Here is a 140,323-nt window from a genome sequence, read left to right on the forward strand (position 1 = left end):
CAGTAAGGTCACTTTGGAGCCACCTTCTTTCCAGACTGAACAGCCCCAACTCCCTCAGTCTCTCCCCACAGCAGAGCAGCTCCAGCCCTCTGCTCATCCTCGTGGCCCTGCTCTGGACACCTTCCAGCACATCCATAGCCCTCTTGTAACAGTGGCTCCAGAACTGGATGCAGTACTCACCAGTGCAGAGCACAGGGGGAGAATCACCTCCCTTGTGGTGCTGCCCACTTCTCTTGTGCAGCCCAGGATCTGGTTGTGTCTCTGAGCAGCAAGAGCACACTGACAGCTCATACTGAGCTTCTCGTCCATGAGCACCCCAAAGTCCTTTCCGGAGGGCTGCTCTGCAGCCAGTCTTTGCCCAGATGATGTAGGTGCTTGGGATTGCCTTGACCCAGATGCAGGGTCTTGTTGAACTTCATGAGGTTGGCTTGGGCCCAGTGTGAACAAGCCTCTTCCCCTTCTTAGGCTAACTAGAAAACACCTTTCTTCTGTCACTCCTGAAACCTTGAAGGCATCTCACAAAGAACACCAATACTACCACAGCGTTTGCTCTTCAGCTACTTCTGATGCTGCTCGTGAAAACGAAGGGGAAATACCGGCAATACCCAGAAAGCAGCATTTGTGCACCTGGCCGCCGAGAGGGAGGGACACGGGGGGTGTCTGAGGGTATCTTGTGGGGGAGACGCTGAGGAAGACAAAGGTTTCTTTCTGCTCCAGCGAAGGGACAAGGTTAGATGGGTGTGGGCGGGAGAAGGTATGATTGTTTTCTCTGCATGACAGGAGGGCTTAGGGAAATTGTTTATGTCTTTGTACCGGTACAGGAAATGTCTTTGTTTATGCATCTATCTGTGGGCACTGGAAGAGGCAAAGCCTTTCTCTCTGGCAGCAGGGATGGGGTTTTTTGGGGGGTTAGGCATGGGAAACAGGGAGATTTGGGTTTGTTTTTGCGTGGAAGGGGAGGAAGGGAGGCCTGTCTACACCTCTGGCAGCTGGTGCAGAAAACAAGGGAGGGATGCACCGTCTGAACAGACTTCAGACCCGGCTGAGCGTTAGGCAGGAGCGTTCATTTCAGCGCTGTCCCAAGCTGAGCAAATGTTCGGATTATCTATTTTTGGCTCTCATGACGTCCAAAAGGACAAATCAGGAATTCAAAGCATTGGAGTCCACGCCGTAGTTTGGAACAGACGGCAAATAACGCCGCCTCCCCCGCCGCGGCCTCCTCGGTTTAACTGAGGCACTCGCAACTCCGAGGCAAGCCCCCAAGCTCCCGTCCCTCGCTGCCATTTTGGAAGTTTTCACCCCGCGACACCTTCCAAGGCATTTCTCTTTCCTCCCACCGCACCGCCTTTGCCCTTCAAGGCTGAATGAAGTGACGCTCCCTGCCCGAGCACTTGGGGATCCTCTGACTTTTCTCCCTCTCTGCTCCACTACGCTCCCCGCCCCGACCACCCATTTCCCTGACGGGATCGCCCACTGCCCACTACCCACAGCGGCGCCGCGGGGTCGCCCAGCCCCTGCCCTGCACCGGCGGAGGGTGACAGGGCAAAGCGCAGGGCGCCTGCCGGGGGCGGTGTGTGGCGGGGGGAGGCGCAGGCTGCCCGCGGGCCGCCAAGATGGCTGTGACCCCGGGGGGTGACCAACTGCCGAGGGTCACGGGCGCCCCCTCCCAGGGCCCAGGGCCCGACGTGCGGCGGAGGACGCTGAGCAGGGCGCTGGGGCGCGCCGAGTGAACGTGTGAGTGCCCAGGCAAGCGGAGGGCCACGCCGCCGCCACCGCGGAGCGCAGCGGCAGGGGAGGGGGGCAGCAGGGAGGGACGGAGGGAGGGAGGCGGCCGACGGGGCGGGGACTGCCAGTCCTGTGCGCTGTGTGTCCCCGTTCCGTCGCGCGAGTAGGAGGAGGGCCCTGTCCGGCAGCCTGCTGCTGCCCCCCTCCTCCGTGTGAAGGGACCGGGGCGACCGAAGCGGGGGCGGGGGAGGTGATGAGCTTGGGCCGGGGGCTGCGGCGGCGGCGCAGCTGCTGCTGCTGCGGCGGCGGGAGGCGACGGCGGGCCGTTGGAGGGTCTGTCCGGCCGGCCCGGGGCCAGGGGGATGCAGCGGAAGACGTGTCTGGGTCTGGGTGTAGCTGATCGGAGAAGAGAGGCAACCGCCGACCAGAGAGGCCGACGAGCAGCGGAGGAGAGCCATCCTGACATGCCTTTTCCTCTCCCTCCTCTCCAGCGGCCATGTTAACCAGAAAACCCTCAGCTAGCGCCGCCGCTGGTGCTGCCTACCCAGCCGGTAAGGGAGGGCCGCCGCGATCGCCGCCGTGCCGGGCTGCGGGGTCCCTGCGCCTCTCCTGCCGCGCTGGGATGGGTCGGGCCGTACGGCTTGGGGAGGGGGGGACGGGACTTGGACGCCCCGCGGCTGTCCCCAGCAGCTGCCGCCGCAGCGGAGTCGTGCGTGACGGAACAATGATCCACCCTCCCCCTTTGGCAACCGAGTCCGGGGGGACGGCGGGGGCTGCGTGTTCAGCTGCGGCGTGCTGGATGGCGAGTTAACCTCGGGGAAGGGGGAAAAGACCGCAGGGAAATTACTGAGAGAAACGACCTAGGGAAAATTTAGAGTCGCTGCCTTCGCCGGAGCGGCCGCGTTTGACAGGGGGCAGCGGTGCTCGTCTCTTCTACCCGCTGCAGACTTGTGAACTCGTGGCGGGTCCCCGGCGCCGCCAGGATTTGGCCGGGCCAGACGGCTCGGAGAGGCGGTAGTTCGGGCGGCCATCCAGCCCCGAGGCGTGTGCGGGGCAGAGCCGGCTCGTTCTCCCGGTTAAGCGCCTGCTGGTGGCGGGTTAATCTCGGCTGAAGGGTTTAGCCGGGCGAGCATGGCCCACCCGCGCTATTAGCCGGATCGGTGCGTGTGTGTGCCGCGACGGTGATTAGCTTTTAATGGCTTCTGCCTGAAGCGAGACGGGCGGCCGAGCCGGCGAAGCGCCGGGGCCGCCGGCCTCCGCCTCCCCGACGGCCGCCGCTGCCGCCACCGTCGCCGCCTTCCGCGCTCATCCCTCTGCTCTCCACAGGCAGGGCAGGGGATAGCGGCCGCCCGCTGCAGTCTTCCCCGGGCGCCGGAGCCGGAGTCTCCCGGGCAGGAGCTGGGACCGGCCCACCATCGCCCCTCGCATTGCCTCCGCTCAGGGCCAGCAACGCTTCCCACACGGTGAGCCCGGGCACGGGAGTGGGATCGGGGACGGGGGGGCGGGTGGGGGAAGGAGCGTCCGGCCCCGGGGGCTTGCCACACCGTCGCCGCTGTCCTTTCGCCGAGTGGCCCCGGGGCGGGAGCTGGGGCCCCGTCTCGCCTAACGAGGCGCTCGGTGCTTCTGCGAAGTGCATTTCATTTCTGCAAACTGAGCCCCGATGTACGTGTTTGTTGTGAGGCTGCGACTCCGCGCTGAAAAGCAGCTTTCTCCCTACCGAGCCCTCCTTCAGTCTGGTTTTGTGTCTCGTTTTCAGTGACAGATTCGATCCTCCACACTGACACAGAGGATCTGTTCTGGTAAACGCATGGGTTTTTTAGGTGACATTATTTTGGCAATGAGGTTAGTCACTGCGATTAAAGGATCCTGTGAACTGTGGTGAAAAATAAAGGTTGCTTTCCCTTTATAGGTCTGATCAGCTCAGGCCGATAGCTGTCTTCCCTAGAAATAGCTATCACTCTAGTCGGGAACAATGATTGGATGAATCCGACTTTATTGCTGCAGTAGTTTACCTACAGAAATAAGCACCGCTGGTATGAAAAGGATGCTATTTTCCGGTTCTGTGCTATCTCACATTATCTCCTACTCGAAGTAAATCTATTAGGAATGAAACTTCCCAAGTATGCCACTATATATGGATGAGAGAGGGTATCTCTGCCCTGAAGGCATGACAGAGTAGAGAGAGGGGTCTGTATGCTGCCATTTTAACGCTGAATATCTGGAATTTTTATTGCATACATTTCCTTTTAAATGCTGAAGGGTTTCATGCTGACCCTGAAAGGCACGAATGGCATACTTTTCTTAGAATTATTGAGCTCTTCATGGATGCTTACATGCTGTCTCTGTAAACATATGGCAGAGCTTTAAGTGATAATGTGATTATGGGCTAGTAGAAGGCAAAACTGTGCATTTAGATACTGGTGTTTCAGTGACTTTCTGTGTAGTTTCAAAGGTAAAAGCATCCTATTCAAATCCATTTATGGAAAGAATTGGCTTAAATAAAAAAAAGAAAGTGAATTTATGTAGGGTTTGCTGAGTGTTCTGCAAATCCAAGGTTGAACTGCATGTTTGAGATCAACATCATTGTATATTTGCATAGCTAGGGTATATATCTGAATTGCTCAACAGTATCAAAGGCCGTTGTTCTTTTCACTTTCATGTATCAGTTAAGTGCAGGTTGTTTTTTGAGTTGAGGCAGCAGCTTAACTTTCTTTGATAAAACTAGAAAAGAAGGAATATAATAACAAACACTGATCATGAAAGTGCGCATACAGGTAGACAGGGGAGGTTCAGGTTAGATATTAGGAGAAAGTTGTTTTCTGAAAGAGTGGTGCCCAGGGTTTCTGAAACAAGCTGCCCAGGGAGGTGTTTGGATCCCCATCCCTGGATATGTTCAGGTGATGCGTGGCTTTGGTGCTGAGGGCCATGGTTTAGTGGCAGTGGTTCAGCAGTAGGAGTGGGATTGCAAGCTGAAGGCAAGCAGTTGGACTTGATGATCTCAAAAGTCTCTTCCAACCTCAACAGTTCTATGATTCTATGACATACAAGTAACAGGAGCCCACGTGTAACAGAGCTCAGATGTAATTTGAGATTTGTGAAAGTGTGGTGGTCCAGCTATACATCTGTGACTACTTAGTAATTTTGGAAGTGCAGGAATTTGATATGTTTATACATAGGTTTATATGTGTGTGTACTATATATAGTGTCTGTGTCTATGGACATATATATTTAAATGTGAAGTCTTTATGAAAGCATGCAAGGGATGTTCAAGTGTTACTTTTCTGTGCTTCAAGTATTTTTATACATCTATTGTGTGTTATGATTATATATATATATATGCATATATATATACACACACACATGTAGAGATGAAGTACTTAGGAAAGCATACAAGGATGATCAAGCATTATATGGCTCTGTTTCATGTCTCTCTGGGTTGTGTTTCAAACTCTGCCTTTCCTTTGTGATACAGAGCCTACTCCACGGTATTTAGCCTTGGATACTATTATAAAGTAGCTCAGACTGTCTTTCAGAATGCTGTAGGTGGTTGTTTTGTGGTTGCCTAATGTAACTTTTTGTGGTCAGGATCAGATGTGGCATCAGAATGCTGGATTTTAACCTAAAAAAACCCAAACCAGGCTGTGTCTTTTTATAAACTTCAGGTCTGCTGACCTCAGCTGACACTGTCTGATTAAAACCATTCAGTTTGCATCCCACTACTTTCTCCAGTCTATTTAAAATGAAACATTCAAGCTTTCTTAAACCATTTTTTCTTGCATTCATTTGTTTTCATCTCTGTTGTACCTATGACACTTGTGTAATAACCAGAGGCTGAGAGTCTTTTCTTTTGGCGTTTCAGGCTTTCAGAAGGTGACGGTTTGATAACGTGGTTGAACTTGCCCATGGTTGGATGTAGTGAGCATGTTCATTGTGCACACACTAGTTGTGAAGAGAGATTGAAATGGAAAAGATCTCAAATAGAGCAGGAGCCCACTACCTGTCACATTTCTTGCAGCAGTGAGTTGTTGTGATCTAGACTGTAGCGAAAGTGTTGACTCCTACTCTGAAGTGAAGAAGTTTCATTCTTTGGTAGAGTACATTGGCATGGGTAGAAGGAGGTAAGATGCAGTTTTACACAGGTGTCATATAACAGAGCCAAGGTTTTGGCTGCAGTCTCTGCAAACCCAGCAACCTTAGTTGCTAAGCAGGCCGTTGTGTGTTTGTACCAAGGAAAGATCCTGGTTTGGGTTTTCGGTTTAAATCGTGGTTTCATCCTAGGCTTATTTGTGTCTGTGTTCAGCCCTGACTGCTTTTCTTTTTTGGTTCATGGTAGAAAAAATGAAACTCATTTCCAGGCTCTTCTCTTTGTTTTTGCTTTCTCTTTTGAAGCCTTGAGTTCTGTGATGAGCAGAACCTTTTTCTATTCACTCTTTCTTGTTCCATTATGATGTTCTTACATCCACTTGACATGCTGCAGTAGAGATTATCTTGCTTGCGGGTGCTGCTCTGCTTGTCTGAGTCCCCACCCATCTGTGAGTCGTTCTTCCAGACTCTTGCCTCTGTCTTCTGCCTACCTCCAGCGGTGTTCTCCCTTACTTGGCATCTATCCCTGCATCCTGCACTCTTGCTGTTTCTCTTGCAGTAAAGCAGTCTTGATCTTTTTCTCCTCTTGTCTAGTGCTGTAACAAGTCATTGACAGTGCATGTTTCAGTGCCCTCCCTCTCCCAGCCCTTTCTAAGATTCTCCTACAGCAAGTTGGGTTTATTTCACCATGGGAGGATGAATATCTATGCATATGCTCTCATATCAGTAATTTATAACTTTACAGAAATTAATTTACCTTCTATTGGAGCAGAGATTCCTGCTTTAAAGCAGGTAAAACCAAAGAAAATACCTCCCTACTGAGGCATTTTAATCTACTAAATAACCATAGAAATACTGTCACATTTAAGTGGCAGTAACTCTATAGGCATGATCTGGACTTTGCTGGATTTACATTTCTTTGGATACTTCTACATAAAACTTGTGTCTAGTGGGAATATGAAAGTATCTTAACTTTGAAAGGGGAGGATTTGAAATTTGGGTTCCAACAGTTGGTGACTGCGCTGTGCTCTGCAGTACATCAGAGCACAGCTCTTGTATGTGTATGCTTAGGCTCAGTTTAGTGTGCACTGGCTGCCCTTTTTGCTTTCAGCTTGTGTAATGTAATCAGGGTGTCCCAGAAGTATTCAGCTTTGCTGCACCTGCATAGACCTGACAGGAGGAAAAGAGTTATGAATGAGTATTGCTCTTGGGACATAGTTCTGTCTGTGAAAATGTTTGCTGTATAGAGTTAAAAGTTAACTTTCCATAAGCTTATGTGGACCATATATGACAGCAGCAAAATATCTAAATGCTGTGGTTTTTTTTCTGCAGCTCTTGTTGAGCCACAAGCTCTTCAGGACAAGGGCTTAGTTTTTTTTGGTGTGTAAAACACATGCTCCTAATAAAACCATTATGGTAATCCCACATTACTGTTATTGTGCTAATTAGCAGCTATTTTTAGTTCTGAACAGAGAAATGGTGTTGAATTCATTTATCAAGATAAAAAAGGTCTTTTGTACATTTGCTCAGGCTGCTGTCAAGAAGGTAGGCACTGGAGCATGCTATACCTGATAGCACAGCCCTCTAGCATGTTAGACACAGTAGGGCTGAAACTGTCGTGACCAGAAATGCTGTAAAGAAAGGGGTATATAGTGCAGTGTTTTAATTAAGTTATGACTTTGGAACAGTTTCTCCCTTGTCCTTATCTATGCAGAGAAACAGCAGATAAAGACATCTTATTCCTCTGAAGTGTACCAGCAGGCTCTCACAATTGCTCTGTTATTAAGATTCATTTTATAAACCTTTTTAGATTCTGATTGATATAAAAAGGTCTGTCTGAGGTTTTACTTAAAACAAAATGATAATGCATAGCCAAAGTGTGCATCTATTTTGGCCAGTTTTAGAGAAGGTTAATATCACACCAGGTGACTTCTGTGAAGATGGAACTACATAATGTCTCAATGCTTTTGGAGAACACAGTTGAGAAGAGATGTGTGTTTCTGTGGTGTTCGGTGCTATAGTTGTAGTCTCATAGGAGGTTTTCAAACAGATCATGCCATTGGCAGCATGTTGCCTCAAAGGAATTGCCAGTTTGCCTTACTGCTAGCAAGGGGGAATCAGTTTTGTGCTACTTCTGTGTGGTTCACAATATGTTAGGGGTTGGAAGGGACCTCTGGAATATTCAAGTTCAACCTCCCTGCCACAGCATGACCAGAGAATCTAGCACAGGTAGCACAGGAACACATCCAGACAGGGCTGGAAAGGCTCCAGAGAAAGAGACTCCACAACCTCTCTGGGCAGCCTGTGCCAGGGCTCTGTCACCCTTACACTCAAGTTCTTCCTCATGTTGAGGTGCAACTTCCTGTGCTGCAGTTTCCATCCCTTGCCCCTTGTCGTGTCCCAAGGCACAGGTGAGCAGAGGCTGTGTCCCTTCCTTCCTGACCCCCAGTACTCATCTATTTGTAGACATTGCTCAGATCCCTTCTCAGCCTTCTCCTCTGCAGACTAACCAGCCCCAGGTCTCTCAGCCTTTCCTCATCAGGCAGTACTTCAGTCCCTTCAGCATCCTTGTAGCCCTCCCTCGGACTCTCTACGGTAGATCCCTGTCCCTTTTGAACTGGGAAGCCCAGAACTGGTTGTAGTATTCCAGGTGTAGCCTCACTAAGGCAAAGTAGAGGTGGAGGAGAACCTCCCTTCATCTGATCTGGCCACTCTCTTCTTAATGTTCCCCAGGATCCCATTGGCCTTCTTGGCCAGAAAGGCACATTGCTGTCCCATGCAGAACTTGTTGTCCACCAAGACTTCAGATCCTTCTGCTCTATAGCAGATAACCTCCTAACCCCTACTGTTACTAGTTCATAGTCTTTATTAAGTTACTGTTCTACTTCTGTCCCTGAACCCTTTTGTGAAAACAAAACAAGTAAACCCCCAGACACTCCCACTGCCCCCCAAAAACTTGTGGCTTTTTGTCTTCACTTTGTTTTGTGTGGTGTCTCTGCTTCAAGGGTTAGGCTTTCAGTAGAGCCATTAACTTCCATAAACTTGGCAAACCAAAGTTAAAGCAAAATTGTAGCAGTGATTTTTGGAGTTGTGAAAACCTCCTGACAAAGAAAGCAGCCTCACATTTGCTGGTTTATATCTAGTGTTGCCAGAGAGTTGTGAACATGAGTTCTTGGAGTTCAAGCTTACTTGTTACTTCAATATGTTCTATGGAGAAATGTGTGCATCAGTAAGGCTTTGAAGATGTACTCTGTAAGAACATGGAAGTCTTGAAGGTGTAAGTAGGTCTGAGCACAGGCAGTAAAATGTGTAAGAAGATGCATAATTGTGTGCAGGTTGTCGGCTGTGTAGCTTGTTGGTTCTGGAATTTACAGCAAAAGGGAGATGCAATATAAATCTCTTGGGCTTGTAATTTCAGATGAAAGACAGAAGCTCCATCAGTGTTCTGTGAACAGTTTGTTATTGGACTAAGAAGGTTGTAGTCTTTTATAGCTTTCCAAGCCCATTAGCTGTGGTTCAGAGAACTTAAAGTGTCACCGGTGAAGCCTGTGGAGCTTCTAAGCAGTGCGAGTCTGAACTTGACAGCAAGCTCAGACACCCAGTAGCCAGAAGTAGATAGGCAGAGCAAATGGCTGGTGAGAGTCCAACCCTCATCCAGGTTGGAAATAGAAGAAAAGGTGGTGATTCTTGTGTTGGCAATTCCTGAAATCATAGAATCAGAGAATCTGTGATTCTTTGATTCTAAATGAAGAAAGTCCTTTTTTTTTCTGTATTGACTTTATGGTTGTGATATGGCTGATAGCTCTGAAACTCCTGTGGGTTTTTATTTCTTTGAGAAGAAGCAAGCTCTCTTCACCCCCTCAGCTTTTGGAACAGAGCCTGTGCTACTTTCGTGTCTTTTCTTCCACAAAGCAAACCAGTGCCTACTGTCTGCATCTGCATTTGCATTCTCAAGCAGCAGCTGACTGAAACTGGCAAAACCGGTCCCTTTGGATTTGGGGTGAAGCAGGGATAACTGCTGGTGATTTCATTCTGCTGCTTGGTAAGGGAAAAATGCCAACCTGTGAGCAGCAGGAGAAGCCACGGGCCTGCCCAGGGGTGCGGGAAGCAGAGTGCAGTGTTTACACTTCAGAATGTTTGCAAACATGCTTTTGGGGAAAAGTCCCGTCTGGCAGTGGATACATCCTTAGGTTTTTCTCCAGCCAGGATATGAAGAAAGGGGCCTGGGGGTTGTAACGGGCAAGCAGCTGAATATGAGCCAGCAGTGTGCCCAGGGGACCAAGAAAGCCAGTGGCATCCTGGCTGGGATTAGAAATCCTGTGGCCAGCAGGAGTGGGGAACTGATTATCCCCTGGTACTCTGCTCTGGTGTGACCACAACTCGAGTATTGTGTTCAGTTTTGGGCACCTCAGTACAGGATTGATGTGGAGGTGCTGGAGCCAGTGCAGAGGAGGGCAAGGAAACTGGGAAAGGGCCTGGAGAATAAATCTGATGAGGAGAGACTGAGGGAGCTGGAGATGGTTAGTGTGAAACAGAGGAGGCTGAGGGCAGAGCTCATGGCTGTCTGCAGCTGCCTGAAAGGAGGTTGTGGAGAGGTTGGTGCTGGCCTCTTCTCACAGGTCATTAGTTATAGAACAAGTGTTTGTACTTGGAATTTCCTAGCCTGAGTACTTGTAATCTGTAGTTACTCTTCTGCTTCGTTGTGCTTGTCTTACGCAGTTCTGCAGCACTGCATGTGCCAAACCCCAGACACATCTTACTGACTAGATCCAGTTCTTCTGAAATGTGTCATGTAGCAGCTCTTGGGGCCACATTTGCTTTTATTTTTAGTAGCCGCTATTTATGTAGAGGATCAGGGCAACCTTCAGGAAACTCTTACTTCAGTGCACTTCAAACCTGACCTGAAGAGATTCCTTGTAGGCATGATAGGCTCGTTAAATCCCCTTGATGACTTAATTCCTGATGCTTTTGAGACATCAGACTAGGAATGCAATTAGTGTTGATATCCTGTATATCTTCACCGTGTTACAGTTACAGATGTCTTTGAGTTGGCAGTTGTGATTGATCAAATTGGATAGTGTGAGCCCGGATTGCCCTGTAAGTAAACGTACACAGTCAAACTGCAGTGGTTACAGAATTACAAAACCTTAGAAGTTGGAAGAGACTTCTGACATCACTGAGTCCAAACCCCTGCCAAAGGAGGATCCCTAAGGTAGTCCACACAGGAATGCATCCAGCTGGGTTTGGAAAGTTTCCAGAGAAGGAGACTCCACAACCGCTCTGGGCAGCCTGCTCCAGGGCTCTGGCACCCTCACTGCAAAGAAGTTTCTCCTCATGTTGAACTGAAACCTTCTCTGCTCCAGTTTGTATCCATTGCTCCATGTGTTATTGCTGCTGACCAGTGAAAAGAGCTTGGCCCCCTCCATTTGACAACCAGATATTTATACACATTGCTCAGGTCCCCTCTTAGCCTTCTCCAGACTAAACAGCCCCAGGGCTCTCAGTCTCTCTCCATAGGGGAGATGCTCAAGTCCCCCACTCATCCTTATGGCTCTCCACTGGACTCTCTCCAGCAGGTCTCTGTCTCTCCTGAACTGAGGAGCCCCAAACTGGACACAGTATTGCAGGTGTGGTCTCCTGCAGGGCAGAGTAGAGGAAAAGAACCTCCCTCACCCTGCTGGCCACACTTTCCGTGATGCACCCCAGGCTGCCACTGGCCCTCTTGGGCCCCTGCAAGGGCACATTGCTGGCCCATGCAGAACTTGCTGCCCACCAGGCACATGAAATAAAATGGATCAGATACTCAATGGGAGTCAAAACAGGATCAGCAGAGCAGTGAACTCCGAAGAAGCAACCCTTGAAAGCTATTGTTTCAGAGCTGCAAATTGCAGAATATCCACAGATGAAGCTGGTGTGCAACTTGTAAATCAGTAGCATGTTCCCAAGGAGTAACAAACCCATGCTTCTGCCACATACTTGATATCTTAACTGAAGCACAGAGTATGCTAGAGTCTGGGTTGCATATCCTGGTTTTCTCCTTGGAAGCACTTGTTTGATTGCAGCACAGATTTTAGTGCTTCATATCACAGCACACAACTGTTCTTTTCTGATTTCATGGCAGCAACCTTAAATGACCAGGGAATGTGGTAATATCCTTAGCTGTCTAGAAAAAAGTAAGTTTCAGATTAAAAGTGCTCTCAACCCTGACTTGATCATCTGCCTGAGAGTATTGTGGAGTTTTGGTTAGAAATTTGGCACAAATCCTAAGGCTGGTGAATCAGCTGGAGAGACAGCAGGGGAGTTCTTCCCACGTTTGTCTAAAGCCAGGCAGAAGACAAACTAATTATCATCTGCTTTAGAGTAAATGAGGAATTCTAAGGACAGCTATTTTAGTGGCAAGGATATGCTTGTAAATTACTTGTTTCTCCTTAAAAATGACAGGTTTTGAGCCATAATTGTTTTGCCACCCTGATATGACTGGCTTGAAAATGCTGAATGCTGCTGTTTATTCCCTCCTGAAAACTGTCAAGACCAAATGGAATTTCTGAAATCAGCTGTTCCTTTTTTTCCCTGTACCTTTAAAATAAAGTTCCTTGAATGTTCTTCAAGGCAAAGATTTGTTTCCCACTCTGGTCTGCACAAGGTCCCAGATTTCACCATGGTTTATTAACATACAATCACAAAATTGTCAGGGCTGGAAGGGACTTCAAGGATCATCCTGTTCCAACCCCCCTGCCATGGGCAGGGGCACCTCACACTACATCAGGTTGCTCAGAGCCACATCCAGCCTGGCCTTAAAGACCTCCAGGGATGAGGCTTCCACCACCTCCCTGGGTAACCTGTTCCAGTGTCTCACCACCCTCATGCTTAAGAATTTCTTCCTATCATCCATTCTGAATCTACCTACTTACAGTTTTGCTCCATTCCCCCGAGTCCTATCACTACCTGATACCTTAAAAAGTCTCTCCCTAGCTTTCTTGTAGCCCCCTTAAGATACTGGAAGGCTACTACAAGGTCTTCTCAAAGCCTTCTCTTCAAGCTGCAGAGCCCCAAATCTCATAGCCTGTCCTCATTGGAGAGGTACTCCAGCCCTCTGAGCATCTTCATGGCCATCTCTGGACTGGCTCCAGCAGTTCCATGTCCTTCTTGTGTTTGGAGAGTCGTGAAAGTGGCCTTTGAGAAACAAAAGATCTGGCAAATCCGTTATCATGTAGCAGTATCACAGTGTAAATGCTGTATTTTTTGGATCCTCTGCAGACAACTGACTTCAAAGAAAAGACTTGTGAGGCGATTTAGGCAGGGCGGTGAGTTGCAGAATGAATGGTGAAGCATAGAGTTCCTGCCCTTCTTGTTAACCGGGTGTATATTTTCAATTGTAGGTTGGAGACGGTAAGCACGCAATGAATGAGCTCCTGCATGTTGGCAGCCATGGACAAATCCAGGTCCAGCAGCTGTTTGAAGATAACAGCAACAAGAGGATGGTTCTGACGACGCAGCCGAACGGACTTACAACGCTGGGCAAATCTGGATTGCCGGCGGTGCAAGACAGACAGACAGAGAGCGCTCACAGGCGGCAAGGCAGCTCCAGCTCTTTGAAATCTACTGATGGAACAGGGAAGGCGAAAGCCTCCGTTATGACACCAGAGCAGGCAATGAAGCAATACATGCAAAAATTAACAGCTTTTGAGCACCATGAGATTTTTAGCTACCCTGAAATATACTTTTTGGGTCCAAACGCAAAGAAACGGCAAGGCGTGATAGGTGGTTCAAACAACTGCGGGTATGATGATGACCAAGGGTCTTATATACAAGTACCCCATGATCATATTGCATACAGGTATGAAGTCCTGAAAGTCATAGGGAAGGGAAGCTTTGGGCAGGTGGTGAAGGCCTATGATCATAAGATGCATCAGCACGTGGCGCTAAAAATGGTGAGAAACGAGAAACGTTTCCACCGCCAGGCTGCAGAAGAAATAAAGATCCTGGAGCATCTCCGGAAACAGGATAAGGATAACAACATGAATGTTATTCACATGTTGGAAAACTTCACCTTCCGCAGCCACATCTGCATGACATTTGAATTGCTGAGCATGAACTTGTACGAATTGATCAAGAAAAACAAGTTTCAGGGCTTCAGCCTGCCTTTGGTCCGCAAGTTTGCCCACTCCATTTTACAGTGCTTGGATGCTTTGCACAAAAACAGAATCATCCACTGTGACCTTAAACCCGAGAACATTTTGTTGAAGCAGCAGGGCAGAAGTGGTATAAAAGTGATCGATTTTGGCTCTAGTTGTTACGAGCATCAGCGTGTCTACACTTACATCCAGTCGCGTTTTTACCGTGCGCCCGAAGTCATCCTTGGCGCGCGGTATGGGATGCCCATAGATATGTGGAGCTTGGGCTGTATTCTGGCAGAGCTCCTCACCGGTTATCCTCTTTTACCCGGCGAAGATGAAGGAGACCAGCTGGCTTGTATGATCGAGCTATTGGGCATGCCTTCTCCAAAACTCTTAGATTCATCCAAGCGAGCTAAAAACTTTGTGAGCTCTAAGGGTTATCCCCGCTACTGTAGCATCACCACCTTGTCCGATGGCTCTGTGATACTGAACGGTGGGCGTTCTCGGAGGGGAAAACTACGTGGCCCGCCAGAGAGCAGAGAGTGGGGTAACGCGTTGAAGGGGTGTGACGATCCACTCTTCCTTGACTTCTTAAAACAGTGTTTGGAATGGGATCCTGCCATCCGCATGACGCCCAGCCAGGCTTTGCGGCACCCCTGGCTAAGGAGGCGGTTGCCAAAGCCTCCGACGGGGGAGAAGGCCTCAGCAAAGAGAATGACAGAGAGCACTGGTGCTATAACGTCCATTTCCAAGTTACCTCCCGCTTCCAGCTCAGCTTCCAAACTGAGGACTAATTTGGCACAGATGACGGATGCCAATGGGAATATCCAGCAAAGAACAGTGTTGCCAAAACTGGTTAGCTGAGTTTGAAAACAAACAAACCAACAAACCCTAATGCTGTTAATTGGAGAGATACAATATGGCTGAGCCTTATTTGTACGGAAAAGTAGCTCAGATAATACATTTTGGGTTGGTTTTTTTTGTTTATTTGCTCAATAACTCTCTTCATTTGTATCTTTCAGCACTCATTTTAAATGTAAATGTTGGGCTTTGTTTTGGTTTTATACAAACCAGGGGGACAATGCTTTAAGTTTTTTATACTTACTTTTTAAGATATTTGTCTTCTACAGTACGATTTAGCCTTACTGTAACTAGTGTGACGCAGTAATAAACATCAGTGGCAGGCCACTGGGTACAACGTGACTTGTCATGCATTGCAGTGTGGTGTCAAAGGTATCAGTACCTTTCTCTTCCATGGTTCGTGCTGGGTTTCACCTGGGGAAATTCCTAAATACTGCCTTTTGAATTTCGTGGCTGTGGGTCTTGATTCTGTGAGCACTCAAACCTCTACCTGACCAGACTGCAGGGAGGGTACTCAAAAGGAAATACAGTTAGGTGTGGACACTCAAACCTCTACCTGACCAGACTGCAGGGAGGGTACTCAAAAGGAAATACAGTTAGGTGTGGACACTCAAACCTCTACCTGACCAGACTGCAGGGAGGATACTCAAAAGGAAATACAGTTAGGTATGGACACTCAAACCTCTACCTGACCAGACTGCAGGGAGGATACTCAAAAGGAAATACAGTTAGGTGTGGACACTCAAACCTCTACCTGACCAGACTGCAGGGAGGATACTCAAAAGGAAATACAGTTAGGTATGGACACTCAAACCTCTACCTGACCAGACTGCAGGGAGGATACTCAAAAGGAAATACAGTTAGGCAACTGTAAAGTTGGGATTTAAAGTGGAGCCGTAGCTTGCAGCTTTGTCATTTTCAGTGTGGTAGCCCAGGGAAAGTAGCGGTATTAGAATATTGCTGATGAGACAGTCACCTTCTGTGGAGTGCTGTAGCTATTTAGAAGCAATGGTTTTTATTAAAATGAGCTTTTAAATGTCATGCCAAAAAAAATAAGAACTTCCAGGGCTACAATGACTCTCTTGCCTTGGGTGCTGTGTGGTGGAGTGAGAGGAACGGGCAGTCTCGGAAAGAATGAAGCTGGGAGTGTGTCTGTTCCTCTCAGTCTGAAAGTGACTGGTAAAGCTAAATGTTCTGGGCTTCGTTTCAGGTACATAGTGTTGAGCATTCACATTGAGCTTCTCTTCCTTTTTTTTCCCCTTTCCTTTTTTTCCCATCTGTTTTCTCTCCTAACGTGCAGCTTGGTCTCCCTAAATCACATAGGCAGAAGTGCTCGTTCTGTCAGCTATATTGTAACTTTCAGACTGTTATGCTACCTGAATGTCACAGATTGCTTTAATTTCTTCAGGCAATGTTTGTCTCAGCGACTGTGACCTCTCTGGTACATTTTACACTTCAGATCAAATCTGCACTTGGGAGCAAACACTATGTTACTACATTGCTTCTTGTAGAAAAGTACTTCACCTTTGACAGCATCACTGCAGATGAAAAGATCCTCAGTGGAAGCCTTTTCAGTTGGCAGGCATCATCCTAGGTACTTTCTAATATGGCAGAGTTATCAAAGGAAAGTTTAAGTGGTTGGAATTTGATTTAGCCTGTGGCATTTGGAGATGAAAATTAACTTTGAAGGAGCAGCTAGAGAAATGTGTAGATTTGTTCACATTGTGTGTGTGTGTGTTTTAATGGTTGGGTTTTCTTTTGTGCTTTTTTAAACTGCATTTGTGGGAGGAAAAAGAAATGATCTTTCCTGAGGAATGACATCTAGTCCTATGTGACAAATATCCACATGTTGTAGCGTGGCTTCAACAAAGAACTGTTAAGATGGGAGTTTACAGTGGCTGTGGTCTGCATTGGGTGTGGAAAAACCACAGGGAAAGGGAATTTTTAAAGAGCAGTACATAACTGGGAAGGGTTTGCAGCTGTAAGAACGAGACCTGCTAGAATGGATTGCATCAAACCTCACTAATGTTACTATGAGCAACATTTATAGGCACAGGTTTTGGATTGTTTTTGTTTTCTGAGTTACTTGTATTAAATGATGAAAAATACTTAAAGCATGGTCCCCTGAGAGGCCAAGAAAGTTTCCGGTTAAGTTCTCCTTCATTACTTCATTGCTTACAGTGTAATTTCTGCTTGTTGCTGTTGTTGTTTGTTGGTTTCTTTTTCGTTCAGTGTAAGCCTGGGGGAGGGCTACAAATGCAAAACAAACAGAATTCTCAGGAAACACAGCACTTAACTTCTTGCCAAAATGTTGACACCTAAAGAAACTCCCCCCCCCCCCCCCCAAAAAAAAAAGTCATTTTTGAGTGGAGAATTGTATGTGCTGATTGAGAACTGTAGAAAATTAGAACATCAACTGTTTTACTTACTTAAAAAGATATCAAAGTATCGTTTCCTGCCTCTAGTCAGATTATCTGGTGTTAAATGTTCCTGGCTTTATGTAAGTGCAATATGCAAACATGGATGAAATCGTGTTAAAAAGGACATAAATACAGCTAAGAGAAGTGGCTTCTGGAATATGAGCATCCAGGAAGTAAATGGGCAGTAAATCCTAAGGCCTGAAAAGAGATCTATTAATTATCACATACAATTAAGTGACTCTCCTGACCGTGGGAATACAATACCCTGTGTCTTTCTGCAGTAACTGGGAATCTTGACTTCCTCCACCACGTGCTTGGCTTCACCACTCCTTTTAACCTTAACTCTTCCTGCAGAAGTGGAGAAGAAATAGGAATGCTTATGTTAGGGGCAGAAGAATCGTAGAATCAAGCAGGTTGGAAGAGACCTCCAAGCTCATCCAGTCCAACCTAGCACCCAGCCCTGTCCAGTCAACCAGACCGTGGCACTAAGTGCCTCATCCTCTTTTAATATCCTTTAAAGGGAACACGGATTCAGATTCCTGCCTTCCGTGGGGATTTAAGGTGGATATGGTCGTTAACGTTCATGGCTCGTTACAGGGCTAAAACCACTAAGTTTTCTTCTCAATGGAACCAGTTCTTCATGCCAATAAATACCGCATTTATGATCCATCTTGTTTCATAAATGCTACCGGAAACTTTGGAGGCCAAAATAGTAGTATGCAGAACTATTTTTTTAACCCAGATACAGTGGAACTTCCTCTATGCTAAAGGAGCAGCTACATCAAAATTTTTAGGTGATGTTGCTGCCTTTTATTGTAGCTTATTTATACCTGTAAAGACAAAAAAAGGAGTGGGAGGGAGGGGGAGGAAAGGATGTTGCCTCTTGCTTTTGATGTGATTTTATTCTAAGGGCTCTGATAATTAGGCTGATAGAAGTTGGCTTGGAAACAGTGCTTATGCTCACATGTTACCATTGTCCGGGGCTGTCTGAGCTATTTTGGGATCTAGTAATAGCACAGTGTTGTCTTGTCTTTGGTTGCAGTCTCACTTGGCTCAATTTCTTGCACCGCTGGTGTGTGTTCATTACTACTTAAGTGTATTGGAACAACAGAGTGATGCAAGATGTGTAGATTAACAATAGAGGATGGATTGTGCCCTTGGTGTTAACAATGTGCCTTTTGTTACAAATGCCGTGGTGTAGGGCATGCATCTCGGCCTCTTTAACCCTTTGAACGCTGGGGAGTAGGGATGAAATGATTCTGAAGTGCTATACCTGTCTTAAAACATCCTGGAGATGGACGAAGCCTTAACAGAAACAATAAGGCAATGCCACTGCTAAGAGGTGAGGACTTTAAAGGCTTCCACGAAAGGGTTAAAGGTGGCCTTTCTTCATTGGTTGGACTTTTCACATCAAATTGATTTCTGCTTTCAGTTTGAAATGACTTCTGTTGTTACTGTTCGGGTGACACCAGACAGAAATCAGCTGTGTTTGTAAGAATTTACCTCAGACTCTTTAGTTTTCTAGCACGATTTCAATCCCAGGGCATTTGGTATGAACCAAAGTGCATTCCTTTTATATGTGCCTGGCTCTTAGAAAGGCAGCCAGGGGTTTTTACAATTTGAGTGCAAGGCACTTAAGCCACTTTTAACTTGCTGGGTGGTTTGGAGCTCTAAAATGGCTTTGGGGGAATGTCAAAGAACACTTGACACAAGTAGCATGTGGGCAATATTAGAATCTCCTGGGAAGGATGTGCATTATTGAATGCTCTCCACTTTTTTACTCTATTCTTTTCTATCAGTATTTGCCATAAATACCAAAAAAAGAACCTTCCCCCCCCCCAGTTATCAAAGATTAGAATATTGCCAAGCTGAATGCTGTGGTAGCATTGAAATCAAACAAGATTTGGTGAATTGTTGTTTTTTGGGGGCCAGTACATCTCTACTGCAAGTTGTAAAGCACTTAAACCACTTCTAACTTGCTGAGTGGTTTGGAGTTCTAAACGACTTCGTAGAACCATAGATTCAGCCAGGTTGGAAGAGACCTCTAAGGTCATCCAGTCCAATCTATCCAATCACCTAGACCGTGGCACTAAGTGCCTCATCCATGGGAATGTCAAAAACCACTTTAGACACAAGTAGCATCAGGCAACATTAGACTCTTTTGGGAAGGATGTGCATTATTTAATGCTCTCCATTTTTTCTTTTCCATTAATATTTGTGATTAAAAAAAAAAACAGTCAAACTCTTTTTTTCTTCCAGTCATCAAAGATTAGAATATTGCCCAGCTTAATGCTATGGTAGCACTGAAATCAAACAGGATTTGGTTGTATTGTTGTTTCTAGGGGCTTGTGCATCTCTGCTACAAGTTTAAGGCACTTAAGCCACTTTTAACTTGCTGAGTGGTTTGGAGTTCTAAACGACTTCATAGAACCATAAAATCAACCAGGTTGGAAGAGACCTCTAAGGTTATCCAGTCCAACCTATCCCCCAGTCCTATTCAATCAACTACACCACAGCACTAAGTGCCTCATCCTTGGGTACATCAGAAAACACTTTATGCACAAGTAGCATGTGGGCAATGTTAGACTCTTTTGGGAAGGATGTGTGTTCTTTACAGAGAGTGATTGGCATTGGAATGGGCTGCCCAGGGAGGTGGTGGAGTCACCATCCCTGGAGGTGTTCAAGCAAAGCCTGGCTGGGGCACTTAGTGCCATGGTCTGGTTGACTGGACAGGGCTGGGTGCTAGGTTGGACTGGCTGAGCTTGGAGGTCTTTTCCAAACCTGGTTGATTCTATGATTATTTAAAGTTCTCCATTTTTTAAGTCTATTCTTATCCATCAATATTTGTGATAACTAAAAAAAACAAACCTCTTTTCTTTTTCCAGTTATCAAAGATTAGAATATTGCCCAACTTAATGCTGTGGTAGCACTGAAATCTGACAAGATTTGGTGAATTGTTGTTTCTAGGGGCTTGTGCATCTCTGCTACAAGTTGTAAGGCACTTAAACCACTTTTAACTTGCTGGGTGGTTTGGAGTTCTAAATGGCATCATAGAACTATAGAATCAACCAGGTTGGAAGAGACCTCTAAGGTCATCCACTCCAACCTAGCACCCAGCCCTATCCAATCATCTAGACTGTGGCACTAAGTGGGAATGTCAAAAACCACTTTAGACACAGGTAGCATCAGGCAACATTAGACTCTTTTGGGAAGGATGTGCATTATTTAATGCTCTCCATTTTTGAAATCTATTCTTTTCCATCAATATTTGTGATAAGTACAAAAACCCCAAACCTCTTTTTTTTTTTTCTTCCAGTCATCAAAGATTAGAATATTGCCCAGCTTAATGCTATGGTAGCACTGAAATCAAACAGGATTTGGTTGTATTGTTGTTTCTAGGGGCTTGTGCATCTCTGCTACAACTTGCAAGTGACTGAGCTGGGTGGCTGCTGCTGACCTCTTAAGCAGCAGCTTGGGTTTTTACGTTGGGCAACGACTTAGCCACGGGACTGTAATATGCTGCAACTGTGTGTACTGAAAGAAAACAAAGGGGGGGAAAAGCAAACAAAAAAAGATTGAATGTGGACTGTGTATATAGGTATGTATAATGATTTTTTTTTCTGTGAGATGCTGCTGTTGCCACTTTAACATGAAGAGATGTTGTAGTGGGTTTTAATTAATCCTAGTGGCCAGTTTGATGATCCTGTATGTATTGTACAGCTGCTGACAGGAGTTCAGAATGTTCTAGTGAAATATTTGTTACATTTTATTGTTGTGGCCCAGAGATCATTTCAGAATAAAAATTTTATGTCCTACTTTACTTCTCTCCTCTGTAGTTTGGGTGGTTTGTTGTTTGCTTTTTATTCTTTTCCCTGCTGCAGAAAGGGCCTTTTGGAGTGTTGGCAGTTGTTAAACAGAAAGCCTTCTGTTTAAAGCCTTCTTGCAGACCTTCTCCTAGCTTGCTGAGGTCAATGCCAGCAGTGCCTTTGTCCCCCAGCTGCTTTATGTGTCTTGACAGCTTTGAATGTTGCCCAGAAGCTGGGTTTTGCACTGAGATTTCTCAAGTTCTCAGGACTTCCAAAGTCCTCAGAATATTCTGTGTTTGCCTCGTGCTTGAGAGCAAACATCTTGGGCAGGAATTTTGCTTACATGGGCATTTAAATTGCAGCCAAGCTGCATTTTGAGGACTTGCTTCAGCTGCGTTTGAAGCATTTAGTTGCATTTTGAGGGTTTTTCAGCTGCACTTTGAGAGTTTTTTAGTTGCAGTTTGAGGATTTAGCTGCAATTTGAAGATTTTTGGTTGCATTTTGAGCATTTAGCTGCATTTTGAGGGTTTTTTTAGTTGCATTTTGAGGATGTAGCTGCATTTTGAGGATTTATTAGCTGCATTTTAAGGATTTTTTAGTTGCAGTGTAAGGATTTAGCTGCGTTTTGAGGATTTTTAGCTGCCTTTTAAGGATTTAGCTGCATTTAAAGGATTTTTTAGTTGTATTTTTAGGATTTAGCTGCATTTTGATGAGTTTTTAGTTGCATTTTAGAATTTAGATACATTTTGATGATTTTTAGTTGAATTTTAAGCATTTAGCTGTATTTTGATGACTTTTTTAGTTGCATTTTAAGGATTTGGCTGCATTTTAAGGTTTTTTTTTGTTGCATTTTAAGCATTTAGCTACATTTTAAGTTGGTTTTTTTTTTTCCTTTTAAGGATTTAGCTGCATTTAAAGGATTTTTTAGTTGCCTTTTAAAGATTTATCTACACTTTGAGGATATTTTAGTTGCATTTTAAGTATTTAGCTGCATCTTGAAGATTTTTAGTTGCATTTTAACAATTTATCTGCATTTTGAGGATATTTTAGTTGCCTTTTAAGGATTTAGCTGCATTTTAATTTTTTTTTTTTATCATTTTAAGGATTTTTTTTAGTTGCCTTTTAAGGATTTAGCTGCATTTTAAGGACTTTTTTCCTAAGTGATAAACTGCTTTTGTTACTTGCTTAAGAGGGGTGCAATGTGCAATACTTAAAACTGCTTTAAAAGTATTTTTCTTCATCCTTCTTTTAAAAAATTCAAGTTTCTGCCCTCCTTATTTTAAGTCACACTTCTTAAAGGCCCAGGATGATCAGAGCATGCTACACAAAACTGTTAGGCTGCAGTGAGCTGAATTCTCTTCATGTATTAAGTCCAGAGTAATGTCACTGTTTAGCTCAGAACTACCTTGTGAGGAACTCACTGGCAACCAGATTCTCTTCTTGGCAGTGCCAATGTACACCCAGAGCAGCCCTTTCTGAATCAGGGGAGCCCAGGCTTGAAATCAAGGCATTTTAGTTAACACTTCAGTGTCTCCTATCAGCACAGTTGGGAGATAGCAGAGCACAGAACCCATCAAGATGAAATACAGATAGAGACAGTTCACAGCCCTGGAGAGCAGCAAGCCAAAAATCACATCCTAGTGGATTAAAACTGATCTGTTCAGGGCTCTGAGGACAAAGGAACTTAAAAAAAATAAGTTTAGCTTTTTAAAAGGGATTTCTTTTTCTTACAGCCCATCTTTTGCCTCTCCTGCAGCCATCTATCTCTCTTGTCAACTCTTGTATGCTTCTGTCACAGAGTCACAGAACTATCCAGGTTGGAAAAGACCTTTGAGATCATGGAGTCCAAGCTGTCACATCTGACTTTTTTTTCATTTGAGGACTGGTAGAGGCCATCTGGCCTGATTTCAGTTGCCTTTGCCATTTGCTGAGACTCGTGGGAGCTGGTAGGGAACTGCATCGTCCTCTGCCACATGTTGCCTGCAGGGCTGGAGAATGAAGCTGTAGCTGAATGGATGTAACACTGCAGTGTGACTGAGAGGCAGGAGCATGAGCTTGGGTGTCGAAGACACAGAACAGTACCACAGGACTCTCTAGGCCCTCCTTTGTTTCTTGGTTGCAAAAACATAAACATCAACCCCTTCATGAATCACTGAATCACAGAATTAACCAGGTTGGAAAAGACCTTTGAGATCATCGAGTCCAACCTAACACCTTCTAATCAAATAAACTATGGCACCAAGTGCCTCATCCAGCCTCCTTTTAAACACCTCCAGGAATGGGGACTCCACCACCTCAGGTATCACAGAATCTCAGAATGTCAGGGGAGCACCTAGAGCAGATTGCAGGTGGCTCTTGAGTATCTCCAGAGAGGGAGACTCCACAACCCCCCTGGGCAGCCTGTGCCAGGCTTCTGTCACCCTCACAGGGAAAACATTTTCCTCCTGTTTCCATGGCACTTCCTATGCCTCAACTCCCACCCACTGCCCCTTGGCCTGGCACTGGGCATCACCCAGCAGAGCCTGGCTCCAGCCTCCTGGCACTTGCCCCTTGCATCTTTCTAACCATTCCTGAGGTCCCCCCTGAGGCTCCTCCCCTCCCAGCAGCACAGCCCCAGCTCCTTCAGGCTCTCCTCATAAGGAAGATCTTCCACTCCCTTCAGCATCTTTGTGGCTCTGTGCTGGACTCTTTCAAGCAGTTCCCTGGGGTCCTTTTTGAAGTGAGGGGCTCAGAACTGAACACAACTATACCTCAACTTCCACCCATTGCCCCTTCCCCTGTCGTTGGGCATCGCTGAGATATGCTGCAGCAGAGTGCAAGTGGCACTGATAGAAATGGTTTCTGGTGCTTCACTTGAGTCCTCTGCAACTCTTCCAACTCAGCTTTCTTTGTGTCATTTTCCCTGTTTAGGTTTGTCTGTTGTCATTTTCCCAGGCTGGGTTTGTCTGTTGTTTGTTCATTTGTTTGTTGGGGTTTTATTTGGGGGGGGAAGTATTGGTTTTGTGGTTTGTTTTTAAATGCTTTCCAGCCTCTGGCTGTGCTGAGTCTTGGATCTCTGCCAACTGCTGAGCACTTGAGGCCAGGGACTACTGCAAAAATAATGTTTGTTTAGCTTTTTCCCAACAATAAACAGAAAGCCAGGCCCAGTACCCAGCTCCAAAGACAGGGAATGCACATTCAGCTCAGCTGCTGGGTTCCAGCCTCCGCATCAACCATTCACTCTGTTCTTTATCTTCTGCACCGAGTTCAGCATAGAATCATAGAGTCAATCAGGTTGGAAGAGACCTCCAAGCTCATCCAGTCCAACCTAGCACCCAGCCCTAGACAATTGACCATGGCACTAAGTGCCTCATTCAGTCTTTGCTTGAACACCTCCAGGGACAGTGACTCCACCACCTCCCTGGGCAGCCCATTCCAATGCAAATCACTCTCTCTGCCAACAACTTTCTCCTCACATCCAGCCTAGACCTCCTCTGGCACAGCTTGAGACTGTGTCCCCTTGTTCTGTTGCTGGTTTCCTGGCAGTAGAGCCCAACCCCACCTGGCTACAGCCTCACTTCAGGCAGCTGCAGACAGCAATGAGCTCTGCCCTGAGCCTCCTCTGCTGCAGGCTGCACACCCCCAGCTCCCTCAGCCTCTCCTCACAGGGCTGTGCTCCAGGCCCCTCCCCAGCCTTGCTGCCCTTCTCCAAACACCTTCCAGCACCTCAACATCTCTCTTGAATTGAGGAGCCCAGAACTGGACACAGCACTCAAGGCATGGCCTGAGCAGTGCTGGCTGAGGTGCCATGGTTCAGTTAATGAGAAGGGTTAGGTGGTAGGTTGGACTTGATGATCTTAGAGGTCTGTTCCAACCTGCTTAATCCTGCAGTTCTGTGTTTCTTTCTTTCCCTCTTTTTTGTAGGCTGTTTTCATTGCTTTGCTTTGGTTTCATTATCTACAAGCTGGGCATGACTGTGCATACCTTAGCTACCTAAAGATAACTGTCTGGAGCAGCTGCAAACAGTGAAGTATTACTGTGTGACTAGCATGGGCACTGGGAAAAACAAAGGCTCTGGTTTGGAGACTGTCTGACCCTGTGGCTAGCACCAAGAGAGTCTAAATGAAAAGCATCACAGTGAAGCATTAAACCTTTGATTAAATATCATGTGTGAGAGAAGTGGCCAGCCAGCAGAAGAGTAACTGACAGTTGTGTTGTAATTCTTCTGGGCAAATTCAGTTTTCAGGTTTAAGAAGACCTTTTTTTACTTAATTAAAACTGGAGGTGTTCAAGGCCAGGTTGAATGAGGCCTTGAGCAACCTGTTCTAGTGGGAGGTGTCCCTGCCTGTGTTGGGGGGTTGGAACTGGCTGAGCTTTGAGGTCCCTTCCAACTTCAACCATTCTATCATTCTATGACACCCACCCCTCAGATATTTGTCTATGCTGATCAGGTCTCCCCTCAGCCTTCTCTTCTCCTGCTTCACACCACTGAAGAGTGTGAAGCAGAAACCTTTCCCCACCTGGTCCTTCTCCTTCTCTGGTTCTGTGAAGTGTCTGGCACTGAGTGCTGGGTTACACTTTGGTTACTGTCTTAAAAAGGCACAGAGGAGGAAGATGATGATAATAGCAAAGTGGCTGTGGAAAAAGGAGAATGCTTAGAGTTGCTGGGGTGAATTCAGTCTCTGTGAAGAGCTAATGATGACTCTGAGCTTCAAGGGACACACTTTCATCACGGGTCATGAGAAAGCAAGGCAGGGGCTGGCTCCTACCTCTGCCAATTCCCACTTCTATGCCACTCACCAAGGTTGAAGCTGTGCAGAGGGGGGTTGGAGCTGCCAGCTTGCACGGTTCAGTAAGGCTCAGTGAGGAGTTGAAGTCCAGGTCTGAAGGCATGTCTTGAAAAGGGAGATGTTTAGCCTGTGTCAAGCTCAGTGCTAACCCTTCTGTGTGATGTGCAGGGATTTCCCTGAAATGGAACTCTGAGCTGATGTCAATGACTGTGTCAGAAAGCAGGAACAGGTTGTGGATGATGAACAGAATCATAGAATCTTAGAATCAAAGAGACCTCCAAGATCATCCAGTCCAACCTATCCCCCAGCCCTATCCAGTCAACCAGACCATGGCACCAAGTGCCTCATCCAGGCTTTTCCTGAACATCTCCAGGGATATTAATCTTTAATATGCAAAAATGTGGGGAGATTCCCTGAGATTCTTTGGGTTTTCAGTTGCCAGGAAGTAGTTGCACAGAGGGTATTGATAAGCACAGAGTGAAACAGTTCAAACAAGCAGAACTTGGGAAACAGGGATATGAAAGCAGGAAAATAACTGTGCTTATGGAGCCTTAGCATTAACCCCACCAGATGTACTCATGATGCTTTGGTCCCTAGGTCTCCAGTACAAAGGTGCTTCCAAAACTCATGATGATGATCCTGAGGTAGAATGCAAAAGGAGGAGAACCGAGGAGAGAAGGAAGGAGAGCTGAGCTGCTGCTGCTGAGCTCTGAGTGCTAGCCATGGGTCCCAGTTAATGAGCTGCAAGTGAGGAAAGGCAGAAAGGCTCAGTGCAGGAAGGCAGAAAAGCAGGACTGAGTTTCTAAATCACCATCCCCCATTAAATACTTCATTTTGAAAATCAAACTGGCCAATAGGCACTAGCACCATTGCTCTGGCCAATGAATTCAAACTTTGGTCCTATGATGGCTCCTTCCAGTCCCAGGTAATAGGCTCCAGCAGCTACTGCAAGACCTGTCAGGTAAGGATGGCCTCTGCCTGAGCAGAATAAAATTGAACTAAGAACAGTCAACAGTTTTACCAGTTGTAAGATGTACTTAATCATAAAGTTTTGTTAAGCTTAGGAAATGACATTGCTAGCTATAGAAATCCATTGTAGCAGTCCCCTTCTCTGGAGACTGTCACAGCCTGTCTGCATGTGTTCCTCTCTGATCTGTGTTAGATAGCATTGTCCTGCTCTGGCAGTGGGGGTTGGACTCAGTGATCTCCTTGGGTCCCTTCCAACCCCTGACATCCTGTGAGCCTCTGATATATGTACACCATAAACTGCTGGCTGAATGGCTGCACAAAGGTTTGAGGCTGTACTCTGCTCCACATTTGTGCAACAGATCAAACAATGTCCTGTAGCACCTAGCACTAGTAACATCCCAGGCAACCAACAATGCAACAAGGGGACACAGGCTCAGTTGTGCCAAGGGAGGTCTAGGCTGGGTGTTAGGAGGAAGTTGTTGACAGAGAGAGTGATTGGCATTGGAATGGGCTGCCCAGGGAGGTGGTGGAGTTGCCGTTCCTGGAAGTGTTGAAGCCAAGCCTGGCTGGGGCACCTAGTGCCATGGTCTGGTTGGTTGGCCAGGGCTGGGTGCTAGGTTGGCCTGGATGTGCTGGGAGGTCTCTTCCAACCTGGTTGATTCTATGGTTCTATGATTCCTTTGACCACACAGGCACGCTGAGGGGCAACACAAGACACCTGACGCGTGATGCTAAGCCCCCAGCCCTCAAGGCTTTGCAAGGGCCAAACCCTTACTGTTTGCTCATCTGACTCAACTTCTCAGACCCACAACAGGAGGAGGAGAGCAAGAGTTAAATCAGCCTGGCAGCATTTATGCCCTACCAGAACAATGACCAGGAAGGGAGCCTCAGTGTTAAGTCTTCACTTTCAATTCTCTTTAAGCTGAACTCTCTACCTAAGAATGGAGTTTATTCTGCTTGCAGGGAACTCCCTTCTGTACCAAAGAATGGAGTTCATTCTGTTTAACAGTGAACTCCCCTCCTTTCCTTAGAATAGAGTTTTCTTGCAAAGAAAGACTTCTCTTTGAAATTGTTTCTGGGCTTTCCCTCAAAACAAGGTCTTCTGGACAAGCTAAGAGAATACAGGGAGTGCAGGGTCAAGGAACTGTTGTGGATGGCTGCTTTACAGCTGGAAAGAAAGCCATTTTCCAGCACGTTTTGAAGGTTTCTTTTGCACCACTGTCAAAAGCATGGATTTTAAAAACACTTAAAGGGTTAGGGTTTACTTTTGTTTTCCTTCCCACAGCTCACAGTTTTGGTTTTTTTCCCCTTTCCTTCTTTTCCCTCCCTTGCTCATTTTGCCACGGGAACCTGGGCAGAGAGAGAGAACAGATTTAAAAGGAAAGAGGCCAGAGGAAGTCAGTTTTGATGCAAAGTGAAACACTGCAAAAGCTTTTCATAGAACTTTCCTTTTCAGCCACGCTGTAAAATCACTGAAGAATCATAGAATGATAGAATGGTTTAGGTTGGGAGGGACCTCAAAGCTCAGCCAGTTCCAACTTTGACCACAGGCAGGGACACCTCCCACTAGAACAGGTCGCTCAAGGCTTCACCTGACCTGGGCTTGAACACCTCCAGGGAGGGAGCAGCCACAACCTCCCTGGGCAACCTGTGCCAGTGTCTCACCACCCTCACTGCAAACAACTTCTTCCTAACATCCACTTTCAATCTCACCTCTGCCAGTTCAAACCCATTCCTCCTTATCCTGTCATTAGAAGACCTTGTCAATAGTCCCTCCCCTGCCCTCAGGGAGCCCCCTTCAGATCCTGCAAGGCCACTCCAAGGTCTCCTCCAAGCCTTCTCTTCTTCAGGCTGCACAGCCCCAACTCTCTCAGCCTGTCCTCAGAGCAGAGCTGCTGCAGCCCTCTCAGCATCTTGGTGGCCTCCTCTGGGCTGGCTCCAACACTTCCATGTCCTGCTTGTGTTGGGGGCTCCAGAACTGCCCCCAGGACTGCAGGTGGGATCTGAGGAGAGCAGAGCTAAGGGGCATAATCCCCTCCCTTGCCCTGCTGCCCACACTGCTCTTGCTGCAGCCCAGCACAGGGTTGCTGTCTGGGCTGCACTCACACTGCAGGCTCCTGTTGAGCTTTTCATCACCCCAGACCCCCAGGTCTTTTTCCTCAGGGCTGCTCTCAGCCATCCCCCACCCAGCCTGGAGTTGTGTTTGGGATTGCACCAACCCAAGTGCAGGACCTGACACTTGGCCTTGCTGAATTTCATGAAGTTGGCCTGGGCACAGCTCTGCAGCCTGTCCAGGTCCCTCTGGATGGATCCCTGCCCTCTAGCAGGGATCATTCAGATCTCTTCTCCAGGCTGCACACCCCCAGGTCTCTCAGCCTGACATTGTAGCAGAGCTGCTCCAACCCTCTGATCATTTTTGTGTCCCTCCTCTGGACCTGCTCCATCAACTCCATGTCCTTCCTGTATTCAGGTCTCCAGAGCTGGATGCAGTCCTGCAAGTGAAGTCTCAGCAGAGCAGAGCAAAGTGGCAGAATTCCCTCACTGGATCTGCTGCCAATGCTGCTTTGGGTGCAGCCCAGGATGTGAGATAAACCTCAAGCCCAAAGAAACCCACTTCTTGTGGTTGCTGGAGAACACATCAGTATTACAGCCTGGCTTTGACTGAATGACTGAGAAGACAACAAGCAAGGGCCACTGCTGGGTAAGTAAATACTCACACCAAGGGTTTGCTTCATTTTTCAGAGAGAGCTTAAGGAGCTTACAGCAATATTTGCTTCCTGAAGCTGATGTTTGAGCTCAATTAGTTTAGGAGAGCAGAGTTGTTTCTGTTTGACAACAAGCATAGCCAGATACAGCTACACTCTGACCTGAGACAGGGATAGATACTTGCCCACAGAAATGAACAGAGAAGTGCCACAGGGATGATCAGAGGGCTGGAGCTGCTCTGCTATGAGGAGAGATTGAGGGAGTTGAGGCTGTTCAGTCTGGAGAGGAGAAGGCTCCCAGGTGACCTTATTGTGGTCTTTCAGTGTCTTAAGGGGGCCTACAAGAAAGCTGGGGAGGAACCTTTTAGGCTCCCAGGTAATGATAGGACTGTGGGGAATGGGACAAAGCTAGAAATGGGTAGGTTCAGAGTGGATGTTAGGAAGAAGTTCTTCACCATGAGAGTGGTGAGACCCTGGGACAGGTTGCCCAGGGAGGTGGTGGAAGCCTCATCCCTGGAGGTGTTTAAGGCCAGGCTGGCTGAGGCTCTGAACAGCCTGCTCTAGTGTGAGTTGTCCCTGCCTGTGGCAGGGGGGTTGGAACTGGCTGATCCTTGTGGTTCCTTCCCACTCTGCCTGATTCCATGATTCCATGATACTATGATTCTATGATTAAGTAGCAGCATCTATCTATTTATTTATTTATTTTCTTTATTGCTGCTTTTCCTAGCAAGGTTATTAGGAAATAAAATCAACCTAACTTTCACCTCCAAAATGGGCAAGGAATAGGCTTTTAAAATGAAATTCTGCAGGAGCTGGTTGGGTTGTGTGTTGGGTGATGCAGAAAGCCAAGGTGGAGGAGGGACCTGGTTGGACTAGTGGCAGCTGCTGTGCGTCTCATGTAATTCAGTAATGGCTGGTGACAGGCAGAAACTATAGGAGATACAAATGATAATTCCTTGGGGAGCTCCAGACATAAATAATTCATCAAAGTGAATGTTAATAGTAGGGGTCAAAAGAAACTGAAGAAAACCTGAGTGTTAACTCTCTGTGGGAGGAACTGACAGACTGATTTTGGACAGGCTGCGCGGGAGGGAAGCAGAGGCAAATGAAGTGTAACTGAAGAACATGACTTTGTTCTGACTACCTGGAGCCAAAAGAAAAGACATCTGGAAATAAAACAGGAAGGATGGTTGAGGAAATATCAGAAACTGAAATTGATGCTGGGTACCAGTGCCAGAGAGATGCTGGGTAATGGTGACAGTGGAGTGCGGCCAGTTCTGGAGTCCCTGTTACAGGAAAGATCTGGAGGTGCTGGAGTGTGTCCAGAGAAGGGCCATGAGGATGATCAGAGGGCTGGAGCTGCTCTGCTATGGAGACAGGCTGAGAGAGTTGGGGCTGTTCAGCCTGGAGAAGAGAAGGCTACAGGGAGACCTTATTGTGGCCTTCCAGTATCTGAAAGGGGCTACAAGAAAGCTGGGGAGGGACTTTTTAAGGTGTCTGGTAATGATAGGACTGGGGGGAATGGATCCAAGCTAGAGGAGGGGAGATTTAAATTAGTAGAGGAGGGAAGATTTAAATTAGATGTTAGGAAGAAGTTCTTCAGCATGAGTGTGGTGAGAGGCTGGCACAGGTTGCCCAAGGAGGTGGTGGAAGCCTCATCCCTGGATGTTTTTAAGGCCAGGCTGGATGTGGCTCTGGGTAACCTAATCTAGTGTGAGGTGTCCCTGCCCACTTGAGGGGTGTTGGAACTGGCTGATGCTTGAGGTCCATTGCAGCCCTGACAATTCTGTGATTCTATGAGTGTGTTGTCACAGGTCCATACTGTTGCACACTGTATACATCATTTGGTCACCCAAAAGAATGTGCTCTTAGTAATCAGCTCAGGAACTCACCTATAGCTAGGAGATGATTTATCTCTCTCAAGCATTTAATGTATCTGAGTCAGGAGATGCTTTTTGGCTGATTGGGAAGGACAGAAGTCTTCATGTGCAGCATCATTGTGGCTCTCACAGGTGACTTCTGCAAGGGACTAACCTACAGGGTGGCTGAAGCTATTCCCCACTGACTGTCCTCTGGACCCAGTGCCTGTCTGGTGTTGTATTCTGATGTGAGGGGTAAGGATTTCCCACTGTGCAGCTTCTACCTGCAAAGGTGCCCTCAGAGGCTGGTTTGCAGGGGGAGGGAAGATGCCATAGGCTCACAGAACACAGAGTCATAGAAGCATAGAATCACAGAAACATAGAATCACAGAATCATAGAGGCACAGAATCACAGAAGCATAGAATCACAGAAACATAGAATCACAGAACCATAGAAGCACAGAATCTTAGAATCACAGAATTATTGAGTCATAGAAGCATAGAATCATAGAAACATAGACTCAGAATCATAGAATCACAGAATTATAGAATCATAGAATCAGAATCACAGAAACATAGAATCACAGAAACATAGAATCACAGAATCATAGAAGCACAGAATCACAGAAGCATAGAATCACAGAAACATAGAAGCATAGAAACATAGAATCATAGAAGCATAGAATCACAGAACCATAGAAGCACAGAATCTTAGAATCACAGAATTATTGAGTCATAGAAGCATAGAATCATAGAAACATAGAATCAGAATCATAGAATCACAGAATTATAGAATCATAGAATCAGAAACACAGAAACATAGAATCACAGAATCATTGAACTATAGAATCATAGAAACAGAATCATGGAATCATAGGATCACAGAATCATAGAATCACAGAATGGGCTGGGCTGGAAGTGACCTCCAAATCTCATCAGTCCAACACCTCTGCACTCAGCAGGGACATTCTCAACTAGGTCAGGTTGCCCAGAACCCTGTCAAGCCTCACCTTGAATATCTCCAGGGATGGGCCCCATCCATCTCCCTGGGCAACCTGTTGCAGTGTTCCACCACTCTCTTGATGCAGAAGCTGGTCATGCCCCGTGCAGCTGAGTTAACTCCCTGATGAAACACAGCAGTACTCCAACTAAGCAAGTTTAATGCCTGTTTCTCTGGAGCTGCTTGTGTATATTTGGGGAAGCTGCTCTTGAGCTCTGTAGCAGAGGGTGACTATTTGTCCCCATACCAGCCTCTAGTTCTGCAACACTTTGGGTCTGGGTTTGATGCTGGCCTTAGTCTGTGACCCAAGTAGTTGTGGCACATTGCTTATGTGCAGGGCAAAATTTTCCACCCAGACACCTCTTTTTTTTTTGAAAATGGCCTCTAATTTTGGGTATCCAGATTTAGTCTGCCAGAGAGTGGCTTTCAGAGATAGATATTGCCTGCCCCCAAGTCTGGGCATGTATACGTTACAGCCCCCAGAATAGCTCCTCCAGGCCAGTCTGCTTCCTTGCAGAGAGCAGCTCTTGTTTTGTGCTATTCTGGACTCAGATACTGTCACTGTCTGTGAACTGCTGGCTCTCAAATGCAGAATATTTTCAGCAATCTAAGTTTTGTTCTCTCTGAATCTGAGAAACTTCCTTTTTCCAGGGACTTTGATAGGACACTGATATAGGCTGGGCAGTGACTGGCTGAGAGCAGCCCTGAAGGAAAGGACTTGGGGGTGGTGGTGGGTGAGAAGCTCAACATGAGCCAGCAGTGTGCACTTGCAGCCCAGAGACACAACCAGAGCCTGGGCTGCAGCAAGTGTGGCCAGCAGGGCAAGGGAGGTGATTTTCCCCTCTACTCCACCTTGGTGAGACCTCACCTGGAGTACTGCATCCATTTCTGGAGCCACTTCTATGGGGAAGATCTGGAGGTGCTGAAAGGTGTCCAGAGAAAGGCTGCAAAGATGATCAGAGGACTGGAGCTGCTCTGCTGTGAGGACAGGCTGAGAGAGTTGGGGCTGTTCAATTTGGAGAACATAAGGCTCCCAGGAGACCTTGTTGTGGCCTTTCTGTATCTGAAAGGGGCTACAAGAAAGCTGGGAAGAGACTTTTTTGGGTGTCAGGGAGTGATAGGACTGGGGGGAAATGGAGCAAAACTAGAAATGGGTAGATTCAGATTGGAAGTTAGGAGGAGGTTTTTCAGCATGAGGGTGGTGAGAGACCAGCACAGGTTGCCCAGGGAGGTGGTAGAAGCCTTATGGCAGGAGGTGTTTAAGGCCAGGCTGGATGTGGTTCTGAGCAACCTGCTCTAGTGTGAGGTGTCCCTGCCCGTGGCAGGGGGGCTGAACTGGATGATCCTTGCAGTCCCTTCCAAGCCTGACAGGTCTGTGAGGAATTTCTTCCCTGTGAGTGTGACAGAAGCCTGACACAGGCTGCCCAGGGGGGTTGTGCAGTCTCCCTCTCTGGAGATATCCAAGAGCTGCCTGGATGTGTTCCTGTGTGATCTGCTCTGGGTGCTCCTGCTCTGGCAGGGGGCTTGGACTGGAAGATCTCCAGAGGTCACTTCCAACCCCCTAACATCCTGTGATCATAAACAAAAGCCCTGTGACCCAGAGCAGGACCAGTGTCTGGCTGCTGGCATCTGTACAGCCTGTTTCTACAGTGGGAGCATCCAAGCAACCTCTTTTACACTGGATGCTTCAAAATCCCTCCTTCTAATCGAGTTATAATTCAGTTACAGAGAGGCTTATGAATATTCACTCACAAAGTATTACATCAAAGCTTTGCTGGTCTGAAGCACAAAGCAGAGCAGAGCATACTGAGGCAAATCAGAGTACACTGAGGCAGAGCAGAGCCCCCTGCTTGCAACTGGATGACCTTTGAGATGCCTTCCAACCTAAACCATTCTATGATTCTCTAATCCAGCAGGTAAAGCACATGCTTTGTAATGGTGGACACCACTTGCATGGCTGCATAGCCTAGAAAATCAGGAAGGACAAAAGGCTGCTGCACTGCTTTTCAGAAAGCAAAAGCTGAGCCCTCTGCAAAGGCCTTTGGCTCTTGCCAGCGAGGATTGTGTTTTCCTGACTTAGCAAGCAGCAGTGGGAGAGGCAGGCCTCTTGCTGGGAATGTGCCAGCAAGCTCTTCCAACATTTTCTTGTACAACAAACCCAGCATTGATTGACAACTTTGCAGATGTACATGAGGATCAGGAGTGGAAACTGAGCTCTTGTACCACGAGGCAGCACAGTGCCAGCTTTCGCCCATCTCCTGCAGAGCTCAGCAGTGTCTGCAGCTGTCTGCCCCCATTAGGTTGCTCTTCCTTTGAAGTACAAGGAATGAGATTAGAAATTACAGTGCAGACCTGATGGATCACAGGATGTTAGAGGTTGGAAGGAACCTCCAGAGATCTTCCAGTCCAATCCTCCTGCCAGAGCAGGACCAGAGAATCCAGTGCAGGTCACACAGGAACACATCCAGACAGGGCTGGAAAGGCTGCAGAGAAGGAGACTCCACAACCTCTCTGGGCAGCCTGTGCCAGGGCTCTGTCACCCTTACACTCAAGAAGTTCTTCCTCATGTTGAGCTGGAACTTCCTGTGCTGCAGTTTCCATCCCTTGCCCTTGCCCTATGGCAGGGCACAAGTGAGCAGAGGCTGTCCCTGGCCCTTCCTTCCTGACCCCCAGCCCTCAGCTATTAGATCCATTGCTCAGATCTCCTCTCAGCCTTCTCCTTTGCAGACTGAGCAGCCCCAGGGCTCTCAGCCTCTCCTCCTCAGGCAGTGCTGCAGTCCCTTCAGCATCTTTGTAGCCCTCCCTCGGACTCTTTCCAGTAGATCCGTGTCTGTCTTGGGACGTGAGGTGGTGGCAAGAGCCCACAATGGATGAGGTAGGCCAGGAGGACCAAGAACCCCTCTCCTGCTCCCATTGCTGTAAGACTGAGCACATCCTGTACTGTTCTCCTCAGCTTGGCCATTAAGCTCTTGGGCTTGTGGACACTGCACCATGCTTGTAACACACCACACCAATAGAAGCAGCAAAAGGAGCAATCCAGGAGTGTGTAATGCAGATGTAGAATTCCCTTCTGGACTACAGCTCTTGCTAGTGTGGGCAGTGTAACCCTAAAAGCTAGAGAAAAGGAAGTGTGGGTGTGACTCACTTTATCTCTCCATCACTAGACACTCTTTCCTTTCCTGCCAGTGGAGCAGGACAATGCAGTGCTGCTCTTCCTTTGAGGGGCCAGACAGAAGAATATGTGCTGGCACTCCCCAGCTGCAGCATGTGATTCATCTGATGCTTTTATACAGGCCTTGCTCACTGTCAGCTGTCTGACTTCTGATGTCTGCAGCAGGTCCCACCGCCTCCACCCCAGCTTCTTCCCCACTTGCAATGCCTTTGAACTGAGGCCCTTTGGTCTGGGTCTGACACGGGTTGGGAACTTTCCTTCCCACTATTTGACTAACTCGAAGGGTTTGGCAGTAAGATGAAGCTCTGTTTAGGGCAAAGCTGAATTTACACACTGTATTTTCAATCTATACACAAGGTATTTACAGCTAGTTCCAATTACATGCAAATTAGAAATCCAAACTCCCTTCCAGACAAAGAAAATGTCCAGAAGGGCATTTTGGTTTGGATGAGGGTAGAGAGGCTCTGCAGAGGGACTTGGACAGGCTTAGATCAATGGGCCAGCATTGATGGGATGAGTTTGAACACGGCTAAGTGCCAGGTCCTGTGCTTGGGTCACAACAAACCCAAGCAATGCTACAGGCTTGGGGCAGTGTGGCTGGAGAGCTGCTGGCAGAAAGGGACCTGGGGGTTATAACTGACAAGCAGCTGAAAATGTGCCAGCAGTGTGCCCAGGCAGCTGAATGTGAGCCAGCAGTGTGCCCAGGTGGCCAAGAAATCCAATGGAATCCTGGCTGGGATCAGAAATGCTGTGGCCAGCAGGAGCAGGGAGGGGATTGTCCCTTGGACTCTGCTCTGGTGAGGCCACACCTTGAGTGCTGTGTTCAGTTTTGGGCACCTCAGTGCAAGAGAGCTGTGGAGGTGCTGGAGGCAGTGCAGAGGAGGGCAAGGAAGCTGGGGAAGGGCCTGGGGAGTAAATCTGATGAGAAGCAACTGAGGAACTTGGGGGTGGGTAGTGTGAAACAGAGGAGGCTGAGGGCAGAGCTCATGGCTGTCTGCAGCTACCTGAAGGGAGGTTGTGGTGAGGCTGCTGCTGGGCTCTGCTCACAGGTAAGTGGAGACAGAACAAAGGGGAATGGCCTCAAGCTGAGGCTGGGGAGATTTAGGTTAGATACTAGGAAAACATTTTCAGGGAGAGAGTGGTGAGGGAGTGGAATGAGCTGCCCAGGGAGGTGCTGGAGTCGCCAGGCACGGATGTGTTTCAGGGTGGTTTGGATGTGGTGCTTGTGGCTATGGTTTAAAGTGAATCTTGTAGAGTAGGGTTCTAGATTGGACTTGGTGCTTCAGAGGGGCTTTGCCAACCTGCATGGTGCTGTGACTCTGTGAGCTTTGGAGATCCCTTGCAGCCCCTGATCGTCTGTGATTTGTCACATTTGGTTAACATAAACTTCCATTATTTCCTCAGAAGCAGAGGATTTAGCTGCAATAAAGGTTTTATTTCTAGACTTCACTCCAACAATCATAGAACCACAGACTGTCAGGGGCTGGAAGGGACCTCCAAAGCTCAGCCAGTCCAACCCCCCTGCCAGAGCAGGAGCACCTAGAGCAGAGCACACAGCAACACATCCAGGCAGCTCTTGGATATCTTTAGAGAGGGAGACTCCACAACCCCCCTGGGCAGCCTGTGCCAGGCTTCTGTGACACACTGAAAAAATTCTCCACATGTTTCCATGGCACTTCCTATGCCTCAGCTCCCACCCACTGCCCCTTGTGCTGGCACTGGGCATCACCCAGCAGAGCCTGGCTCCAGCCTCCTGACACTCACCTTTAGTCTTTATAAATATTAACATGGTCACCTCTCAGGCTCCTCATCTTCAGGCTAAGGAGCCCCAGCTCCCTCAGCCCTTCCTTGTAAGGGAGTACAGGCTGTGTCTGCTCCTTCAGATACTAATGTTGGGTTGGTCTCTTCTCCCATGATACCAATGACAGATCAAGAGGACACAGCCTCAAGCTGGGGTAGGGCAGGTTTAGGCTGGATGTTAGGGAGAAGTTTTTCATAGTATAGTATCATCAGGGTTGGAAGAGACCTCACAGATCATCAAGTCCAACCTTTTACCACAGAGCTCAAGGCCAGACCATGGCACCAAGTGCCACGTCCAACCTTGCCTTGAACAGCTCTAGGGACGGCGACTCCACCACCTCCCCGGGCAGCCCATTCCAGTGTCCAATGACTCTCTCAGGGAAGAATTTTCTCCTCACCTCCAGCCTAAATCTCCCCTGGCACAGCCTGAGGCTGTGTCCTCTTGTTCTGGTGCTGGCCACCTGAGAGAAGAGAGCAACCTCCTCCTGGCCACAACCACCCCTCAGGTAGTTGTAGACAGCAATGAGGTCTCCCCTGAGCCTCCTCTTCTCCAGGCTAACCAATCCCAGCTCCCTCAGCCTCTCCTCATAGGGCTGTGCTCAAGGCCTCTCCCCAGCCTTGTCGCCCTTCTCTGGACACGCTCAAGCATCTCAACCAATGCTACCAATGACAGATCAAGAGGACACAGCCTCAAGCTGGGGTAGGGCAGGTTTAGGCTGGATGTTAGGGAGAAGTTTTTCACAGCAAGAGTGATTGGCACTGGAATGGGCTGCCTGGGGAGGTGGTGGAGTCAGTGTCCCTGGAGGTGTTTAAGAGGAGACTGGATGTGGCACTTGGTGCCATGGTTTGGTTGATTAGCTGGTGTTGGGTGGTAGGTTGGACTCAATGGTCTTGAAGGTCTTCTCCAAGCTGGTTAGCTGGGTGTGATTCTGGACTGTCACTGTGACAGGCTGACGCTCAGTGCAGGCATGCAGTGCCACGAAGGGCTCTCTGCACAGCTCCTCTAACCCTCTCCTCCCCGTATCGACCCTGGCAGTGACAAATCCCATTTGAGGAAGGCAGCACTTGGAGATATTAAAGTGTAATTTATGGATTCATTTGCTGGGGCTCCAGAATTGATTTCCTTCAATGTTGTGGAGCATACCTGATGTAAACCCCCCCCTGGGATTTGAAACACTGTGGTAAAACACCCTCAATTCCTCGCTCCCTTTGGAACCCTTTAATGAAGGCAGAATAGCCTGTGCTAAATGGGCCTTTCCCCACCCTCTGAGTGAATTGGGTGCAGTTATAATTAAACTTCCCTTTTTGAATGGGAACTCAATTAAAACCATATAAATAACTGTGTCTTCAGGATTGCTATTCCTAATTAATAAGCTAACTGCTCTTGCTGGCATAGGCTTGTTTTAATGGTGCATTAATAACTCCCAATCCCTGTTACCTATTTATCTGCAGCAACACGTTACATATTTCACATGTTTAAGAGAAGACTTTCAGAAGGAAGGGTCTAATAAAGCACTCTATTAGGTATTGAGCAGTTTTAACTGCTGCTTCTGGAAGATGAGACAATAAAATCCACATTTGCCGTGGTGCAACATTTGATCTGAAGCTGGGTGAGGTTCTTGGAGCGCGGTGCAGAATGCTAGCACACTGCCCGGGGTGACCTGAATACACAAACACCCTCCCTCCCCATCAGACAGCATAGTGTCATTACTTTTTATGTCTCCCAGGGCTGGTCTGATATCTGCTTCAGAGGCTTTGCAGCTCATTCTGCAAAGCTCTCAGTGCCTAGGGTTTAGGGTTCAGGCTGCATGGGATAGCAATGTGCCCTTGATGGCCAAGAGAGCCTGAGGTGCATCAAGAAAAGTGTGGCCAGCACATCTAGGGAGGTTCTTCTGCCCCTCTGCTCTGCTCTGCTGAGACCACACTTGCAATACTGTGTCCAGTTTTGGGCTCCCCAGCTCAAGAGAGACAGACAGGGACCTGCTGGAGAGAGTCCAGCAGAGAGCCAGGATGAGTGAGGGACTTGAGCATTTCTCCTATGGAGAGGGACTGAGAGACCTGGGGCTGTGTGGTCTGGAGAAGATAATGCTGAGAGGGGATCTGATCAGTGTGTCCAAATATCTTAGTGGTGGGTGTCAAGTGGAGGGGACCAAGCTCCCTCAATTGCTCCTCATCTGTGCTGTGCTCCACAACCTTCCTGGGCAACCTGTGCCAGTGTCTCACCATCCTCACTGCAAATAACTTCCTAACATCCACTTTCAATCTCACCTCTGCCAATTCCAGCCCATTCCTCCTCATCCTGTCATTACAAGACCTTGTCAGTAGTCCATCCTCAGCCCTCCTGGAGCCCCCTTCTGATACTGGAAGGCCACTCCAAGGTCTCCTCCAAACCTTCTCTTCTCCAGGCTGCACAGCCCCAACTCTCTCAGCCTGTCCTCATAGCAGAGCTGCTGCAGCCCTCTCAGCATCTTGGTGGCCTCCTCTGGATTGGCTCCAACACTTCCATGTCCTTCTTGTGTTGGGGACTCCAGAACTGCCCCCAGGACTGCAGGTGGGGTCTGAGGAGAGCAGAGCCAAGGGGCAGAATCCCCTCCCTTGCCCTGCTGCCCACACTGCTCTTGCTGTAGCCCAGCACAGGGTTGTGTCTGGGCTGCACTCACACTGCAGGCTCCTGTTGAGCCTTTCATCAACCAAAATTCTAAGCCTCCTTTCAGTCTCACTATCTGTACAGTGTGGGCTATGTGCTGAAAGGTACTGATGTCTCTCTCTGCTGCTTGCCCTTTGCCAACAGCAAGAGAAATTGTGTCACACTCACTCTTTGTGATATTAGGCTTTATTTTCTGTGTCCATATCAGTGAAACTGGAAGTTCTTTAGCTGCATAGCCCTGTCTCTGCTGTTTGAAATGAGTGGCTGGTCTCAGTCCAGTAATGGCACCTGTGTCTCACAACTGCCAAGGTCATTTGAGCAGCTTGTCAGCCTTCCTAGTGAATTGAATGAAGCAGACAAGAGTTAAAAGGACAGACAAACCCATCCTCTTCATGCCCAGTGGAGCTCTTTCCAGCCAGGCTTAAATGATTCTTGCCAGCAGCCAGCAGTGCTTTGCTGATGTCTGTGCTGGGTTTCATTTCTGGCTAAGGAGAGGCGTGGGGGCCTTTTGCCAGCACAGGCATTGCAGCCCCTTCTGTGAACAGAATCACAGAATCACAGCACCATGCAGGCTGGCAAAGCCCCTCTGAAGCACCAAGTCCGACCTAGAACCCTACTCTACAAGACTCACCTTAAACCATATCCTCAAACACCACATCCAAACCACCCTTAAACAGATCCAGGCTGGGTGAATCCAGCACCTCCCTGGGCAGCTCAGTCCAGTCCCTGACCACTCTCTCTGTGAAAAATCTTTTCCTTATGTACAGTCTAAACCTCCCCAGCATCAGCTTGAGGCCATTCCCCTTTGTTCTGTTTCCAGTTACCTGTGAGCAGAGCCCAGCAGCAGCCTCTCCACAATGACCCTTTCAGGCAGCTGCAGCCAGCCATGAGCTCTGCTCTCAGCCTCCTCTGTTTCACACTGCCCATCCCCAGCTCCCTCAGTCTCTCCTCATCAGATTTATTCTCCAGGCCCTTCCCCAGCTTCATTGCCCTCCTCTGGACCCACTCCAGTGCCTGAGCTGGCTCTGTGCTCTCACTGAGCTTCAGTGGCTGCTGCCAAAGTGGTGCACTACGGCAGGGGCTGTGCTCCCAGCCCATCTGTCTCCTCCGTCAGGCCCACCACTAGCCCTGAGCTGGGATGCTGTTGGCAGTGCCCTGCCTGTCCCAGCACACACACCTCTGCGTGGGGAATGCAACACAACAGTTGCAGTCCCAATGTGAAACCCACTTACCCACCAGCTCACCTTCTGCAGAGCACAGCTACACCTGGCTTGGGTTAGAAATGCTGTGTCCAGCAGCAGCAGGGGGGTGATGGTCCCCTTGTGCTCGGTGCTGGTGAGGCCACAGCTTGATTAATTGAAGGGTGGTAGAGACATGAACATAAGAATTCCATCTAAACATGAGGAGCAGCTTCTGTAATTTAAAGAGCATGGAAACCTGGAGCAGGCTGCTCAGAGAAGTAGTGGAGTCTCCATCTCTGGAGATACTCCAGACCTGCCTATGTGACCTTCTCTAGTTGGACCTGCTGTGGCAGGAGGGTTGAACTTGATGGTCTCCAGAGGTCTCTTCCAAGCCCTACCATTCTGTGAGTCTGTGCAACTCAGTGTTGCTGCTTCAGTGTTTGGAAATAGACTGAACTACTTTTTGTGTTTGGGTTGACCTTATCTAAAGAAGATAAACATTCAAAACCAAAGGCAATATTTCCTCTGATATGAAATCATGTTTCTATATACCTTCTGGTGAGTAACTGTGTTCAGTTTTGGGCACCTCAATACAGGAGAGATGTGGAGGTGCTGGAGCCAGTGCAGAGGAGGGCAAGGAAGCTGGGGAAGGGCTTGGAGAATAAATCTGATGAGGAGAGACTGAGGGAGCTAGGGATGGGTAGTGTGAAACAGAGGAGGCTGAGGGCAGAGCTCATGGCTGTCTGCAGCTACCTGAAGGGACATTGTGGAGAGGCAGACTAACCAGCCCCAGGGCTTTCAGCTTTGCCTCATCAGGCAGTGCTCCAGTTCCTTAATCATCTTCTTAGCCCTCCATTGGATGCTATCCAGTAGATCCCTGTCCCTGTTGAACTGGGGAGCCTAGAACTGGATGCAGTATTCCAGGTGAGGTCTCACCAGGGCAGAGGGGAGGAGAACCTCCCTCAGTCTGCTGGTCACATTCCTCTTAATGCAGCCCAGGATTCCACTGGTCCTCTTGCCCACAAGGACACATTGCTCCTCCCTGCAGAACTTGCTGTCCCCCAGGGCCACAATCTTCAGCAGCAATGGACAGCCCTTAGGGCACCAAGGGCAGGAGAAAGTCAGAGCACTGTTTTCACTGAAACTCTTCTTGTGTGAAGGAGGGGAAGGAAAACATCACTGCCTGTGCCTTGGCTGGGGTTTTTTAGCTAAGGCCTCCAGCACACCTCTGAAACACTGAAGAGCTTTCTGCACACCCTGGCTGCTCTGACAGACCTTGGCTCCTACAGAACTGACTTCCAGCATACTTGGAACATAGGCTGACTACAAAGGTGTTGGGAGGTTGAAAATTTAAGCTGCACTTTTGAAGCTTAAACATAGTCTCAGGAATCCAAATTAAGCTTTGAATTTCTTTTCTTTTTTTAAAGCATGTCTTCAGAATCACAGAATGCCAGGGGCTGGGAGGGACCTCCAAAGCTCAGCCAGTCCAAGCCCCTGCCAGAGCAGCATCTCCTATACCAGATCACACAGGAATGCATCCAGGCAGGTTTTGAACATCTCCAGAGAGGGAGACTCCACAACCCACCCTGGGCAGCCTGTTCTTGGATACTGTCACACTGTCAGGGAAAAAAATTCCTCCTTATGTTTAAATGAAACTTCCTATGCCTCAGCTGCCACCCATTGCCCCTTGGCCTGGCACTGGGCATCACCCAGCAGAGCCTGGCTCCAGCCTCTTGCCACTCACCTGCACATCTTTATAAACATTGATGAGGTCACCTCTCAGTCTCCTCTTTTCTAAGCAGCACAGTCCCAGTTCCCTCAGGCTCTCCTCATAACATAAGAGCTGTTCCATTCCCTTCATCATCTTTATGACTCTGTGCTGGACTCTCTCCAGCAGTTCTATGTCCCTCTTGAACTGAGGGGCCCAGAACTGGACACAGTACTCCAGATGTGGCCTCAGCAGGGCAGAGTACAGAGGCAGGAGAACCTCTCTTGACCACAGCCACAGCCCTTCTAATGCACCCCAGAGTGACATTGTCTCTCCTGGCCACCAGAGCACATTGCTGGCTCATGGTCAACCTTCCACCCACTAACACCCCCAAATCCTTTTCCCTTTGCTGCCTTCCAACAGGTCAGTCCCCAAAGTGATACAGGACTTGGCCTGGCTTCCCTTTCAAGGCCAGGAGAGCACTGCAGCACTGAGTTTCTGCTCTGCTGAGAGCCCACATTCAGAAGTCTATGGCTTTCTCAGATAACTGGAGCCTTATCTAATTAGTTACTTGTGTATCAGCAGTCCCCATGGACTGCTGAGCACTGCAGAATTGCATTGTAGGTGTAAGGAGGAAATTGATCCTCACGCCCTGAAATGGAAGAAGGCATTTGCAATTCTGGCAAGAACTTCTTTCTTGCTGTGTCCCTTCACACAGGCTCTCTTTGTGATCTTGCTTAACCCCTAGGCTGAGCTCTGGAAGTCAAGTGCAAAAGCACTGACTGCAGTTTTCCTCAGGCTGATGTCTTCCAGGTACTCCCTGGCCCCTCTCAGCTCTCACATGGCAGAAGTGCAGCCCAGCTAAGACAAGCAGCCTCAGCTCATCTTGGAGCAGGCTCTCCCCTGAAGGAGCCAGAGATGAGAGATGAGTTACAGCTCCTTTGCAGCTACTGCCAGCCACCTGATGCAGTCCAGGCAGCTGCCTGCTGCACATTTGATTGAGTTCACCAAAGACCTCTGCAAGCTACTCATTTTAGATGCAGTCCAAAGGGCAAAGGCTCTTTGTCCTGTTTGCAATCCAGTCTGCCACTTAAGCATTTCCCCCCATTCTTTAAAGGTCAGAATTAAATGGATATCTCTTTACCACTCCAGACAAATGCTCTGGTAAGTGAGTCCTCAGCAGCCATCGGGATGAATACAGACTGCAGTAAGCATCCTGATGGATGAGATTTTGAACAGTGTGGGCTTGTGCTTGGAATATAGAAGAGGAGGTGAGTTTCTGATGGTTAGATTGGGTGGGGGTGGCTCTCTTCTGGTTATTGTCTTCTGAACTGAATGAGCACTGACATTGGATAGCCAAGCTGTACAGCACATGGAAATTGGGTGTTCAAAGGGTGTGCTAGAAGGGATGCAGTCCAGAGAGGTTCTCCTGCCCCTCTACTCTGCCCTAGAGAGGCTGCATCTGGACTACTGTGTCCAGATCTGGGCCCCTCAGTTCAAGAAGGACCTCAGGGAACTACCTGAAAGAGTCCACCACAGAGCCATAATGAAGGGAATGGAACATCTTTCTTAGGAGGAGAGTCTGAGGGAGCTGAGGCTGTGCTGCTGGGAGAGGAGGAGCCTGAGGGGGGACCTCGTGAATGGTGAGTGCCAGGAGGCTGGAGCCAGGCTCTGCTGGGTGATGCCCAGTGCAGGGACAAGGGGCAATGGGTGGAAGTTGAAGCATAGAAACACGAGAAGGAATGTTTTCCCTGTGAGGGTGACAGAAACCTGGACCAGGCTGACCAAGGACCTTGTGAAGTCTCCCTCTCTGGGCACACTGCTGGCTCATGTTCAGCTACTCTCTACCAGCACCCCCAGGTCTCTTTCTTCCTGGCTGCTCTTCCAGGGATGTGACTTCCACCATGTCTCTGGGCAGCCTGTTCCAGTCTCTCACTACCCTCATGCTGAAGAACTTCTTCCTAATGTCTAATCTGAATCTCCTCTAGCTTGGATCCATTCCCCCCAATCCTATCACTACCTGACACCCTAGTAAGTCCCTCCCCAGCTTTCTCATAGCCTCCTTCAGATACTGGAAGGCCACAATGAGGTCTCCTGGGAACCTTCTCTTCTCCAGACCAAACAGCCCCAGCTAACTTGTATATAATGGTAAATACATCTAAATATGCTGTGTAGATGTGCTTGTAAATGCAGCTTTATCTGACTTCCAAGCCATCTCAGCTGCTCTGGTAAGTTTTACTTGTTAGGGTTTGTTTTTCATTTCATTATAAAACAAGTGCAAAGGATAATTGGCTGATGCCAACACAAACACACCTGGGCTGTGCTGATAACTTGGGGGGGGGGGGCATAAAGCTTGCTCAAACTGCTGGCTGTATGCTACCACAGCAGCCCCTGAGATGAAAACCTTTGCCCTTCCTCTCCTTCTTAGCTTGCTCAAGGGCAATAAAGAGGAAAGATCAACACACCTTGGCTGGAAAACTTCTGCTAGTTGTTATTCTTTCTGTTTGAAAACACTTACTTAGTGCTGGATATTGGTGGGTGCCTTCTGTCAGCCTCTGTACTGAACTCTATTGCATTCTCTACTGCTCTATATGCTCTATTACAATTGATTGTACTCTGCCATTCCTCAACTTGAGAACAGCAACAAAGCCTTAACATTAAAGCAATTTTATTTGGGATAGGGAAAAAAAGTAATAAATGCTTGAATGAGCCCCTAAAAGGTCACAGTTGTTTTAAAGTAAGTATTAAAATCAATGCATGAGCTTGATGAATCATGGAATCATAACCTAGGCTGCAAGGGACCTCCAAAGGTCACAGGGTCATGGGATGTTAGGGGTGGGAAAGGACCTCTGGAGAGAGATCTTCCAGTCCAATCCCTCTGCCAGAGCAGGACCAGAGAATCCAGTGCAGGTTGCACAGGAACACATTCAGATAGGGCTGGAAAGGCTCCAGATAAGGAGACTCCACAACCTCTCTGGGCAGCCTGTGCCAGGGCTCTGGCACTCTTACAGTCAAGAAGTTCTTCCTCATGTTGAGGTGGAACTTCCTGTGCTGCAGTTTTCATCCCTTGCCCCTTGTCCTATGGCAGGGCATAAGTGAGCAGAGGCTGTCCCTGTCAGTCTCTTCTCCCAGGCAACCAGCAGCAGAACAAGGGGACACAGTCTCAAGTTGTGCCAGGGGAGGTTCAGGCTGGATGTTAGAAGGAAGTTGTTGTCAGAGAGAGTGATTGGCATTGGAATGGGCTGCCCAGGGAGGTGGTGGATTTGCCATCCCTGGAGATGCTGAGGCAAAGCCTGGCTGGGGCACTTAGTGCCATGGTCTGGTTGGTTGGGCAGGGCTGGGTGCTAGGTTGGGCTGGGGGAGCTTGGAGGTCTCTTCCAACCTGCTTGATTCTATGATTCTATGACTATGATTCTATGGTTTGGTTGGTTAGATGGTGCTGGGTGATAGGTTGGACTCAGTGACATCAGAGGTCTTTTCCAAGCTGGTGGATTCTGTGTCCTAGGCTTTGAAAATGTTGCGCCTCCTTCTCCTGCTTGATTTATAGTGCCAGAGCTGTGCTGTGCTCAGGTTATATTTTATCTATTTCCCTATCCATTTCTCTTCAGCAACCTCAAGTAACTCCCATGGGAATGGCTCTTTGTCTTTTGCATCTCTCTGTTCTCAGCAGTGTTTTAAGTACTGCTTTGGTTCTCTTCCTTTTCCGCTGCCCTTTCTGCTCTTGCCATCGTGTCACTGGTGGCGCAGTTTACACAGGATGATGAGGGTTATCAGTTGGGTGATTAGATTGCTGTGTTTAAACACCCTATTTGAGCTCATTACCACTGGAACACACTGGGTGCTTGCTGACATTTTCACGATTGATCCTGCAAAATTGCCTAAGCTCTCCTGGGTTTCTCATCTCCCCAGTCTGTGGAGAAGGAATTACATGCCCAGAACACACATTTTATTGCAAGGGGAGGAAGGACTTGATTCCATCTCTCACAGGCTTTAAAAAACTTGCCACGAGATGAGAAAGGCTGTGGAAAAAGCCTCCCTTTGCCTTGCCAGGGCTGAGGTTGTGGTGTGGAATGATCAGCATCAAGCTGTGGCACATTGTGTGTGCAGCACACACCACAACTTGCTCCACATCCTCACTTACAGAGCGGAAACCTGTCTGGTAATCAGCCCTTGATTATGCCTTTTGCTGTTGTCTGCTGAAGGGGGAGAGCTTCTTCTCCTTAAGCACTTATTACTGCAGATGACACCAAGCTAGGAGCAGGTGTTGATCTGCTGGAGGGTAGGAGAGCCCTGCAGAGGGACCTTGCCAGACTGGATGGGTGAGCAGAGGCCAATGGGATGAGACTGAACAAGGCCAAGTGCAGGGTTCTGCACTTTGGTCACAACAACCCCAAGCAGCACTAGAGGCTGGGGACAGAGTGGCTGAGTGCAGCCAGGCAGAGAGGGACCTGGGGGTGCTGGGAGAGAGGAGCTGAACACTGAGCCAGCAGAGTGCCCAGGTGGGCAGCAGAGCCAATGGCATCCCGGGCTGGCTCAGGAGCAGTGTGGGCAGTAGGACAAGGGAGGTTCTTGTGCCCCTGTGCTCAGCACTGCTCAGGCCACACCTTGAGTGCTGTGTCCAGTTCTGGGCTCCTCAGTTCCAGAGAGATGTTGAGGTGCTGGAAGGTGTTTGGAGAAGGGCAGCAAGGCTGGGGAGGGGCCTGGAGCACAGCCCTGTGAGGAGAGGCTGAGGGACCTGGGGGTGTGCAGCCTGCAGCAGAGGAGGCTCAGGGCAGAGCTCATTGCTGTCTACAACGACCTGAAGGGAGGCTGTAGCCAGGTGGGGTTGGGCTCTGCTGCCAGGCAAGCAGCAACAGAAGAAGGGGACACAGCCTCAAGTTGTGCCAGGGCAGGTCTAGGTTGGATGTTAGGAGAAAGTTCTTCATGGCAAGAGTGATTGGCATTGGAATGGGCTGCCCAGGGAGGTGGTGGAGTCCCTGTCCCTGGAGGTGTTTAAAAGGAGCCTGGCTGAGGCACTTGGTGCCATGATTTGGTTGATTAGAAGGTGTTGGGTGATAAGTTGTACTCAATGATCTCAAAGGTATTTTCCAACCTGGTTAATTTTGTGATTCTGTGATCTCCAGGGGTCCCTTCCAACCTCTGAAGTTCAGTGTGTCTGGACTGCCTGTACCCTGGCTGCAGGAGAAAAGTGGCCTGGGAGATGTATCTGAGCTCATGCTAGGTGTGGGAGCCTTCCAGAGATACAGTGGGGGAGCATGGCTCCATTGCCATCCCCATGGGGAAGGACTTCACCCACCTCCCCCCCAATCATTTCAGAGAATCTGCTTAGCAGCTCTTCCTCTGCAGGGGCTCTCTGTTGCAGACACTGAATGCTGGCTCCCTCAGCACTACATCTCTGCAGCTTTTGGCTACCTTGCTGTTTGTCCTTACCGGGGAAGCTTTTCATTGTGGTTTTCCTGCTCTGCCTCTAACCCTGAGGCAGCTGTTTGGCTTGTAGTAGTAATTTGCTGAGTCTCCAGGGTCTTTGAGCTAAAATAGCAGAGCTGATGTTTCCTAATTTTATTTTTTCTCTATTTTTCACATGCCTGCTCCCAGCAGTAGCAGAGAGCCCAGGAACCTGGCAAGAAGGAATGCAACATCCACTTCAGCAGCCTCAGCCTGCATTTTCTACCTGGGAAAATAAGCCTGAACAAGGGCTTTGGGAGCTCTTCCCTTAGCAGTGCAACACTCTCACTGGTTTTGGGTTAGGCACTTGGTGCCATGGTCTAGCCTTGAACTCTGTGGTAAAGGGTTGGACTTGATGATCTGTGAGGTCTCTTCCAATCTTGGTGATACTGTGATACTGTGATACTGTGATTTTTAAAGCAACTGAGCCTCTCCTTGGAGCATTGATAATAGTTTGGGTTTCACCTAAAAAAAACTGTGTGCTGGGCTGCAGCAAGAGCAGTGTGGGCATCAGGGCAAGGGAGGGGATTCTGCCCCTTGACTCTGCTCTCCTCAGACCCCACCTGCAGTCCTGGGGGCAGTTCTGGAGCCCCCAACACAAGAAGGACATGGAAGTGTTGGAGCCAATCCAGAGGAGGCCACCAAGATGCTGAGAGGGCTGCAGCAGCTCTGCTCTGAGGACAGGCTGAGAGAGTTGGGGCTGTGCAGCCTGGAGAAGAGAAGGTTTGGAGGAGACCTTGGAGTGGCCTTCCAGTATCAGAAGGGGGATCTAGGAGGGCTGGGGAGGGACTACTGACAAGGTCTTGTAATGACAGGAGGAGGGGGAATGGGTTTAAAGTGGCAGAGGGGAGATTGAAAGTGGATGTTAGGAAGAAGTTGTTTGCAGTGAGGGTGGTGAGACACTGGCACAGGCTGCCCAGGAAGGTTGTGAGCACAGAAGCACAGAATGTGATCTTTGATCCCATGCTGTGCTTCTATGCTTGCAACCTCCCTGGAGGTGTTCAAGGCCAGGTTGGATGAGGCATTGAGGGCCCTGTTCTAGTGGGAGGTGCTCCTGCCTACGTTGGGGGGTTGGAACTGGCTGAGCTTTGAGGTCCCTTCCAACCCAAACCATTCTATGATTCTGTGAATAATGACAAGCCAGAACATCCAAACAACTTCTAAATTAGCATGCCTGGTGCCAAGCACATCAGCACTCAGCCAAAGATCCAGAGCCTTGGAGAAGAGATCATTCAGCTAATTGATGTACATTCATTAATTGGTATGGGAGTAGGGAGGGAACAATGCACGACTCCAAGTGGATTCTTGCTTTCAGTTGATGTGTACAAATACTCAAACAGGGCTGGTTTTCTTCCATTGTTAAATGCTAGAGTTGTTTCTTTTCCAAACCACAAAGAATAGCTAATTTAATTTGTCATCTTTTTGCATGCACAGCTGTGGATGGGAAGGAGAGCTCCAGTTTGGCATCAAAGAGCTCGGCGACTGAGCTTTGCTAGCTTTAAGCCATCTTCAGGGGAATGCTTGATTCCAAATCCATGTGTGAGGAAATTCAGTGCTCCTCAAAAGCTGGGAAGGTCGAGTGCACAGCTCAAAGGGCTGTTCCAGGCTGGGGGCTGGCTCCCTGTGTGTTGTCCTCTGCGTTGCTTAGCGCTGGCCTCTCTTTCACAGCATTTAATCGCAGGCTGGCGAGACCATGGGGAGGGAGCTGCAAACAGCAGCTTGCAGGGGAAGGCAGCCTCAGGAGGGGTTCCTCTGCTTTCTGAAAGCTATCACTGAATAGCCACACACTTCTTACTTAGAGGTTGTCCACCTTCTGTGATCTTTAAGGTAAAGCCACCCAATTAAAAGCCTTTCTGGGTGTCATTTTGCTATGCACCATCACAGAATGTTAGGGGCTGGAAGGGACCTCCAAAGCTCAGCCAGTCCAAGCCCCTTGCCAGAGCAGGAGCACCTAGAGCAGAGCACACAGGAACACATCCAGGCAGCTCAGGAATATCTTCAGAGAAAGAGACTCCACAGTCCCCCTGGGCAGCCTGTGCCAGGCTTCTGTCACCCTCACAGGGAAAAAAAATCCTCATCATCTTTACAGGAAGCTTCCTATGCCTCAGCTTCCACCCATTGCCCCTTGGCCTGGCACTGGGCACCACCCAGCAGAGCCTGGCTCCAGCCTCTTGGCACTCATCTTTTATCTTTATAGTCATTCCTGAGGTCCCCCCTCAGGCTTCTGTGCAGCAGGAGCAGGGAGGTGGTTCTAGTTTGAAGCCATTGCCCTCGTTCTGCCCTTGCAGCCCTTTGCAGTCTCTCTGCAGCCTTCTTGTAGCCCCCTTCAGGTACTGGCAGGCTGCTGTGAGGTCTCCCCAGAGCCTCCTCTTCTCCAGACTGAACACCTCCAGCTCCCTCAGCCTGACTTTGTAGCAGAGCTGCCCCAACCCCCCTCATCATTTTCATGGCCTCCTCTGGACCCCCTCCATCAGCTCCATGTCCTTCCTGTACTGAGGTCTCCGTATGAGTCTCTGTTATCCTTGCACAGTGACCTGTGTGATTCAGTGTCTTGAAGAGCCTCAGCTCTGCATGAGGTCTACGACAGTGTGGTTGATGGGGACCTGTTAGGGGTCCTGGCCTAAAGGCTGACATGTGGGTTGCAGCTGGGCTGTGTGACACTCTTTAAAGGATAAAAGAATATTTGAATACCATTATCCTTCATTATTTATAGCTGAATTTGCACTGATCTCATATTCACAGTTATCTGCCTCCTCAATCAAGCATTGCATTGTCACCCTCAGAGCATCTTGGCTTGACTGAAATAGAATATGAACCTGCTAGACCAAACTCTGCTTTTTTTCTGCTCCCTGGACTCTGGCTGATGCTTAGCCAGTTTTTAATTGAAGTTCTATCCTGTTGCCATCTAGAAAATGCCTGCAACACAGGTGAGGTTTTTTTCCCTTACTCTGCCTGTCGTTTCCTGAGCCAATCTCCAACAAATGACACTCTTTGCTTCGTTCCTGTAGCTAGTGGATGTAGTGCCAATTTAAGCTGCCTTTGCCCATTTTCTTTTTGGTGTGAAAGGGACAGCTTGCACAGGCTGTGGAAAACAAGCTTCACAGATTCATGCCACACTGGGGAAAAAAATACATGGGAGTGTGCTTTGAAAACTGAGCCAACTAAAGCTAAGGCTTCTGGTTAGAGCAGTACTTTACTCTTGCTGCTGTGCTGCTATGCTGATCCATCTCCTGGAGTGGATTAAAAAGCATTCTGGCCCTTAGAGCCTCAGCTGTGGTGGGGTTTTTGCATGTGATAAGAGGAGACAGTCACAGAATCATAGAATCAAGCAGGTTGGAAGAGACCTCCAAGCTCAGCCAGTGCAAACTATCACCCAGCGCTGGCCAGTCAACCAGACCATGGCACTAAGTGCCTCATCCAGTCCTTTTTTGAACACCTCCAGGTCCTTTTCCTCAGGGCTGCTCTCAGCCATTTGCCAACCAGCCTGGAGTTGGGCTTGGGATTGCACCAACCCAGGTGCAGGACCTTACACTTGGCCTTGCTGAACTTCATGAGGTTGACCTGAGCCCCAGGGCTCACATTCCCAGGTTTCTCCAGCTTTGCTTGCTTTTCCAGCAGCCCCAGCAGAAGCAGTGTGCTGGCTTCTGCAGGGTGTTCACCTGTGCCTAAAGAGGACCAGGACCAGCCTGGTTTGCAGCTCCCAGGCCAGCCTGTCCTCATACTCTTGGAGCCCCTTGGTTGTGTAACTACCTTTGAGTGCTGTTTGCATAAGGTTCTGCATGTGTTTGATATTGCCTTTGAGGAGCAGCTCTCAGCTTTCCACGTGAAATTGGAGAGGCATTTGCACAGCTCCCACTGGTGGGCAGCTGAGGGCTGAAGCTCTGCCCTGCTGGCCAGATCTCACCTGGGAAGATCAAGGCCTGAACATGTTCCTGTGGGATCTGCTCTAGGTGATGCTGCTCTGGCAGGGGGATTGGATTGGCTAAGCTTTGGAGGTCCCCTCCAGCCCCTGACATTCTGTGATTCTTTAAGGCCAGGCTGGATGGGGCTCTGAGCAACCTCATCTAGTGTGAGGTGTCCCTGGCCCATGGCAGGGGCGTTGGAACTAAATGTTCCTTGAGCCCTGACAGTTCTGTGATTCTGTGATTCTATGATCCCTGCCCCTCCATCCCATGTAGGCTCACCAGACAGCCTGGAGCTCTGCTGGAGGACTGTCCTTTGATATCTTGGTTCTAAAGAACATATTAAGGCTGCTGAGTGAGAGGTGTTGTTTGCCTGTGGGGCTGAGGCAAGCTTGTTAATGCTGCAAGTTAAGAGGTAAGGCACTCATTAAATGATAGCTTTTCAGTGGCATTAGGTTTAGGGCATGGATGTATGCAAACCCAGACCTTTGCAGCAAGCTCCTGTTAGTGTTCCTAATGTTGGAGGTGATTGGCTTGCTTACAACAGGGGAGCAATTAAAAGTAATCTTTCCTATCTGCAAACAAGCAGTAAGTACAATTCCCTGAGCTCCAGCTCCTTGTACAAACAACACTGCACGGTATCATCCGCACCCACAGCTGCTCCTTGTGTTCTCTCTCCACACAAGCGTGCAAAATAGGTCCTTCTAGCCAAATGCAGGTGGCCCTGCACTCCTCTGAATGAAAAGCAGAGTGCTCCTGGAAATGATTTACTTCAAAGTGCAAGAGAGAGACAAGCCTGATCTGCTGTGCTTGGCCCCATCGTAGCATTTGAGAGTCGCTGCAGCAGAGAAGTTGCCTTGTCCAGCCAGATGCTCTGATGGACTTCATTGCTGGGCAGGATTGGATCTGATGGTGCTATCATAGACTCACAGAAACTTAGAGGTTGGAAGGGACCCAAATAGAGCATCATGTCCAACCCCACTGCCAAAGCAGGATCCCCTAGGGGAGTCCACACAGGAATGCATCCAGGTGGGGTTTGGAAAGGCTCCAGAGAAGGAGACTCCACAGCCTCTCTGGGCAGCCTGCTCCAGGGCTCTGGCACCCTCCCTGGAAAGAAGTTTCTCCTCCTGTGGAGGTGAAACCTTCTCTGTTCCAGTTTGCATCCATTGCTGCTTGGCTTATTGCTGTGCACCACCCAAAAGAGCTTGGCCCCCTCCACTGGACCCCCACCCCTCAGCTATTGATAGACATTGCTCAGATCCCCTTTCAGCCTTCTCTTCTCTTGACTAAACAGCCCCAGGGCTCTCAGTCTCTCTCCAGAGGGGAGATGCTCAAGTGCCCCACTTATCCTGGTGCCTCTCCCTTGGACTCTCTCCAGCAGGTCCCTGTCTCTCTTGAGCTGAGGAGCCAAAAACTAGACACAATATTGCAGATGTGGTCTCGGCAGGACAGAGTAGAGAGAAGAATCTCCCCAGCCCTGCTGGACACGCTATGAGTGTGGGGGAAGGAGACCTGCCACAGCTGAGCAATTAATCTTACAGTGTGGGCTGGAGCCCAGAGGGTGAAAGTCCAAGCAAGTCAAGTCGTTGCTTCCCAGCCTCCACAGCTGTTTTTTCCGTGACGAAAATGAAGCCTGTTGGCAGGCACGGGGAGGAAAATATGCACTGCCTGGTGCCATGCTTTCCTTGCCCTGTATCCAAGTGCAGGTGTCCCCAAGGCCTCTCCCACAAGCATGATGCAGCTGTAAAATGAGCATGAGCATAACACCCCCCCCAGCCTGGGCATGGTCGAGTTTTACTAGGGGTGGGATGCAAAAGGGAGAATGGCTTCATTTTATTGCCAATCTTGAGATGAGGAAGGAGTAAAGACAGGCCAGAATAGAACTGCTTAGGCTGCCACTTCTGTTGAGTTCAGTGCAAATTGGCAGCCTTCAAGCTCTGAAAGAGGCTTAAGTGGTTGCAAGAGCAGAGCGATGCAGCACTGAACACGCACACGCACTCTCATGGCTCACTTGCCCATGCCCTGTGCTTTAAGTGCAGCTCTCCAAGCTACTTCCTTCATGGCACTGAAGCCTGAAATTGGAGTGACAGTGTATGAGGTTATGTGCCTGTCAGCCTGGCCTCCCCTGGCTGAGTTCTGTCAGTAAGCACCTGGGATTACTCCAGATTTGTCAATTCCAGAGCCAAGGCTGCTGCTTGCTGGATCAGAGTGTAGTAAACCACTTATCCCTAAGATGGTAACAAGGCAAAGCAGCACCTTTGTATATACATATGTCTGTATCAGGATCATCTACCCTCATCAATCACATCTAATTCCTGCCAACTAACCTACCAGTTTTCCATGCCAACTGAATTTTGTTGCCCAAACTCAGCTGTGAGCTGCAAGAAGTAATGGAGCTGTTTGCACATGTAAACACTGGGCACCTAGGCAACAGAACAGAGGAACATGACCTGCTTGTCCAGAGTGTGAAAACAGCTACTACAAAGAGGGAAAAAGCACCTGTGGTGGGGCTGCTAAAGTCACTAGAACCCATGTATTTGAGGGCAGGCATTGGTTAGAAGGGGAGATGTAAAATGGTTGTCAATGACAGTCAGGGATAGGAGAAGGGAAGGAGCAAGGCACGATGCAGCTAACAGAAAGCTGAGTTTTGGTTCAGATTGTTTTGGGGGAAGAAAGCAAAACCTCTGCTGAGATAGTGCTGAAAGCTTGTTCCAAGGATTACAGAACTTCAGAGGTTGGAAGGGACCTCCAGAGACCACCGAGTCCAACTCCCCTGCCAAAGCAGCATCCAGGTGCGTTTGGAAAGGCTCCAGAGAAGGAGACTCCACAGCCTCTCTGGGCAGCCTGCTCCAGGGCTCTGGCACCCTCACTCTAAGGCAGTTTTTCTCCTCATGTGGAGCTGAAACCTTCTCTGTTCCAGTTTGCATCCATTGCTCCTTGGCTTATTGCTGTGCACCACCCAAAAGAGCTTGGCCCCCTCCACTGGACCCCCACCCCTCAGCTATTGACAGACATTGCTCAGATCCCCTCTCAGCCTTCTCCTCTGCAGACTGAACAGCCCCAGGGCTCTCATTCTCTCTCCACAGGGGACATGCTCAAGTCCCCCAATCATTCTTTCCTCTCAGTCATCACAAATCCAAAATCTGCAGCCCCAAAGCTTCCTTAGCCACCATTCCTTCTCCTTTGCCCTCTCCTGGTGTGTCGCAGATCGCTACCTGAACTCACCTGGCCTGGTCTCTTACTGGGTTAATTCATGTCTTTCAGTTCCCAGGCTGAGGAGGCTCTCATTTCAGCCTGCAGGTTATAAATAATGCATCGAGAAGCTTCAGTCTTTGTTTGAGAAGTGTTTGAGCTGACTGGCAGCAGCTTCATTCCCTGTACTTGGTGTAGTTGCCCACTTTGTCAAGAAATGTGCTCAACCTTCATATTTCAGGAAGGCAGATCTTGGGAGGCAGCTCCAGAGAGAAGGGGACATCATCCCTGCTGCAGTGAAATGATGTTTGCTTTATGAGAGCAATGAAGCCTGTTTCTTACTGGAGAGGCTCTGCTGCCAGCTTTCCTGCCATCCTCTGTGCATCCATCCTCTGGAAGCTGGAACAGAGAAGTTTCACCTCACCATGAGGAGAAGCTTCTTTAGAATGAGTGTGACAGAGCCCTGGAGCAGGCTGCCCAGAGAGGTTGTGGAGACTCCTCTGGAGACTTTCCAAAGCCACCTGGATGCATTCCTGTGTGGACTACCCTTAGGTGATCCTGCTTTGGCTGAGGGGATTGGACTCAATGATCTCTGGAGTTGCCTTCCAGCCTCTGCAATTCTGTGATTCTCCATGGCACTGCCAGATGTACCTCATGCCCTGAGAGACAGTGTCCTTCAAGGGCTGCCACAGGGTAGCCATCACCCTGGGCAAGGTCCATGGCTGTCCCTGTGCTCCATGGTCCTCCACACAGGACAGAAATGAGCTGATGTGGATTGCATTATCCAATCTCAAACATGGGCAGAGACCTTCTTGCTGTCTGCAGCTACCTGAAGGGACATTGTGGAGAGGCTGCTGCTGGGCTCTTCTCACAGGCAATTGGAGACAGAACAAGGGGGAATGGCCTCAAGCTGAGGCTGGGGAGGTTTAGATTGGACGTTGGGAAAAAGTTTTCCCTGGAGAGAGTGGTCAGGGAGTGGAATGAGCTGCCCAGGGAGGTGGTGGAGTCCCCCACCCTGGCTGTGTTTCAGGGTGGTTTGGATGTGGTGCTTGGGGTTTAAGGTGAATGTTGTAGAGTAGGGTTCTAGGTTGGACTTGGTGCTTCAGAGGGGCTTTGCCAACCTGCATGGTGCTGTGATTCTGTGATTGTTGTCTCATTATTTACATGTCTGTCTGTAAGCTTTTCCATGTCTGTAAGGGGTCCTGGCTCATGTGAAGAGGTAAAAAAGAGCATTTGATGAGAGGGACTGAGATGCCTTAAACCCATATCCCTGATAGATCATACAGATTGATGATGGTTCAATCCTTCCTGTCTGGAACCAGCTAGATGGAATTATGTCTAACACAGCTCATTTGCCCTAATGGCCACTGGAAGTCCCTAGTGCATGAAAGTTACCTGTCAGGCTCCACATCTGCCTGACAGGATCACTTCTTACATCCAGGGCTGCCCAAAGAGTGCTTTCTGTGTCCATACAAATCCCTTTCTTGATTTAGGTTCAGAGTTTCAAAGGAAAAATTGCCCAAAGATGCTATTCATCTAATATTAGAGCCTATAAAACTTCCAGGAGTGAAGGCAGGAGGCCAGGGAGAAGCACTGCATGCTATGAAGTGTAATAATATGCCTGTGTTAAGTGTCTGTGTGGTGCAGGGTACATGAGGGCTTTCAAAACGTCTCAGGATAGATTGAATCGAGATGAAGCACCTTAATTTTCAAGGGCAGAGGATCTCTGGCATGGAAAAAACCCAGCCAGGACATCCAAATACACACAAATGTAGGAGCCTGTGTGTTCAGGTCTTCACTCCACCAGGGACTCCTCCACAGAGGATACCTTTTGTGCCTCAGCTGTAGAGCTGAAAGGGAATTAAAGGGACCAAATATTCAGCAGTTTCACAAAGAGGGGCCCAGTGCTTGTCTTTCCTGCTTGTCTTTCTGCCCAGCTCAGCCTCCAGCCAACACGCTTGGGAAGGTGGCTGAAACATCAAATATTTAGTGTGTGCCAAGCTGTGTTTGCTTGGCCACACTGGTAGCAGGATCTGGTTTGTGTTGGTTATGGAGGTGTAAGGGGAGGGGAACTGGGGGCTGCAAGGTGAGTGCAGTGAAGGGGAACTGGGGGCTGCAAGGTGAGTGCATTAAGGGGAGGGGAACTGGGGGCTGTGAGGTGAGTGCATTAAGGGGAGGGGAACTGGGGGCTGTGAGGTGAGTGCAGTGAAGGGGAACTGGGGGCTGCAAGGTGAGTGCATTAAGGGGAGGGGAACTGGGGGCTGCAAGGTGAGTGCAGTGAAGGGGAACTGGGGGCTGCAAGGTGAGTGCATTAAGGGGAGGGGAACTGGGGGCTGCAAGGTGAGTGCAGTGAAGGGGAACTGGGGGCTGTGAGGTGAGTGCATTAAGGGGAGGGGAACTGGGGGCTGCAAGGTGAGTGCAGTGAAGGGGAACTGGGGGCTGTGAGGTGAGTGCATTAAGGGGAGGGGAGCTGGGGGCTGCAAGGTGAGTGCATTAAGGGGAGGGGAACTGGGGGCTGCAAGGTGAGTGCATTAAGGGGAGGGGAACTGGGGGCTGTGAGGTGAGTGCATTAAGGGGAGGGGAACTGGGGGCTGTGAGGTGAGTGCATTAAGGGGAGGGGAGCTGGGGGCTGCAAGGTGAGTGTATTGAAGGGGAGCTGAGGGCTGCAAGGTGAGTGCATTGAAGGGGAAAGAGGTTATGGAGAGGCTGCTGATGGTCTCTTCACACAGGTCATTAGTGATAGAACAAGAGGGAACAGCCTCAAGCTGCCACTGGGTAGGTTTAGACTGGACATTGGGAAACATTTTTTCCTGGCAAGAGTGATCAGGGACTGGAATGAGCTGCCCAGGGAGGTGGTGGAGTCCCCAAGCCTGGCTGTGTTTCAGGGTGTTTTGGCTGTGATGCTTGGGGCTATGACTTAGGGTGCAGCTTGTAGAGCAGGGATATGGGTTGGACTTGGTGCTCCTGAGGGGCTTTGCCAGCCTGTTTCTGTGATTCTGTGATTTCAGAGCAATACTCCAATCCCTACCTCTCCCCCTGCCCTTTTCTCGTGGCCTACTTCTCTTTACCTTCCAAAGCCATGTGTTTTAGATGACACTTTTAATTCATGCCTGACAATCACCATAGCAAGTAGGTTGGATTAATGCACAGAGGAGCTTGCTGCAGTGGGGCTCAGCAAGGTGGTGTAGGGCAATCACTGCAGTTTGTATTGGTGGAAACACAGAGCAGCTACTGGCTTATTCTTGCTATAAATAATGTGTATTTATAATGCTAGTTTCAGTACTGAGGGAACCTAAGCAACAGGAACCTCTATTTAACTGCAGTTTTAGCTTCCTTCATGCATCACTGATAGTGCAAATAAAACACAGAGAGAAAAAAACCAAAGGTAAAAAATCTGCCATAAGCTTCAGTGGAGCTTTAACATACTGTGAGATGCTCCTTAAGGGATTTCCCATCTGCCTTTACCCAGCCAGAGTTACAGGAGCTTAGCCACCCACGACAACCACCAAGCTAGAAACGCTTTTCAGGATGCAAATGCTTCCCTGAGGGTTAGACCCCACTAAAGATGTCTTTTGTCCAAAGACTGTAGAATTTGGGATCCTTGGCATCCGACCTTGCAGGCTGAATGGATTGTTTTCATTCCATGTGCATGGTTTCCTCTCCCACCATCCATAAAAAAACAATGAGTGGCATTTCATGACCATTTAAGAGTAAATCCAATGTGCTGTAAGGGATACATTCCTAAACAGCACATTTTCTGCCAAAGAAGTTCTTCCTTCTCCTCCCCACTTGTGTATTGGCCACTGGTAGCACTTTGCTGCTGCTTTAAAGTTTCCTTCTCCCTTTCCTTTTCCATCATGTCAACAACCTAAGCCAGAGTTGTGCTGGAAACAAATGTAGCAGGCTGATATTTAAAGCAGGTTTTCTGTTCATCATTTTTGCATGTTTGAGTCTAAGAGTTTTATTTTCCTGCCTCTCCTCTCCTCTCCTCTCCTCTCCTCTCCTCTCCTCTCCTCTCCTCTCCTCTCCTCTCCTCTCCTCTCCTCTCCTCTCCTCTCCTCTCCTCTCCTCTCCTCTCCTCTCCTCTCCTCTCCTCTCCTCTCCTCTCCTCTCCTCTCCTCTCCTCTCCTCTCCTCTCCTCTCCTCTCCTCTCCTCTCCTCTCCTCTCCTCTCCTCTCCTCTCCTCTCCTCTCCTCTCCTCTCCTCTCCTCTCCTCTCCTCTCCTCTCCTCTCCTCTCCTCTCCTCTCCTCTCCTCTCCTCTCCTCTCCTCTCCTCTCCTCTCCTCTCCTCTCCTCTCCTCTCCTCTCCTCTCCTCTCCTCTCCTCTCCTCTCCTCTCCTCTCCTCTCCTCTCCTCTCCTCTCCTCTCCTCTCCTCTCCTCTCCTCTCCTCTCCTCTCCTCTCCTCTCCTCTCCTCTCCTCTCCTCTCCTCTCCTCTCCTCTCCTCTCCTCTCCTCTCCTCTCCTCTCCTCTCCTCTCTTCCCTTTTCTTCTTCTTTTCTTCTTCTTTTCTTTTCTTTTCTTTTCTTTTCTTTTCTTTTCTTTTCTTTTCTTTTCTTTTCTTTTCTTTTCTTTTCTTTTCTTTTCTTTTCTTTTCTTTTCTTTTCTTTTCTTTTCTTTTCTTTTCTTTTCTTTTCTTTTCTTTTCTTTTCTTCCCTTCCCTTCCCTTCCCTTCCCTTCCCTTCCCTTCCCTTCCCTTCCCTTCCCCTCCCTTCCCTTCCCTTCCCTTCCCTTCCCTTCCCTTCCCTTCCCTTCCCTTCCCTTCCCTTCCCTTCCCTTCCCTTCCCTTCCCTTCCCTTCCCTTCCCTTCCCTTCCCTTCCCTTCCCTTCCCTTCCCTTCCCTTCCCTTCCCTTCCCTTCCCTTCCCTTCCCTTCCCTTCCCTTCCCTTCCCTTCCCTTCCCTTCCCTTCCCTTCCCTTCCCTTCCCTTCCCTTCCCTTCCCTTCCCTTCCCTTCCCTTCCCTTCCCTTCCCTTCCCTTCCCTTCCCTTCCCTTCCCTTCCCTTCCCTTCCCTTCCCTTCCCTTCCCTTCCCTTCCCTTCCCTTCCCTTCCCTTCCCTTCCCTTCCCTTCCCTTCCCTTCCCTTCCCTTCCCTTCCCTTCCCTTCCCTTCCCTTCCCTTCCCTTCCCTTCCCTTCCCTTCCCTTCCCTTCCCTTCCCTTCCCTTCCCTTCCCTTCCCTTCCCTTCCCTTCCCTTCCCTTCCCTTCCCTTCCCTTCCCTTCCCTTCCCTTCCCTTCCCTTCCCTTCCCTCCCCTTTTCCCTCCCCTCCCCTTTTCCCTCCCCTCCCCTTCCCTTTCCCCTCTCCTTTTATCTCCTCTCCTCTCTGCTGGACTTTGTCAGTGCAGACTCTTTCTGCAAAGAGGCAATTTTCTTCCTTGAAGCTCTGTTGACTCAGCTCCAGGATCTGTGACACCAGGGATTCCTTGCTAAACTCATACAGTCATGCAGGAAAGAGTTTAAAATTAGCACTAAAACCATTGGCAAACATTTGTAAGTGCAATCAGCTCTTGCTCTCTGAAATGATCTCTGGGGCTCTGTGTCCGTGGCCTCTGCAGCTCAATGCCCTGCAGAGCTGTGCGAGCCAGCACCGCATGCAAGCTTTGCCTTGCTCATAAAACCAGGGTGGGGAGGGTGACTGAAACCACCCTCAGGTTGCTTTCCCTGTCCGTTGATGAGCCTAAAACACATTCACAACAAACGCTGCCAGTGTTTTGTCCCTTCTTGCCCCAGCCAAATGTTTCAGCTTCCTGGCTTGCTGCTGGGAGGGATAGGGAATAAGTGGGAGCACTCAGCGCTGGTGTTGATGGGGGGGAGGTGGGGTTTGGTGTCATCACAGGCTCACAGGATGTCCGGGGTTGGAAGGGACCCAAAGAGATCATCGAGTCCAACCCCCCTGCCAGAGCAGGACAATACAATCTATCTGAGATCACAGAGGAACACATCCAGACAGGCCTTGAAAGGCTCCAGAGAAGGAGACTCCACAACCTCTCTGGGCAGCCTGTGCCAGGGCTCTGAGACCCTTACAGTCAAGAAGTTCCCCCTTGTGTTGAGCTGGAACCTCCTGTGCTGCAGCTTCCATCCATTGCTCCTTGTTCTTTCCCAGGGAGCAGTGAGCAGAGCCTGTCCCCTCACTCCTGACCCACAGCCCTCACAGAGTTATAGACATTAATTAGATCCCCTCTCAGCCCTCTCTTCTCCAGACTAAACAGCCCCAGGTCCCTCAGCCTCTCCTCATCAGGCACTGCTCCAGTCCCCTCATCATCCTCCTAGCCCTCTGTTGGACCCTCTCCAGCAGATCCCTGTCCCTCTTCAACTGGGGAGCCCAAAACTGCAGGCAGTACTCAAGCTGAGGTCTCACCAGGGCAGAGTAGAGGTGGAGGAGAACCTCCCTTGATCTGCTGGGCACACTCTCCTTAATGCACTCCAGGATCCCCTTGGCTGAGGTCTCACCAGGGCAGAGGGGGAGGAGAACCTCATTCCTTGTTGCGCAGTTGTGCACTCTTGTGAGAAGCCACTCAGCTTCCCTGACAGCTGGTCTGGAGCCAAGGCACCAAAAGGTCAAGACACAGCTTCCCTGTGGCTGCTGCTGCTGCTCAGTTTCCCATGGTGTGGGCAGGGACCGATCCTGCAGCCTCTCCAGTCCTCCCCAAGCGCTCGCTTGGCTCTGGTGCTCTACCATATTAGGAGCGTACGGAGCACAGCCCAGGAGCCAGGAGCAGCAACTCTCCTGTCACTCTGAAGAGCTGCTGCTATATTTAGCAACAGGCACATGGGAAAAGCAGCTTAAACGTGGGAGGGGGGCTGCTGGAATGCCAAAATGTGCTTAAATCCACTTGACTCTGGAGGGAATCTCATAGAATCATGGAATGTCAGGGGCTGGAAGGGACCTCCAAAGATCATCTGCTCCAGCTCCCTTGTTTGTGCTACATTTCCCATCCCCCCCCCAGCTGATGTGTACCTTCACCACAATCATTGTGATGAACAGCAATTACTGCTTGGCAAAATAAAGCCCTTGTTAAGTGTTTATTTACCCTCTTGTTTCAGCCTCATGCAAACTAAGCAGCACAAGTGTATTTAAATGCATTTAAGTGCAGCCATTATCATCTGAACAATGCAGATGTGTTCTGGTGGTTTGTGAGGGGCTCCCCCCCCCCCCCTTTTTTTTTTCCCCCCTTTACTTTCATGGAGTATTATTTGATGATGACAGAAAGATGCATCTTGTGTTTCATAGGATCAACAGCACTGTTTTATGGTTTCCTCTCCCCATTTTACAGTGAGGCTGAATGCTCTCCATGGAGGTCAAGTGACTCCTCCAAGTCTGATACTGAGTCAAGAGCTAAACATGGAAGCAGGATTCCCCCAGCTCCCACTCATCTGTGAGTCACTCAGCTGCATAACCTCTAGGAAAATCATGTGGGGACAAATCAGAATCAGTCAGGGTTGAAAAGGACCACAAATATCAGCCAGTTCCACCCCCATGCCATGAGCAGGGACATCTCACACTAGAGCAGGCTGTCTAGAGCCTCATCCAGCCTGGCCTTAAACACCTCCAGGGATGGTGACTCCACCACCTCTCTGGGCAACCCATTCTAGGATCTAATTCCCCTTTCCATAAGGAAGTGCTTCCTAACATCCAACCTAACCCTGCCCTGGTGCAGCCTACCGTGAAGAGAAGCCTGCAGATGAGGTGAGGTAGTGCATGCAAACCTGTCTTATCCTCTGGCATGCAGAGTTACAGCCCTTTGGCTACAACTAAAAATGATGGAAATTCCCATCCATGCTTGGGGCATCAGGCCAAGGGGCAAGGGATGTAAACTACAGCACAGGAAGTTCCACCTAAGCATGAGGAAGAGCTCTCTGGGCAGCCTGTGCCAGGGCTCTGTCACTCTTACACTCAAGAAGTTCTTCCTCATGTTGAGGTGGAACTTCCTGGGCTGCAGTTTCCATCCCTTGCCCCTTGTCCTATGGCAGGGCACAAGTGAGCAGAGGCTGCCCCTGTGCCTTCCTTGCTCACCCCCAGCCCTCGCTGATTTAGATCCATTGCTCAGTACACATTGCTCAGATCCCCTCTCAGCCTTCTCTTCTGCAGACTAAACAGCCCCAGGGCTCTCAGTCTCTCTCCAGAGGGGAGATGCTCAAGTCCTCTACTCATCCTTGTGGCTCTCTGCTGGACTCTCTCCAGCAGGTCCCTGTCTCTCCTGAGCTGGGGAGCCCCAAACTGGACACAGTACTGCAGCTGTGCTCTCACCAGACCAGAGTAGAGGGGGAGAAGAACCTCCCTCATCCTGCTGGCCACACTTTTCTTGATGCACCCCAGGCTGCCATTGGCTCTCTTGCCCACAAGGGCACATTGCTGGCCCATGCAGCACTTGCTGCCCACCAGCACTCCAAGGGTTTTCTCCGTGGAGCTGCTCTCCAGCAGGGCAGCCCCAGCCTGTACTGCTGCCTGCTGTTATTCCTCCCCAGATGGAGGACCCTGCACTTCTCCTTACTGAACTTCATGTGTTTTGGCCAGCTCTCATCCTGCCCAGATCTCGCTGGATGGCTGCACAGACTGCCAGCCACCACATCCCTCCCCATCTCAGGTTTGTATCATCAGCAGTGCTGAGCACTCTAACTCTCTACAAACTCCATTTGGACTGGTTGCCTGCACTCCATAGGATCATAGAATCAGTCAAGGTTGGAAGAGACCACAAGGATCATCTAGTTCCAGCCCCCCTGCCATGAGCAGGGACACCTCACACTAGATCTGTCTAGAATCTCATCCAGCTTTGCTTTAGGCACCTCCAAGGATGGAACTTTGACTGCCTCCCTGTGCAACCCGTTCCAGGGTCTCACCATCCTCATGATGAAGAGCTTCTTCTTAACATGAATACACGATGGGCTGTAACATGGAGGTGGGAGTAAAATTTCACCTTCAGCCTGGTTTGCCATTTGAAGAGGTTTCCTCCCTAAGAAAGCCGTGGCTGAAAGAGGATTCCCTCTGCAAAGCCTGCAGTCAGGGTAGGTTCCTTTCCTCGGTGTGCAAGCTACCCACCAATAATGCCATGCTCCCTGAGTCCTTCCTCTCTTCTCCCCATTTTTCTTGCACGTTCTGCTCCTGTGTGCTTCCCTTTGGGATGTGGCAATGACTGGGGTAGATTTTACAGTTTGCTACTTTTTCTCATCCCATTGCCTTTCTGGAAGGCGTTGATGGTTCTGCACACAAAGCTCCGCTTAACGCTTCAGTCGTCTGCTGAGGCGTGAAATGCTTTGGAGCCTTCTGCTGGTGCTTTGCAAAGCAATCAATGAAATAAAAACAAAGAAGAAACCATCACGGATGCCCATTTCACATTTCCATCTCTCTGGCTGTCTCGCACACTTTATTAGTATAATTATAGCTCATCTCTCCGTGTTCCCTTAGCAACAGATGAGGTGGTGACTGGCTGCCTGGCTGCGCTGCTGCCTTGCTCGGAGGACCTGGCCAGTGGGGATGCTCTGCCTCCTGCCCCGTGGTGGGACGCTGCTGAGAAGGGACCTCCTGGAGGAAGACCCACAGCTGTAAGTACTGAGAGATGATTTGCTCTGAGGAAAAGGACTTGGGGGTCTGGGGTGATGAAAAGCTGAACATGAGCCTGCAGTGTGAGTGCAGCCCAGACAGCAACCCTGTGCTGGGCTGCAGCAAGAGCAGTGTGGGCAGCAGGGCAAGGGAGGGGATTCTGCCCCTTGGCTCTGCTCTCCTCAGACCCCACCTGCAGTCCTGGGGGCAGTTCTGGAGCCCCCAACACAAGCAGGACATGGAAGTGTTGGAGTGCGTCCAGAAGAGGCCACCAAGATGCTGAGAGGGCTGCAGCAGCTATGCTCTGAGGACAGGCTGAGAGGAGTTGGGGCTGTGCAGCGTGGAGAAGAGAAGGCTTGGAGGAGACCTTGGAGTGGCCTTGCAGTGTCAGAAGGGGGCCTACAAGAAGGCTGGGGAGGGACTATTGACAAGGTCTTGTAATGACAGGAGGAGGAGGAATGGGTTTGAAGTGGCAGAGGGGAGATAGAAAGTGGGTGTTAGGAAGAAGTTGTTTGCAGTGAGGGTGGTGAGACACTGGCACAGGTTGCCCAGGAAGGTTGTGGAGCACAGAAGCACAGAATGCTGGAGGTGTTCAAGGCCAGGTTGAATGAGGCCTTGAGCAACCTGTTCTAGTGGGAGGTGTCCCTGCCTATGTTGGGGGGTTGGAACTGGCTGAGCTTTGATGTCCCTTCCAGCCTAAGGCATTCAATGATTCTCTGATGTTTGGAAGTTGTGACTGTGTAATTATGCTCCTGAGCAGAACATTTCTTTTCAAAATCTGCCATGGCTAGCACAAAGTCCTGGGTTTGGTCACCTGGAGAGAGGCCAGCAGCTTCCTGCATCCCAAGGATGAGCAGAGGGCTGGAGCTGCTCTGCTGTGAGGAGAGACTGAGGGAGCTGGGGCTGTGCAGTCTGGAGAGGAGAAGGCTCTCAGGTGACCTTACTGTGGCCTTTCTGTATCTTAAGTGGGCTGCAGAAAAGCTGGGGAGGGACTTTTTAGGCTGCCAGGTCATCTTGGGTGCCATCACAAAGCACCTACAGGATAGCCAAGGGATCAGGCCCAGCCAGCATGGGTTTAGGAAGGGCAGGTCCTGCCTCACCAACCTGATCTCCTTTTATGATCAGGTTACCCGCCTGGTGAATGTGGGGAAGGCTGTGGATGTAGTCTACTTGGACTTCAGCAAAGCCTTTGACACTGTCTGCCACAAGAAGCTCCTAGCCAAGCTGGCAGCTCATGGTTTGGACAGATTCACTCTGTGCTGGATCAAGAACTGGCTGGATGGCAGAGCTCAGAGAGTGGTGGTGAATGGTGCCACGTCCAGTTGGCAGCCAGTCACAAGTGGTGTTCCCCAAGGATCAGTGCTGGGCCCAGTCCTGTTCAATATCTTTATTGATGATCTGGACGAGGGCATTGAGTCCAGCATCAGTAAGTTTGCAGATGACACCAAGCTAGGAGCAGGTGTTGATCTGTTGGAAGGTAGGAGAGCCCTGCAGAGGGACCTGGACAGGCTGGATGGGTGGGCAGAGGCCAATGAGATGAGATTTAACAAGGCCAAGTGCAGGGTTCTGCACTTTGGCCACAATAACCCCAAGCAGCGCTATAGGCTGGGGACTGAGTGGCTGGAGAGCAGCCAGGAGGAAAGGGACCTGGGGGTACTGATAGATAGTAAGCTGAAGATGAGCCAGCAGTGTGCCCAGGTGGCCAAGAGAGCCAATGGCATCCTGGCCTGCATCAGGAACAGTGTGGCCAGCAGGACAAGGGAGGTTATTCTTCCCCTGTACTCAGCACTGGTCAGGCCACACCTTGAGTACTGTGTCCAGTTCTGGGCCCCTCAATTCAAGAAAGATGTTGAGGTACTGGAACATGTCCAGAGAAGGGCAACAAAGCTGGTGAGGGGCCTGGAACACAAATCCTATGAGGAGAGGTTGAGAGAACTGGGCCTGTTTAGCCTGGAGAAGAGGAGGCTCAGGGGTGATCTTATTACTGTCTACAACTACCTGAAGGGGCATTGTAGCCAGGTGGGGGTTGGCCTCTTCTCCCAGTTAACCAGCAATAGAACAAGGGGACACAGTCTCAAGTTGTGCCAGGGTAGGTATAGGCTGGACGTTAGGAAGAAGTTTTTCACAGAGAGAGTGATTTCCCATTGGAATGGGCTGCCCAGGGAGGTGGTGGAGGCACCGTCCCTGGGGGTCTTCAAGAAAAGACTGGATGAGGCACTCAGTGCCATGGTCTAGTTGACTGGCTAGGGCTGGGTGATAGGTTGGACTGGATGATCTTTGAGGTCTCTTCCAACCTGGTTGATTCTATGATTCTATGATTCTATGATTCTATGATAGGACTGGGGGGAATGGAACAAAGCTGGAAATGGGTAGATTCAGACTGGATGTTAGGAAGAAGCTCTTCACCATGACAGTGGTGAGAGACTGGAAGGGGTTGCCCAGGGAGGTGGTGGAAGCCTCATCCCTGGAGGTGTTTAAGGCCAGGCTGGATGAGGCTCTGGACAGCCTGCTCTAGTGTCACCCATGGCAGGGTGGGTTGGGACTGGCTGATCCTTGTGGTCCTTTCCAATGCTGACTGATTCTATGATTCCATGATCTCCTCCCAACAGAAGGCAGCAGCTAACCTCACATGCTGGGCCTCCAAGTCAGCCACCAAAATAAGGCTAGCCTCATTTCCAGCTCCTTAGATATCTCCTCCTTGGCAGGTGCTGGGCTGGGGTTGGAGCTGCTTTCTTCAGCAGCATCCCTGCCTAGAGAGGTTGTGGAAGTCTCCTTCTCTGGAGACTTTCCAAACCTGCCTGGATGCATTCCTGTGAGGACTGCCCTAGGGGATGCTGCTTTGGCAGGGGGGTTGGACTGGATGATCTCTGGAGGTCCCTTCCAACCTCTGATGTTGTGTGATCCTGTGAGGCACCTGGCAGAAAGCTGCCTGGAGCCAACAGCAAGTCTAGCCCCGAGGGATCACAAATGTAGAGTGGTCTTTGTAATGTAAGCAAGCGTTGCTCTCTACACTTTGTCATGTTGGAGTGCAGTAGAAAACTCAATGGCAGAGCCCACCTGCCTTTCTAAAAGTCCCATCTGCTGTGTGCTTCCCCACAAGTCCTCCCACAACATGATCTGAACCTGTGTTTTATACTCTCTGCTACTGTCAGACAAGAAAATGGTGAAGACACAAATGAACTGATTCAGTGCCACCTAAGCTGCTCAGGTTAAAAGGAGACAGGAAGAGGATAACAAAGCAGACAGACACCAAACATTTTTTCATCTTCCTATGCCTCTTGCCTGAAAGTTCCTCTCTGCCTGTTCCTGTTGTCATCTCCGGGGGTAGGGGTTTGATCACTGCACCTGCACTCTCATAGCTGCATCCACTCTGCCATGCAGGTGTCAGAGAGAAAGCTGTTGGGTGCAGGAACAGAAAGCAGATGTGAAACACAGAATCACAGAAACAATCAGGCTGGAAAGGCCTTTGAGATCATTGAGTACAACCAATCACCTAACACCTTCTAATCAACTACATCATGGCACTAAGTGCCTCATCCAGGCTCCTTTTAAACACCTCCACCACCTCCCTGGGCAGCCCATTCCAATGCCAATCACTCTCTCTGCCAACAACTTCCTCCTAACATCCAGCCTAGACTTGAGACTGTGTCCCCTTGTTCTGTTGCTGGAGTCCCCATCCCTGAATGTGTTTCAGGGTGGTTTGGCTGTGGTGCTTAGGACTATGGTTTAAGGTGGATCTTGTAGAGTAGGGTTCTAGGTTGGCCTTGGTGATGCTGAGGGGCTTTGCCAGCCTGCATGGTGCTGTGATTCTGAGTTCACACAGGCAACACTTGACTCATCCTTCAGAGCACTTGGCTCTCTCATTTTGGCTGTTTCTCTCTCTGCCCAAGTCATGAGCTAGCAGAAAATGGTCAAGCAACACAAACTATGTCTCTGTGGTGAGTTCTGCTCCTGGGCCAGGAGTTAGATGATAGGAATGAGCATTCTGTATCCTAGAATGGTTTAGTTGGAAGGGACCTCCAAGCTCATCCAGTTCCAAGGGCTCGTCCTTCAGAGCCCTTCTAGTTAAGGCTACAGTAGCAATGACATCCAGGAAGGAGGTGAATCAATATTTCTGAGCTTTCTTCCCCTTCCCACCCTCAAACTCCTGTAGTCCTTTCTCAAATGCCCATAGCCTGTGTCTGCCTCACCCAGGTTGTTCTGTGGGATTTCTCATGGCTACCAGTGTATAAGCTGCTCTTTGTGCTGGTCCATGTGAGCAGCTTAAGGAATCCCCACGTAGCCAGCAAGAGCTGATGCACTGTGGCTAATGGGTTTCTCCTTGTCAAATTGGTAGCTTTTAAATGCAGGCTGCCTGTGATAAAAGTCATGCTGCGTCCTGCCTTTGAGCTCAATTCCCTCCTCAGCCTCCTTTCCCACTCTGTACTTAGGAGAGATCAATTTCCCTGCTGTCTTCTGGCAGATTAGAACTCTGTGATTAATATGCAAATTATTTTGGTTCCTTTTTTTCTCAGCTTTATGTGAGTTATGTTTAACCTATTGGCATCCTCCATATTTCCAAGTGTCACATATTCATCCATTTCAAGGATGTAGGAAATTGGCTGGCAGAACAATCAAATCCATAGACCATGTAAGAAGAGTAAGGGCAGGGAGGGATGTGTTTATGCAGCTGGGGTGAACTCTCATGGCTTCAGTCCTGCTAAAATGTTCTCCTAGATCAACCTTGTGCTGGGCTGCAGCAAGAGCAATGTGGGCAGCAGGGCAAGGGAGGGGATTCTGCTCCTTTGCCCTGCTCTCCTCAGACCACACCTGGAGTCCTGGGGGCAGTTCTGGAGCCCCCAGCACAAGCAGGACATGGAAGTGTTGGAGTGAGTCCAGAGGAGGCCACCAAGATGCTGAGAGGGCTGCAGCAGCTCTGCTCTGAGGACAGGCTGAGAGAGTTGGGTCTGTGCAGCCTGGAGAAGAGAAGGCTTGGAGGAGAACCTCCCTTGATCTGCTGGACACACTCTTCTTCATGCACCCCAGGATCCCTTTGGCCTTCTTGCCCACCAGGACACATTGCTGTCCCATGGATGTTATCTACCAGCACTCCCAGGTCCCTCTCCACAGGGCTTCTCTCCAGCAGATCACCTCCCAGCCTGTACTGCTGCAGTTTGTTTTTCCTTCCCAGGTGCAGGACTCTGGACTTATCCTTGTTGAACTCCCTTTATGTTCCTCTGTGCCCAGCTCTCCAGTCTGCCCCAGTCTCTCCAAATGGCTGCACAGCCTTCAGCTCTCTCAGCCAAGCCTCCCAGTTTCGTATCGTCAGCAAACCTGCTGAGCAGAAACTCTGTCCCCTCATCAGTCTCCCTGATAAAGATGTTGAGCAGCTCCACCTGTCCCCTAGGAATGATGTATGTTGGTTGCCTTGGTAGCTTCCTAAACAAATCCAATGCATTCAGAAGAAATTTCCTTCGTGAAGCAGCTGAGACTCAGAGGCTCAGGGCAAAGATTACAGCCCTGCCCTCCCTGAGCAGCCAGGAGTGGCAGCCAGGGAAGGCTCAGGCAAGGGCAGATAAAACACAGAGAGAAGTCCAAGGAAAGGAAACACATCACAGACAAGTAATAAACTGCTAAGTTTGTCACCATAATCAAGCCCCCTTGAATTACAGAGAGCACTTTTCCAGGGCTCTGGTTGCCAGGGTGACCAGAAACTGGAGACACTGAAAGTAAAAGAAAACTCTAAATGGGAATATATACGTAACAAAGAAGTGATGTTGCTATGAGTGCATTTGGTAATATTTATTACAAGTGAGTAAGCAAAGTGTGTCCAACCCTTTCTGCAAATAGCCAACCTGTTCCCCACTGCATGTAAGATTTCACTCCACTGGAATGGGCTGCCCAGGGAGGTGGTGAAGTCACCATCCCTGGAGGTGCTCAAGAACAGCCTGGATGAGGCACTTAGTGCCATGGTCTGGTTGATTGGACAGGGCTGGGTGCTAGGTTGGACTGGCTGAGCTTGGAGCTCTCTTCCAACCTGCTTGATTCTATGATTCTATGAAAGGGACTGGAAAAATCATACTGCTTCTTGTCTTTGTTTGCTACAGTTGAGTTCCCCTTTGCTTCCCTTCCTTCAGCTGTAGGCAGAGTCTCCTTCCCCAGAGGATGGAAAAGCAAAGATGCCTCCAGGAATGTGTTATAAATTCCACCTCAGAACACATTCCACTCTTGGAAAAGGAGTTAAGAGTAGGAAGTGCTTCTCCCAGTGTGCTCCAGCCCCCTCACCAGCCTTGGTACCTTTCTCTGGACACCTTCCACCACCTCAACATCTTTCTTAAATTGAGTGGCCCAGAACTGGACAGAGCACTCAAGGTGTGGCCTAACACCTCCAGGGATGGTGACTCCATCACCTCCCTGGGCAGCCCATTCCAATGGGAAATGTGATCATGTGATTTGAAGGACAGGCTACTTTACACTTACTTGGAACAGAAGTCATTTCCCCCCCCACCTTGGTGTTTCTAACAAGGTAGAATGTAGCTGCACCTGGTCTTGTCTAGCTCCTGCTTCCACGTGGGCTTGTGTTACACTAAAACCCACCCAGACATGATTTCTGAGTGTCAGCCTGTTTGTCTGAGGAGTTTTAATTTCCCAACCAAGAGCAAGAAACTCGATATCCTGGAGGGAAATTGGCTGAGATGCTGTAAGCTCACTAACAGGCTGCGCTGAAAGGAAGCCACCTACGGAGGAGCATATCAGCACCGAGCATATGCTTACAACACTGACTTTAAAAACAGATGTAATTGGGCATTAGCCACTAGCACTGTGCTGGCAACTCAGCACTAGAGGGTGAGGGTTTCAATCAACTCATTCATTCATGGCAAACCTTTGTAGCTGATGTTAAAACCCCCCAAATTAATTAATGACTGAAGCAAACTCTTCCATGTGTCCCTAAATGCTCCTGACAGCTGAGTAGGATTTGATCAAAACACCTCTGTCTCTTTTTTTGTCTGCCTCTCCTCCTAAAAATTAGCAGTTTTAAAGCCTCAGACCTCCTAACTTATTTCCATTGCCTTTGTTTAAAAGAAAAGCTTTACTGCACTCATTAGCTAAATGAGCCTCTGATTTTGTTCCTGCGTGCTGTGGGAGTCAGTGGATGCAATGGAATTGAGGTGACAGCATTAGACATTGTTGCTCTGAAATATTGATGCTTTGGCTGAAGAGGAGTTACATTCTGTGCTTTATTACTTCTTTATTACTTCACCCTACTGGTAAGCAAAGCATTTATTACAAACTGAACCCACTCAGTCAGCTGCTGGGTCTTAGAATTGTAGAATCATAGAATCAAGTAGGTTGGAAGAGACCTCCAAGCTCATCCAGTCCAACCTAGCACCCAGCCCTGTCCAATCAACCAGACCATGGCACTAAGTGCCTCATCCAGGCTTTGCTTCAACACCTCCAGGCACAGCAACTGCACCACCTCCCTGGGCAGCCCATTCCAATGCCAATCACTCTCTCTGTGAAGAACTTCCAGCTCAGGATGAGCTAGCAACAAGGATAAGTGCAGGGTCCTGAACCTGGGAAGGCACAATAAACTGCAGCAGTGCAGGTTGGAAAGCAGCCCTGTGGAGAAGGACCCAGCAGTGCTGGGGGATAGCAGGTTCTGCATGGGGCAGCAATGTGCCCTGGTGGGCAAGAAGGCCAAGGGGTTTCTGGGGAGCACTAGGAGAGTGTGTTCAGCAGATGCTTCTGCTTCCCCTCTACTCTGCCCTAGTGAGGCCCCACCTGGAATATTGCATCCAGTTCTGGGCTCCCCAGCTCAAGAGGGACAGGGATCTACTGGAGAGAGTCCAAGGGAGGGCTACAAGGATGCTGAAGGGACTCTGCAGCATTGCCTGATGAGGAAAGGCTGAGAGCCCTGGGGCTGCTTAGGCTGCAGAGGAGAAGGCTGAGAGGGGATCTGAGCAATGTCTGTCAAGAGCTGAGGGCTGGGGGTCAGGAAGGAAGGGACAGGGACAGCCTCTGCTCACCTGTGCCCTGCCACAGGACAAGGGGCAAGGGATGGAAACTGCAGCACAGGAAGTTCCAGCTCAACATGAGGAAGAAGTTCTTGAGTGTAAGGGTGAGAGAGCCCTGGCACAGGCTGCCCAGAGAGGCTGTGGAGTCTCCTTCTCTGGAGCCTTTCCAGCCCTGTCTGGATGTGTTCCTGTGCAACCTGCGCTGGATTCTCTGGTTCTACTCTGGCAGGTGAGTTGGCCTGGAAGACCTCCAGAGGTCCCTTCCAACCTCAAACACCCTGTGAGCCTGTGATACATACCCAGCAGTGTGGGTATTTGCCCAGGCAGTTTAGTATTTGGTTTTTCTGGAAATGTTAGCCCAGATCAGAACATTCAGCTGACTGAAATCACCTTTCTGCAGGGCCACCAAGAGTTATCTCCACACAATAATTCCACTGTGCTCTGTAAACTGACTTTGCTTGCAGTGAACTCAGGTCTGAGAGGATTTATTCATCATCACTTGGCCTTGGCTCGGTGTGCTCCAAGCTAGTGACTGCTTTCTCTCGTGAATCAGTGTCAGGGAGGCTTCTCCACCCCACTATAGTGCAGTGCAGGGGGAGTATCAAATGTGGTTTTACACCTAAATAAACAATCCAGCCCACAGCTCGTTCTGCCAGGGCTGCAATAGAGAGATGCTCCAGCACTGGTGCCAGAAACAGGCTGTATCTGCTAGGGCTGCTGGCTCCCTGCCTCCTGTGCTGGACCAGTGTTCCCATGTGGGCTGTATCCTCATCCAGGCTGCCCAGCCAGCACTCTCCATCACCAGACACTGCCTAGTGGAGACCTGACACCTGTGGCCTAAATTGCAGAGTATCAGATTCTCAGCTGGTGTATGCTGAGGCAATTCCTCTGACAACAGTGCAGGCTCCAACAGCTTGCACCACAGAAGCACAAAAAGTCAGGAGCTAGAAGGGAACTGGAAGTGCAACCTCTCTGCCAGAGCAGGAGCACCTAGAGCAGATCACACAGCAACACATCCAGGCAGCTCTGGAATATCTCCAGGCTCCTGTCATCCTCACAGGGAAAAAAATCCTCCTCATAGAATGATAGAATGGTTTACGTTGGGAGGGACCTCAAAGCTCAGCCAGTTCCAAGCCACTAGACAGGGACACCTTCCACTAGAACAGGTTGCTCAAGGCCTCCTTCAACCTGGCCTTGAACACCTCCAGGGAGGTTGTGGAGCACAGAAGCACCGAATGTGCAATCAAAGATCCCATTCTGTGCTTCTGTGCTCCACAACCTCCCTGGGCAACCTGTGCCAGTGTCTCACCACCCTCACTGCAAACAACTTCTTCCTGACATCTAGTCTAAATCTCTCCTCTGCCAGTTCAAACCCATTCCTCCTCATCCTGTCATTACCAGACCTTGTCTATATTCTCTCCCCAGTCCTCCTGTAGCTTCCTTCAGATACTGGAAGGCCACTCCAAGCTCTCCTCCAAGTCTTCTCTTCTCCAGGCTGCAGAGCCCCAGCTCTCATAGCCTGTCCTCAGAGCAGAGCTGCTGCAGCCCTCTGAGCATCTTAGTGGCCTCCTTTGGACTCTCTCCAACAAGTCAAGGTGGTTTGGCTGTGGTGCTTGGGCCTATGGTTTAGGCTGCACCTTGTAGAGCAGGGCTATGGGTTGGGCTTGGTGATCCTGAGGGGCTTTGCCAACCTCAATGTTTCTGTGATCCTGTGACCACCATCCCAGTCCCACCCCTCTGCCACAGGCATGGACACTTCACACTAGATCAGGTGATTCTGTAATGGTAGCTCAGCTTCTGCATCACCCAAATCACCAATAACTGGCACTGTAGGTGGCAATAATCCCTGGCAGACCCTTTACAAGTATGGCAATAGTGCTTGTCCACCCACAAAAAGAGGGCTTATGGCTCGTGTGCCACTGTCCCAGGCTTTCTGGTCCAGCTGTTGTGCAGGGAGCCAGCACAGTGCTGCAGGGCTTTGGGGCGCTGAGTCCTTCACGGGCACTGAGCTTGCTGGCAGATGGTGGCTGCTATCCTGCTTTTCCCCAGCTTAGCTCCAGCCTGGAGAGTTAAACACTCTGGAACCAATTACGTTGTCAAAGCACACTGGGAAGGAATGAATCTTTCCAGCCTCCTCCAGGTAATCCAGAATAAATAAGGGGGGATTTCTCAGCCTGTTGCACAGGGAACAGGCTATGCCAACGGATTACTTCTCTGTAATTGGGAAGCAATGCCCAGGTGATGCAGCTGGGAAGTAAGTGGAGAGGTCTGCCACTGCCAGGGCTAGCAGAGGAAAGCCTCTGAAAACTCCTTGGCTTGCTGATGCCAGAGAGCAGCCTTCACCTTTTAAGTACAGCAGAACCAGAGGCATTTGTAAGCAGATTTTACATGTGATAGCATTTGGCTGCAGCAAAGGAGAGCAGCCTGCATGTCAAAGCAGACCAGTTCATCCCTGGGGTTAATTAGTGCCCCCCACACAGGAACACATCCAGGCAGCTCTTGAAGATCTCCAGAGAGGAAGACTCCACAACCCCCCTGGGCAGCCTGTGCCAGGCTTCTGTCACCCTCACAGGGAAAAAATTCCTCCTCATAGAATGATAGAATGGTTTAGATTGGGAGGGACCTCAAAGCTCAGCCAGTTCCAACCAATTAATCAGGGACACCTTCCACTGGAACTGGTTGCTCAAGGCCTCCTTCAACCTGGCCTTGAACACCTCCAGGGAGGTTGTGGGGCACAGAAGCACACAGATCAAAGATCACATTGGGTGCTTCTGTGCTCCACAACCTCCCTGGGCAACCTGTGCCAGTGTCTCACCACCCTCACTGCAAACAACTTCTTCCTAACATCACCTTTACATCTTCCTAACCATTCCTGAGGTCCCCCCTCAGGCTCCTCCTCTCCCAGCAGCACAGCCCCAGCTCCCTGAGGCTCTCCTCCTAAGGAAGATCTTCCACTCCCTTCAGCATCTCTGGCTCTGGTGCAGTTTACAGTAACCTGGTGGTGCAGTTTATTATTCCTTCCCTTTGATTAGATCCCCTCTCAGTCTTCTCTTCATATGCTGGGATGTTTGTCTCCCAACCAGAGAGTCTGTGAAGCATTTATGAAAGGTTCACCCATCCCTGCTGTAGCAATATGATTGTGAGTGCTTGCCATAAGCTGAAAGACTTCTCTGAGCTTAAGATGCCTATTCCAGCTCAGCTGAAAGAAGAGATTTGCTTCTCCAGCTGAGCTTCTTCACACACAGCAGCACAGCGCAGCAAAGGGCAGCTATTAATGCCCATTAACCCCCTGACCACTGCCAACCTTTTGGGTATGTTCTTTGTGATTAGAAATTAGACTGGAACAGAAAGCAGAGAAATCAAAATGAGTAATGTGTCAAAGCTTTGCAGAGCTACGAAGGGCAAAAGGGTTTATGAGGTCTAATGTGTTTGGAGCAGGCTGTGCTGCTTTGAAACAAACCCTGGGCAAATGATTCAGCAGGGTTGGCTGAGAGGAAGAGCCAGCAGAAGAAGAGCTGTCTTGTCCAGTCTTGTGTAGTTTATCTTCTGCCTTCCTCTGTTCTTCCCTGGGATCCAGTTAAGCAAATACAACATGGGCAGGTGAGGGCATTGATTTAAATGGTGTATTAGAGGGAAGATGAAACAAGACTAGAAGAGGGCAGGGCTGGCCACAAGAACATGCTCTTGGCATTCCTCCTGCCAAGAGAAATGGGGCTGGAGCAGGTGCTCCTAAGTGTTAATATGCTTTCTGTATGCTCAAAATTGGAGTTGAGATGTTTCAGTTGTACCTAGGATGTAATCTCAGCCCTTACACAGTGCATGATCCAGAGGAAAGGCAGCACCGATGTGTTGCTGTGTGCTCTGCTCTAGGTGCTCCTGCTCTGGCAGGGGGGTTGCACTGGCTGAGCTTTGGAGGTCCCTTCCAGCCCCTGATGTTCTGTGAATTCAAGGTGCTGCCACGCAGCAGCAGGTGGATGTGAAGGCAGGCAGGCTCCTAGTGTTCATGCAGAGACAAGCACGTTGGAGCGAGCAGGCCACTGGGCACTGGGGCTAAATTCAGCTACAAGATGGAGTGAGTTGTCTGCAGGCAAGAGGTTAATGTCAGCAGTGTCCTTAGGAAAGGCAGGCTCTTCAAATACCACGTCTGAAGAGATGGGCTTCTCAAGCTGCAAAAATCTGTCAGACTCATTGCCAGGAGGAATTGGGTTGCAGATGCTGCAGCTTTGGTTGCTGAGTGCTCCTGCAGGATGAGCTGCACACAGACATGTTTCCAAATCAAGGACAGGGTTGTTACCTTTAACTGGCAGTGGGTGCCAAGGCACAGAGTCACAGCACCATGCAGGCTGGCAAAGCCCCTCAGGAGCACCCTGGAACCCTGCTCTGCAAGAATCACCTCAAACCATAGCCCCAAGCACCACATCCAAACCACCCTTAAACACATCCAGGCTGGGGGACTCCTCCACCTCCCTGGGCAACTCATTCCAGTCCCTGACCACTCTCTCTGTGAAAAACCTTTTCCCAACGTCCAATCTAAACCTCCCCAATCTCAGCTTGAGGCCATTCCCCCTTGTTCTGTCTCCAATTCCCTGTGAGCAGAGCCCAGCAGCAGCCTCTCCACAGTGTCCCTTCAGGTAGCTGCAGACAGCCATGAGCTCTGCCCTCAGCCTCCTCTGTTTCACACTACCCATCCCCAGCTCCCTCAGTTGCTCCTCATCAGATTTATTCTCCAGGCCCTCCCTCACTTTTCCCCCCCAGCAGTTGCAGACCCTCTGGATGAACTTGCCATGGTCTCCATGGGACACAAACATCAAGGAGGCCAATTTCTGATTAACAAAACCTCACAGCTTGCTCTCCTATCTCCTCTGTGCAGCAGCTTGCAGTGGGGGTGCTGGGAACTTGTTCTGCAAGATTTCAGGCTCCTGGTGCTGTGTAAGTTAGTTTTGTGTGCTTTGAAGCCTAAACTCTTGTAACTGAGGCACCTGAGACTTAGGATCCCGTGAGGAGAGACTGAGGGAGTTGGGGCTGTTCAGTCTGGAGAGGAGACTTCCAGGGGACCTTACTGTGGCCTTTCAGGATCTGAAGGGGGCTACAAGAAAGCTGGGGAGGGACTTTTTAGGCTGTCAGGTAGTGATAGGACCGAGGGGAATGGAACAAAGCTAGAAATGGGCAGATTCAGACTGGATGTTAGGAAGAAGTTGTTCAGCATGAGGGTGGTGAGAGCCTGGAACAGGTTGCCCAGGGAGGTGATGGAAGCCTCATTGCTGGAGGTGTTTAAGGCCAGGCTGGCTGAGGCTGTGGACAGCCTGCTCTAGTGTGAGGTGTCCCTGGAGTCTATGATTCCTTGAATCTATGATTCCTGGAGTCTATCATTCTACTTACACCAGGGAAAATCTGTGGGTTTGTGTGGAAGGAGGTGGATGGAAGCGCACTCACCTCCTGCCAGCTTTAGAGGGCAATTTGATGCTGTCTGAAAATGCAGCCTAAGGTATTTGAGAGAGCATAATCTATGGAGAGGAACACAGGATCCTGCTAAAAATACTGTAGGACCGGTCTGGGAATACTTAGGATTTAAGTGGGCTATAAATGAGTGCTTAACTGCTTTAGTGCTGTGAAATGGTGACCCTCACGTGGCCTTGGGACACGCTGCGTGGTCTGCTCCAGCTGCCACTCCGCTGGAAATAATAGGAGCCTGCTTAACCCTGCCAGCCTGGAGGGGGGGGATTGCCTCCAGCAGCCACCAGGCTGTCCTCTGCCTGATCTGATGCTCTGCTGTGTCCAAACCAAGGTAATTCTGCTACCCTAAGCACAAGAAATGCTGCTGGTGAATTCCAAACCAAGAGCACATGCAGGCTGAGCCCCACATTTGAGTACCTGGAACAGTACTGCTGCTGGTACACAAACCAGAAACCATTTTCACAGCAAGGAGGGAAGCGTTGTTGGCTTGGAATTCTCAGGGTAGTAAGCTTGAGTGGCAGGAGAAAGAAAGGAAGGGGGGAAAAAGGGGAGTGGAAGGGGGAAAAAGGGGGAAAAGGGGAGTGGAAGGGGGAAAAAGGGGGAAAAGGGGAGTGGAAGGGGGAAAAAGGGGGAAAAGGGGAGTGGAAGGGGGAAAAAGGGGGAAAAGGGGAGTGGAAGGGGGAAAAAGGGGGAAAAGGGGAGTGGAAGGGGGAAAAAGGGGGAAAAGGGGAGTGGAAGGGGGAAAAAGGGGGAAAAGGGGAGTGGAAGGGGGAAAAAAGGGGGAAAAGGGGAGTGGAAGGGGGAAAAAGGGGGAAAAGGGGAGTGGAAGGGGGAAAAAGGGGGAAAAGGGGAGTGGAAGGGGGAAAAAGGGGGAAAAGGGGAGTGGAAGGGGGAAAAAGGGGGAAAAGGGGAGTGGAAGGGGGAAAAAGGGGGAAAAGGGGAGTGGAAGGGAAGGAGAGAGAAGCAATTATTTAACATGAAATTTAAGAGGCCAAAGTGCAATCTCTGCTTTATTGCAGTGGAAGGATTTCTTACTGGAAACTGTTTGGCCATTCCCTGCACATTTGTTTTGCCCTGGTGAGCACTGCTAATTTTAGCAGGAGTGATGGCTCACCCAGGAATTCATGCCTGAAATGAAATGCTTCACCACTTGTTACTCTCCTCTCAGAGGCGTTTGTGAGCCCAGCCACAAGAGGGGAAAGCACTGAGTGCCTGCCCAGCTCCCCACGCAGCTCGAGTGGGGAATAGTGACAAGAAGCATTCAGTCAGCTTTGGAGGTGAACTGAGTCCAGGGTGACAGAAAAGATAAAGCCCTCTTCATTCCTTTCACACTCCACCACAGGAACATCAGCCCCAGCTCAGTACAGCTCAGTTTGTCCCCAGACAGCATCTCAGCTCCGTCCATGAGTGTACTGGGGCAGGATTAGGTATTGTTGAGCCAGCAATGTGCCCTTGTGGCCAAGAGAGTCGATGGCAGCCTGGGGGGCATTAGGAAAAGTGTGGTCAGCAGAGCTAGGGAGCTTCTTCTGTCCTTCTGCTCTGCCTTCGTCAGACCACACCTGCAATACTGTGCCCAGTTTGGGGCTCCCCAGCTCAGGAGAGACAGGGACCTGCTGGAGAGTCCAGCAGAGAGTCATGAGGATGAGTGGGGGAGTTGAGCATCTCCCCTATGGAGAGAGACTGAGAGCCCTGGGGCTGTGTAGTCTGCAGAAGAGAAGGCTGAGAGGGGATCTGAGCAATGTCTATCAATAGCTGAGGGGTGGGGGTCCAGTGGAGGGGGCCAAGCTCTTTTGGGTGGTGCACAGCAATAAGCCAAGGAGCAATGGATGCAAACTGGAATAGAGAAGGTTTCAGCTCCACAGGAGGAGAAAAACTTCTTTGAAGTGAGGGTGCCAGAGCCCTGGCACAGGCTGCCCAGAGAGGCTGTGGAGTCTCCTTCTCTGGAGGCTTTCCAAACCAACCTGGATGCATTCCTGTGTGGACTCCCCTGGGTGATCCTGCTTGGCAGGGAGGTTGGATTCAGTGATCTCTGGAGGTCCCTTCCAGCCTCTAATATTCTGTGATCATGCAACCTCTGCCCCAACAACTGCAAGAGAATACAGCCTGGAGGAGGGAGTTGAGGTGCTCCTGCCTGTGTTTCTCAGTGTCCCTTGGCTTGCCCTGTGCCGTTGGGGTTAGGTTTCTCTTCCACTCAACACCAATGGCACAACAGGAGTTTCAGAACCAGAAAAATACAAAAACTATATTAGGGCATTTAATGAGGCCCCAGGCAGGCATGACCAGGACTGTATGCCAGGATGGCCAGAAAGCAGAGCCCCACAGTCAGACCTTTGTGCTCCCCAGCTATGCTGCAGCTCTGTTTTACATCAAAGAGTACCTAAGGTGACATCTATCTCCCTATCCTTATCCACTCAGCAAATCTGATGCTGACAGTGCCCCTTTATTATGAGAAGATAAAACCCATCCTGATTCATAGCATCCTGTGTGACATATTACATCACTGACCAACCTCACCACCACAAGAGCCAGTGCAAAGCAGAGGTCAGCCTGCAGCTGTCAGACTGGAACAGCTGGGAAAAGTATGGGGTGCACAGGAGTGTGCTCAGCTGAGCCTCTGAGTGCAAGCAGCAGAAGGCAAGCAATTCCTGCAGAAAATCTTCAGGCTGGTCACCCTTTTCTGTCCCTCTTTCACAGCAGTTTAACACCTTGTCCCAACAGATTTTCTCCTTATCTTTCAGCCTTCATCTTTAGTCCTGGTGATGTCCCTTTTCATTTAGTGCTGATCCTGTTATTAATAGCCCTGAAGCTGTGTCTGCTTATGATCTTTTTGGTGGCTGACCTCTGATTCCTAGGACATTGGGGATGAAGGATATTTTGTGTATCTGATAGACTGAGCCTCTGTTTTTCCCTCCCAGCATAGAACAGTTTTTTTCTGGACCCTGGGCTGTTCAGTCTGTAGAGAAGTCTCCCAGGGGACCTTATTTTGACTTTTCAGTATCTTAGGAGGGCTACAAGAAAGCTGGGGAAGGACTTTTTAGGCTGTCTGGGAGTGATAGGATTGGGGGGAATGGAACAAAGCTGGAAATGGGTAGCTTCAGACTGGATGTTTGGAAGAAGTTCTTCAGCACTTCTGGGTGAAGGGTGGTGAGAGCCTGGAATGTGTTGCCCACATTGCTGGAGGTGTTTAAGGCCAGGCTGGGTGAGGCTCTGGACAGCCTGCTCTAGTGTGAGGTGTCCCTGCCCCTGTGAGGAGCGTTGTAACTGGCTGATCCTTGTGGTCCCTTCCAACCCTGACTGATTCTATGATTTCTAGGGGTCCTTCATGGAAGGTGGCACTGGTCCAAGCCCAAGGATGATCCTATGATCCTGCTAAACAATCTGGACTAAAAGAAAAAGGACAGAGAAAGGTGGAAAAGGGCTCACAGGGAGGGAGAAAATAGCCCTGAAGCCCAGAGTCTCTAAGTTTGGAGACAAGGTGTATTAGTGTGCTGAACAAGAAACAAACAGCAGCAGGAAGGAATGAGTCAGGATTTAATTGCAGTATTGGAGTTATGGTTAATTCTCCTAGCCCCCATATAAGCTTGTAATTAGAGGTGATTACAATCCATTGCCATCAATTACCATCCCAAGCAAGTGAGAATGAAGGAAGAGGGGAGGTGTAGCTTACCCTGTGGTTAACACAGTGGCAGCCCAGCCCCTTCAGCTTGGCTGGAACCTCTCCTGCTGGGTAAATGATGGTATGCTCTAATTGCCTTTGTGACTGGAGGTTTAAAGGTACACATGGTAACTGGGGATGCTTTCAGAACGGGCGGTTCTGTTCCTCTAGAGCTGTGCCTGGAGTGACTTCTGATTTGCAAGTTCCTCTGCTGCCAGCTGAGGCTGCAGCGTGCTCCCGTGTGGCGTTGCTGCCAGCCACACGGGTGCTGCTCAGGTGGCACACTCCTGCCTTGAGTATCACCGCACAGGACCTCCTGGGTCCTCCTCCTGCTTGTGTCTTTGCAGGATCACAGCGTGTTAGGGGTTGCAAGGGACCTCTGCAGATCTTCCAGTCTAACTCCCCTGCCACAGCAGGAGCAGAGAATGCAGTGCAGGTCACACAGGAACACATCCAGACAGGGCTGGAAAGGCTCCAGAGAAGGAGACTCCACAGCCTCTCTGGGCAGCCTGTGCCAGGGCTCTGGCACCCTTACACTCAAGAAGTTCTTCCTCGTGTTCAGCTGGAACTTCTGTGCTGCAGTTTCCATCCCTTGTCCCATGGCAGGGCACAAGTGAGCAGAGGCTGTCCCTGTCCCTTCCCTCCTGGCTCCAGCCCTCAGCTGTTTGGATCCATTTGCTAGATCCCCTCTCAGCCTTCTCCTCTGCAGCCTAAGCAGCCCCAGGGCTCTCAGCCTCTCCTCATCAGGCAGTGCTCCAGAGTCCCTTGCAGCCCTCTGTTGAACTGATGCCTTCCCCCCCCCTGCTTCAATTCCATGAAAAGAGGGTTTGAGAAAAGTGCTTAATAAGCTATCAGAAATCTGAGCAACAGTTTTCTTCTGCACTGAAGTGAATATCCCACAAGTGGCCTGTAAGGCACTTTGCAAAGGCAGAAAGCATCAAGATCCTGTGCTGACTAAACGTTGGTGGCTTTGGGCTTTGCTTGCTTAGACGTTTCCTAGGTTTGTAGCACATCTGAATCCCATCTGCCAACCAATTCCACTTGGCCAATTTCTCTCCTTGGTGCTTTCACCTCAGTTTATTGGTTCATGACTGACTTACACCTGCTTTGATTAAGCTGTGGGTTCATCATTAGCCTGCCCTGGTAAAGGGATATTTGTTAACTGCTCTATCGACTTCTTTTCAATGCTGCTTACTTTCAGTTATGTCTCTTGCCAAAGGTGACCTGATTTTGTGTGCTGCAGTAGCCTGCCTGAGAGACCTCTTCAGAGTGCTGCTCAGAATTGTCATAGATTGATAGATTCATAAATGGTTTGGGTGGGAAGGGACCTTAAAGCTCAGCCAGTTCCAACCCCCTGCCATGGGCAGGGATATGTCCCACTAGAACAGGCTGCCCAAGGCTTATCCAGCCTGGCCTTGAACATCTCCAGGGAAGGAGCAGCCACAACCTCCCTGAGCATCCTGTTGCAGTGTTCCACCACCCTCATAGTGCAGAGCCTGTTCCTAACATCTAGCCTAAATCTGCTCTGCTCTAGTTTGAAGCCATTGCCCTTGTCCTGTCCCTGCAGCCCTTTGCAAACAGTCTCTCTGCAGCCTTCTTGTAGCTGCCTTCAGGTACTGGCAGGCTGCTGTGAGGTCTGCCCAGAGACTCCTCTTCTGCAGGCTGCACACCCCCAGCTCCCTCAGCCTGGCTTTGTAGCAGAGCTGCCCCAACCCCCTGAGCATTTCCGTGGCCTCCTCTGGACCTGCTCCATCAGCTCCATGTCCTTCCTGTGTTGAGGGCTCCAGAGCTGGGTGCAGTCCTGCAGGTGAGGTCTCAGCAAAGTGGCAGAATCACCTGGCAATGCAGCCCAGGCTGTGATTTACCTTCTGTGCTGCAAGCTCACACTGCCTGCTCATGTCCAGCTTCTGGTCCATCAGCACCCCCAAGTGCTTTTCCACTGGGCTGCTTTCTTTCACCTCCTCCCCCAGTCTCTATTGACAGTGAGGATTGTTCTGGCCCAGGTGCAGAAGCCTGCACTTGCTCTTGTTGAACCTCTTGAGGTTCACCTGGGCTCAGCTCTCCAGCTTGTCCAGGTCCCTCTGGATGCCATCTGAACACCACTCATCTTGGTGTCATCTGCACACTTGCTGATGGTGCACTCAATCCCACTGCCTATTATCACTGATGCAAACAGTAAGCAGCACAGGTTCCAGTACTGACCCCTGAGGGTCACTGCATTCCATCTGCACCTTAACCCATTGAGCACCTGACAGATACGGGAGCAAGTGAATGTGCATCAGCTTAGAGTCACAGAATCAGTCAGGGTTGGAAGGGACCACAAGGATCATCTAGTTCTGGGTTTCTCCCACCTAGAACCATAGCATTGTCAGGGACTTCAAGGATGATCTAGTTCCTACCCCCCTGCAAGGGACAGGGCCACCTCACCCTAGATCAGACTGTCCAGAGCCTCATCCAGCCTGGCCTTAAACACCTCCAGGGTGGAGGCTTCCACCACCTCCCTGGACAACCCCTTCCAGGCTCTCACCACCCTCATGCTGAAGAACTTCTTCCTCACATCAACCCTGAATCTCCCCATTTCCAGCTTTGCTGCACCCCCCCCAGTCCTATCACTCCCTGACAGCCTCAGAAGTCCCTCCCCAGCTTTCTTGTAGCTTAAATCCATTACGAAAACGCAGCCTGGGAACATACCTAAGAGATGTTGAAGGAATGGTTTCAGGCAAGGAGTACATTTTGCAACACTTGGATGAGGTGAAAACTATTAATAGCCTCAGTGCCCCAAGCCTTTGTTTCCTCTGCTAAGCAGCAGTGACTGCTCAGCAGCCACTCTTGCGTGCTGATCTTGCAAGCCTAGCAGTCTTTTTCCCCCCTCTGCTGAGTGAGTCCCAGATGGTTCCTATTGCTATTTGTCCTACATACTTATAAGGCTCCATTTCTATGGCTAGGGCTGACTCGTGCAGCAGAAGCTTTTGCAGCCCAGAGTATCTCCTCCCAGTGCTCTGCCCTGTGCTCCCCAGGCGCACGCCAGGCTTCCACCGGTGCGCTCATAACGCAGTATGGAGTCGCTGCCTTGGCAAGGACCTCAGTGCAGGCACAGCTCAAAGCAATGGGAGTGTGCTTCGTGTCACAATCAGGACACAGCCAGGGCTGAGGTCGTTCCACTGCCTCAGGGCCAGAACTTCTGCAGCTGAGATTGTCATCACCCAAGCACCTGCGTGATTCACTTTGCAATGCCTCTGCCGGTGACACTAATCCGGCAGAGGTGAAAAGCAGGCTGCAGACCTGATGGAAGGGAAAAAAAACCCAGGCAAGACCTAGCTGATGATTTGCTGGGCAAGGAGCTGCTGCAGGAGGAACAACTTAGGCCAAAATAGAGGTTTTTTATTTGACAAGTGGTGCAGCAGTTTGTGTAGCTGATAGCTTTGCCATTCAGATGCACTTCAGAGGCACCTGTGGGAACTGTAGGATGAATTGTAGGTGCTGGAGGCAGTGCAGAGCAGGGCAGGGAAGCTGGGGAAGGGCCTGGGGAGTAAGTCTGATGAGGAGAGACTGAGGGATGGGTAGTGTCAAACAGAGGAGGCTGAGGGCAGACTTCATGGCTGTCTACAGCTACCTGAAGGGAGGTTGTGGAGAGGCTGCTGCTGGGCTCTGCTCACAGGCAATTAGTGATAGAAGAGGAGGGAATGGCCTCAAGCTGCCACTGGGTGGGTTTAGATTGGACATGAGGAAACATTTTTTCCTGGCAAGAGTGTTCAGGCATTGGAATGAGCTGCCCAGGGAGGTGGTGGAGTCCCCAACCCTGGATGTGTTTAAGGGTGGTTTGGCTGTGGTGCTTGAGGATATAGTTTAAGGGTGAACTTTGTAGTGCAGGGATGTGGGTTGGACTTGGTGATGCTGGAGGTCTTTTCCAGCCAGAATGTTTCTGTGAAGCCTGCTCAGGCAGGAACTGCTTCTCTCTGTAAGAGCTACTGCAGCAAAGCCACAAGTGACCAATTTTACCTTCCAAAGCAGCCTCAGGCAGAAACTGTCACCATGCCCCAGGACATCAACCAGACCTGGCATCAGGCACTCTGCACAGTGGCACTCAGCCACACAGTCACCCTGGGACACCACCAGATCCCCTGGGAACCTCCATGGGGAGCCCCAGACCTGTGTGAGTTCCACAGGAGGATCCACCTCAACACAAGGGGGAACTTCGTGAGTAGAAGGGTGACAGAGCACTGGCACAGGCTGCCCAGAGAGGTTGTGGAGCCTCCTACTGGAGACTTTCAAGTCCTCTCTGTGTGTGTTCCTGTGCTAGATTGCCTGCTCCTGCTGTGGCAGGGGGTCAGACTAGAAGATCCCCAGAGGTCCCTTCCAACCCCTAACACCCTGTGATCTGTGCTAATGCAAGTTTACAACTGCTTGCCTGCAACTGGCTCACACAGCCTGGCTGGTGAGAGGCCTGAACGTGGCCACAAGCAACACATCTATGGGCTACAGACTATGGCCTGAGCTTTGCAGTGTTGGCCAAGTCCTGCAGAACAGCTGTGGGAAAGCAAGTGTGCTGCAGTAGCACAGTCCAGTGAGCAAGCTCTGTGTAGGGTAGGTATTGCTGAGATAGAGGCTGGCTGCTGTCCTGCTCTGTTCCTTGCAGAGCCATTTCCCCCTCAGCTGTCACTTGGACATGTAACACAGGTGATGTTCACTGCCTGAGTGGCTGAAACCTGCATTATCCCCTGCAAAGGTTTAGAAACAGGCACCATGGCCCCTACTCAGCTGCAAAACTCAAGGGCACAGCCAGTGTAAGAACACTGCCAGTAGCAGGACCAGTCTTGTTTAGCATCTTTGTTGATGGCATAAACAGTGACATTGGGGCAGCCTCAGCAAGTTCAGCAACACCAAGCAGTGCTGCTGCTGGCAGCTGGAGGGAAGGGATTCATCAGAGGGACCTTAACAGGCTGCAGAGCTGGGCCCAAGCCAGCCTCATGAGGTTCAACAAGTGCAGGGTCCTGCCTCTAGATGAGGAGAATCCCAAGCACTTACACAGGCTGGGCAGGGACTGGCTTGAGAGCAGCTCTGGGGAGAGGGACTTGGGGGTGCTGGTGCATGAGAAGCTCAATGTGAGCTGTCAGTGTGCACTTGCAGCCCAGAGACACAACCAGAGTCTGGGCTGCAGCAAGAGAAGTGTGAGCACAGGGTGAGGGAGAGGATTCTGCCCCTCTACTCTGCTCTGGTGAGACCTCACCTGGAGTGCTGTGTCCAGTCCTGGAGCCATTATTATAAGCAAGATCTGAGCATGCTGGAAGATGTCCAGAGAAAGGCCATGAGGATGGAACAGCTCTGATGAGAGGAGAGCCTGAAGGACTTGGGGCTGTTCAGTCTGGAGAGAAGGCTCCAAAGTGCCCTTATTGTGACCTTTCAGTATCTTAAGAGGGCTACAAGAAAGCTGGGGAGGGACCTTTTATGCTGTCGGGTAGTGATAGGAGTGGGGGGAATGGAACAAAGTTAGAAATGGGGAGATTCAGGCTGGATGTCAGGAGGAAGAGTTACAAAGGGGAAATGAATTAATGCAAGATGGTATTTTTTTCAAAATTAATAGCAGGATGATCTTGGAGGTCTCTTCCAACCTGATTGGTTCTATGGTTCTATTTTGGGCCTGGCAGGACTGCCCCAACAGGAGCTTTTTGCCAGAGAGAGGGACTGGCTTTGGAATGGGCTGCCTGGGGAGGCAGAGTTGCCATCCCTAGAGGTGTTCACAGAAAAGCCTGGATGAGGCACTTAGTGCCATGGTCTGGTTGATTGGATAGGGCTGGGGGATAGGTTGGACTGGCTGAGCTTGGAGGTCTCCTCCAACCTGGTTGATTCTATGAGTTCTATGAGACCATGAGGGTGATGAGACCCTGGAATAGGTTGCCCAGGTGGTGGAAGCCTCATCCCTGGAGGTTTTAAAGGCCAAGGTAGATGTGGCTCTGAGCAACCTGATCTAGTGTGATGTGTCCCTGCCTATGTCAGGGGGTTGGAACTGGCTGATCATTGAGGTCCCTTCCAACCCTGGCAGTTGTGTGATTCTCAGGCAAAGCTACAGCTGCTCACCAGTGGATTTTTCTCTTCCTTTTCTGAGTCTATTCACTGTTTGCTCAACTTCACACTGACTCTCCCAGTACTGGCAGTGTTTCTGGCTTGGCATTCCATTGAATTACACAGGGATTATGAGCTCCCTCTCAAACCTATTTAAACCTCCTGTAAGCACACTGCTCTTGAGATGAATTTAAACCCAAACAAGGACCAAAACCCCCCCCCCAGAAATTAAAAACCCTAAAGAACTACCAAAAGCAAAACAAAGGCACCAACACTAAATGTTGACAGTTCCTTTTGCCATGGCCCCAGCAGCCACAGTCACTTGGCACCCACCTTCAGAAGTCAGCTCATGGTGCAGCCAAGCTGAGCTGCTTTCAAATACCTCTCTGCTGCTTCACAGGGCATTCACTTTTTGCCATCACAGACCCAAACCAAGCCTGTGCTTCCTGGAACTACTTGGAATCCATTCCCACTTCTACTTCCAAGACAGATATTTGCTTTAAAAACCACTGTGCTAGCTCTGACTGCACCTCCAGCAGGGGCAAGGACCTGGCAGAGGGGGAAAATGCATGAAGCAGAGTCTCAGATTAGTTATGCAGACTGTCAGCTGCTTTCATAACATCAGCACAAGAAGCAGATCAGGAGCAGGACCAAGCAAACCTCTTTGGAAGACACTCAGATGGCTCCCTGGGACTGGGCCCTGGCAGAGGAGCACTGCAGCCACTCGGTCATCTCCTTTGTTAAACTCCATGCACACACCAGAAAGAGTCTGGGCTGGCACACAGCGATGCCACGAGGTTAAGGAGGACACAGAACTGCTTGAGAGAGTCCAGCACAGAGCCACAAAAAAGCTGAAGGTAGTGGAACATCTTCCTGTGCTGCTTGGAAAGGAGAAGCCTGAGGGGGGACCTCAGGAATAGTTATCAAGGTGCCAGGAGGCTGGAGCCAGGCTCTGCTGGGTGATGCCCAGTGCCAGGCCAAGGGGCAGAAGGTGAGTTGAGGCATAGGAAGTGCCATGGAGACACAAGGTAAATGTTTTCCCTGTGAGGGTGACAGAAGCCTGGCATAGGCTGCCCAGGGGGGTTGTGGAGTCTCCCTCTCTGGAGATATTCAGGAGCTGCCTGGATGTGTTGCTGTGTGCTCTGCTGTAGGTGCTGCTGCTCTGGCAGAGGGCTTGGACTGGCTGAGCTTTGGAGGTCCCTTCCAGCTCCTGACACTTGGTGATTCTGTTTGAAGGGAAGTAATTTGTCTGGATTTATTCCCTTGGTTTGAGTTTACTCTAGAGAGAAGCTTCCTATCCAGCACAAGGGAACCAATAGCAGTTCCAGTTCACTTCAGGTAGTTTTTGGTCTTGCTGTAGCAGAGGATGCTTGGGGAAGTAGCTGGGCACAAGGTGGCAGAGTATATTGCCCAGGGAGGTGATGGAAGCCTCAATCCCTGCATGCTTTTAAGGCCAGGCTGAATGTGGCTCTGAGCAACCTGCTCTAGTGTGAGGTGTCCCTACCCATGGCAGGGGGGTTGGAACTGGCAGATCTTTGAGATCCCTTCTAACCCTGACAGCTCTGTGATGCTGTTGGATGTGCACAGCTTTTGCCTTCTCACTTCTCTTGATAGAGCAAGGGCTGTAAGTCACAAGGGCCCCCAGCTCCCTCACCACAGCACTGCTTTCCTCCTCAGGGGTTGGAAGTGACCTCCAGAGCTTATCCAGTCCAACCTCCCCTAGAAGAGCAGGTGCAGGACAGTGCTCAAAAACACTCCCAGACTAGGGGGCATGACCTGTGCAGTAGCTTCAGACCTTCATCCCCCTGGGAGCAAATCCATCTCTTGCCCAACCAAGCCACAGGGCATCTGAGGAACTGCAGCTTGCAGCCATAATGGTGTGAAAGGAAACTGCTTAGGACATGGGAAAGTGAGAGTGTTTGAAGCAGAAGCACACAGGGCTTGAGAGAACAACCAGTAACAACCCCTGGCTGCCCAGCAGCTTCCTAAAGCACAGCCCTGACCCACAGCACAGTCATCAGGGTGTCCTGAGCTGGCCCTGCAGGAAGCCAGGCTGAGCTCAGGTACAGAACCAAGCAGAGGTTCAGCCCTCTGGCACCAGAGTGCCAAGGAGCTCCGAGGTTGATGCCACTGCCCTTGGTAGGGACTCTCAGACACTGCCTCCCTGCTCACCCAATGCTCCCCAAAGCCTTTCACAGACCCATTCCTGGCATTTGAACAGCTTCACAAGAGAGCAGCAGGAAGCAGCCAAAGAGAGAGGAGCTCAGCCAGCACCCATGGGTGGTGTTAAATTGATCATCAAGCCTAGCCCTGTCTAACCCGGGGGGGCCACACCAGGCCCCCCCGGCCTTTGAGTTCCCTCCACCAGTCACCCAGTGGGCACCATGGGCACTCACCTGTGATCCTGGGAGGAGGATCCCTCTGCCCACTCGGGCAAGCTTGGAGCTTGTCTTTCCTGGGGCCTGTTATAAAGGGGAGTGGGCAGGGAGGGCAAAGTGGTCACACCTGGGGTGGGAGGAGACTCCCACAGCACCCAGGTGCTCCATCAAGTGAATCTCTCTGCCCTTGTTGGTTCAAGCTCTCACCCCCTCCTTTGGGGCTGGCTCTGCTGCTGTCTCCTGTCCCCACACTGCTTTGTACCCTCTGTTTGGGATGGTTTGGCTCCTTTGGACATCTGATTTGGTTTGCATTGACCTGTGCTAAATGTATCTGCTGCTGTGGAGTTGCTGAGTTCATTTTGCTAATGAGCAGCTGTGATGATCACTAACAGCAGACACCTCCTCCTGTTTGCATGGCACTTCCTATGCCTCAGCTCCCACCCATTGCCCCTTGGCCTGGCACTGGGCATCACCCAGCAGAGCCTGGCTCCAGCCTCCTGCCACTCACAGAAACATCCAGGTTGGCAAAGACCCTCAGAATCACCCTGTCCAACTTGTAACCCTACTCAACAAGATTGTTTTGCACAGGAACCAAGGCAGGGGAAGTGAAGGCAGTCAGAGAGCTGCTCTGGCTGTTGCCCTCAGGTAAATTGCAACAGCTTGTACAATGTACTCCTCCCTGTAACCCATCTCAGGAAACAGATTGGACACAGTGTTAGGGAAAGCCTCAGCGAGGGGAGGGCAAAGGTGGAGTAGAGCTGAGCTGCTGTGCTTGCTGCATGGCAGGTCTTTGGTGGGCTGAGCAAGCAGGCAGAGCAGGCTGAAGAGACTTGCTGTTTTTCATACAGGTTTCACAGAATCATAGAATCACAGAATGAATCAGGTTGGAAGAGAGCTCCAAGCTCAGCCAGTCCAACCTAGCACCCAGCCCTGGCCAACCAACCAGACCATGGCACTAAGTGCCCCAGCCAGGCTTGGCTTCAACACCTCCAGGGACAGCAACTCCACCACCTCCTTGGGCAGCCCATTCCAATGCCAGTCACTCTCTCTGGCAAGGACTTCTTCCTGACATTCAGCCTAGACCTGCTCTGGAATAGCTTGAGACTGTGTCCCCTTGTTCTGTTGCTGATTGCCTGGCAGAAGAGCCCAACCTCACCTACCTACAAGAACAAGTGCAAGGTCCTGCACCTGAGTAAAGGCAATCCCAAGCACTGATATAGGCTGGGCAGGGACTGGCTTGAGAGCAGAACCAAGGAGAGGGACTTGGGGGTGCTGGTGGATGAGAAGCTCAGTATGAGCTGTCAGTGTGTTCTGGCAGCCCAGAGAGCAACCAGAGCCTGGGCTGCATCAAGAGAAGTGTGGGCAGCAGGGTGAGGGGGGGCATCCTCTCCCTCTACTCCACACTGGTGAGACCTTGCCTGGAGTACTGAGTCCAGTTCTGGAGCCACTATTCCAAGAGGGCTGCCTTTTGCTCTCCTTGGAGCAATGTTGCTCCTGAGAGCCAGCTTTCTGCATGTGCAGCTTTCCAAACAGCATTTTCTTGCTTAAGTTTTGGGTTTCTCCCACTTGGAACCATAGAATTGTCAGGGACTTCAAGGATCATCCAGTTCCTACCCTCTTGCAAGGGACAGGGACACCTCACAGTAGATCAGGTTGCTCAGAGCCCCATCCAGCCTGGAACCTTATGGAAATGAGATTTTAGGCTTTCACCAGTTTGAGTGGTCTGGCTTTCAACATGCCCAGAAAACCTGGGAGGTAAATACACATAGAACAGGATCATGGAATCACAGAATGGTTTAGGTTGGAAGGTGCTTCAGGGATGATCCAGCTCCAACCCCCTGCCTTAGGCAGGAACACCACCCACTAAAACAGGTCTCTCAGGGCCTCAATAGCTATGTCTGTCTTGTCCCCATTCAGCTTTCTGAGCAAAAGCTGGGGTCACCCAGTTCAGCCTAGGCTGCTGAGATGCCAGAATACCAGAGAGAGTCTATCAGGCTGGCTGAAATCAGAAAGCAGCAGACACTTCTGGAGCAGCATTGTTCTTGGTGACCACTTGGGATCAGTTCTGCAGATCCAACAGAGGTGCACAGGCAGCTCAAATGTTGCATGAATGTTTGTTTTCTGGAGGGATCCTCTGCAGCATTTGCCATTTGCTCACTGCCAGGTCTCCAGAGCACTCTTTGGCTTACATTCTTTGCTTGTCTCCACCTTGCACAGTAGCAAATGTCCATCTCAACCTGGATCTGTGTTATCCTTTAGAATCTCCTTTAGAATCTCTGCTTGCAGGATCTGAAGGGGCCTACAAAAAAGCTGGGGAGGGACTTCTTTAGGCTCTCAGGGAGTGACAGGACTGGGGGGAATGGAGCAAAGCTGGAGGTGGGGAGAGTCAGACTGGATGTGAGGAGAAAGTTCAGCATGAGAGAGGTGAGAGGCTGGAATGGGTTGCCCAGGGAGGTGGTTGAGGCCCCATCCCTGGAGGTGCTTAAGGCCAGGCTGGATGAGGCTCTGGCCAGCCTGATCTAGAATAGAATAAAATCAACCAGATTGGAAGAGACCTCCAATATCATCCAGTCCAACCTATCACCCAGCCCTATCCAATCAAGGACCCAAACCATCCCAAACAGAGGGTACAAAGCAGTGTGGGGACAAGGGACAGCAGCAGAGCCAGCCCCAAAGGAGGGGGTGAGAGCTTGAGCCAACAAGGGCAGAGAGATTCACTTGATGGAGCACCTGGGTGCTGTGGGAGTCTCCTCCCACCCCAGGTGTGACCACTTTGCCCTCCCTGCCCACTCCCCTTTATAACAGGCCCCAGGAAAGGCAAGCTCCAAGTTTGCCCGAGTGGGCAGAGGGATCCTCCTCCCAGGATCACAGGTGAGTGCCCATGGTGCCCACTGGGTGACTGGTGGAGGGAACTCAAAGGCCGGGGGGGCCTGGTGTGGCCCCCCCGGTTAGACAGGGCTAGGCTTGATGGTCAATTTAACACCACCCATGGGTGCTGGCTGAGCTCCTCTCTTTGGCTGCTTCCTGCTGCTCTCTTGTGAAGCTGTTCAAATGCCAGGAATGGATCTGTGAAAGGCTTTGGGGAGCATTGGGTGAGCAGGGAGGCAGTGTCTGAGAGTCCCTACCAAGGGCAGTGGCATCAACCTCGGAGCTCCTTGGCACTCTGGTGCCAGAGGGCTGAACCTCTGCTTGGTTCTGTACCTGAGCTCAGCCTGGCTTCCTGCAGGGCCAGCTGAGATGCTGACTGGGTGAGGCCAGCTCAGGACACCTGATGACTGTGCTGTGGGTCAGGGCTGTGCTTTAGGAAGCTGCTTGGCAGGGGAGGTTGGACTGGATAAACTCTGGAGGTCACTTCCACCCCCTGAGGAGGAAAGCAGTGCTGTGGTGAGGGAGCTGGGGGTCCTGGTGGCCAACAAGTTACCCATGGCACAGCAATGTGCCCTTGTGACTTACAGCCCTTGCTCTATCAAGAGAAGTGAGAAGGCAAAAGCTGTGCACATCCAACAGCATCACAGAGCTGTCAGGATTAGAAGGGACTTCAAAGATCTGCCAGTTCCAACCCCCCTGCCATGGGCAGGGACACCTCACACTAAAGCAGGTTGCTCAGAGCCACATTCAGCCTGGCCTGGTGAGACCTCATCTTGAACACTGTGTTCAGGTTTGGGCTCCCCGGTTGAAGAGGGACAGGGTTCTGCTGGAGAGGGTCCAGCGGAGGGCTGCAAGGATGATGATGGGACTGGAGGGCATGGCTTGTGAGGAGAGGCTGAGGGACCTGGGGCTGCTTAGTCTGGAGAAGTATCTGAAGGCTGCCAGGAGAGGGTGGACAGGCTCTGCTCACTGCTCCCTGGAATAGGATAAGCAGCAATGGATGGAAGCTGCAGCACAGGAGGTTCCCGCTCAACACAAGGGGCAACTTCTTTTCTGTAGGGGACCCAGAGCCCTGGCACAGGCTGCCCAGAGAGGCTGTGGAGTCTCCTTCTCTGGAGCCTTTCCAGCCCTGTCTGGATGTGTTCCTCTGTGATCTGTGTTAGACAGCATTGTCCTGCTGTGGCAGGGGGGTTGGACTGGATGATCTCCTTGAGTCCCTTCCAACCCCTGACACCCTGTGAGCCCAACTGGAGAAAGAAAATGAAAGGAAAGGCTGAAGGGGAGGAGGAGAAGGGCAAAAGAAAACAATCCAACAACCCAAGCAAGTGAGAAGTGAGAAGGAGGGAGGAGGCAAGGCACACTGCAAGCCTGTAATCACAAGGTGGCAGTGCACGGTCACAAGTCAGGCACTAATCCATGTTTCATGGGCAGCTAACTTCTTAAAAGCTGCCAACAGCTTTGCTGCCAGTGCTAAAAACAGAGACGGAGAGAAAAGGCAGAAAGGTCTCCCACACAACAGCAAAGAGTGCCTTGTGAGGTTGGCTGATCCCTGGGACTGCAGGAGTCTGCTCCCTGTGCGGGGCTTGTGACTTTGGGCGAGAAGTGACTGTCTCTGGGTGGCACAGGAGCCGCTGCTGATCCCCCTCTGCTGTCTCCCTGCAGGCACTGATGCCACCTGCCGAATGGTCGTTTTGCTCCTCTATCCTAAAGCCTTTGGCGTCGCCAGTCCCATGCCTGAGCGGATTGATCCTGACATCAAATCCTCTCTCCAAGAGTCCTCTGTGCAGTTCTGCAGCTCCCAACACAAGAAGGACATGGAACTGTTGGAGCCAGTCCAGAGGAGGCCACCAAGATGCTGAGAGGGCTGCAGCAGCTCTGCTATGAGGACAAGAGTTGGGGCTCTGCAGCCTGGAGAGGAGAAGGCTTGGAGGAGACCTTGGAGTGACCTTCCAGTATCTGCAGGGGGCTCCAGGAGGGCTGGGGAGGGACTATTGACAAGGTCTTGTAATGAGAGAATGAAGAGTAATGGGTTTGAACTGTCAGAGGGGAGATGGAAAGTGGATGTTGGGAAGAAGTTGTTTGCAGTGAGGGTGGTGAGACACTGGCACAGGTTGATCCCATTCTGTGCTCCACAACCTCCCTGGAGGTGTTCAAGGCCAGGTTGGATGAGACCTTGAGCGACCTGTTCTCATGGGAGGTGTCCCTGCCTATGGCAAGGGCTTGGAACTAGCTGATCCTTGAGGTCCCTTCCAACCTAAACCATTCTATGCTTCTGAGAGGGCTTTCAAGGGCAGACACACAGCAGCAAGATGCTTACTCTCCCCTGGCTAAACTGTGCTTTAACACTAAGAATCAGTTTTCTTCAAGGCAAAAAGGAAGCTTTTTTACCCCTGAGGAGTGACAAAATGCTAGCCCTGGAGAATGAGACTTCCAATGTCTGCCTTCCTCTTCCCCCAGGAGGCTCCAGCAGCCAGCACCACAGTCAGGAAAATGGTCAACTTGGCTGAGAGAAGGAAGCATTCAAATTCCTGTCCCACTGCAAGTTCCCAGACACTTCTGCCTGAGTCACAGCATTAACCAGGCTGGAAAAGACCTCTGAGATCTAAGTCAAACCTGCTGCACAAATACCTTGCTGCTGCCATCCAGAAAGCACTGGGGTTCCTCTCACCTTGTGGTAGTGCTCTACCTGAGGAACTGAACTCAAGAACTGTTCCTTTCTTTCTGTGGCAGTGGCAGAAATTTCAGTGACTGAGCCATGTATAGGTCAGAAGAAACCAACCTGCATCTCCTTTCCTTTCATGGGAATTGTGCTGGTGGAATGTAGGTTGAATTGTATGCTGGATAGCTCTCCTACCTCTGTAAATGTTGAGAGGAGGGGGAGCTTGTGTGCTTTTTGTGCTTCCATTCTTAGGGGTAACCTGGAATGGAAGATAATAAAGTTATCTTCTATATTAACTTATTTTGTGTGTGCTGTATTGATTGTGTAGTCTTGGATATGAGACTTGCAGAGTGGTTTGGCCTTCACATCCTCCTTCTGGCAGCATGGGAGGGGGTGGAGGTGCTGTGCACTGTTAGGGTGTGCTGCAATGGCCAGCAGGAGGAATGGTTGAAACCTATCTCCTTCCCTAGCTGCTCCTTTTGACCATGCAGAAAACGCATGGGGGTCACTATGTAGCCACCACATGTGCTTGGTGAGCTTCCACTTCAGCCACAGCCCTGTGCCAGTCTGCAGGAGAGAAGGCTGAGAGGGGATCTGATCCATGTGTACAAATAGCTGAGGGGTGGGGGTCAAGTGAAGGGGGCCAAGCTCTTTTTGGTGGTTAGCAGCAAGGAGCAATGGATCCAGACTAAGAAGAGAGAAGGTTTCACCTTGGAGTTCCATATAAACAGATGAGGGCTGGGGGTCAGAAAAGAAGGGACAGGGACAGCCTCTGCTCACTCGTGCCTTGCAGAGGGGCAAGGGATGCAAACTGCAGCACAGGGAGTTCTACCTCAACATTGAGTGTAAAGGTGCCAGAGCCCTGGCACAGGCTGCCCAGAGAGCTTGTGGAGTCTCCTTCTCTGGTGCCATTCCAGCACTGTCTGGATATGTTCTTGTGCTGGATTCTGTGGTGCTGCTGTGGCATGGGGGGTTGGACTGGAAGCTCTTCAGAGCTCACATCCAACCCTTAACATTCTCTGTTCCTGTGACTTCCCTCACTTGGTTTTCTTAAATACCAAATTAACTTTATTAAAATGCTATCCAATGGCATTGACTGGAAAGACAATCAGCTTGAAATAGGATTGTCCACAAGGAGTTGTCTTCTAAGGGAGCCTTACACCCTTGTGCAACTAAACAATCCAGGTGTTGCAGAGGAGAAATCAGTTGATGTGAGATGATATTCTCCCAAGTGAATGTTGGTTATGAATTTTGATACTCAGAGCTCTGCCACCCCCAACCACTAATTTTAATAATATTTTGGTTCTTACATGGTCATGGAAACATTCTATGGATAATATCCAGATCTAGTAATAATTAGCAAAATACAGAAGCATTCAACTGGCAGAGAAGGTTCCATGATTAAATGCCACTTGTGGCCAATATGCTGCTTGCCCAGTAGCTGGGCCCAAGCTCTTTCTGCTCCAGGGCAGAAGGCAGTAGGGAATTACAGAGAGGCATTAAGCATTTACTCACAGATGATTATTGCTCCCCTCACAAGGGCTGGCCACAGTCCAGACAGTGCCCAAATGCTTTCAGGGGACTCTGTCTTGTTGGATGGTGAGGCTTGGATCTTCCCAGCTCCTGGGGACAGGACACAGACAATCTCTGACCTTGTCTGCTGGCTGCTTCTGGACCATCTGTGTGTGTGTGCAGGGATTCTAGGCAGGACCTTCAGGTGCAGAGGCAGATGTGTGCAGTCTCAGCATGGTGTCATGCTGGCCACACAGGCTGATTGCCTGCAGGCATCCAGGGTCTGCTCCTGGTAACTGGCAGCAGTGGAGTTTAGCAGGCAGCAGTAAGGCAGTGAGCATTAGCAGCAGGGCTGGGCACAGCAGAGAGCAGGCACAGAGCAGGGAAGCAAAGCAGGGAAGCAAAAGCAGGTTGTTCTCCTACACATCTCCTTTTATCAATGTGGGCTGAGATTAATTGCCCCTTGGACACAGAGTAGCCACTCAGGATGGCAGTCAGCCAAACCAGACCATATTAGCCTAAGCCACAGGCTCATTTTTCCCTAATTTGGGAACAGCACAGCCTTGCACTAGGCAGGCACAAGCCAAGTGTGTGCACCTTACCACAGGACCCTGGGCAGGCCAGACTCAGCAGCTCCAGGTCCTTCTGTGTCCCTTTTCCCATGCTTGCCCCTCAGGTGGGGCAGAAAAACCTGCCTAGGCAAGGCAGGACATGCAGCAGCCTATTCTGGGCCTATCAGACCTACCACAACACCAGGCAAGCTGGGTTTAGTAACAGAAGCCTTTTAATTCACATGCATTTTAACACAAGAAGTGCATTTAAACGAAGGAATTGAGACCTTAATGAGGAGAAATGACTACGTGTTGGAAAGTGCTAAGTGAGTGCGCGGAACGACAGCGCAGAGGAAGCTTCCAGCGCGACGAGACGGAGAGGAAACTCAAATCACAGCCTTCAGATTTTCTCCCTTAATCAATTAGCAAGAAGAGGAAAGGAAGTGGTTTTATTTCCAGCCGAGCTGTTGATAAGGGTGAGTAGGGTGCCCTGCAATTTTGGTATTGATAAACGTGGAGAAGGAGGCAAACCACATGGCAGGTGCTCGAAACGTGAGAGGGGAAAGGCTCTGAGGGAGAGAATCACAGCAGCAGATCTGCTCGGATGATCAAAACGAAATTGAGAAGTGACTCTGCAGTGATTAAGTAGGAAACTTATCAGGAGGAAAGAAAGAAGAGCTGAGGTCTTGCTCACACGGAAGAAGGTCACGAGAGAAAGCAGCCTGGTGGTTTCTCCGCACTGCAGCCTCTGGGTGTGCACCTGCCCAGCGCTGCGGCAGCAGCTGTCCCTTGGCAGCGCCGCTGCTCCCTGCTCATCCGCGGCTCAAAGGTCTCTGGAGGTGCTGTGCTCTAATGGTTTAAATGAGAGCAAAACAGGACAAGCCAAAGCATAGAATCAACCAGGTTGGAAGAGACCTCCAAGATCATCCAGTCCAACCTAGCACCCAGCCCTGGCCAATCAACCAGACCATGGCACTAAGTGCCCCAGCCAGGCTTTGCTTCAACACCTCCAGGCATGGTGACTCCACCACCTCCCTGGGCAGCCCATTCCAATGCCAATCACTCTCTGCAAACAACTTCCTAACAACATCCAGCCCAAACCTCCCCTGGCACAACTTGAGACTGTGTCCCCTTGTCCTGTTGCTGCTTGCCTGGCAGAAGAGACCAACCCCACCTGGCTACAGCCTCCCTTCAGGTAGTTGTAGACAGCAATGAGCTCTGCCCTGAGCCTCCTCTTCTGCAGGCTGCACACCCCCAGCTCCCTCAGCCTCTCCTCACAGGGTTTGTGCTCCAGGCCCCTCCCCAGCTTTGTCACCCTTCTCTGGACACCTTCCAGCACCTCAACATCTCTCTGGAACTGAGGAGCCCAGAACTGGACACAGCACTCAAGGTGTGGCCTGAGCAGTGCTGAGCACAGGGGCAGAAGAACCTCCCTTGTCCTGCTGCCCACACTGCTCCTGAGCCAGAGCCAGGATGCCATTGGCTCTCCTGCCCACCTGGACACACTGCTGGCTCAGTGCTCAGCTACTATCTACCAGCACCCCCAGGTCTTCGATCACATTTGGTGCTTCTGTGCTCTACAATCTCCCTGGAAGTGTTCAGGAGCAGGTTGGAGGAGACCTTGAGCGACCTGTTCTAGTGGGAGGTGTCCCTGCCTATGGCAGGGGCTTGGAACTGGCTGAGCTTTAGAGTCCTTTCCAACCTAACCCATTCTATGATTGTATTCTGTAGTTTGTTCTCCTTACACTGTCATATTTAAACTGTAACATAAATGAAATTTCCTTTATTTTTTACTTTCCAAATTCTGAGCTGTAGTGAATTTACTCTACTGGGGGAGGGATCAGCTCTAACCCATCACACCAAACCAGCAGCTTAGCCTGTCTATTTCTATGTTCCTAACCCAGAGGTGAGGGAAAAGGAACACACAAAACCTCAGGATTGAGACACACCCCAAAAAAAAAGTGAGATAAGGATAGAATTTACTGAGGGAAATCAGAGCAGCGTGGCACAAAATGCCTAACTCCCTTAGCCTGTTTGCAGAAGTAGCATAGCACCAAGCAGAAGCAAGCAAACTAAAAGTTCAAGCCAGAAAACTACTCCTCCATCCCATCTTGTCCTGCTGCCATCCCATCAGGGCACAAGTGAGCAGAGGCTGTCCCTGTCCCTCCCTTCCTGACCCCCAGCCCTCATCTGTTTATATTGGTTGATTAGATCCACTCTCAACCTTCTCTGCAGACCAACCAGCTCCAGCCTTTCCTCATCAGGCAGTTCTCCAGCCCTTCAGTCATCTTCTTAGCCCCCCATTGGACTCTCTCCAGTAGAACCTTGTTCCTTCTAAACTGGGGAGCCCAGACCTGGATGCAATATTGCAGGTGGCACCTCACTAGGGCAGAGGAGAGGTTGAGGAGAACCTTCCTCGGCCACACTCTTACAGAATGGTTAAGACTGGAAAGGAACCTCAAAGTTCATCCAGTTCCAACCAAGATAAAGACCTTTCAGTATCTGAAGGGAGCCTACAAAAAAGCTGGGGAGGGACTTTTTAGACTATCAGGTAGTGACAGGACTGGAGGAATGGAGCGAAGCTGGAGATGGGTAGGTTCAGACTGGAAGTGAGGAGGAAGTTGTTCAGCCTGAGAGTAGTGAGAGCCTAGAAATGGGTTGCCCAGGGAGGTGGTTGAGACCCTCTCCCTGGAGGTGTTTAAGGCCAGGCTGGATGAGGCTCTGGCCAGGCTGATCTAGGGTAGGGTGTCCCTGCCTATGGCAGGGGAGTTGGAACTGGCTGCTCCTTGTGGTCCCTTCCAAACCTGACTGATTCTATGGTTCTACAAAATAAGATAAGATAAAGTAAGATAAGATAAGACAAGACACTGATGCTCTGGTGCACAAAGAACTGCATGCACTTCCTAACCCTAGCTTTCCCTAAAGGAAGCTGCAGAGATTCCAAGGAGGCCTCCTCATGCATTGGGTGTCCAAGCCATTGCTGCTGCTGCATATATTAACCCTGGAGGTACTCAGATGCTATCGCGATCGGCTGGAGGATAAAAGGCTGCGCCAGATTGAAGAGAGAGATAGTGCAGCTGCACAGCACATGGTTTGCTGAGGTGCAGCATGGTTATTTGTTGTCTGGAAAAGACTAAAAAACCCCAATCATGCCCTTGACCCAATTTAATTAACTGTGGCTTGCGGTTGGACCTTTGAGAACCGGCTCCTAAGAGCTGAAGCTGCTTTTAAACCAAACTGCTCTGAACCAATTCTGTTTGTGGTCTCCTCTCGCAGCAGCAGCCTAGCTCAAGCCACTCAGGCATGGGTACTGTGTTTCCTTAAAGGCAGCAGTGCTGAAAGCACAGGTGGTTTAATGCTCTGTAAGCCAAAAGTGTTCTCTCTCTGCTGCTTGAACACCGAGAGGGTGAACCTCTCTCTAAAGCAGGTGGTGCCTGAGAATGGTTTCATTCTTCCTGGGTAAACTCTTTGAGTGCCTTTGAGCACCTACTGTAGCTGGTGAAAGAATGTGGTTGTTTAGATCTTTGTTTTATGAAACTCAGCTTTCTAAGTTGTGCTAAGCTGTGCTTGGCTTTAGCTGGAAGCTTTTCCCTCTCTGGAGATACTCAAGACCCACCGGGATGTGTTGCTGTGAGATCTGCTCTAGGTGATCCTGCTCTGGCAGGGGGGTTGGACTGGCTGAGCTTTGGAGGTCCCTGCCAGCCCCTGACATTCTGTGGTTCTGTGAACTGGATGACCTTTGAGGTCACCCCCAACCCTGACAATTCAGTGATTTGTCTTAGAATCACAGAATCAAGCAGATTGGAAGAGACCTCCAAGCTCAGCCAGGCTAACCTAGCGCCCAGCCCTGTCCAGTCATCCAGACCATGGCACTAAGTGCCCCATCCAGGCTTTGCTTCAACATCCAGTCTTTTCTTGGGGCAGCCAAGGCAGGCACTAGAAACTTTTGTGACTCTTAGGCCCATGAATGTTTGTTTAAAACATCTTAACTCCCTGAATGCATTTTAGAAGGTGCTGGGTGATAGGTTGGACTCAATGACCTCGAAGGTCTTCTCCAACCTGGTTAATTCTGTGATTCTGCCTGCAGACTCTGACTCAACAATTCACTCTTCTGAGGACTGCAGAAAGTTCTGACTGCATGTCTAGAGGCTACTGAATTGTTATTTCTCTTTGGAACAATCTTGTATTTGCTAATCCCAGAATCACCCAGGTTGGAAAAGAGTCCAACTTATCAACTAACACATTCCAATTAGCTAAACCATGGCACCAAGTGCCACATCCAGTTTCCTTTTAAACACTTCCAGGCTTGACTCCACCACCTCCCCAAGCAGCCCATTCCAATGCAAGTCACTCTTGCTGTGAAGAACTTCTACCTAACATCCAGCCTGGACCTGCCCTGGTACAGCTTTAGGCTGTGTCCTCTTCTTCTGTCCCTGGTTGCCTGGAAGAAGAGCCCAACCCCACCTGGCTACAACCTCCCTTCAGGTAGCTGTAGACAGGAATAAGCTCCCAGAGCAGACCTGGACTGGCTGGGTGGTAAGTGACATTCTAAGTGGACTTAGGGTACTTTATAACATGGCTTGGCAATGATTTTTGAAATCAGAGTTCATTTATTGATGTGGTTTTGCCAAAAGCTTGAAAGCAGCACGTGGCAACTTCATGTCCAGAATTTCATCTTAGTTCTAAGCACTGCCACAAGGGAAAACAGCTCAATCAGAGAGGAAGAAGCAAGCTCTTGAGGGGTCACATTGCCACATAGTGAGAAGCAAAATTCTAGTCCCTGTGTCCAGCAGGAGCAGGGAGGGGATTGTCCCCTTGGACTCTGCTCTGGTGAGGCCACACCTTGAGTGCTGTGTTCAGTTTTGGGCACCTCAATGCAAGAGAGCTGTGGAGGTGCTGGAGGCAGTGCAGAGGAGGGCAAGGAAGCTGGGGAAGGGTCTGGGGAGTAAATCTGATGAGAGACTGAGGGAGCTGGGGATGGGCAGTGTGAAACAGAGGAGGCTGAGGGCAGAGCTCATGGCTGTCTGCAGCTACCTGAAAGGAGGTTGTGGAGAGGCTGCTGCTGGGCTCTGCTCACAGGTAAGTGGAGACAGAACAACAGGGAATGGCCTCAAGCTGAGGCTGGGGAGGCTTAGACTGGACATTAGGAAAAAGTTCCTAATGATCCTAGTGGTCAGGGATGGGAATGAGCTGCCCAGGGAGGTGGTGGAGTCCCCCAGCCTGGCTGTGTTTCAGGGTGGTTTGGCTGTGGTGCTTGGGGCTGTGGTTTAAGGTGAATCCTGTAGAGCAGTGATGTGGGTTGGACTTGGTGCTCCTGAGGGACCTGTTCCAACCTGGACATTTCTGTGATTTCCTCTTGCCCCACCACCAGATATTTGAGAGAAAAGAGCAAACCTCACTTCACTACAAGCTCCTTTCAGTTACAGAGTGATGATGATGATGATGATAATGATGACAGCAGCAGCAGCATTTTGCAGTAAGCTGCTGTCTGCCTTTCTGCAAGGTTGACTCCTGCAGCTGCTAACCTGTGGCTAGCTTTAGTCTGAACCTCCTGAATTCATGGTGAGTAATTTTATTGTGATGATGAGGCAGGAACTCCTTTTTTTGTTGTTGGTGTTGTTTTTTTTCTCAGTGAAGAGAAGATGATGAGTAAGCTGGAAGGAGACAGTGTTCAAGGAAACACCTCAGTCACACACCACCTGGTGCAGACACAGAGATGTATAAATGGCTTTGCTGGGCTGCTCACCGCAGAGAGATGCCTAACCACAGGAAACAGGAGCCTCATTTCATGTTAAGAGTTGATCCCTTCTGCACCTCAGTGCTTCTAGAGGGAGGCACACAGAGAGAAAAGAACAGAGCACTCCTTTCACAATGGGTTGTACTTCACAGCAAAGCAGGAGTAAGAATTCCTAAGCCAGCAGAAGTGCTATGAAGAACAGAGCTCTGCCCCTGTGTCTTCAGCTGCTGCTACAATTGTGCTTTGTGATTGTTTCTCTGATGCTGTTTCAGGAGTTTTGAAAGCATTTGAGAATGCAGAAAGCAGCAACATGCTGAAGGAAATCACTTTTGGTCTCCACAGTTGTGCACAAAAGTTAAGGCTCTTAAAGAAAATAGAGGCATTGGAATCAGAGAATCAGTCAGGGTTGGAAGGGACCACAAGGGTCAGCCAGTTCCAACCTGCCTGCTATAGGCAGGGACACCTCACACTAGAGCAGCTTGCTCAGAGCCTCATCTAGCCTGGCCTTAAACACCTCCAGGGAGAGGGTCTCAACCACCTCCCTGGGCAACCATTCCAGGGTCTCATCACTCTCACGCTGAAGAACTTCTTCCTAACATCCAGTTAGGATCTATCCATTTCTAGCCTGGGTCCATCCCCCCCCCAGTCCTATCACTACCTGACAGCCTAAAAAGTCCTTCCCCAGCTTTCCTGTAGGCTCCCTTAAGACACTGAAAGGTCACAATAAGGTCACCTCAGAGCCTTCTCTCCTGATTGAACAGTCCCAACCCTTCAGTCTCTCCTCACAGCAGAGCAGCTCCAGCCCTCTGATCATCCTCATGGTCCTTCTCTGGATACCTTCCAGCACATCCATAGCCCTCTTGTAACAGGGGCTCCAGAACTGGACTCAGTAGTGCAGGTGGGTCCTCACCAGGGCGGAGTAGAGAGGGAGGAAGCAAAGCCTCCTTCCTCTGGAGGAGCCAGAGAGCTTAGAATCAGAGTTGATGCAGGAGGTGGGCAGCTCTCCAGCTTTCCCTTTCTCGCCTAAAGAGGCAGAGAGAAAGATGAGTGGAGGTGATTTTTCTCTGGGGGAGGGCTTAAGGATTTTTCTCCCTAGCTAACTTTGTAACTACTGCATCCCATTGATTCAATTAATTCAATAAGGTTTCCACTTCTGCCCTCGTGGTGAAGAATTCACTCCTCTCCATCAGATCAGGAGAGAAGCATTTCTATGGAGTGTGGCAGCAGTGAGCTCGCAGATGGCACCGAGTCAGGTGGCAGTGTTGATCTTCAAATCATAGAATCATAGAATCAGCCAGGTTGGAAGAGACCCCCCAAGACCATCCAGTCCAACCTAGCACCCAGCCCTGTCCAGTCAACCAGACCATGGCACTAAGTAGGGTAGGGAGGCTCTGCAGAGGGACTGGGATAAATTGGGTGGATGAGGCAATGCTAACAGGATGAGCTTCAACAATGCCCAATTCCAGATCCCACACTACAGGTTTGGGGCAGTGTGGCTGGAGAGCTGCTGGCAGAAAGGGACCTGAGGGTTGTAATAGACAGGAGCTGAAGATGAGCCAGCAGTGTGCCCAGGTGGCCAAGAAAGCCAATGGCATCCTGGCTGGGATCAGAAATGCTGTGGCCAGCAGGAGCAGGGAGGTGATTGTCCACTTGGACTCTGCTCTGGTGAGGCCACACCTTGAGTGCTGTGTTCAGTTTTGGGCACCTCAATACAAGAGAGCTGTGGAGGTGCTGGAGCCAGTGCAGAGGAGGGCAAGGAAGCTGGGGAAGGGCCTGGGGAGTAAATCTGATGAGGAGAGACGGAAGGATGGGTAGTGTGAAACAGAGGAGGCCGAGGGCAGAGCTCATGGCTGTCTGCAGCTGCCTGAAAGGAGGTTGTGGAGAGGCTGCTGCTGGGCTCTGCTCACAGGCAATTTGAGACAGAACAAGAGGGGATGGCCTCCAGATGCCACTGGGTAGGTTTAGACTGGACATCAGGAAACATTTTTTCCTGTCAAGAATGGTCAGGGGTTGGAATGAGCTTCCCAGGTTGGTGGTGGGTTTCCCAATCCTGGCTGTGTTTCAAGGTGTTTTGTCTGTGGTGCTTGGGGCTGTGGTTCAGGGTGCAGCTTGTAGAGTAGGGATGTGGGTTGGACTTGGTGCTCCTGAGGGGCTTTGCCAGCCTGAGTGTTTCTGTGCTTCTGTGCCATCTCTCTGAGGGAGGAAGCTGAAGGAGGCTGATAAAAGTGTCACCAACATTCATGCTGCTGGTGGTAACATCAGCAAATCTGTTCTGTGTCTTCCTCTAGGGCTTTTGCCAATCACTTTATGTTCTTCTGTTTCCTTTCCTCCTTCTGAAGATAACAGTGATCGTCCCTTCCATCTCCTGTGAAGTGCTGTGACATCTGACAGAGCAAGCTGCAGATGTGGCAGGGAGGTTGGAGCAGATGATCTCTGAGGTCCCTTCCAACCTGAGCCTTTCTGTGGTTCTATGAATCTGCCAGGAAGAGCTGGCAGCTCTCAAAGATGTCAGCCTCAGCATTTCTGGTCCCTCTCGACTGCTGGGGCTGTTCCTGTGATCAGGAGGCAGCTCTGCTTAGTCTCACATTTCTGTCTTGTCTTAAACTGCTTTCCTGAGGAGTATCTTTGAACTGAGCAGTCTTAGCTAGAAAAAGTTGGCACCCAGACCTCATCTGGGTCCTACTCTTCCCAGGCTGTAGTAGGCACCACCTGAATACTGTGTGCAGACAGAAGAGTTTCCAAGTGAATGCAGATGCCTGGAACAACTCTCTTGAAGACAGCTGGAGAAAAGGGAGCTGTACAGACACTGAATTCTGCTTTGATGGATATCATGGGAAAAGAGCTTACCCTGGAAAGCAGCTCCATGGAGAAAGCTCTTGGAGTGCTGGTGGGCAGCAAGTGCTGCATGGGCCAGCAATGTGCCCTTGTGGCCATCAGAGCCAATGGCAGCCTGGGCTGCATCAGGAAAGTGTAGCCAGCAGAGCTAGGGAGGTTCTTCTCCCCCTCTACTCTGCCCTCATCAGACCACACCTGCAATACTGTGCTCAGTTTTGGGCTCTCCAGTTCAGGAGAGACAGGGACCTGCTGGAGAGAGTCCAGCAGAGAGCCACGAGGATGAGTGGGGGAGCTGAGCATCTCCCCTATGGAGAGAGACTGAGAGCCCTGGGGCTGTTTAGTCTGCAGAAGAGAAGGCTGAGAGGGGATCTGAGCAATGTCTATCAATAGCTGAGGGGTGGGGGTCAAGTGGAGGGGGCCAAGCTCTTTTGGGTGCTCAGCAGCAATGAGCCAAGGAGCAATGGATGCAAACTGGAACAGAGAAGGTTTCAGCTCCACAGGAGGAGAAACTTCTTTGGAGTGAGGCTGCCAGAGCCCTGGCACAGGCTGCCCAGAGAGATTGTGGAGTCTTCTTCTCTGGAGCCTTTCCAAAGCCACCTGGATGCATTCCTGTGTGCACTATCCTAGGGGAATCTGCTTTGGCAGGGGGGTTGGACTGGATGCTCTGGAATGGGCTGCCCAGGGAGGTGGTGGAGTCACTGTCCCTAGAGGTGTTCAAGCCAAGCCTGGCTGGGGCACTTAGTGCCATGGTCTGGTTGATTGGATAGGGCTGGATGCTAGGTTGGCCTGGCTGAGCTTGGAGCTCTCTTCCAACCTGGCTGATTCTATGATTCTATGATCTCTGGAGGTCCCTTCCCACCTCTAAGGTTCTGTGACTCATCCTGCTGGAGGGGAAGGAGTATGCTTAGGTCAGCCTTCTGCTTTGTGTGCCAGCAATATACCCCCCTGCTCCTCAGAGCAGTATGCTCTAAGGCAGTAAAACCCTTTGCACAGCAGGTTTCTAGGTTGAGCTTGACGACCCTGAGGGTCTTTTCCAGCCTGGATGTTTGATTCTGTGATAACAGCAGCACCATTTTCACTTTTCCCACCGTAGCTGTATTTTCCCCTGGTGGGAATTCCACTACCACGGTTTGGAGGGAGAGGCCACTACTGAGGCTCTAAGATTGCAGCCAGTGGCAGCATCCTGCAGGTTTGCTTCCTGTCATGCATTGCCCTGCTGCTGTGAATGCTTCTCTTTATTTTCCTGCCAAGTGCACCTCTTGTGGTCAGCTGCAGCTGAGGCTAACACAGCATTACGGTAAATTTACATGCCACCAGCTGACATTTCCTGTAAGCCTGCTGTGGGCTACCAGTGCAAAATGAAACTCAGCACTGACAAGCACCATTTGCCTTGCTCTGGGCTTTTGTTTGTTTGTTTGCTGGTTTGCTTGCTGGTGTCCTGCCTTGTTTCGGGTCTTGTTTGGTCCTGGCAGTGGTGGCACTGCCTTGCTGCCACAGCTGCCAGCTTCTGCCAAGCATGGAAAACAAAAGGTGCTTTGGAAGGGGTTTGCAGACAGTTCTCCTCTGTCACAGTGGAGCTCTGTCAGGCCTTAGGGGTGAGGATGTTTCTAGGCATTAGTCAGCTCTGTAGGAGCTTGCAGAAGGTCTAAGCTGTGCATGAGGAGAAGAAGATGGTTGTTCTTTTTAGAACAGAACAGAACAGAATAGAACAGAATAGAATAGAATAGAATAGAATAGAATAGAATAGAATAGAATAGAATGGAATGGAATGGAATGGAATGGAATGGAATGGAATGGAATGGAATGGAATAGAATAGAATAGAATAGAATAGAATAGAATAGAATAGAATAGAATAGAATAGAATAGAATAGAATAGAATCAAGCAGGTTGGAAGAGACCTCCAAGCTCAGCCAGTCCAACCTAGCACCCAGCCCTATGCAGTCATCTAGACCATGGCACTAAGTGCCTCATCCAGGCTTTGCTTCAACACCTCCAGGACAGCAACTCCACCACCTCCCTGGGCAGCCCATTCCAATGCCAATCACTCTCTCTGCCAACAGCTTCCTCCTTTAGGTTGACCATGAGCCAGCAATGTGCTCTGGTGGGCAAGAGGTATATTAAAAAGGCTGTGGCTAGTAGGTTGAGAGGTTCTTTTGCCCCTCTACTCTGCCCTGCTGAAGCTGCATCTGGAGTACTGTGTCCAGTTCTGGGGCCCTCAGTTCAAGAGTGGTGTAGAACTGCTTGAGAGAGTCCAGCACAGAGCCACAAAGGTGATGAAGGGAATGGAACATCTCTGTTAGTAGGAGAGCCTGAGGGAGCTGGGGCTGTGCTGCTGGGAGAAGAGGAGCCTGAGGGGGGACCTCATCAATGGTTATAAAGATGTGCAGGTGAGTGGCAGGAGGCTGGAGCCAGGCTCTGCTGGGTGGTGCCCAGTGCCAGGCCAAGGGGCAATGGGTGGCAGCTGAGGCATAGGAAGTTTCATTTAAACATGAGAAGGATTTTTTTTCCCTGTGAGTGTGGCAGAAGCCTGGCACAGGCTGCCCAAGGGGGCTGTGGAGTCTCCCTCTCTGGAGATATCCAAGAGCTGCCTGGATGTGTTGCTGTGTGATCTGCTCTAGGTGCTCCTGCTCTGCAGGGGGTTGGAGCAGGCTGAGCTTTGAGGTCCCTTCCAACCTAACCCATTCTGTGATTCTGTGATATGTGTTGACCTGTCTGATGTGAGCTTCCCCTTGGCACTGTGTGGGTGGGTGCAGGAGCAGGCTGTGTGGTGCTGCCTCATCCCCCACCTCTGCTGGGCCTCTGGCTTTTGCTCGGAGGGAATTGCTTCTGCAGTGTGGAGCTACCTGGGAATGCTGCACAGTTTCTTTACAGGGTGGTGCTTAGTGGCCTAGGATGACAAAGTCATCTGCTAAAGATGCTGGCAACCTTTCCGAGGGGGTGGTGGGAAGTAGGCAGCAAGCAGAACACTCTTCCTGAGTGCATTTGCTTGTGTTTGAGCTATCTTTCCAACATGACCTTTTGAAAACCATCTGTTTGCACATCCCACACACAGCTAGTGGGAGACAGCCAGAGGTGCAGAGCCCAGTGGGGTGCAGCCACCCTGCTTGCACCATGCCAGCCGTGTGCACTCTCTGCCCCCATCTGGGAGGTGATAGGCATCCTGCGCCACCCTCCCTGGGGCTAGTGTAGAGGCTGTGACCACACAGGACTCTACTTCAACCTCTGTCATGTCCCAGAACCACAGAACTGTCAGGGTTGGAAGGGACCTCAAGGATCAGCCAGTTCCAATTCCCCTGCCATGGATCAGGACGCATCAGAGTCACATCCTGGAGTCTCCTTCCCTGAAGACTTTCAAGGCCCACCTGGATGCTTTCCTCTGTGACCTGAACTAGACTGTATGGCAGGGGGGTGGACTCCAGGATCCAACCCCTGACATCCTGTGATTCTGTGATCCAGCCTGGCCTTCAAAACTTCCAGGAATGAGGCTTCCCCTGGGCAACCTGCTCCAGTCTCTCACCACCCCCATGGTGAAGAACTTAGAATCATAGAATGATAGAGTGGGTTAGGTTGGAAGGGAGCTCAAAGCTCAGCCAGTTCCAAGCCCCTGCCATAGGCAGAGACACCTCCCACTAGAACAGGTCACTCAAGACCTCATCCAACCTGGCCTTGAACACCTCCAGGGAAGAAGCAGCCACAGCCTCACTTTTCTCTCTCATTCACTCTTCTCTGTCATTTACTCTTCTCATTCACTCTTCTCTCTCATTTACTCTTCTCATTCACTCTTCTCTCTCATTCCCTCTTCACTCATTCAGAAGTAAGCATTCAGCTTTATCTCTGTGCTGAGGTAAATTCCTTTCAGCCCTTGAATCTGTCTTTTTCTACACACACTGAAGTCCTTGTGGTCTCTCTATGAATGCCCAAGGCCAGTTTGAGTTCCTTATGCTCAAGTGGAGTCACATTTTTCCTCCCAAATCCCTTCTTTCTAGACCCAGGCTAGCAGCCTTTTCTCCAGGTCAGCCCTTTTTGAGTCCTTACATCCCAGATGTCACCAAGTTTTGCAGGCTCTGCAGAATCTACAAACACCACCACCAAACCCAGCACTACTTCCATCCAGACAGCTGAAAATCAGAAGGGTTAGGTGATAGATTGGACTTGATGATGTCAAAGGTCTTTTCCAACCTGGTTAATTGGATGTGATTCTGTGATTTTTCACTCTTGTCTTCACTGCCTTGGAAGAGGAACCACAAATTGGCTGTTCTTGCTCTTTTTAGTTTAGCATTATTGCTTTTAGGAATCAGTCAGGCAACTTTCTTGGCAGCCCTGTGAGTAATTTAGTGCCTTTTGTTATCTAGAAACAGCTAAGCAAGATCATCTGAGTGCTGCTTTGATGTGCTGAGCTTTAACTCTTGGTCCGTGGCTGCAAGCCCTGCTCACTGCTTAGCTTTGACTGCAACAGGATTCATCCTTCTGGTTACAGCTGGCCAGGGAGCCAACAGGAGCAGGTATGCAATGCTGGATGTCAGGGATATCAGGGAATCTATGGCTCCTGAGAGCCACAGCTTGTTAGGATCTGCAGCTCCCTTCTAGTTCATGAGGTCTGTGGTTTGCTTTTCCATTGCTTTCTGCCACCTTCTGCAAGCAGAGGCAGTCCAGAGCTGAGCTGCATGCAGTGCTCCTGGCAGCTGCTCTCTTGCTCAGCCCAGAGGTGAAATTCTGTTCATTCTGAGAGGTGAAATTCTGAGCTCTAAGAGCTCAGCAGCTCTGACAATTGTGCAGCTGCTGGGAAGAAAACTTGGCTTGCCTCTAACACTCTGAGGCAGATGTGGTGATAGAAAAGGGAGGTTCTTCTGCCCCTGTGCTCAGCACTGCTCAGGCCACACCTTGAGTGCTGTGTCCAGTTCTGGGCTCCTCAGTTCCAGAGAGATGTTGAGGTGCTGGAAGGTGTCCAGAGAAGGGTGACAAAGCTGGGGAGGGGCCTGGAGGAGAGGCTGAGGGAGCTGGGGGTGTGCAGCCTGCAGAAGAGGAGGCTCAGGGCAGAGCTCATTGCTGTCTGCAGCTACCTGCAGGGAGGCTGTAGCCAGGTGGGGTTGGGCTCTTCTGCCAGGCAAGCAGCAACAGAACAAGGGGACACAGTCTCAAGTTGTGCCAGGGGAGGTCTAGGCTGGATGTTAGGAGGAAGTTGTTGTCAGAGAGAGTGATTGGCATTGGAATGGGCTGCCCAGGGAGGTGGTGGAGTCACCATCCCAGGAGGCATTGAAGCCAAGCCTGGCTGGGGCACTTAGTGCCATGGTCTGGTTGACTGGATAGGGCTGGGTGCTAGGTTGGACTGGCTGAGCTTGGAGCTCTCTTCCAACCTGGCTGATTCTATGATTCTATGATAGTGAATGGGACAGAGTGTGACAGTACCTGTGCAGCTGAACTCACTACCAGTGCTTGAGATGAGCTCACAAGGTCCTGCTGCGTTTCCTGGACCCACTATGCAACTGAGTGGTTAGAAAAAAAGCAGGATAAAGAGAGGAGAGAGGATGAGGATGGACATAAAAAGGTCAAACAGTTACTTTTGGAAGCTGCTGAGGTGCCTGAGTGAACGATGTGGGCTTTGCTGAAGCTATGGGGGCTGAGGGTGAAGAAAGAGTGGTTTGGGGGTTTCTGAAAATAGGCATGCATGCTTTGACAGCAACACCCATGCATGCATCTGAGAGATGCTTCCTCTGTGCATTGTTTGGGTCACACCTCGTGGGAAGCAGTGGGTCCTGCAAAGAGGTCTGTAAGAAAGGATGAGTGTCAGCCCTTAGGGGTTAGCTCTGGAAGGCTGTGCTTTGGGAAGGGCCAAGCAGGATTAAAAGCCACAGAACTGTGCTGAGAGGAAGAGAAAAAGAGGATCAGGTGGCCAGAGAGGAAAATGCCTGATTACAAGGTCACAGGAGAGCCCAGAGAGGTTGTGGAGTCTCCTTCTCTGGAGCCTTTCCAGCTCCATCTGGATGTGTTCCTGTGTGACCTGTGCTGGATTCTCTGGTCCTGCTCTGGCAGGGCTGGACTGGAAGATCTCTGGAGGTCCCTTCCAACCCCTAACACCCTGTGAGCCTGTGAAAAGCAGTAGAAATCTGACATGGAAACAAGGACTGAGGAGGAAGTTTTAGACCAGTCTAAAGCTTTGCTCTTTTTCCCATCTGACCAACTGAATAGATGCTCATTCACTCTGAGAATCACAGAATGTCAGGGGTTGGAGGGCTCCTAAAAGCTCATCCAGTCTAACTCCCCTGCCAGACCTTTACATCTTTATAACCACTTTAGTGCTGTCTCATGCCAGCTCTCCAAACACAGGAACAGGCTGCCCGGGGGGGTTGTGGAGCTCTCTGCAGATACTCCAGAGCTGCCTGGATGTGTTGCTGTGTGCTCTGCTCTAGGTGCTGCTGCTCTGGCAGGGGGCTTGGACTGGCTGAGCTTTGGCGGTCCCTTCCAGCTCCTGACATTCTGATTCTGTGGCCTTCAGGAACCTATAAGAAAGGTCATTGTGTGAGAATTTCCTGCCCACTGGTGACATTAACAGCCTGAGGATAACAAAATCATGAGCTGGGGAATGACACAGCCTCAAGCTGTGCCAAGGAAGGTCTAGGCTGGATGTCAGGAAGCAGTTCTTGCCCGCAAGAGTGATTGGCATTGGAATGGGCTGCCCAGGGAGGTGGTGGAGTCCTCATCCCTGGAGGAGTTCCATAATTAAGTTTGTTGATACGCCCAGGACAGCAGAGAGGAGATCTGCCTGCCAAGAACTGTTAAAGGGTATCACAATACTGAATGACAAGGCAATGAAATGCCAGATTAATGTCAGTGCTGATAACAGGCAGGACTAGAGAGTAAGGACAGAATCAATGTGCTGTACAAGTGACACACAGAGGGCAATGCTCTCTTTCCTTTTGATTTTCCCCCCTTCCTAATCTTAACTACTGGGTGATAGATATCTTTATGTTGCCTATTGTGTGGAGTTATTGACTTTCTTTCTCAGTTTGCATAGCTGAAGGGAATGACACTGATCTTCAGTCAAAATGTCAAACATTTCCTGCTGTGTTTCTCTTCAGAAATATTTAGGATAGCTGCTAAAATCCGTTTGTAGCTTAGCTGTAAACACTTCACTTATTTGGGCACAGTGAGGAGTGACACAGAAGAGGAGATCCAGGACTGCCATGGATGTGAGAGAAGAAATGATAGGTTCTCACATCAAAAACAGGGACAGGGATCTGCTGGAGAGAGTCTCAGCCTTCAGGATGCTGAAGGGACTGGAGCACTGCCTGAGGAGGAGAGGCTGAGAGCCCTGGGGCTGCTTAGGCTGCAGAGGAGAAGGTTGAGAGGGGATCTGAGCAATGTCTATCAAGAGCTGAGGGCTGGGGGTCAGGGAGAAAGGGACAGGGACAACCTCTGCTCACCTGTGCCCTGCCATAGGATAAGGGACAAGGGATGGAAGTTGCAGCTCAGCATGAGGAAGAACTTCTTGAGTGTAAGGGTGAGAGAGCCCTGGCACAGGCTGCCCAGAGAGGCTGTGGAGTCTCCTTCTCTGGAGCCTTTCCAGCCCTGTCTGGATGTGCTCCTGTGCAACCTGAGCTGGATTCTGTGGTGCTGCTGTGGCAGGGGGGTTGGACTGGAAGCTCTCCAGAGGTCCCTTCCAACCCCTAACACCCTGTGGTCTGTGACACAATGGGCAGGGCCAGCTTTTGTGACAACACAGAGCTAGATCCGAGGTCTGATTTTCACAGAGACAGTGGTGAAGAAATAAGCAAGCACATTTTATTCATGTCTTTGCTCACTTTCTAATGTCCACATTTCAAAAAGCTTCCACTGGCAAATCCAATACTCCTCTGGTACAAAAAAAATAACAGCCCTTGAGATAAAAAACCTTCACCTCTATCAGATGCATCAAAATCATTCACCATGCCAGAAAAAAAAGACTCCGTTAACAGAACTTCTCCAAACTGCTGAGCTGAAGTCAGTGCAAGAAGAGTTAATCACATTTTCTGGAGCCTGCTGGGAACTTCAGTGCACCACAATAATTACCAGCAATTTATCATCAGTGCCACAGTCAAACAAAGTGCTTCAAGCTTCTCTTGTCCTTAAGCAGGTCTGCGTGCTGGAGCTGGAGTGAGAGATGCTTCGAAGCAAGCAGGCATGACTATGGGGGCTTTCTCTGAGCCTTCTCCACAGTGCTGCTTGCATCTCCGTGCCAAGCAGGTGAAGGATGAGGCTAAACATCCCTCTCTCAAGACAGCATCAGGTGGAAAGTGAGGACCACAGCACAGCAGCTCAGGATTTCCACGTGGAAAGTGGGCAAACAATCCTTATCCTCTGCTTGACAGCACCAGGTGGAAAGTGAGTACCACAGCACAGCACTTCAGGATTTCCACGTGGAAAGCAGATAGGGCTGGGTGCTGGGTTGGACTGGATGATCTTGGAAGTCTCTTCCAACCTGGTTGATTCTATGATTCTATGAAAGGTGAGGAGCACAGCACCTCAGGACTTCCACGTGGAGAGTGGTCAAACACTGCCTTATTCTCTGGCAGCACCAGGTGGAAAGCTGAGGAGCACAGCACAGCAGCTCAGGATTTCCACGTGGAAAGTGGGCAAACAATCCTTATCCTCTGCTCCCAGGCCAACAAACACAGAAGAGCTGCACCAGATTTTGAGACACAGTGGTAGCAGGAGGTATAAATACTTTGATGGGTGCTTCTTTATAAATAAGGGTTCCAAAATATTTAAATATCAATAAATAAAGGTATACAAAAAAACCTCCCCCGAAAGACTCAAAACAACCCCAACCCAACCCCTGTGCATCATAACAGCGTTTGCACAACAGCTCAGTACCAAAGGTCATTAGGATGTCATCAGCATCTGCACCTCCTCTGAAACTGGCTCCGTTTCGTTTTGGGAGAGCTCGAGGAGTCTGTCAGCTTTTGCAAGACGCTGAACAGCTCATTCACAGCTTTGCGCTGGACTTTCAAGTCGCTCATCTGTTGGGGGAGAGAAACAAAGGGGGAGAAGGTCAGCCCGGGAGGTGTGATGGCTTAACTGATCACCGCCTTGCCTGTGGTGCTTAGGGATACGCTTTAAGGTGGATCTTGCAGAGCAGGGTTAGGGCTCGGACTTGGTGATCCCCAGGGGCTTTGCCAGCCTGCATGTTTCTGTGATCCTGTGAAACCACAGAATTGGTTTGGTTGGGATGCCATGGGCTGCCTGGTTCTGCCCCACTGTGATTCTGCCAGGTTCGTGCCAGCCTGGTTCTCTGCATGGGCTGCAGCTGGAATTCTGCCCCGTTGTGATCACAGTGCTGCCAGGGTGAGCACCCAACACTTTGCTGCAGCCTTAGTGCACAGCAATCAAAAGGAACCATTCTAGCACCAGCCTGGCAAACAATTATCTCTTTCTGGAGAATTAGACAAGCAAAACTGCCCTCCAGGAATGGTCCACATCTGGGACCAAAGACAGACTGGGGGGGTTTCTTCCTGGGCTTCCAATGAAATCACAGCATCACAGAGTGTCAGGGGCTGGAAGGGACCTCCAAAGCTCAGCCAGTCCAATCCCCCTGCCAGAGCAGGAGCACCCAGAGCAGAGCACACAGCAACACATCCAGGCAGCTCTGGAATGTCTCCACAGAGGGAGACTCCACAACCCCCCTGGGCAGCCTCACAGGGAAAAAAAATTCCTCCTCCTGTTTCCATGGCACTTCCTATGCCTCAGCTCCCACCCATTGCCCCTTGTGCTGGCACTGGGCATCACCCAGCAGAGCCTGGCTCCAGCCTCTTAACAGTCACATTCATATCTTTATAACCATTCCTGAGGTCCCCACTCAGGCTCCTCCTGGCCAAGCAGCAGAGCCCCATCTCCCTCAGGCTCTCCTCCTAAGAATGAGATGGACATCTGCAGTTCCCAGTGACTCTTCTTAATTGCTACCACAAAGAGCCACTTTGCCACAGATTTGTTGCTCTCTGCTCAGACACATCCCTGTGAGATGTTGCTGCACTGCAGTTATTATATATGAGTTGCCAACAGGGAGCTGCCTCCACTGGGGTATTGTCTGTGGACCTGTGCAGAGGCCAGTGCCATTATTCAGCCAGACCTCTGCACAGATCAGTGATTCTTACCACTGGTTCAATAAACCAAGTGCCACCAAAGCCCTTAGTAGCTTATTGTAACAGACACAACTTTCCCAGCCAGTTTCTAAACCACAGACAGCCATGGTCAGCCTGGAGGAGAGGAGACTCTAGGGACACCTCACAGCAGCCTGCCAGTGCCTGAAGGGGGCTAAAGAAGGCTGCAGAGAGACTGTTTGCAAAGGGCTGCAGGGACAGGAGGAGGGCAATGGCTTCAAACTAGAGCAGAGCAGATTGAGCTTGGATGTTAGGAACAGGTTCTGCAGCATGGGGGTGGTGGAACACTGCAACAGGTTGCCCAGGGAGGTGATTGGGTCCCCTTCCATGGAGATATTGAAGGTGAGGCTCAAGAGGGTTCTGAGTCACCTGATCTCTTTGACGATGTCCCTGCTGACTGCAGAAGATTGCACTGGATGACCTTCCAGGGACCTGGAGGTCCCTTCCAGCCTAGACCATTCTATGATCCTATGTATCTGTGATTCTCTGGTTCCATGGTTCTGTGATTCCATGGTTCTGTAATTCTCTGGTTCTGTGATTCTATGATTCTAAGATTCTATGGTTCTGCGAGTCTGATTCTATGAGGCTCTGGTTCTCTGGGTCTATGAGGCTATGAGTCTATGTTTCTGGCAGCTCTGGTGGGCAGCCAAAGCATCAGCGCTGCTGGCACCTCTGTGCCAAGAGCCAAGGGGATGTGGGAGGGCAGCCCCCACACTGACACCCCACACCACAGCCCTGCAGCAGCCCCTGCAGCTGGAAACATTAGGTCTGCCAGTGCTAGCTGAGCCCGAAGGGGGTTACCAGACGTGTTAAGTGAAGCATTATTGGCTTGAGTCACACTCAAATCTCGACTGGAAAATATAGTGTCATGAGCCTCAGAGGCAGAGGAAGAGCCTTACCTGAATCTTTTCCAGGTCCATGAGGTCTTTCATCTTCTTTGAGCCATCAGTAAGGCTGCTTTTCAGAGTGTAGAGCTCCTCAGAGATGTGCTTGACGTGCGCCTTTGACTTGTCAGTGCTCTCCAGCATTTTCAAGTACATGGAAAGAATCTGGCTCAGAATGATCCTTTTCTCATTCCTCTGTTGAAAACACAGCCAGAAAGAAAGGTCTGTGAGTGCCCTGCAGCAGGAAAAGGAAGGGAGCTGGGATGCACCACGCCGGGGTTCTCACTGCTCCGTGAAGCAGGATGATGACGAAGAGGCTGTAGCTCATCTCCTGGGCTGGGCTGCGCCCCAGGATCAGTTTGTGGTGCTGTACAAAGCCCTTTGACCCTCATGGGAAGCAGTTTTATTGGGGTTGTTTTCTCATTTCCAAGCCCCTGCTAATATTTGTTCTACCCCAGCTGGTTAACACTGGCCCCGAGAGCTGCTTTGAACCAAAAGTCCCCCGCAGGGTGCCCGAGATGGCTTTTGGTGTCTGCTTCTGACTCACCTCTGTCCAACTTGCCAGCTTGTCTGTGAAGATAGGTCCACCATCAGCTACATCCGAGTTGCTTGAGTTCTGCAGCAAAGAGCAAGCATCTCCGTTACACAAACAGCACTTAGCACAGAGCAAATCCACAGTCTCTGTTCGGAGGAGCAGTGGAAAGCAGAGAGGTGTGGGGGGGTTGCAGCACTGGCCTAAGGCTATTGCAATGCTTTCACTTCTCAAAGCATCAAATCGTGTTGGAGGAACTGCCTTGCACCAGAAATGGAATTCATGTGCTCTCAGTGTCTTCTCCTGCCGCAGCTCATCTGCATATCTAGCATCATCTCTTCTACCAGACACTCAGCATTTGGTGCTGACAGCTGAAAATCAGAGTCCAGGAGCACAGCAGCTGCCTAGAGCCTTGCCAGACCTTAGTCTTCTGCTAAGCTGGGGCCCACCAGGGTGTAGTCTGTGGCCTTGCATTTATCCAGTCTTAGTAAAACCTCATGTGGAACAAACAAGTGCACGTTAAACCTGCAGTGAGTGGAAGTGAGACCAGCCCAGCAGCCTGGGGGCAGCTGTGGGGAGACACATGGTTAGGGAGCTCCTGGGAGGCTCAAGGGCATGGAGTATCACCGTCAGATGTTGGCATACAGCAGGTTCTAAGAAGCAGAAAGCAATGCAATTCTCCTACCAAGGAAAGACAAGCTGAATCATTTCCTCCTCCCTGTCTTTCTTTTCTTTTCTCTTATCTTCTCTTTCCTTTCCTTTCCTTTCCTTTCCTTTCCTTTCCTTTCCTTTTCCTTTTCCTTTTCCTTTTCCTTTTCCTTTTCCTTTTCCTTTCCTTTCTGTTCCTTTCTTCTTTCTTTCTTTTCCTTTCTTTTCCTTTCTTCTTCCTTCCTTCCTTTCTTTCTTTCTTTCTTTCTTTCTTTCTTTCTTTCTTTCTTTCTTTCTTTCTTTCTTTCTTTCTTTCTTTCTTTCTTTCTTTCTTTCTTTCTTTCTTTCTTTCTTTCTTTCTTTCTTTCTTTCTTTCTTTCTTTCTTTCTTTCTTTCTTTCTTTCTTTCTTTCTTTCTTTCTTTCTTTCTTTCTTTCTTTTTCTCTTTCTCTCTTTCTCTCTCTCTTTCTCTCTTTCTTTCTCTCTCTTTCTTTCTCTCACTTTCTCTATTTCTTTCTCTCCCTTTCTTTCTCTCTCTCTCTCTCTCTCTCTTCCATTTTCTTTTTTGTACCTCTTTTGTCACTCTTTCCCTTTTTGGTCTGCTCAGTAACCCAACTACGAGTGCAAAGGGCAAAGCTGCAGGCTGACAGACACCCCCAGGCCAATTGGCTCCCCGTGCTGACCACATAGCCAAGGCTTGTCTTGCTGGTGCACAGAGGGGTGCTGAGCACCTGCTGCACACCACAGCTGTTAATGCCACTGCAAGAAACTCACCAAATCACACTCATTCTGGTGAGAACCTCTCTCATTTGTGCTGATGAACAATTCAAGCTACAAAGCTAATTTTACAGCCTGTTCCCCATCAGTCCATAAACAATGAAGCACCTCACAAGGCTTCTTTCCTGTGAGGTGTCAGAGTCATTCCTTCACTACAAAATTCCCCTTTTCCTATGCTCCAAATTCTGGCAAAGTCAGGAGCAGACTCTTGCAGTTGCTTTGGTGCACCTAAGGAAAAAGCTCAAACATATGCATTGAGAATAATCTCTGAGCTACTTCAGTGCCTCCTAGATGAAGACAAATGAATTAACAGAGCAGTTATCAAGTTACCCCCCCAAAAAAATCTGTCTGAAAAAGAAGTGATTCTCATGCTGGATCATAGTCAGAGATAAGGAAGCAGAATGGAGGCAGGATGCAAATGAATAAGCAGTAGGAAACAACCTTGAGCAACACACTGCTGCTATTAATAAGTGTCAGATGCATTTGTTTAAGCAAAAGTTGCTCTCAGTTTTGTTTATGTTGCTGGCACTAAATCCCCCATTAAGATTACTAACCTAAAATAAACTGAGTCAGTCAATTACTTCTGAGTGGGGTTGAATCAAGATTCATTCATGAATTGTGAACTTCACTAAAGCTCCTTATAGAACATTCCACATAATCAAAAGCTGAAGGGAGCTGGAAGAAGCTCTGATGAAAGGAAGAATGACCCTGAAAGAAATGCTACTGAAAAGCTAACTCACATCAGTGAAAGGAAGTCAGCAAAACCAAAGCAATTGTCCATATTCTTGCTTTAAAAAAGGTATCACCAAAAGGATTGCTCCTTCTATTGGGACACACTGAGTATGTCAAGCTCTGCTCATGTCTGGGTGGCAAAGCACAAGCAGAAGGAGAAGCTCAGCAGCAGACCATACTTACAAAGTCAGCTTTCAGTTTGTCTATCTCCATCTGGAGCTGAGGAAGCTTTAAGCTGTTTGCAAACCATCCAGAGCAGATCATGAGGACAGCCAGGACACACAAGCTGTAGGTCTGGCAAGCCATGGGTGATGGTTGTGTTAAAATGCTCAGGTAAGGTCTCAGGTGGCAGGAGGAGAGCAGAGAGCTCCAATGTCTAGTAGTCAAATCTTCTAGCAGAAGAAAGTAGAGTAATGAACTTCATCTGCCTGCCAGTGGTATTTATACCTGGTCTGGGCATTTTTTCAGCTTGTCAGCACAGGCTGTGTATATTTAGAAGAAAGATAGTGCTAGATAAGAAGCCTTTGGGTTTGGCCAATACAGGGAATCCCTCGAAAGCAGCTTTCTTCAGCATGGGCTTGGAAAAAACTCTTCAGTGCTCCGTCAATGGGTAGCATTTACGTGGCAGGCTCTGAAGTGCCTTTCACACGTGGCTGGGGAAAAGGGGGAAACTCTGATAGCAGCTGAGGAGTGTGTGGTGTGGATTGAGCATGTTCTTACACCCTATCTGCAGACAACCAACTGAAAGAGATGAGATGCTGTGTGGTTAAAGGGTCGCTCGAACAGTGAACTCTTTTCTGGCAGCTTTCTAATATCTTTATCAGTGATCTGGAGGAAGGGATTGAGTTCAGCATAAGTAAGTTTGCAGATGACACCAAGCTGGGAGGAGAGTTGGAAGAGACCTTCAGTCCAACCTATCTCCCAGTCCTATCCAATCAACCAGAGCATGGCACTAAGTGCCCCAGCCAGGCTTTTCTTCAATGCCTCCAGGCACAGCGACTCCACCACCTCCCTGGGCAGCCCATTCCAATGCCAATCACTCTCTCTGACAACAACTTTTTAACAACATCCAGCCCAAACCTCCCCTGGCACAGCTTGAGACTGTGTCCCCTTGTTCTGTTGCTGCTTGCCTGGCAGAAGAGCCCAACCCCACCTGGCTACAGTCTCCCTGCAGGTAGCTGCAGACAGCAATGAGCTCTGCCCTGAGCCTCCTCTCCTGCAGGCTGCACACCCCCAGCTCCCTCAGCCTCTCCTCACAGGGCTGTGCTCCAGGCCCCTCCCCAGCCTTGCTGCCCTTCTCCAAACACCTTCCAGCACCTCACCATCTCTCTTGAATGGAGGAGCCCAGAACTGGACACAGCACTCAAGATGTGGCCATGGCACTGGGGTTGGACTGGATGATCTCTGGAGGTCCCTTCCAACCTCTGAAGTTCTGTGATTCTGTGAAGTGTCTTATGCAGAAATTAGAGTAGTTTTAGACTGTAATACATGAATGCAGGGTAGGCAGGAGCTTAAAAGGGAAAGAGTGGAGAGAAAGAGATAGAGAGAGAGAGAGAGGGGGAATGTTGGCTAGTGATAGGACTAGGAAGAATGGATCCAGTCTAGAGCAGGGGGGAATTTAGATTTGAGTTAGGAAGAAGTTCTTCAGCATGAGGGTGGTGAGAGCCTGGAACAGGTTGCCCAGGGAGGTGGTGGAAGCCTCATCCCTGGGTATTTTTAAGGCCAGGCTGGATGTGGCTCTGAGCAACCTGATCTAGTGTGAGGTGTCCCTGCTAATGGCAGGATGGTTGGAACTGGCTGATCCTTGAGGTCCCTCTCAGCCCTGACAATTCTGTGAAACTACAACACAATTGAACACAATTAATTGCTGAAATTATCCAGCCAGGATATAATTCCATGAGCTGAAAGACTGAGCCAGTAGCACTGTCCTACTCTGTGGTGAATTATCCATCCAGATTGACTGTGCTGAGTTAGGCTGCCTGGTTAAGCCTGCCAGCCATGCACTTCATCCATAGCAGGATGTGTCCTCCAGCTGACCTCCAATTGGTCTTCCCTTGCTACTAAACCCTTAAGAATAACAGAAGGATGAAATGTCAGGGAGGGGGGAAAATAATTCCATCCTGTTTTGTGAACACTGGCATAACTTTGGGAGGTGTTTCTATGGCTAATCTCCTCACCTTTCAGAGGAGGCTAATGTTGAACATCCAATCTGCTGGTAAGAAAATGGAAGCACAAAGCAAGTGGAATGATCCATGATTGTTCAGCATCTGGGAGAGGCAAACCTAGAATCACAGAAACACCCAGGTTGGAAAAGTCCCTCAGGATCAGTAAGTCAACCAGGTGCTGTGGCTTGCTTCCTCTTCGCTTGGTTTCTTGATCTAATACTTGTGGCACTATGTAGTGGGCAGAGAACCACAGTGGAACTATGTCTTTGTTCCCAGGGAGCTGGTGGAGTCCCCCAGCCTGGCTGTGTTTCAGGGTGGTTTGGCTGTGCTGCTTGGGGCTATGGTTTAAGGTGAATCTTGTAGAGTAGGGTTCTAGGTTGGACTTGGTGATCCTGAGAGGCTTCACCAACCTGCATGGTGCTGTGATTCTGTGACCTGTTTGAGTGGGAGGTGTCCCTGCCTATGGCAGGGGATTAGAACTGGATGATATTTGAGGTCCCTTCCAACCTAAACCATTTGCTGATTCCCTCCTTCCATGGTCTTGCGCCGCGCGGGATGGGCGCAGTCCTTCCGCGCGGCTCCCTAGCCACAGCTGGATTGTCACTTGTTCCAAACACGGTGTGACACGAAGCCAAGGTGCTTTTCTTTTGTTGCTTTGCTGGGTTTGTGGGGTTGTTGGTTGGGTTTTTTTCTCCTTTTTTCTTTTGTGCTGCCTGGAAGTCATCTGACACTTCATGCAAAGCAGAGGTTTCACACCCTTCGCTCCGTACCCCACCTTACGGCACTTACCCCATGATGGCCTCGCACAGCCCTGTCAAATTTCACTCTGACCACTGAGCAAAGGTTTTTCCCTTTCATTTTTTCTTCTCTACATACACCTCAGGGTGCTGGCTAAGTGCTTAGTAAGGAATTGTCCTTACCAGCCCAGCACATTTCTGCCCGCTTTCGTTTCTCTAAAACTCGGTGGCTTCCTCTGCCACCACTGCCCAAGGAAAGCAGCTCGGGGTTGGAAAACCCTCTCTGAGTTGACATTCTGACCTTACATCACACTGCAGCTCCTAAGCCTCCCTTTCCTCTAAAGCAGCAGAAACTATTCCTTTGCTTCCCCCCTTCTCAATTCTGGGGGAGGAGAAGGGGGGTTAAGTGGTTACAATTTGCGTACTCATAGCAGAGCCATGTAAGTAGTAAATAACTAACTGACTAACTAACTAACTAATTAACTAACTAACTTTTTAGGCTGTCAGGTAGTGTTAGGACTGGAAGGAGCAGAACAAAGCTAGAAATTAGTAGATTCAGACTGGAGGTTAGGAAGAAGTTCTTCACCATGAGGATGGTGAGAGACTGGAACAAGTTGCCCAGGGAGGTGGTGGAAGCTTCATCCCTGGAGGTGTTTAAGGCCAGGCTGGATGAGGCTCTGGACAGCCTGATCTAGTGTGAGGTGTCCCTGCCCATGGCAGGGGGGGTTGGAACTGGCTGATCCTTGAGATGCCTTCCAACTCTGACTGATTCTATGATTCTAACTACTTTTGTTCATGTCCTCTCTATCTGCAAAGCAAATCTCTTGATAATCAGACTTTGTAAGAGGCTCTTATGAGCATATTGTAAAGCTAACATTTTTCCCTCCTGCAGAACACCCCACAGCACTCTCCTACAGATATGGATATGTTTCACAGGTGCTCTACATCATGAGGCTGTAGCTGCCTACTCCTTGTGACCTCTGTGATTCAGAGGAAGTTTGCAATGGTCATTGTAGCTACTTTGTTTTATAAGGGAAAAAAATAGGGGCAGAAGGTTGTTTTAAAACTATCCTAACATATTTATTTTGATTTTTTTGGGGGTTGTTTTTCACCCCAAATACTCCATCCTGCCCATTTCAATTACTTTTGGGAAATGCTACTCTTTGAGAAGGCTGTAAAGTCACACAGAACTGTCAGGGTTGGAAGGTATCTGAAGGATCAGCCAGTTCCAGCCCCTCTGCCACAGGCAGGGACACCTCACACTAGAGCAGGTCAGAGCCACATCCAGCCTGGCCTTAAAAACATCCAGGGATGAGGCTTCCACCACCTCCCTGGGCAGCCTGTTCCAGGCTCTCACCACCCTCATGCTGAAGAACTTCTTCCTGACATCTAATCCAAATCTCCCCTCCTCTAGCTTTGAGCCTTTTCACATATCCAACTCCTGATGAAAATCTGTTACCCATAAATCAAAGGATCACAGAATTAACCAGCTTGGAAAAGACCTCTGAGGTGATGGGGCCCAACCTATCACCTAACACCTTCTAATGGACTAAACCATTACACTAAGTGCCTCAGCCAAGCTCCTTTTAAGCACTCCCAATGATGGGGGCTCCACCACCTCCCCGGGCAGCCCATTCCAATGCCAATCACTCTTGCTGTGCAGAACTTCTTCCTGACATCCAGCCTAAACCTGCCCTGGCACCGCTTTTTGCTGTGTCCTCTTCTGTCCCTGGGTGCCTGGGGGAAGAGATCAACCCCAGCTGCCTAAAACCTCCTTTAAGATAGTTGTAGAGGGGAAGAAACCAGAAGAAAATTCCCAGTCCCATTCAATAATAGTTCTATTCCACATCAGTGGTGAAGCAGCACAGCTGTTGGCAGAGCAGTTGTGCCCAGGATAGCTGGCATTGCAAAACACACCTCCAGCTGGGCATGAGCCAGCAGTGTGCCCAGCTGGCACAGAAGGCCAAGGGCTTCTTGGCTTCTATCAGGAGCAGTGTGGCCAGCAGCACCAGGGAGGTCATTCTGCCCTGCACTGGCACTGGGGAGGCCTCACCTCCAGCACTGTGTGCAGCTCTGGGCACTCACTGCAAGAGACATATTGAGGGGCTGGAGCGGGGTCAGAGGAGAGCAACGAGAGTGGGGAAGGGACTGGAGGGGAAGGCTGCTGAGGAGAGGCTGAGGGAGCTGGACTGGGTTAGCCTGGAGCAGAGGAGACTCAGGGGGGACCTTAGCACACTCTACAGCTACCTGAAGGGAAGGGGTAGTCAGGTGTGGGACAGGCTCTGCTGCCAGGCAACTTGTGCCAGGATGAGAGGGCATGGCCTGAAGCTGTGCCAGGGCAGGGTTAGGTTGGATGTTAGGAAGCACTTCCTGATGGAAAGGGGAATTAGAGACTGGAATGGGCTGCCCAGGGAGGTGGTGGAGTTGCTGTACCTGGAGGTGTTTCAGGCCAGCTTGGCTGTGGCACTTGGTGCCATGGTCTGGTCGCTGTGGTGGTGGCATTAGGGCATAGTCTGGACTGGATGATCTCAGAGGTCTCTTCCAGCCTCAATAATTCTAGGATTGTGTCATTCTGTGTAAGCACAGAGTGTCTGTGGGGTTTTCCACATCAGAACTTTCATTTTCACCAGCTCTTCTTCATTCTTCCAAGAATAACAGAGGTACTTAGCAAAGGTTTCTCTTTTTAGCACCAGAATATCCTTTAGTGGAACTGCTGAGCTTAGCACTTTCTTATTGTTGCTTTTTAAAGTCCCAGATTGCTTTCTTAAGTGATTTCATGAGCCTTAGGTCTTACTTTAGATTTGGGGGGTTGATTGGGTTTTGCCTAATCTCTTTTTAATCACCCTGGCTGCAGGGGAAGGATTGAAAACAGGAACTTCTGAAAGCATAACAAAGCAGATGGAAAACATTAGAATTTAAATGTAATGGTTTCAAGATTCTTCCTAAAGACCTTGGAAATACTCCTGCCCAGGCTTTGTCAGCACCACTGGCACCTGCAGCATGCACATTGTTGACTTTCATAGAATCAACCAAGTTGGAAGAGAGCTCCAAGCTCAGCCAGTCCAACCTAGCACCCAGCCCTATCCAATCAACCAGACCATGGCACTAAGTGCCTCATCCAGGCTTTGCTTCAACACCTCAGGGATGGCAACTGCACCACCTCCCTGGGCAGCCCATTCCAATGCCAATCACTCTCTCTATGAAGAATTTCCTCCTAACATCCAGCCTATACTTCCCCTGGCACAGCTTGAGGCTGTGTCCCCTTGTTCTGTTGCTGGCTGCCTGGCAGCAGAGCCCAACCCCACCTGGCTACAGCCTCCCTTCAGGTAGTTATAGACAGCAATGAGCTCTGCCCTGAGCCTCCTCTGCTGCAGGCTGCACACCCCCAGCTCCCTCAGCCTCTCCTCACAGGGCTGTGCTCCAGGCCCCTCCCCAGCCTTGCTGCCCTTCTCCAAACACCTTCCAGCACCTCAACATCTCTCTTGAATTGAGGAGCCCAGAACTGGACACAGCACTCAAGGTGTGGCCTGAGCAGTGCTGAGTACAGGGGCAGAATAACCTCCCTTGTCCTGCTGGCCACACTGCTCCTGAGCCAGCCCAGGATGCCATTGGCTCTGCTGCCCACCTGGGCACACTGCTGCCTCAGCTTCAACCTACTATTCACCAGTACCCCCAGGTCCCTTTCTTCCTGGTTGCTTTCCAGCCACTCTGTCCCCAGCCTGTAGTGCTGCTTGGGGTTGTGGCCAAAGTGCAGAACCCTGCAGCTCCACTACTTTTCAGGTAACATTTTAATTTACTGTAAGAAACTTATTCATTAAGGAAAGAACTCCTCTGGAATTTGGCCTGTTTCCTGTGGTTCTGGTTTCCATTATTTCCTGTGACTGTGTGCATACATAGATCTACTTTTGCTGTGCTTCAAGAGATAGAAAATTGTCCCATGGTTTGCTCAGTTCCTGGTAAATGTGGAGCACAGCCCTGTGAGGAGAGGCTGAGGGAGCTGGGGGTGTGCAGCCTGCAGAAGAGGAGGCTCAGGGCAGAGCTCATTGCTGTCTACAACTACCTGAAGGGAGGCTGTAGCCAGGTGGGGTTGGGCTCTTCTGCCAGGCAAACAGCAGCAGAACAAGGGGACACAGGCTGTGCCAGGACAGGTTTAGGCTGGATGTGAGGAGGAAGCTGTTGTCAGAGAGAGTGATTGGCATTGGAATGGGCTGCCCAAGGAGCTGGAGGAGTCACCATGCCTGGAGGTGTTCAAACAAAGCCTGGCTGAGGCACTTAGTGCCATGGTCTGGTTGACTGGACAGGGCTGGGTGCTAGGTTGGACTGGATGAGCTTGGAGGTCTCTTCCAACCTGCTTGCTTCTGTGACTCTATGATTCCTCTCTGCATTAAGTCTCCATGCCAAGACCTCTGGGATTTTCACAGTCTGCTCTCCAGTTTCATTTTCATAGGATCAGATCCACCTTTCAAAGAATCCAAAGAGCCATCTGACTTCTGCACTGAGGTGTCAGTGATAATACCCCAAGGCAGCTTTTCTAAAGGACTGTCTTATTTTTAAAGATAGGAGACCAAAGGCTGCAGGTCTTGGAGTTGTTGTTGATTTCTATACATGCTGAGTGAATACATTTAGGTTTGCAGATGCCACCAAGCTGAGTGGTGCTGTTGATACACCAAAGGGACAGGATGGCATCCAGAGGGGCCTGGACAAGCTGGAGAGGTGAACCCAGGTGAATCTCATGAGGCTCAACAAGAGCAAGTGCAGGGTTCTGCACCTGGGCCAGAACAATCCTCACTGTCAATAGAGACTGGGGGAGGAGGTGATAGAAGCAGCCCTGTGGAAAAGGACTTGGGGGTGCTGAGGGACCAGAAGCTGGACATGGGCAGGCAGTGTGAGCTTGCAGCACAGAAGGTGAATCACAGCCTGGGCTGCATCCAAAGCAGTGTTGGCAGCAGATCCAGAGAGAGGATTCTGCCACTTTGCTCTGCTCTGCTGAGACCTCACCTGCAGTGCTGCATCCAGCTCTGGAGCCCTCAGTACAGGAAGGACATGGAGCTGATGGAGCAGGTCCAGAGGAGGCCATGGAAATGCTCAGGTGGTTGGAGCAGCTCTGCTACAAAGCCAGGCTGAGAGTAGAGGGGCAGGAGAACCTCTCTCAACCTCCTCACTACAGCCCTTCTAATCTACCCCAGGATGATATTGGCCTTCTTGGCCACCAGAGCACATTGCTGGTTCATGGCCACCCTTCCAGCCACTATGACCCTTGAGCCCTTTTCCCTGACAGAAATGTTAGAAAGCAGCCTGCAGAGTGAGCATTGTTTGTCACAACCACTGTGAAACATCCCAAGCAGGTTTCCTAGCAGAAACCTGCTGCGTTCTGCAATCCTTTCTTCTTCTTCAAACAGAACAAAACAGTCCAGGAGACAGTTGGGAGGGGATTTCCCTTGCTCACCCTTCCCTTTAGCACCATCAACAGCTGTGTGACTAAGCAAGGCTGTCATCTTTCCTCAAGGGGAAAAAAAGAGCAGCAAATCAGTAGGCAGGTTGGGTCCTACCTGCTTCTGTCCCCCCTCCAGGCGCGCAAGGTGCGAGCAACTCACCCACAGATGACATTCTACTTAGAGCTGGACTTCTTGAAAGCAGCTGGGCTTGCAAACCCTTCTCAGATTGACAATTTGAAGTGAAAGGAGAAATAGGCAGGAGCTTTGCCTTCGAGTAGCTAAAAAAAGTCAGAAGAGCTTCACACCCTGAGTCCATTTCCTCTTCATCTTCACAGGAAATAAGGCTGCCTAGAGAAGAGCTACTGTGGGGCAAGGGTAGATGCACTTCAAGTCACACATCTTTGCTTTCAAAGGCCCTGGGCTAGCAGCTGTGAAGTGCTTTGAGTGGGAAGCCCTCTGATTTCATAGAATCAAGCAGGTTGGAAGAGACCTCCAAGCTCATCCAGACCAACCTAGCACCCAGCCCTGGACAGTCAACCAGACCATGGCACTAAGTGCCTCATCCAGGCTTTGCCTGAACACCTCCAGGGACAGTGACTCCTCCACCTCCCTGGGCAGCCCATTCCAATGCCAATCACTCTCCTGGCAACAACTTCTTCCTAACATCCAGCCTAGACCTAAGACAAAAGCATTTCTAACAAGGCAATAAAATGAGCTACTGTTGGGGGAGAACAAAATTCCATCTCAGAGAGCATATCAAAAAGTAAGTACCAGGTTGCTATGCTCATCTTTTTTTCCCTAAGGAAACGAAACTGAAGCAGTTTCTCTAGCTGTCAGTTCCTTCCTTGTTGGTGACTTTTGATCTGAGTCAGCAGTTTGAGCCAAATCTGAGAGAACTCTCAGCTAATTTAGCCCCTGCCTCTTCCATGAAAGCTGACAGCTAACCTGTTCTAGTGGCAGGTGTCCCTGCCTATGGTAAGGGGTGGGGAGGGTTGGAACTGGATGAGCTTTGAGGTCCCTTCCAACCTAACCCATTCTATGATGCTATGATATGTGCTGATCTTTGTGTTGATCTTCAATCCCATTCTGTGCTTCTGTGCTCCACAACCTCCCTGGAGGTGTTCAAGGCCAGGTTGGAGGAGGCCTTGAGTGACCTGTTCTAGTGGGAGGTGTCCCTGCCTATGGCAGGGGGTTGGAACTGGCTGAGCTTTGAGGTCCCTTCCAACCTAAACCATTCTCTGATTCTAACAAGATCAGTGATGGGGTGGCCATGCCACTGATGCTAAAGGATGATTGAGATGAATATCTTGCTTCTCTGTACCATGCTCTGCTGGCAGATAGGTTCAGCCCAATGTGATTTCAGCCCATGGAAAACAAGATCCTGGTTCTGATTCCTGTGTATCTTTGGGAGAGGTTTTATAGATGGAAAGGAAGACAGAAGGCTGCTGAGTGACTACACTCTAGTAAAGAGTATTTCCCAGGCCTAAACTCTAGGATGAACATTTCAATGACTGCAAGGAGTTGTTATAAACTGCCTCTGTTGTGCCATGGCAAAAAGAGTGAAGGCAAATGCTCCATGAAGGGCTCTCAGTCTCTCTCCAGAGGGGAGATGCTCAAGTTCCCCAAGCATCCTCGTGGCTCTCTGCTGGGCTCTCTCCATCAGGTCCCTGTCTCTCCTGAACTGGGGAGCCCCAAACTGGACATAATATTGCAGATGTGGTCTCAGTAGGGCAGAGTAGAGGGGGACCAGAACCTCCCCATACCTGCTGGGCACACTTTTCCAGGTGCCCCTCAGGCTGCCAGTGGCTCTTGCCCACAAGGGCACATTGCTGGCCCATGCAGCACTTGCTGCCCACCAGCACTCCAAGGGCTTTCTCTGTGGAGCTGCTTTCCAGCAGGGCAGCCTCAGCCTGTACTGGTGCCTACTGTTATTGCTCCCCAGGTGCAGGACCCTACACTTGTCCTTACTGAATATGATGTGGTTTGCCCTCATCCAGCACTCAGCCTGTCCAGCTCTTGTTGTTTGCACATCTGTTTACAGATCTCCTCATGCTTACTGCATGATTTGCAGCTGCTCTACTCCTTTTTTTTCCACAGGCACTGATTTATTGAGGCCTTGAGCAGCTGAGTCTAGTGCAGTGGCATCCTGGATGGGCCTGGAATAGATGATCTTTAAGGTCCCTTCCAGTCTAAGCCGTTCTAGGATTCCATGACTGTGAATTTGGGAAGTTCTTTCACACTCCTTTTATTGACATCCAAGATGCAGTTACCACTGCTGATCAGTCTTTTTCTCTCCCTCACAACCCTGCCATGTTCCTCCTGTTCTTGAGGAGGTGCTTGGGTTGATTGCTCTCATCAGAATAGGACCTACAAGAAAGGTTCCAAGCAGGGCCCAGGTAATTCTGGATTTCTTAGCTTCACTTCAATCCCTGGGGACTGTCATGAGTCAACTGAAGCCCATAACTGGAGAAAGCCAGCAAGGATTCACCAGGGGCAGATTGTGCTTGACAAACATGATCACCTTCCAGGTATGAGAAGACTCATGATGACTTTTAAACACTTAATCACCTCTCCTATAGGTATTTGTTTCTGTACACTCTTTACTTTGTGCTGATTATTCTGCCTCAGGGTCTAGTGCAGGCAGCACTGTCATTTCCCTCTTCCCTTTGCTTAGACCATTCAACAGCAGTGCTTAAACCTGTCAAATAAGGTATCAGAAGTTGTTGCAAGGCATCTTTTGTCCTCATTAGCAAGAGGGGCAATGCTATAGGAGTAGATTTGTTAAGTTGAAAACCCTGGCATTGAGAATCCAGCTTCCCTACCTTCTTTGTTTTGACTTTACTTTTAATTAGCTCTATCCTGAGCTCCTGAAAACAATCAGAGAGTATCAAATGAGTTTCAGAAAGCATCCCTTAGCTTTCTTTTATAAGAAAGGAATTCACTTTTGCAGGCTCTAAAAGTACTCCCAAATGCAACCTGAGGGGCAGTGAGGGGGATGGTTAGGATACTGGTTTTAACTTTCTGTGCATTGAACAAATGCAAGGCTGAGGCAAAAGAGCTCACTGATACCTTACACGATGTAGAAGGAAAGAACTTATCAACTAAGGTATGTTTTAAGGTATTTTTATTACACAGAATCACAGAATGTCAAAGGCAGGAAGGGACCTCCAAAGCTCATCCAGTCCTGCCAGAGCAAGAGCACCTAGAGCAGATCACACAGGAACATGTCCAGGTGGGGTTTGGATATCTCCAGAGAGGGAGACTCCAAAACTCCCCTGAGCAGCCTGCTTCAGGGTTCTGCCACCCTCACAGGAAGAAAATTCCTCCTCATGTTTGCATGAAACTTCCTATGCCTCAACTCCCACCCTGAATGTGATCAAAGAGCACATTCTGTGCTTCTGTGCAACCTCCCTGGGCAACCTGTGCCAGTGTCTCACCAGAGAATAGAATCATAGAATCAAGCAGGTTGGAAGAGACCTCCAAGCTCAGCCAGGCCAACCTAGCACCCAGCCCTGTCCAGTCAACCAGACCATGGCACTAAGTGCCTCATCACTGCAAACTTCTTCCTAACATCCACTTTCAATCTCCCCTCTGCCAGTTCAAACCCATTCCTCCTCATCCTGTCATTGCAAGCCCTTGTCAATAGTCCCTCCCCAGCCCTTCTGTAGCCCCCTTCAGATACTGGAAGGCCACTCCAAGGTCTCCTTGAAGCTTTATTTCTCCAGGCTGTTGTAACTCCCCTCTACAGTGGGGAGGAATGAGAGGGCAGGGGAGCTTCCCAGGAGTGGGAGTGCTGCCTGGTACCCACCCAAGCCACTGCTGCTGCCGTAGTCTGTCAGCCTGGGCTTCGTATCTGCATGCTCTCATGGGGTATGGCTGGAGGTGAAACACTCTTTCCCTTGCTGTGGGCAGGAGAAGAAAAAACCAGGTTGCCTTTTCCACTGCCAGCCTGTGGTTTCTCATTCACAAAAGGCCTTTTTTGTTCCTCACATCTAGGAGGCTCGATTGAAGACGCCTTTATCAAGTGACTAATTTATCGCACCCGCGGTTTATCTCAGCGAGCTTTCTTCATCACTTGGAAAGTGCTGCTGACTGCTCCCTAATCACGACACAGGAACAGAGCAAAGTTTCACACTGACACGACAAAATTGATCTAGGGGACATCAGTGGGTTCTGCTCTTGTGGTTAGGGACAAGCTGGGCTGGCACAAACAGAAGCACAGAGCTGCAGAGGTTGGATGGGACCTCCAGAGATCATCCACTCCAATCCCCCCTCAAAGCAGATCCCCAGAGGTAGTCCACACAGGAAGGCATCCAGGTGGGTTTGGTAAGAAGGAGACTCCACAACCTCTCTGGGCAGTCTGCTCCAGGGCTCTGGCACCCTCACTGGACAGAAGTTTCTCCTCATGTGGAGCTAAAACATCATGTTGAGTGAATCATCATCTCCACAGCCAAGGGGTAAATCATGTCACAGAGTCATGGAATCAGTCAGGGTTGGAAAGGACCACAAGGATCATCTAATTCCAACCCCCTTGCTATGGGCAGGGACACCTCACACCAGATCAGCCTGTCTAGAGCCTCATCCAGCTTCATGTGGAGCTGAAACCTTCTCTGTCCCAGTTTGTATCCATTGCTCCTTGGCTTATTGCTGTGCACCACCAAAAAGAGCTTGGCCCTTCCACTTGACCCCCTCCCCTCAGCTATTTGTACACATTGCTCAGATCCCCTCTCAGCCTTCTCTTCTGCAGACTAAACAGCCCCAGGGCTCTCAGTCTCTCTCCATAGGGGAGATGCTCAACTCCCCCACTCATCCTGGTGGCTCTCTGTTGGACTCTCTCCAGCAGGTCCCTGTCTCTCTTGAACTGGGGAGCCCCAAACTGGGCACAGTATTGCAGACATGACCCAAGAGTCTGGTAATATCTCAGTCATGTAAAGGTCTTTTTGAGGCCTTAAAGAGAAGAAAAATGAGATAATTGATTAAAAGGTTGTTTGAGAAGCAAACCCAAGCCTGCCCCCACCTCAATATCTTAGTATCCACAATATATGCACCTGAGTGTCTATATACAACCTCTCTCATAATGTCTGATTGAATTTCATTCTTTCCCCCTGCTGCTTCAGCTGCTGGAAGCTCCATTCCCTTCTGTATGGTTTGGTTTTTGTGGGTTGGGGTGGTTTGCTTTGTTGTTTGGGGTTTTTTTTGGGTGGGGGGGGTTGGTTGGTTGGTTTTGGGTTTGGGGTTTTTCTAATGCTGGTTTTCATTGAATCATAGAATCAACCAGGCTGGAAGAAACCTCCAAGCTCATCCAGTCCAGTCTAGCACCCAGCACAGGATGGCTGAAAGCTTTCTCTTCCCGTAACTGCACTGCCTGCCCAGTCACCGTTTCTCGTCACAGCCCTCTCACTCCAGCACCTCGTGGTAGATGAGGGGGAAGATGACTTCAGCAGTACCTGGGTTTGGTGGCCACAGAAGGCTATTTCCAACAGCATCACTAACAAAGCTTTGTGTGTTTCACCTCCAGCCAGACATCTCTGTGTCGAGGAGGCTGCTACTGCAGTCACTAGAAATTGGAGTGTGCTGGGGACACGGAGAATCACTGACCAAATAGTCCAATGCAGCACACAAGTCTGGGCCCCTCAATCAAGAGAGATGTTGAGGTGCTGGAAGGTGTCCAGAGAAGGGCAGCAAGGCTGGGGAGGGGCCTGAAACACAGCCCTGTGAGGAGAGGCTGAGGGAGCTGGGGGTGTGCAGCCTGCAGCAGAGGAGGCTCAGGGCAGAGCTCATTGCTGTCTGCAGCTACCTGAAGGGAGGCTGTAGCCAGGTGGGGTTGGGCTCTGCTGCCAGGCAACCAGCAACAGAACAAGGGGACACAGTCTCAAGTTCTGCCAGGGAAGGGATGTTGTTAGGAAGTTGTTGTCAGAGAGAGTGATTGGCATTGGAATGGGCTGCCCAGGGAGGTGGTGGAGTCACTGTCCCTGGAGGAGCTCAAGCAAAGCCTGGATGAGGCACTTAGTGCCATGGTCTAGTTGACTGGATAGGGCTGGGTGCTAGGTTGGACTGGCTGAGCTTGGAGGTCTCTTCCATCTTGGTTGATTCTATGATTCTATGGTCTCTGCTCTGAAGATTTTGCACTTCAAAGGAAAGAAAAAAAAAAAGAGAGAGAAAACATTTCAGAGAAAATGCAGAATGATTTTACATGGTCCTGTCTGTGATGGAAATGGTAGTCTTTGCTGACTGGTGCTCCTGTATTTACATGACTCCAAAACTGCTTGTGCAGCTGCCACTTTCCACTAGATCAGTGATTTTCAAGAGGTTGTGAGCTAGTGACTATTTCACTGCACAGCCATACATTTCTCCTTGCCCTCTTTGCAGTATCATAGAATCAACCAGGTTGGAAGAGACCTCCGAGCTCACCCAGCCCAACCTAGCACCCAGCCCTGTCCAAACAACCAGACCATGGCACTAAGTGCCCCAGCCAGGCTTTGCTTCAACACCTTCAGGGATGGCAACTCCACCACCCCCTTTTTCCCAGTAATAAAAGCCCCTACTCCAAAAGGAGCAAAAGAGAGCAGTAAGCCAAGGCAGGCTAAGCAGCAGAGGTAACAATTAGCTCCACACTGGCATGAATTTCCTTCTGAGACTCTGTGCATGAGGCAAAGAAAAGAAAATTAACTTGGGGAAACAATTAACAGACACATTTGGCATTTGGAGAAGGAGAACAGCATCTCAACCAAGCAGCTTCCCTGCTCCCAGGCAACTTGTGCCAGGACGAGAGGGCATGGCCTGAAGCTGTGCCAGGGGAGGGTTAGGTTGGATGTTAGGAAGCATTTCCTGATGGAAAGGAGAATTAGAGCCTGGAATGGGCTGCCCAAGGAGGTGGTGGAGTCACTGCCCCTGGAGGTGTTTCAGGCAAGCTTGGCTGTGGCACTTAGTGCCATGGTCTGGTTGCTGTGGTGATGTTAGATCCTAGGCTGGACTGGATGATCTCAGTGGTCTCTTCCAGCCTCAATAAAGCCTCTGATGCAGTAATTCTGCACTAAACCCAGGATCTGAGTTAATATCTGACTTACAACCTGCCTTTGGCTGTATGCCCATGTCCCTTCCACCCCACGGCTAATTTCAATTCTAGGTTTGTGGCAACTGAGTCTTGATAAGAAACCGTTTAATCCAACTGCCTATCTGCAGCTGAAACCCCTTCTAACACATTCTCCATCATCTGAAGAGTCGAAATTCAACTGGGACCGACATGAGTCTTCTTTTGTAAGAGTGACACCTAGAGTGGAATCTGAAAAATTAAAGCTCTTTCCTTGTCCAGTGTTTAGCAGCAACAAGCTCTGCTCTGTGCTTATTGCTTTGAGATGTCACTCAGAGATATTCAGCATGAATTATTTCATTGTGAAGATGCAGCAAAACGTTCGGTGCCAGCTGGCCTGTGGGTGCTGTGTGCCTCTGCTAACGTTTCTCTGGCACACCTCAAGCACTGAGTTCAGTTTTGGGCATCTCAACGCAAGAGATGTAGCAGTGCTGGAGTCAGTGCAGTCAGTTCAGTTTTGTTCTTGTTTCTTCTTTTTTGTTCTTTTCTGTTCATTTTTGTTCTTTTTTTTTGGTTAATTTTTAGTTCATTTTCGTTCTTTTTTTTTTTTGTTCATTTTTTGGTTCATTTTGGTTCATTTTTTGTTCATTTTTGTTCATTTTGGGGTTCATTTTCTGTTCTTTTTTGTTCCTTTTTTTGTTCCTTTTTTTGTTCATGTTTTGTTAATTGTTTTTCATTTTTTGTTCATTTTTTGTTCCTTTTGGGGTTTTTTGTTCATTTTTGTTCATTTTTGTTAATTTTTTGTTCTTTTTTCGTTAATTTTTGTTCAATTTTGGTTCTTTTTTGTTCATTTTTGTTCTATTTTTGTTCTTTTTTTGTTCATTTTTTGATCATTTTTGATAATTAATTTTTTTTAGTTTTTTGTTAATTTTTGTTCATTTTTTGTTCTTTTTTGTACTTTTTTGCACTTTTTTGTTCATTTTTGTTCATTTTTTGTTCATTTTTTGTTCATGTTTTGTTCTTTTTTGTTCTTTTTCTTGTTCATTTTTGTTCATTTTTTTGTTGATTTTTTTGTTAATTTTTTGTTCTTTTTTCATTTTTTGTTCATTTTTTGTTCTTTTTTTGAACATTTTTAGTTCATTTTTGTTCATTTTTTGTTCTTTTTTTCATTTTGTATTCATTTTTTTTGTTCATGTTTTGTTCTTTTTTTGTTCTTTTTAAAAATTTTGTTAATTTTTTGTCCTTTTTTGTTATTTTTTGTTCATTTTTGTTCAGTTTTTGTTCTTTTTGGTTCATGTTTTGTTCTTCTTTGTTCTTTTTCTTGTTCATTTTTGTTCATTTTTTCGTTGATTTTTTGATTAATTTTTTGTTCTTTTTCATTTTTTGTTCATTTTTTCCATTTTTTGTTCATTTTTTGTTCTTTTTTGATCATTTTAGTTCATTTTTGTTCAATTTTTGTTCTTTTTTCATTTTTTAGTAGTTTTTTGGTTCATGTTTTGTTCTTTTTTTGTTCTTTTTTCTTTTTTCTTCATTTTTTGTTCTTTTTTGTTCTTTTTGTTCATTTTTGTTAATTTTTGTCCTTTTTTGTTATTTTTTTGTACATTTTTGTTCAGTTTTTGTTCATTTTTTGATCATTTTTTGTTCATTTTTGTTCTTTTTTTGGTCATTTTCTTGTTCATGTTTTCTTCATTTTTGTTCAATTTTTTTTGTTCTGTTCCACCCAAGGGCTGAGTTTGGGTTTTGGTTTGGTTTTTTGGGGGGGGCCATGGGTGTTTGTTGCTTTGTTGGTTTGCTTTTCAGAATTATTTTCTCACTGGGTTTTGTAGGACAGTTTGAAAGTGAATTTATCTCACAAAGTACTCTCACCTCTCTCTTTTACTCCTACTGTGTCTGTTCCCAAGCTCTGCCTTTTCATGTCAATGAGGAAGCTAAAAGTGAAGGATGAAGATTTCTCCTTCCCCTCTACTCTGCCCTGCTGAGACCTCAGCTTGAACACTGTGTTCACTTTTGGGCTCCCCACTTGAAGAGGGACAGGGATCTGCTGGAGAGGGTCCAGTGGAAGGCTGTGAGGATGATGATGGGACTGGAGGGCATGGCTTGTGAGGAGAGGCTGAGGGACCTGGGGCTGCTTAGTCTGGAGAAGAGAAGGCTGAGAGGGGATTGGATAAATGTTTGTAAGTATCTGAAGGCTGCCGGGAGGGGGGGGACAGGCTCTGCTCACTGCTGCCTGGGATAGGACAAGGAGCAATGAGTGTAAGTTGCAGCAAAAGAAGTTCTGCCTCAACACAAGGGGGAACTTTTTGAGTGTAAGGGTCCCAGAGCCCTGGCACAGGCTGCCCAGAGAGGCTGTGGAGTCTCCTTCTCTGGAGCCTCTCCAGGCCTGTCTGGATGTGTTGCTCTGTGACCTGTGTTAGCATTGTCCTGCTGTGGCAGGGGGGGTTGGACTCGATGATCTCCTTGGGTCCCTTCCACCCCCTGACATCCTGTGAGCTGTGATCCTGTGATGTGAAGATGAGAAAGGTCAAAAAAAAACATGAGCTCTGCCTAGGGAAGCTTTCAGTCACCATCCAGCTGGTTATGTGACAGTTAACATTGCTCCATTTATGCATCACATTTCCTTTTGCCTGCCTAACTGTTTTCTCACTTTCAGAGAGGCAGCAAGAAATGGAATTTACCTGAGAATTATCCAGGCAGAGACTGGTGGATTTTTTTTCCACCTTTCTTTGAATCAGGCCTTTTTTTTTACCCAACCATGGGATGTATTTAATCAGGTAAAATCCTGGTAACAGAAGGAAATGCTCAGCAAACAGAAACTGCCATGCAGGAACACTCCCTTACACGTGTGCCACGCTGAAACAGTGCCAGCGTTTCTTCTAATGCATTGACAGGCAGACTCAGTACTCTGCTCTGGACTGGGAGGGTTAATATGTGATGCTAAAGGTCCACACAGGAGCATCAAGAGGCCCCTGCAAACGATGGGTACCAGAGCCATGGTACTGGCTGCTGAACTCCAAAATACACTGAGTGCATGAAGCACATTTACAGAACCACAGAGCCAAGGGCAGTGTGGGCAGCAGGGCAAGGGAGGGCATTCTCCCCCTGTACTCTGCTCTCCTCAGATCCCATCTGCAGTCCTGGGTGCAGCTCTGGAGCCCTCAACATAAGAAGGATATGGAAGTGTTGAAGCCAGTCTAGAGGAGGTCACCAAGATGCTCAGAGGGCTGCAGCAGCTGTAGACAACAATGAGCTCTGCCCTGAGCCTGCTCTGCTGCAGGCTGCACACCCCCAGCTCCCTCAGCCTCTCCTCACAGGGCTGTGCTCCAGGCCCCTCCCCAGCCTTGCTGCCCTTCTCTGGACACATTCCAGGCCCTCACCATCTCTCTTGAATTGAGATCACCTCTCAGAGACCAAGAAGGCCACAACGCAGAGGAAGAAATGGCTTGTCTTCAAGCTATATGGACAGGGCTGGGTGCTAGGTGGGACTGGATGATGTTGGAGGTCTCTTCCAACCTGGCTGATTCTATGATGCTATTCAATGCCTCTCACGCACTAGCATTGGGAGATCTGAAAGTCTGCAGGATCTCACCTCTGGAAGCACAAAGGTACAGGCTGAGAACACTTCCATCACTTAGCAAATCTTTCCACTGCTAGCAAATCTTTAACTAGAGCTCCACCTTGGTTCTGTACTGTATGTGTGATATTTGGAATCCACTGCCATCATCAGAGTGACAGCTTCCCATAAATCTCTCTCTCAACCCCTTTTCCAACCCTAGTTAAAGGCAATCCATTTATCATGGCTTTGTGCATTGATCGATCTCCTGTAGAGAATGCAGCAGCTGAAGGTCAGGTATGACTCACAGAGCAACGTTTTTATGTTGATTGGTGCTTATCAGGGATCAATAATCAATTAATTGAGAATCACTAACTGATAGTGGCTTGTGTATGCTGTTACAGAGCTCAAACAAGCACAGCTTAGGACAGGGATTTGCAAAAGAGCTTTGCTTTGAATCACAGCTGCCTGGGCTGGCAGCATGGCATGGCTGGATTGTGCCCACAGCACACAGGATAAAACATGCTCAGGGGGTTGGAGCAGCTCTGCTACAAAGCCAGGCTGAGGGTGCTGGGGGTGTGCAGCCTGCAGAAGAGGAGGCTCTGGGGACACCTCACAGCAGCCTGCCAGTACCTGAAGGGGGCTACAAGAAGGCTGCAGAGAGACTTTGCAAAGGGCTGCAGGGACAGGACAAGGGCAATGGCTTCAAACTAGAGCAGAGCAGATTGAGATTGGATGTTAGGAACAGGTTCTGCAGCATGAAGGTGGTGGAACACTGCAACAGGTTTCCCAGGGAGATGGCTGGAGCCCCATCCTTGGAGATATTGGAGGTGAGGCTGGACAGGGCTGTGGGCAACCTGATCTAGTTGAGGATGTCCCTGCTGAGTGCAGAGGGGATTAGACTAGATGAGCTTTGAAGATCTTTTCCAGCCCAGCCCATTCTCTGGGTGTATGATTCTGTGCCATTGTGTCCTGAGCACAGCAGCAGAGTTCAGGTGATGCTCCTGCAATATGTCCAGGAGCTGTCAGGCAGAACAAGTACATCACAATGTTGTGGCTGCTTTGGAGGCTGCTCTCAGACTGCAGGTGAGGAGAAGAAGGC

The 140,323-nt window shown here is 49.7% G+C and overlaps 2 protein-coding genes across 5 annotated transcripts; one reads left to right on the forward strand and one right to left on the reverse strand.

Moving 5' to 3' along the window:
• The first annotated feature begins 1,652 nt into the window (after window positions 1-1,652).
• On the forward strand, window positions 1,653-96,259 carry DYRK2 (dual specificity tyrosine phosphorylation regulated kinase 2). 4 transcript variants are annotated; one of them, XM_064166066.1, is made up of 4 exons: window positions 1,653-1,734; window positions 2,122-2,276; window positions 3,052-3,188; window positions 13,188-15,144. In XM_064166066.1, the coding sequence occupies exons 2-4, from the start codon at window positions 2,222-2,224 to the stop codon at window positions 14,787-14,789; spliced, it is 1,794 nt and encodes a 597-aa protein (XP_064022136.1). In that variant the 5' UTR covers window positions 1,653-1,734; window positions 2,122-2,221; the 3' UTR covers window positions 14,790-15,144. The 4 variants fall into 4 exon arrangements, 2 of the variants coding, with proteins under 2 accessions (XP_064022136.1, XP_064022135.1); XR_010307331.1 differs by lacking the exons at window positions 1,653-1,734; window positions 2,122-2,276; window positions 13,188-15,144 and adding exons at window positions 29,221-29,451; window positions 64,761-64,897; window positions 94,967-96,259 and having other exon boundaries at window positions 3,123-3,188; XM_064166065.1 differs by lacking the exon at window positions 1,653-1,734 and having other exon boundaries at window positions 2,038-2,276.
• Window positions 96,260-115,469: 19,210 nt separating this feature from the next.
• On the reverse strand, window positions 115,470-120,610 carry LOC135187398 (interferon gamma-like). The gene is made up of 4 exons (XM_064166064.1): window positions 120,488-120,610; window positions 118,164-118,232; window positions 117,632-117,811; window positions 115,470-115,595 (listed from the first exon to the last, which is right to left on the reverse strand). The coding sequence occupies exons 1-4, from the start codon at window positions 120,608-120,610 to the stop codon at window positions 115,470-115,472; spliced, it is 498 nt and encodes a 165-aa protein (XP_064022134.1).
• Between the last annotated feature and the right edge of the window lie 19,713 nt (window positions 120,611-140,323).

Source organism: Pogoniulus pusillus, chromosome 27, assembly GCF_015220805.1.
Source record: "Pogoniulus pusillus isolate bPogPus1 chromosome 27, bPogPus1.pri, whole genome shotgun sequence".
NCBI classification, from domain to species: domain Eukaryota; kingdom Metazoa; phylum Chordata; class Aves; order Piciformes; family Lybiidae; genus Pogoniulus; species Pogoniulus pusillus.

What these genes read in the sequence shown, in the direction of transcription:
- DYRK2 (XM_064166066.1), top strand. Translation starts at nt 2,222, where the DNA reads ATGTTAACCAGAAAACCCTCAGCTAGCGCCGCCGCTGGTGCTGCCTAC. An exon ending in TGGTGCTGCCTACCCAGCCG is followed by an intron (nt 2,277 to 3,051) that starts GTAAGGGAGGGC and finishes TGCTCTCCACAG; the next exon opens with GCAGGGCAGGGGATAGCGGC. An exon ending in CCAGCAACGCTTCCCACACG is followed by an intron (nt 3,189 to 13,187) that starts GTGAGCCCGGGC and finishes TTTCAATTGTAG; the next exon opens with GTTGGAGACGGTAAGCACGC.
- LOC135187398 (XM_064166064.1), bottom strand. Translation starts at nt 120,610, where the DNA reads ATGGCTTGCCAGACCTACAGCTTGTGTGTCCTGGCTGTCCTCATGATC. An exon ending in ACAAACTGAAAGCTGACTTT is followed by an intron (nt 118,233 to 120,487) that starts GTAAGTATGGTC and finishes TCTTTGCTGCAG; the next exon opens with AACTCAAGCAACTCGGATGT. An exon ending in AGCTGGCAAGTTGGACAGAG is followed by an intron (nt 117,812 to 118,163) that starts GTGAGTCAGAAG and finishes TGTTTTCAACAG; the next exon opens with AGGAATGAGAAAAGGATCAT.